This window comes from Crocodylus siamensis, chromosome 3, assembly GCF_052110815.1.
Source record: "Crocodylus siamensis isolate JL-2025a chromosome 3, ASM5211081v1, whole genome shotgun sequence".
Classification (NCBI taxonomy): Eukaryota; Metazoa; Chordata; order Crocodylia; family Crocodylidae; genus Crocodylus; species Crocodylus siamensis.
In genome coordinates, this window is record NC_143397.1 from 30,670,539 (window position 1) to 30,814,717 (window position 144,179).

At 43.1% G+C, this 144,179-nt stretch overlaps 1 protein-coding gene across 3 annotated transcripts; it reads right to left on the minus strand.

Moving 5' to 3' along the window:
- Nucleotides 1-57,239: 57,239 nt before the first annotated feature.
- On the minus strand, nt 57,240-99,596 carry EMB (embigin). Of its 3 annotated transcripts, none has more exons than XM_090038049.1 (11): nt 99,386-99,596; nt 95,350-95,436; nt 86,506-86,595; nt 84,804-84,866; nt 81,740-81,929; nt 79,026-79,114; nt 71,531-71,658; nt 68,718-69,000; nt 68,060-68,093; nt 64,612-64,687; nt 57,240-59,263 (listed from the first exon to the last, which is right to left on the minus strand). In XM_090038049.1, exons 1-10 carry the CDS (start codon nt 99,474-99,476, stop codon nt 64,630-64,632), a joined length of 1,113 nt encoding a protein of 370 aa, XP_089894175.1. In that variant the 5' UTR covers nt 99,477-99,596; the 3' UTR covers nt 57,240-59,263; nt 64,612-64,629. The 3 variants fall into 3 exon arrangements, with proteins under 3 accessions (XP_089894175.1, XP_089894174.1, XP_089894176.1); XM_090038048.1 differs by having other exon boundaries at nt 57,240-63,026; XM_090038050.1 differs by lacking the exon at nt 95,350-95,436 and having other exon boundaries at nt 57,240-63,026.
- Between the last annotated feature and the right edge of the window lie 44,583 nt (nt 99,597-144,179).

The following is a 144,179-nucleotide window of genomic DNA, read 5'->3' on the forward strand; positions in this document are numbered from 1 at the left end:
ATGTCATATCATACAAGTTCTCTAGTTACTATGGTGATTCTTCTTTCAGGGCACTCACTGTTTGGGAGTTCCAAGAGAGTGTGGATGTTCCACATGGCAAATTTCAGTACTTTATTTTGTTGGTTTTGGCTGCAGGTCCAGTGATCCCTTGGGATGAGGCAGTCCAGCCAGGAGGGTTTGAGACAGTCTATGTTTAGGGCACCTTTTCCAGCCCCTTCCCCATTCAGGGTGAGCAGAGGGAATGATAAAGAGGACTTCTGTTACTGCTGCAGCTGCTATATTGTTCTTCTGTCTCAGTAAATGCAAAATGACCACCATACGACCGCAGCCTATGTGCAGATTTGTGATGAGGGACTCCCAAATATCACTGTTTCTGTCCCCACCACCATGCCAAGACTTGGTTTGTAGGAGACTTTAACATCCATGGCAGAGGCCTGTGCATGACATCTTTTGACATGGGGAAGCTGGTGTCCAAGCAAAGGCCACATGAACTTTACAGGAAAGAGCCCTGAACCCAGTAGCAAGGATGTCCAAGACAACTGGAGACCTCCATCTAGCTGCAGCCCTCTTCCGCCTTGACAGCCGCAGAGAAACAGCTGGTCCTCAAGTATGCCTGTTCTGCCATTTGGGTCTTCACAAGTTTGGACCATGTTTACTTTTGAAGCTCACCTCAAACCTGTGTACCAGGGGAAACCCTACCAGGAGTATAAGACTCAAAATTACATAGCTCTGAGGGTCATTGGAACACACCAGCCTCTCCATCATGACAAGGTTATGGTCCAAGGAGAGATTTTTTTCCTTTTAAGCATGAAGTCAATGTGGTTGGATTTCTGGTCCGAGGAAATCAAACTTTACAGGAGAATGTTATGAAATGTAGTAGCAAGGAACTTTTAAAACTCTTTAAAGTTCCCATGGTATCCCCTGTGGTTCAGTGCTAGAATTCTTGTCTGCCATACAGGAGACCCTGGTTTATTTCCTGGATGCTTAGACAACTACAGCCACAAAGGCACCAAATGTTTGGGCTCAGTCTGGTCTTTGGATGCTGTCTCAGTGGCCTAAAGGGGGTATAGAAGGTCTGGGAAGCTTGCATTCCACCAAACTCCTGCCTAGGTATATACATAGTTTCATAGTTTCTAGGATCAGAAGGGACCTGAGCAGATCATCGAGTCCAACCCCCTACCATGGCAGGAAAGAGTAGTGGGGTCAAATGACCCCAGCAAGGTGTACACCTAGCCTCTTCTTAAAGACCCCCACAGTAGAAGCCAGCACCACTTCTCTTGGAAGTTGGTTCCAGATCCTAGCCGCCCTGACCATGAAGTAGTGCCTCCTGATATCTAGCCTAAATCTACTGTCTGCCAGCTTGTGACCGGTATTCCTGGTCACTCCTGGTAGTGCTCAGGAAAACAGGTACTCCCCCAATGCCTGCTGGTCCCCTCTGACTAGTTTGTAACTGGCCACTAGATCCCCCCTCAGCCTTCTCTTGTGGAGGCTGAACAGGTTCAGGTCCCGCAGCCTGTTCTCGTAGGGCCTGCCTTGCTGCCCCTGATCATGTGAGGGGCCCTCCTCTGGACCCTCTCCATGTTGTCCACATCCCTCTTGAAGTGCGGCACCCAGAACTGGATGCAGTACTCCAGCTGCGGCCTGACCAGTGCTGCATAGAGGGGGAGCATCACCTCCTTGGACCTACTTGAGATGCATCTGTGGATGCATGACAAGGTGCAGTTGGCCTTCCTGACTGCATCCTTACACTGCTGGCCCATGTTCATCTTGGCATCAATGATGACTCCAAGATCCTTTTCTGCCTCTGTACTGATGAGAAGGGAGTTTCCCAGCCTGTAAGTATGCTGCTGATTGTTCCTCCCCAAGTGCATCACCTTGCACTTGTCAGTTGAATCCCATGCTCTTCTCATCCGCCCACCCCTGTAACCTGTCTAGGTCTGATTGCAGCCTATTCCTTCCTTCTAGCATGCCCACATCCCCCCACATCTTAGTGTCATCAGCAAATTTGAACAGGGTGCTTTTTACCCCCTCGTCCAAGTCACTGATGAAGATGTTGAACAGTGCAGGGCTGAGGACCGAGGCCTGCTGAACCCCCCTGCCCACATCCCTCCAGGTTGAAAATGACCCATCCACCACCACTCTCGGGGTGGGGCCCTCCAGCCAGTTAGCGACCCATTTGACTGTGTGGGTGTCAACACCACAGTCCCCTAGTTTCTTAATGAGAATGGGGTGAGAGGCAGTGTCGAAGACCTTCCGAAAGTCCACGAAGACTACTACCCCTGCACTGCTACCCCTGCATCTAAGGATTTGGTGACCTGGTCATAGAAGGCCACTAGGTTGGTCTGACAGGACCTGCTGCTAATGAACCCATGTTGGTTGCCCCTAAGCATAATCTCCCCTGCTGCCCCCTCATGGACATGTGCCAGAATAATTCTCTCAAAAAGCTTGCCCAGGATTAAGGTAAGACTAACTGGCCTACAGTTTCCTGGGTCCTCCTTCCTCCCCTTTCTGAAGATGGGAACCACATTGGCCCTCTTCCAGTCCTCTGGCACCACACCAGAGCACCACAAGTGCTCGTAAAGCCATGCCGGAGTCCCACAATGAGCTCAGCCAATTCCCACAACTCAAGGGTGGAGATCGTCTGGACCAGCTGATTTGAATACATCCAGTCCCTCCAGAAGTTCCCTAACTACTTTCTCACTAACCCTTGGCCTAGGTGCGCTTCCCCTGGGGTCTAAGGGGAGCCCAGAGGGGGGTGGCTGTTCCGGTCCCTGCTCAGGAAAATGGAGACAAAGAAATCATTAAATATGTTAGCTTTGTCATCTGGTGTAACGACCATATTTCCTAGCTTGTCCTGCAGGGGCCCCACGTTACCCAGAACCTTCCTTTTGCCCCCTATGTATTTAAAAAAGGACTTCTTGTTGTCCTTCATCTGGGAAAATAGTCCCAGTTCCTTCTCTGCCTTGGCTTTCCTGACTGCCCCCCTGCAGCCCTGAGCAACTGCAGTATAATCCTCCCAGGTCAGACAGCAGAGTGACACTCTTCTCAGCAGATGTCCAGAAAGTTCAGGTCACTCATGATGACCACATCCTTTGACCTAACTACCTCTGTGAGCTGACTTAAGAATTCCTGGTCTGCTCTTCCCCTTGGTTGGGTGGTCTGTAGTAGACCCCCACGGTTAAGTCTCTTTCCCTTCAACTGCTTTGTATTCTAACCCAGAGCACTTTAGAGTGCCCCTCCTCTGATTCTTTCCTGATGAGGATGTGTATTCCTCTTTAATGCAGAGTGCCACTTCCCCACCTTTCCTCCCTGTCCTACCCGTCCTATCCATGGAAGATCTGGGTGACCTCGCATGCATACACCATGATCTGAAAGGATCAACAGTTGCCAAACCATCATGTCCAAATGGTCCCATTCTGTGTTGGTGCTGAATGTCATCGAAGGCAATTAGCACTGAGTGAGCCTTATGCTAATATCCATCTGGGAGAAAATGCAGTACATATAGAAGAAAAATTGCATTTTGATATATGACATGGAAAATACAGTAATAGGAAAAGGTAATTAAAGTTAAAATATGCCATATAGCATTTAAAGTTCTATGAGGCAATTTACAGTCTCAATACATTTAAACCTTGAAACAGCTCCAATACAAAGGCAAATATTTCAGCATAAATACAAAATGTTTACGTGAATATGGAATTATTACAAATAATTTGGTTACTATGCATGGCTTAGCAATGATATAAAGCCTGTAGTACTACATACCCTGTATGCAAAGTGACTACAAATATAGATATACCACTTCCTCTTGCAGCTCTTTTTGTAGTGCATCTGCTCTCAGGGATTCAGTAGAATGAATTAGAACTGTAGAGAGTGAACACTTACTGCCCTCAGGTGTCTATGTAAGGATGTATTTGCTTAGAAGGACCATTCATTTTTTCATTTGCCTGAGGTGATGATTCCTCCAAGAAAACATTTTGTCTTTCTTCTTTAGTCAAAGAAATCAGACTCTGCACTTTTATCTTGAGTGTCAAAAGCCCTTCACTTTGTTTTAGGATATACAGTGCATAAAAGATATCACAAAACAATTAAAAAACACATCCATCAAAGTCAGTAAAATTATTCTTTAAACACTAACCACTGACCAAAGAATAAATCAAATTGTAGTAAGATAGGGTTTGTTTCAGTTTTAGTTCGGGTTGGGCAAATTCATTTTCCCTAACATCTAATCCTCTTAAATTAAGTAAATTTAATTTAGACCCTAATGATGTTTGTTTTGATAAATACTTAAAAACAGAGACTGTGAAAAGAGCCACACAAGAGACAAAGGAAAAAATGATAAAATAGAATGATGAAAACCATAGTAGGGAAAGAATGTGGTTTAAAAATCCAAAATGGGGAGGCAGTTAAGAACTCTAATAAAAAGAAGACAAATTATAATGGCTGTAAAACACTCACTGGGCATGTCCAGACAAGCCCGCATATGCCTCTTGCAGTGTCTCAAACCCTTTGAGATGCTGCCAGAGGCACATGAGGGAACAAAAAAACATTCCCCCCACTACAAATTTGCAGTAGGGGAGCAAAATTAGCTCCCTGGATATCCAGGGGTCAAACAAAACCCCAGGGGAAAAGAGCGGGTCAGGGCATGGTCCCAGACTGTGCCCCGAGGCAACCAGAGGCTCAGTCTTCCACAGAGATGCTCTGGCAGGCTGCCAGAGCATCTCTGTGATTGGCCCTTTCCCCAGTCCTGAAGCATGCTGCCTGCCTGTGCCAGGCAGCAGCGGTGCAAGCCACATGGAGCTGGACCTGGCTTCTGCCAGGTAAGTAGGTGGTTGGGGGCTGGAAGAGACCTTCTCCAACTCCCCGTTCATTCCCCTCACCCCCATTCATTCTCCTCACCCCCCCCCCCAGTTTGTTCTCCCCACTCCCACTTCATTCCTCTAGCTCACAACTCACTCCTCCCTCTCCCCATTCATTCCCTCCACCCTCTGAGGCTGGAGATAACCAGGGGAAGGATCAGGGGGGCCGGACAAAGCAGGGGGATATCTCTGGGCCTGTCTCCAGCCTCCTGCTTCTTCCCATGCTGTATCCAGCCTCCCAAGGCTGGGACAAGCAAGGGAAGGAGAAGGGGGCTGGAGACAAGCAGGAGGCTGAAGACAAGCCCCTGGAGATAAGCTGGAGACTTCCCCTGCTTTCTCCAGCCTCCTGCTCATTCTCTACTACTAAGTGTGTGTGGGGGGAGCAGCTGGGAGAGCAAGTGGGGAGCTGGGAGAATGAACGGAGGGTGGGGGGGAATGAATGGAAGATGGGGGGAACGAATGGGGAGCAGGGGAACAAATGGGGCAGGGGAATGAACGGGGGATGGGGGAATGAATGGGGAGCAGGGGAACAAATGGGGCAGGGGAATGAACGGGGGATGGGGGAATGAATGGGGAGCAGGGGAACAAATGGGGCAGGGGAATGAACGGGGGATGGGGGAATGAATGGGGAGCAGGGGAACAAATGGGGAGCTGGCCACCCCTCCTCCCACTGCCAATAGCACCAGCGGTGTCTGCAGGGGCTCCCTGCTTACCACTGATGCCACACTCCCACTGCTGCCAGCACCACCATGCCCCACCAGCCACCAGAGGCACACAACATTCATGCAGGTGATCAACCCCTCCTAAGCAGCCCCCACACACACAGTCCCCCCACACCTACCCACGCAGTGACTCACATCCCCCCACATCTCATGTGCACTGAGGCAAAAAGCCTCAGCTCAAATTTGCACTGCTTCTATTTGAGCTGCTGCAAGCACACATGCTTGCATGTGTGGACATGCCTACTGGGTGCATCTACATGAGATGGTACTGCACAGTGATTATTGTGCATTTAGTTAGTACTTGTATAATCAAGTAATAAATAAATGTGCAGTAACCAGAGTTACTGCTCAGTAGCCCTGGCAAATGCTTTTTTAGTGACACTACTGCACAGTACCCTAATAATACTGCACAGTAGTGTATTAGCACTATGGGTGCTGTGATTCACTACTGCACAGTATCATTTGTGCTGCTGGCATCTCGTGTAGATGTGCCCACTGTTGATGTTCTAAAGCAAGGCTGTCCAACTTCTAAACACCCAGGGGCTACATGCCCTGCAAGCTACACCAGCAGGGGCTGCACTGGTGGGGCCATGACCCCCTTAGGTGGCACAGTATGCCCCCCCACTGCACTATGCACTGGCTCCTCTCCCCATATCCCCTCCCCTCCCACACTCAACTGAAAAAACCTCAAACGTATTTGTAGTAATATGCAACAAACAAAACTGAATAAGAATAACTCTAGCCCAATACCTGAAGACGTCCTCTGAATGGATCTTCTAAACTAAACATAATCAAGCCTGTTCAGTACTTGGATGACAGTTCCAAGAAGCTATAGTAGGGTAGGTGACTCTCTCTTTGAGGCAGTATTGAACTAATTAAATTCTTCAGCATGGTGTCAGAGAACACTGCAAAATTTACTGCTTTTGAGATTATATATAAATTTAAGGTGCTTAACAACTGTGATTATGGAAGACTCATATTTTTTAAGCCTAGAGGGGATACCTTTAGAGCATCTGGTCTGACTTCTAGGGCAATGGCACAGTTTTGTGACCACAGCCCTTTCTGCAAAATTATAACATTTACCTTAGTGAGCATTTTTGGGGTATGAAGGTATTAAGAGAAACATATTTTGGGTATTAAGCTTCTACCTATCAATACTTTTGTAATGTCTACCAGGTACTTCACTTCTTGGATTAAAATGTTATAGACCTTTAATATATTATTAAACAGCTGTTCCATTTGACCTCAAAGTGGTTCCACTTCAGTAGTAGCTGTAGTGAATACTGTATAGAGCTAATTTGTAAAAGAACTGTGTATTATTTCAGATGGAAGGAGCTGCATAAACTAAATGGATTGTTGGTTGTAGCTAGGTTGATGTAAGGACATAGGCAGACAAGGTTTTTGGGGTAGATGTGATATCATTTATTAGACCAGCTAAATAGTTAGGAAAATTGTTCTTTGCAAGCTTTCAGGCACAAACACCCTTCTTTAGACTCTCCCTATGCTTGCAAAGAAGAATTTGTCCAACTATTTAGTTGGTCTAATAACAGATATCTCATCTACCCAAAAAACCTTGTCTACCTGCATAAACTAAAGATTTTATTACTAAGTAGTGTTAAACCTAAAAAAGAAATAAGACATCTACATTTAATTCAAGATTAGTCTGTGCATAGAGGGTAGCTTTAAATTTTTTAAATGTGTGAAATAAATCAAAATCACTTTCTGATTAAAACACTTGGCTTTAGAACTGACTATATATAATTTTAGACCTCCAGGGCCTATATCTGCTGTACCTTATTATGTCTCTTACTACTGGGCATGTCTACATGTAACACTGGGGGCAGCAATAAACTGCGGAGTTTATTGCTCGGCAGTTTATTGCTCCTGGGTGTGCATCTTCATGTGTGCCTGGACTGTAGCACATTGAGCTGGTTCACAGCAGTGCTAGCTGACAGGGTTTGAGGGGGTCAGTCTGCCAGTGTGGGACTGCTCTGACCAGGATCAATGTGCTGTAGAGGGGCTGGCTGGGGAATGAGATTGCTTCAGCACCAGGCAAGCCTCAGGCAGCCCCGGCACTGAAGCACCCTTGTGCCCCAGCCAGCCAGTTAGCACCTATACATGAGATGTGCACATGAGTATTACATGCAAGAACATGACACCAAGACATTTAGGGCACCTACACACATGCCTGACACTTGCTCTGATGTATGCTAATTAACACAAGTTGGAGCAGACTTTATTAATTGAGTCTGCTGCAGTATGCTAATTAGCAAACTCCAGCAGCCTTGCAATCATATGTATTCAGCATGCCCATACTTTAAAATGGTGGTGAGGGTGCTTCAACTAAAGCCCATCAAACATGCTTTAATTAAAGAGCCCCCACTGCCATTTTGAAGTGTCAGATGCTGAATACATGATATGCTGTGGGTGCGCTATTTCTGCCTCTCCCCACCCTAGGGCACATGTAAAGATGCCCTTACTGCACAGTTAATTAATCAAATGCACATTAAATGTCTCATGTAGATGCACCCCTGAGGTTGCATCAAGAATTGATGCATTTTACCTTTTTTTGAAACTCATGTATTTTAGCATAGGTATGCCATAAACACACTTTTAAGCAGCACTTTCATACCTATTTATGAAAGTACAATCTTTGAATAATCTTAGTCCAAAGCCAAAAGGCTCATGATTTTCTCTTTGTTTCATTGGGGTGATCCCAGCAGAGCCAACAATGTTTCAAGCCATAGTGACCCTACAACTTAGCACTGTTCAGCATGCATGTGTGTTCCAGATACACCCCCACAAAGGACCTGTGTGCTAATTAGCCCCTGGATGTTATTGTCATGAGTCCTGTATATGCAGATGAGGTGCACAGCAACCTGGTTTGGCTCCATCTCATGGAGGATGGGGCCATACTAATCATATCCAAGAGGCTAATAAAGGGGGCAACAGAGAAATTCTGGGTGAACTATTTGGGACCCCATTTTTTGAAGTTTGCCAGACATTTAAGGCTAGTGAAGAAACAAGAAACATTGGAAATGGGAGAGAAAGTTTGAGGTCAGCTATGGGAGTAAAGAGGAAGTTGAAATGTATGCAGTGTAGTGTCTCATCATGACTTGAAAAAGAATTATCACTGAGAGGGACTGAGCACATTGGACACTAACATATACATTTTATTCATATAAGTTGCACTAACCTATATATGTATTAGGTTCCCATCAGCATGTTTGCTCAATATGGGCCATGTGTTTTATAGCCATGGTCATAGTGTTGGCTGCATTTAATCAACTTCATAGATAATTTCCATTACTGAGCACATTCTGCTTTAGGAAGCAGTTTAATGATAGACAAAGTATTAATGAGTTTTCCTTGTATAGAAAAGTAAGACAACGGACTTTTCCCTCCATGCTGATTGTGGGGGAGAAAATATCATCTTATACCCACCCTGTTATCATATTTACTTGACTATATCTTGTGAATCATATTTGCACACCTAACAGTATTAATATTGCATGGTACCCTGAGGTATCCTTGAAAAGATCTCAAGGCACCACAGGGTACCACAACATCCTGGTTGAGAATCGCTGATATGTAGGAATAAAGGGTGTTAACTCTTTGAGTCATAATCTCTCTAGAGGACATACAGATTGGCCTGCAAACCTTCTTTTCCCTGACTGATCCAGGGAGAGTAAGAGGTGGGCAATTTTTGGCAGGTGTCTACACGTGCAGTGACTTGGTACTGAAGTTAGTGCCTTGCCATGTACCCCTGTAGCCAGTGGGGGGAGGTTCAGCCTTTAGCCACATGGCTACCAGCATTTGGCAGCCATGTTGAAGCCAGAGCCAGCTGCCAGCACCTAGAAGCCATCTTGGAAACTCTGATCCCTAAGCAGCCCATTCCCTGCCTAGGTGCTGCATCCCAGTGAAGGGGCAGCATGCACCAGCTCCTTCCCTGCCCACCCTGCCTCCCCATACCAAGGCTACCACTGCCCCTGCTCCTCGTGTGTGCACCCCAGGGCACAAAATAGCTGCTGGCTTTTATAGTCCACATCTAATTGTTGCCAGAGAGGTGGTGGAGGAGAGGCGGCCAGCCAGGAGCCCTGGGGCTGGGCTCAGGCCAGCTCCCTAGTGGGTCGGCAGACCTGGCACTAAAGGTACTAACAGTTTGTGTATACACATGTGGTAATGCACTTTAACTAAATGTGGCTGAATTTGAAACCTGCATTTGCAGGTATCGACTTGAGGCATGATTAACCTAAATTCACCACTTTTAATGTGCATTAAGGGTGTGCATGTGTAGACATGTGCCCTTAATGCTTACTAAATTAGGCTAATGCACATTAACATGTCTCCTGTACATGCAACCAATCAGTGTACAGGGCACATAAGTGGCATTGTAATATGAAAGAAAATAGAACCAACCTAACTTTCAAATGCTCCCACACACAGACACACTCAGAGCTTGTTTTGCTCATGTACACAACCACACATTCAAATGCTGTCATCTTCATGAATAAGACAATTTACACCTTCCACATGCTGGGCCAGATTTTGAATTAGAGCAAATTGATTTAGTCCCTCCTTCAGCAGGGGGATGCCAGTTTCCATTTCCACTGGCCAAGGATCCTCCATAGTACGTATCTGAAAATTGCAATACCTGGGCATGCAAAGTTAAAATTTATAATTTGCATTTATGGCAATTTGGTTGACACTCCACTGAAAATCAAGCCCATAATCAAACAAACTTCTGATGTCTTATTTCAATGTGATTTAAAACAAAGGTCTGTAGTTAGCTGGATTTCTAAGTGTATATATAAATATTAATGCCGATTTGTAGACAGGACAGAATATATATATACACGTTTTTCAATTTCCAGCTTATTTATAAAATAAGCAGTGATTCACAAAATGAAGAGGCAATGAGTTGAGAACTGTCATGGAAAATAGTTAAATCAATGTGCAGAATTTATGCTTTCTATCTTCTGATTTAAATTGATCATTTTTCATCAGCTCTGCTATCTTCATAACAAATACTTCTCGTGTGGAGTTTACTAGTAGTGGTGCTTGCTTGAGTACACAGTGTATTTTACTAGCTTAATTTACAAAGATTTTCTCTTGTTTTCTATGTAAATATGGTGTACAATTCTTCAATCTTGCTAAACTTCTGTATGCTTATCTGCAAGAGAGAAAATAAGAATAAAAACCATATTATCTGGATATGTGCTTGGATGTAAATTGGAGCTACTCATGCATTTATAAATTCTGTCTTTGGGTTACTGGCCAAATCCTAAGAGGGGTTCAGTACTTGTTGATACGCTCACAATCCCCTCTGAAATCAGTAGAAATTGTGGATGCATAGCTGGGTGGCCTTAAAATAGCCACATTGTTTGTTTAACTCACTGGATAGAGATCTGCATTTTCATACTTGAAAATTATCCTACTCCATCTTAGCACTATGTGAAAAATTTTTTTTTTTTTCAGTTCACTGCCAGCTTTGAAGAAAACAAAAAGGGAAATATTTGGGGAGTTAACTGAAAATATTATTTTTCCAAAGCTTTTCACAAAATGAAAGGTAAACAAAAATCCTTTTGGGCTCAAACAAAGTCTTTCGGGTCGAATAAAACATTCTGTTTCATCTGAAATGAAATGGTTTGTTTCATTTTCAAATGACCCCACCCCCCAACCTCTGAGAAAGTAAAGTAAATTTTAAAATGAAACATGCAGGGTTTTACAAGTTCTTTTAAGAACTCCTAAAACATTTTGACTAAAAAAATTCTACCTCACTGTATTCTAGCACTACCCACAAGCAGTTTCTTGGCAGTGTACAATGAAAGATGCTTAAGTACCAAAACAGCTTCCCTTTTCCTTCTGTTTGGGGGTTCAAAATAGCAGCCTCTTAAAACTCTCCAAGACTTTATTCTGATCTACTAGCAAATGGGATGATGATGGAGAACAGAATGTATAACTCCTTCAGAGAGTGTTCCCAAGAGACAAATCTTCAATTGCTAAACTCAAAACATTCATAAACAAAGATAGTAAAGGGGAAGGGGAAAATGAAAACAGCTATCTAATCTGTGTTTCAACCAATCAAAAAATTCTTGAATGTGTAGCATTCTTCCAACAAAAGGAAGAAAGCAGGAACAAAAACACTTGAGAGAGCAAAAGAGCATATTTTAATTTTATGATAACAACAAATATTGAAGTATATTCTTCGCCTGGAACAGATTGACATGCTTGCTTGCTACCTTTGCTTGCTATCTTTCTTGCTATCACAAACTGCATTTCTTCAGAATTTATGTTTATTTACTTTGTACCTTTTGCTCATCCCTGTATATTCTTCCCTGTATGTTCTTCCTCTCTCAAGCTGTACCTGGCTATAACTGTCACAGGTACAAAACTTGGAAATACTCAGAAGTATTGCTTATAAACACGAGTGACTATATCCTCAAATAACTCACAATATAGCTATTCATCAAAGTGAAAATGCCAGTCTGAGACATCACAGGTCTGGAGGTACGAGTTACTGGCACTCACAGGAAGGCTCCTATTCAGCCTGTCAAGTCCTTTCATACAGCCTATTTTAGCTTCTTTCCATTCTTAAAATATCTGAAAAAGTACAAGTAAAGAAATATTAAAAGAAGTATAAATATTTCAATGGAAGTCTAATATGAACTAGATTTGAAGACTAAGACATCAGACCACATGTTTTAGTGTTCAGGCCCCTCAAGCTACTGCAGTGTTGAGGGATATACTCAGAAGTACAAGGAAGGAGCAGCCTTCTGTGATGTTACCATACTCAAGAATGCTAATTTGGCACCTTGTAATGTGGAAGATACTGACAACATGAAGTGAAAACTTGAGTACCTGTAGACCTGTGTGGAGGCTGCTCCAATGCACTGTAATTGTAACATGTTGGAACAGACTCAGCTAATCAAGTCTGCTGGAGTGTGCTAATTAGCCCACTCCAGCAGCCGCCACATCTCATGTACCCATGTCCACATCAAGCATGGCTGGTGAACTCAGACTGGTGGGGTGGGTGGAGCATCACATGGGAGTGGGGGGCCGGGGGTGTTGCAGCCAGCTGGGAGTGGGGTGGGGTTTGCAGCTGGCTGGAGCAAGCGGGGGGGAGGGCTGTGTTGCAGCTGGCCACTCCACTCACCCCACCAGTGTGAGTTCACCAGCCACGCCTGGTCCACATGCTTCAAAACAGCAGTGAGGGCACTTAACTAAAGCTCATTCAACAAGCTTTAGTTAATCATCCCCACCACCAACTTGAAGCACAGGGATGCTGATATAGGAGTCGCTGCAGGCTCTGTAATTAGAGAGGCTCTCAGACCCTCTAATTAAAATGCACTCTACTGCCCCACCCCCGGAATACATGTAAAATGCCCCAAGTAACCAGAAGTCATTCAGGAGTTTAAGTGGTGTTTAAGAAAAGATTGACAGAATAAATATGCGTTACTTAGCCTAGCAATAACTTGGGACATAGCAGCCTACAAATAACTGATGGGAACTGCCAACAAAGGAGGAGAAGAACATTTTCTGTTATTGACTTATGTTAAAGATATCCAAAGAAAGTGGTAGGAGTTCTGTAGCTTGACACATTTAAAACTAAATTGAACTAAGCACTGGGAACATAGGGCTGGAAAGGAACTCTTGGGTCATCAAGTCCAGTTTCTTGCTGTCACTGGCTTAATTTTAAAACTCCTTGGTTGTCCTGATGAATTCTCATGAATGGCTGTTCTGAAACCTCATTTTTTGGATAGTTAGAAATGTTCCTCCAATCTCCAGCCTAAATCTATTCATGGCCAATTTATACCCACTTGTTCTACCCACATAGTCCTTTAACTTTGCTAACTCTTCTCTCGCCTTGATGCTAGACCTCTAATGCACTTATAAACTCAGCAGTCATGACCCTCTCAGCCTTCTTTTTGCTTGGCTAAATAGGCCAAGGTCTCAAGCACCTTCCATGATAGGTTCACGAGTCACCTACTAATCCTAATAGCTCCTCTCTGCATCTGCTCTAGTTTGGATTCAGGCTGATACACAGTATTCCAGATGAGATCTTAACAACGTGTTGTAGGAAGGTATCAATATTCCCCTCTCTATAGTAGAAATGACTTACCTAATATATTAATAAGTTACATTTGCCTTTTTCACGGTCATGTCATATTGGTAGCTCACAGTTATCCATTAACTGGCAAATAGTACACCAAAGCCTATCTCCTCCTCAATTTTTCAACCAGACAGGCCCAAGACCATAATAGAATGCCTTGATATTAATCCAGAAGTATAAGAGCTTGCACCCTAGTACTATTAAATTTCATTCTTTACTGTTACTGTAGTCCTCACAGTCATACAACTCATTTTGCCGTTTTTTTCATGCAGAGCTCTCATTACAATTACTTTTTAATAAAAATTCTATTTCTTCACTATGTATTTCAGTATTGTAGTTTTCAGCTAAGCTTCATCCTGCTTACCTTGGAGCATTAACCTAACCTGGATAAATCATGTTCTGTTTATCTTTGGCTATTAATGTGATTCATTAATAAGTAATTGTACCATGTCTTTTTCTTGACAAGGCCTTGCTATACAAATTGTATTATGTGCTACGTTTTTCACTCTGAATAAATAGGTGTTTGGATTGTTCTGTGAATACTCAACTATCGCTTATATTGCAGAAGCTATGGGATGAAAAATTCTTTGCATGTTATAAAACAATACATTTTCTTGTGATTCACCAGTCTTCTTCTTTTCTTTCTGAAGCAGCCTCATCATTCCTCTTACTTACCAAACAGGTAATAATAATTCAAGTCTCTTTACAAGGACATTGAAATATCTGTATTCTCCATTCAAGTTTTCCTTTCCCTATCTTGCCACACTTCTTCACAAATTACTATGTAACAAAGAAGTCTTGCTAAAAATACTCCTTGCTGAGTTTAGCTACAATCAGCTGAAGAGTTTAGATTTGCAAGACCCCCAAACATGGTCCCAATATGGACTTTAACCCCCTTGTGGAACAGTCTGAAAAGCAGGAGCAAGTTTCTAGATAACAGAAGTTTTCAAGTATGTTCTTTGATCTGAAATAACTGTATCTGGTTTTGAAGTCAAACTTTGCAAGAGTTACAAAAGTGTGTGTGTGTGTGTGTGTGTGTGTGTGTATATATATACATGCCTATGTAGAGTCATAGAGAAATAAGGCTGGAAGGGACCTCCAAAGGTCATCTAATCCAACCCCCTGCCTGAGGCAGGATCATCCCTAACTGAACCTTCCCATACAAACCATAATCTAAACTCTACGTGAGACTGCCATCAAGTCTGACACAATACAGACCTAATACCCTAACCTACCACAGGTAAAGCAGGGGAACCACAGTGGCCAATGTCCTGCTTCTATAACATTTTAACAATATATGCTTAAGAGGTCCTGGATAGAGGGCCACACCTCCCACAACACAGGAAGGCAACCCCCCGCCCTCACCCCCCGGTCCATATCAATCTGACCATGGGATAAAATTTCTTCTTGATCCCAAATGTGGCAATCAGTCTGAACCTGAGCAGAATGGCAAAACCCACTAGCCAGGAAACCCTGTCTTTGGTCCCTGCAGGAGAATTGGCACACACCAGTCAAAGTCTCCAGCCTTGCCTGTAGCCAACACCCAATGCCTCTGAGGAGGCTTAAAAACATCCCGATTCATATAAAAGAAAAGGGTAGGGGGGAGCAACCAGCATATCCCAAAACCATGGGAAATACCCATGGTAGAACATAGGCATAGCTATGCCTAGATCATGCCCAACCTTTTCTTTAACAACTCCCATAATGGAGAGTCCATGACTTCCCTAAACAGTCTATTCCACTGTTCACTATTCAAGCAGTGATGAAGTATTTTTATTTCTAAAGTTACTCTGCTACAACTTCCAGCCATTGGTCCACATCCTCCTCTCTGCAGCAAGACAAAAAAGGAGCTTTGCCTCATAAATACTCTGTGAAGCAGAGCTGTATTGCTACCCAGCATATCCACAGGTTGCAGACAGTGGAATGACCTTCAGGGAAGGTTAGCTATGAAATAAACAGGGATAACTCTGACAAATAACCAGTCATGGACCAAGCAGCAGTAGCACTACCAGAATGTAGTGAGGACAGCAGATGGTTTCCCTCCTGAAATCCACATATATCCTTTGATAGTGCTGTGACATGGTGAGTACAGGTTGTGACTATAATAAGCCTTCCCAGCCATGGGTCTACAAGTCCTCAATGGCAGACCAGGCAGAAGAAGACATTAGAATTTCAGTGGCTGCAAAGATGGGTAAAGACTGCAATGGAATGAGATCCCCAGCTGTCTTGGTCTCCTTGACATTGGATCACGGTCCTGTTCCATCAAGAACTGTGTGGAAGCTGATGTACAGCAGCTTCTACATGATAAAAGAAGTCATACATAGGCATCTTCCATGAAAACATCTTTTGCAACTCATTCCTCAAGCCTTTGGTAACCAGATAATTGTGATGGGAACAGGATTGTGAGGTCTGGAAGCTCCTAGGCATGAACTGGCATGAAAGCTGCAGTAACAAGAAGGTCATCTAGCACTTGGATGAGACAGGAATGCAATTAGGCATCTGTACGTGTGACTAATCAGCCCTTTTCAGGATTTCCTCTGGTCACCCCACATGGGGAAGGGGCTAAAAAAGGTACCGTAAACATAGCCTGTCTAATACAGTATTCAGTATGTCTTCCTGACTGGATAACCACATTCATCGGGATCGCCTTTCCTGTGGTCAAAAATACCAGCGAAGACAAACCTGGAGCATCAGGAACTGGAGCATCAGGATGCTCATAGACAACCCTAATAGTGAATACCCTTCAGGAAGGAGAACACCAACTTCACAGAATTGGATTGCCATTAAGATTCATAGATGTTTGGGTTGGAAGGGACCTTAGCATATAATCAAGTCCAACCCCCTGGGCAGGAAAGAGTGCTGGGGTCAGACGACCCCATCCAGGTGCATGTCTATCCTCCTCTTAAAGACCCCCAAGGTAGGAGAGAGCACAACCTCCCTTGGAAACCCATTCCAGATTCTGGCAACCCTTACCATGAAGAAGTTTTTCCTGATATCTAACCTAAATCTGCTCTCCATCAGTTTGTGGCCATTGTTCCTAGTTACTCCAAGGGGTACCCTGGTAAACAGAGCATCTCCTATTCCTTGCTCCTCCCCCCGCCAATGAATTTATAGCTGACCACAAGATCACTTCTCAGCCTTCTCTTGTGGAGGCTGAAGATTTCATAGATTTCATAGACATTAGGGCTGGAAGGGACCTCGGAAGATCATAGAGTCCAGCCCCCCGCCCAAAGGGCAGGAAGTCAGCTGGGGTGATAGGATCCCAGCAAGATAAGCATCCAATTTGCTCTTGAAGGTGTTTAATGTAGGTCCTTGAACCACCTCCAATGGCAGGCTGTTCCAGACCTTGGGGACTCGGACATCAATCTCTCCTTGTAGAGCTTTCCCTGCAGGCCCCTAACCATATGAGTTGTCTTCCTCTGATCCCTCTCAAGGTTGTCCACATCCCTCTTGAAGTGTGGCACCCAAAAGTGGACACAGTACTCCAACTGTGGCCTGATAAATGCCGCATTGGGAGGTATAACCCCCCTGGACCTGTTTGTCATGCACCTGCTAATGCCTGATAAAGTGTGGTTAGCGTTACTTCATCACATTGATTGCTTCATCACATTGACAACTCATGTTCATCTTGGTGTCAACAAGGACTCTGAGATCCCTTTCCACTGCTGCTGAGAAGGTCCTCCTCCAGCCTGTAAGCATGCTGGTGATTCCTTCTCCCTAGGTGCAGCACCTTACATTTGTCCTTGTTGAACTGCATATTATTCTGATCTGCCCACTTTTCCAACCTGTCTAGATCTGCGTGGATTCATTCCCTACCCTCTAGTTCTAGTGTGTTAACTTTACTTCATAATTTGGTATCATCTGCAAATTTGGACAGAGTGCTTTCCACGCTCTCATCCAAATCACTGATCAAGACATTGAACAACACTGGTCCAAGGACAGAGCCTTGTGGGACTCTACTGCCCACATCTTTCCAGGTTGATACCAATCCATCTACCACCACTGTCTGGGTGCAACCCCTAAGCCAATTTTCCATCCACCTGACCATGTAATCATCTATGTTACAGCCACTTGGTTTATCTGTGAGAACAGAATGAGATATTGTATGGAAGACCTTCTTAAAATCCCAGTAGATGACATCATAAGAGTGAAGTCATAAACCATCTCAGTGAGTTCCCTATCAGAATGAATGAGCGCTTCATAACTCTCTATCTTAAACTGGCAGGGAGACAATATGCCACTGTCATTAGCACATAAGCTCTGACTCTTAATGCCACCGATGAAAGCAGGGAGGGATTCTATGCCAACCTTGACCAAGTCCTTTCTGACATTCCAGAGGGAGACAGACTAATTCTTCTTGGCCATTTCAATGCCAGAGTTATAAGGGACTCTAGCCTCTGGAACAGAACCATCAGCAAGGAAGGAGTAAGAAAAGGTAACTCCAATGGCACCTCTGGTGGGCCAGTAGGAGGTACTCCTGTACTGAGCCACCCACCTCACTGCACCTGACCACCTTCCAGGCTCCGAGTGCCTCCCTGGGGGCACATCATGTTCAGCTGACCCCCTTCCTGGAGCTCACCCACTAGCCTGGGGGTAACGATGCCCCCACCAAGGGTCTGGACTGATCATGGCCCTGTGCCCCCTGGGAAACACAAGCCTAGTAGTCCTTGAAGGTATTTGACCCACTGCAAGAACTTGGGGTGCTTCCCTCAGTCTGAAGCACGAATAGTTGTCTCCCTTAGTCAGCTGAACCAAGGGGACCCCAAGAGCTAATTTAGCCCTTCTCCCAATAAGTCTGCCACGCTAGGTACACAGGAAAATTTTATTGGTTACCATGAGTAAGTGTGGAATAGTGTACAGGGTACAGCAAAATCAGAGAAATCCCATAGAGCAAACTCCCATGGCTGGGTAGCCTTTGATCACGCATCTGAGTTACTGCAAGCTATATATCTAGTTAGATTTTTATATCTAGTTAGATCTCAGGTAGCTTACTTATGAGTATCATCTAGAGGCAGATGGAGATTCCCTCTGGAGGCAGGCAGTTCATTGATCATGAGTTTCAAGAGACAGAGCAAGTTTCAGATGATCCAGCTTCTCTCTGAGTTTCTCATTTTGGCTACTGCCCCTCCTCCTGGGCAGTCCTTAACTTATATAGCCCTTATGACCTCATTTACCTGGTCCAATGGAGGCCAGCAACTGTTGGATGACAGCCTTCCAATTTGAAATGCATCACTGGTTTCCGGATAGACTGGCAGGTTCACTAGTCCCCTCCCAGTCAGGTTGGCATTTCTTAGAACAATAGGGAGCTGAAGTCCCTCCACCCAAGTATGTGATGCCAGTCACATAGGCAGAGGTTCCCCCCTTCCCTCAGGAATGTATCCAGCCCAGGTTACAACTCAGGGTTACCTGGAGCCCATGGGATGTCTACCCTCTGCAGTGACCATAGTAACCAAATTGTCACAAAGCAGAGTTTGAGGAGAGACAGAGATGGTATTCTGCCACAGCATCCTCCTTTTGACCAAATGAATGGAACATGGAATCATCATCATCAACACCCTGTTTCATCAGAAAAACAGGCACAAGACATCATGGCAACACCCACAATGTAAGCATTGGCACCTGATTGACTATGTTATCATCCATGCCTGGGATCACAAAGATGTCCAAATCGCACGAGTTATGCTAGGAGCTGATGATTGCTGGACTGATCACCAACTCATCCGCTCAGTTATGTCAGTCAAATGGGCTCCCAAACAACAGCTGCAGCAGAAGCGATGCCAATGGAAGATCAACTTTGAAGGACTCAAGGACCCAAGCAACCAGTGCCCCAATGAAAACATGGGGAATTTCTAATCAACAACAATAGAATACCAGCAGTATGTGAGGTGCTCTCAAGGCCACCCTTATCAGCACCTGTGAAGAGACGCTTGAATTCTCTACCAGGAAATATCAAAATTGATTTGATGAGAATGACCAGGAGATCTAAGAGTTGATTGATTGCAAACAAAGACTTTTGTGCTTGGCAAAATGACACCAACTCTAAAATAAAAGAAATTGAATCTTTAACAAGCCAAGGCAGAGGTTCAAAGGAGGACCCATGACACGAAGAACAAATGGTGGGAAGACAAGGCTAAGGAGATTCAACATCTCATTGACATCCACAATATGAAAAGTTTCTTCACTGCCAGCAAAACCACCGATGGTCCAAGCGCTCAGGTACCAACCCCACTTGAGACCCAAGGATGAAGGAGACTTTATCAAGGAAAGGGGAGCCATCAATGCCCATTAGAAGGATCATTTTGAAGAGCTCCTCAATTGAGACTCTGTTGTTGCCAGGTGTTCTCAGCTCTATCCCACAACATGCATTCAGATATGATCTCTGAATCCCTCCAACACTTGATAAGGTGAGGAAAGCCATCAAGCAAATGAAGCATCTGGAGTGGGTGAAATCCCTATGGATATCTTCAAGTGGTGGGGGGTGAAGGGGAAGCTCATGTCACAGCTTTATGCCCTCATCTTAAGGATCTGGATGAGGAAATATCAGACAACCTCAGGGATACCACGACTCTGACAGTCTTCAAGAAGGGAGAGAAGTGCAACTGTGGAAACTATAGAGGGATTTCCCTTGCTGTCCACTACAGGAAAGATCATTGTGAGAACCCTCCTGAATTGTCTCTTTCCACTTACTGAGGAGCCCCGCCTGGAATCTCAGTGTGGGTTTAGGGCATCAAGTGGCACAACTCACATGATCTTTACAGCTTACCAGCTACAGGATAAATGCTAAGAACAATATAACCTCATGAAAGCTTTCATTTCTGTCAGCTGAGAAGTGTCATGGAGGATCCTTCTGAAGTACAGATACCAACCAGAATTTGTCACCATTTTCTGCCTGCTCAATGACAGTATACAAGTGGTGGTTTTCAGAAATGGAGCTATCACAGATCCCTTGAAGTTAAAATAGGAGTTAAGCAAGGCTGTGTCATTGCTCCAACACTCTTCTCAAAATTCCTTGCCATGATGCTACATATGACCTCCAACAGGCTCCCATCCAGATTGGAGCTAAACTACCAAATGGATGATATGTTGTATAACCTCAGTCAACTCTGAGCCAAAACCAAGACCACCATGATTTCAATCACTGAACTCTAGTACACTAATGTTGCTGTAGTGTGTGCTAACTCAGGAACAGACCTTCAGGTAATCATCAGTGTCTTTACCAAGGCATAGAAGAAAATGAGACTGACCCTTAACACTCAAAAGACTAAGGTCCTCCCCCAACAAGTTCCTAATGAATAGTTCTCAGCTCCAGTAATCCAGATCCACAGTGAGATTCTGGAGAATGCTGAGCATTTCCCATACCTCAGAAACCATCTGTCATAAAATAGATAACCATTGTCTATCAAAATCTAACATTGCTTCAAATGTATAAGTGCAGCCTTTGGAAGCCTGAAGAAATGGGTGTTCAAAGATTGTGACATCTGATCTGAAACCAAGCTCATGGGTTATCAAGCAGTTGTGATCCCCACCTTGCTGTACAGAGCTGAGGCATAGGCAATGTACAGGAGACACCTAAAGTTGTTGGAGAAGTGCCATCAACGTTGCATGTAGAAGATCCTCCAAATCCAGTGGGAAAACAGATGCACCAACCTGGCATACTCCTACAAGCAAAAACCAAGAGTATTGAGATGATGATCACCTGATATCAACTTGTTTTGGCCAGACATGCCATCTGGATGTCTAACTCCAGACTCCCAAAGCAAGTTTTATTCTCCCAGGTTAGATTAGGTATACATTCAAGAAGAGAGCAAAGAAAGTGGTTCAGGAACACCTTCAAGGCCAACTTGAAAAAATACAACATCAATGTCATCTCATGTGACACTCTTGCCCAGGATGGCCCCAAATGGATGAACAGTCTTCTACAGGGATCTCAGTATTTTGAAACTTGACAACAATAACAGAAGATGGAAAAGCAGGAGCAGCAGAAACAGCATTGTCACAGGGGAACTGTGGAGAAAAGACCCCGAGGGGCCAAGGGGGAACCCCGGGACCCCAAACACAATAAGGAAGGTGAGGGAAGGAAAAGAGCAATGGAGATTCCCTTACCTGTGGCTGATGACGTGGCGAGACCGGAAGAGGCGGCAGGACCCACATGGCTGATTAGCTGCATCTTTTTGAAACTGCGGCCAGCTGCGGGGAGTAAAGAGCAGAGCCGGCGTGGGAAAATAAAAGGCAGCCCAGGTGAAGGAGAAGAGGAGAGAGCTGAAGGAGGTGCTCTTGGAGCCCCAATCGGGGGCGAGGAGGATCCAGACGACCCTCCATGAGACAAGAGGCTGCACCCAAAGCTGTTGGAGGGAAGACACCAGCGGTGAGGCAGTGGATGCTCTTTTTCACGACTATGGAGCCAAGGGAGAAAATCCAAGGACTCCAGATAAAGAAGCCGACAGCAGAGATGGCCCTGAAGAGAGGGTGACGGGAATCAACCCAGCAGTCTGGGTGGGATCGGCTCGGGTTTGGGAAGGCTCCCGGAGTCTACCCCGACAGGGAACAGAAAGCCTAAGTGGCGGGAAGGGCTGCATGAAACAAGCTCCTACCCGTCTGAGCCACTCGGCGAGGGACAGAGTGGGGTTGAATCGGAGGGACCCGCAGTAGTCCAGTTCGGCACTAAAGAGGGATATCTGCCAGATAGAGTGGGGTTGAACTGGGGGGGACTCGCAGTGGTCCTGTCCTGCACCCAAGAGGGATATTAGCCAGACAGAGGAGTGGCTTGTACAGGGCTGATAGGGAGAGGAATTCTCCGGGCCAGGGAGACCATTTTTGTTTGAGGCCAGGGATTTTACTGGTAGTGCTTTTCCTAATTTCATTGTTCTGTTTCCTACTTTTGGAGGGGTAGAAAGGAAGGCTGTAGAGGGTCTCATACTTGGCTTGAGTCAGGGTCAGATTAGAGCTTTATATCTGCATCAGAGTGCCAATTACATCAAGAGGTGAGGGCTGGGTATCAGGGCGAGGTGTAGGGGTGGTTGAAGCCTCGCAGAAGACCATCGCCCCAGGATTCCCAACTCCGGATATGCCCTGGCAGTCGACACCCCACCACTGAAAGAACAAACAAAGTCATGGCAGGTGAGATTGGGGTGAAGACTACCCCGGGGCAGTACATCCAGGCGGTACAGCCTACAGGATGAGCGGCGAGCAATCTTACACACCCAAAGCCGGGCAGTACGGAACCGGATGTTTGAAGCCCGCCAGGTGCAAGCATGTAGCAGACCAAATCAAGAATCCAGTGCTGCCCATCGTACACAAAAACACAAGTTGGAGCTGCAGTAGAGCCTGTTCATCCTAGATCGCCCTCATCAGCTATCTTCAAACACACAGATATGGAAGATAGTCATCCTGGACTGCAAGGGATTGCTAAAGACTGCTATCTTAAGCACTTTTTCTGCCTACCTCTGGACCCTCTCTAACTTTTCAATGTCCTTTTGAAAATGTGAAGCCCAGAACTGTGCATGTGTTTCTGTGCAGAGTGGGTGGCACTGGATTCTACATGGCACCTTTCTATTTAGCACTCATTAGGCCACATCATCCCCCATCCCACCGTCTTGCACCTAATGTTTCTGTTGATACATCCCAAATCCACATTCACCTTTTGAGCGGCTGCATCACAGTGAAGACTCATATTGAGCCTGTAATCTCAAGTCCTTTTCCACAGTGCTGACATCCATCCAGGTGTCCCCAATTTTGTATGTACATTTTTTATTATTCCTCCCAAAGTGTAGCATTTCATTTGTCCTCATTGAACTTCAGGATTTTCCTCAATCCTGTTAATGTAGCCCAACTTTCCAAGCTGTAGAGATCCTTCTGAATTGTGCTCGCATCCTCCAATGTGTTCACACTCCTCAGTTTTGTGTCATTCTCAAACTTGCTTGAGAAGTTTTCTATGCCAGCATTCAAATCATTAATAAACATGTTGAACAGCACCAGGACAGACCCCTGTGGGACTCCACTCGAAACTACCTGTCATTCTGACATGGATCTGTATATAATTACCCTTTGCTTATGGCTATTGAGCCAGTTATTTGTCCACCTTGTAGTACTTTTACCCAGCCCACATTTCTCCAATTGGTTTATGAGAAGGTCATGTGGGACCTTGTCAAAAGCCTTGCTGAAGTCTAGACTTACTATATCTATAGCATTCCCTTCATCCAAGCAAGCAGTTACTTTGTCAAAAGAGATTGGCTTTGTTTGACGTGATTTGTTTTTCACAGATCCCTGCTGGCTGCTTGCAATCAGCTCTTCCTCTTCTAGATGCTTGAAAATCAGGCCTTAGGATGTGCTGCAGTACCTTCCCAGGTGATGAAGTGAGGGTAGCCAGTCTGTAGTTCCCCAGGTTCCCCTTCTTGCTTTATCTAAAGCAGGGCACTAACTTGACCCTTTTCCAGTCCTCTGGTAACTGGCCTGTCTCTGATGTCTTCACAAAGATTATTGCCAAAGGCTCTGAGAACTACTCTGCCAGTTCCTTCAGGACCCTGGGGTGAAGCTCATCCTTGATGACTTTAATTAATTCATGCAACAAAAGCTCTTTGACCATCTCTTTTATTATCTCCTCCTTCATCTTGCCCCCTTCCTTATCCAGATAATCCCCATTAGGCATTTGGCATCTTAATTTTTTGTCTGAAGACTGAGACAAAGTAGCTGTTGAATATTTTTCCTTCTTTGTATCTTCAGTTAGAAGCCCCCCCTAGCTTGTTAACAGAGGACCCTCAGATTCCTTGGTCCTTCTTTTCTGGCCAGCTTAGTTACAAAACCTCTTCTCATAGTCCTTAACCTCCTGTGCCAAGTGCAGCTTGTTCTTTATCTTTGCCTTCCTGACTTTGTCCCTACAGGTTCTTCCTATTTCCTGATACATTCCTGATGACCTGCTCATTCTTCCATTGCTTGTATGCTTTCCTTTTGCATTTGAGGCATTTTAGAAGCTCCTTGTGTGGCCACATTGGTCTCTTGCCATTTCTCTTGTGCTCCCATCATTTAGCGACAGTTTCTTGTTGGACTTCCAATACTGTGCTTCTTGGATGCTCAGTTTGCTTGACTTCATACTTTTCACTCAGGGTGTGAAATTCTATTGTGTTGTGATCGCTTCCTCCAAAGTTACCCATCACCTTCACATCATTCACTAGTTCTTCCCTATTGGTAAAGACAAAATTCAAATGCTTTCATCTGCCAAATTCCAGCAATGCAAGAAAAGACATACTGTGAAAACTAACCATTGCTTTTAATTTCTGCAAACTAGAATGACATATGGTATCATTAACCCTGATTCAGCTTTGAACAGCATAGAGTAAATCATTTTCTCATTCTGTGTTTTCATTGAAAACAATATCAAAGAAGTGACAGGCTAGGAGTTAGTTACCATTCTAGAATAATAAATATAATTTTAAAATTACAATTAAAATGAAAATATGAAAAATAAAGTTTGGTCCCTATTATTCCTTGCTACAAGCCTATTCTACTTCCAAGCAACACTAGAACTAGAAAAAGTATTAAAGAGACACTGGGTCCATAATGTTTCACCTTCCACTATTCCCTGGAAAGAACCTAAGAGATATTATGGGAGAGAGAGATTGCAGAATGGGACAAAAATATGACACAAGAAAAAGCACAAGTCTTTTCAGGCTTTTAATTGAATCCTATCACTTGCTCCCTAAAATGAAAACAAGAAGACTGTGGTTGATGGGCTCTTCTGTATAATAATTTATGAAAACTGCACGTTTTCTTGTTTATAGCATGAATATACTGGTTTAGTATTACAGGTGGCTGTTGAGAAAAACAAGCAGGAAGGGAAAGAATGGCTCAAGATAAGATGTCCTGTTAAGAAAAAATGCCAGGTCAAGAAAAAGACATTGCACATAGGGAATAAGAAGAATGTTGGCAGGTTTTAAAAGTGCTCACTTACTCCAAGGAAAGGCAGAGATTTTAGGGGGGAACAGGGCTGAAAGAAGGATCTGCTGGAAGATGAAACTCCTGCAAATACGTTGGACATTAGTAAAGATGACTTCTTGTTTTAAAATCCCTTTTTTTCTAACAGCTTTATTTTTTGATCTAAGAAGTCTGTCTGGTCACTATACTCTACCAGTCACAGATGTCTAAGGGCAGGACCGCAGGTATGTGCTGGGTTAGAGCATGTGATCAGCAAATAGCTAGTCTGTAGCCCAAGGTCTGATCTGACAGTGGAGGATCTACAAAATTCCACCCCAGGAGAGGTAAAAGTAAAGGGTGTGTGCTCAGAGCGACCAGGAAAGAGTTAGAGCTGCAGCTAGTTCTGAAAACTAGAGAAGGCCTTTACTGGAATAATCAGCAATATTATTCATATACTGAGCTCTAGGTTTAGCAACACAAGCTAGTTATCATAGAACAAGCTAGTGTACAAACTCAGAATTCATTGTTTACTTCACCTCTACTGCTCACGTGCACACTCTTACCTTTAGTAAATGTGAGAACTTATTCCATTCCCTCGAGGGAGAAATTACATCAGGTATCCATCAGAATAAGGGGATACTAATGGACAGTAACTGCAGAGACAGTGTACTGCAACCTCACACCACAGCTTATCTCCTGAAAACATATATGTGTAGTCAGTCTGTCCCTCTTTTTCTGCTACTTCAGACTTTTGTACAAGAACCCGCCTTACACTCTCCTGCCTGATTTTCTGCAGTTCACACAAAGAAATTATTTTGATATTGTATCTTTCTTTTCCTTTTTCCTGCATAAGCAATTTCTAAAAATAATTTAGAGGTTTAGATGAGTCATACCTACAACTATTGTCCCGATCTGGTCATCTTCTGACCTTGAAGAGCGATTTGTCCATTTGATTCACTTGGATTATTTAATCCCAAAGCCGCAAGCACACATCCAATAGATTTAGGATTCTTCTCAACAGGATTATCTCTCCTCACTGATGCTGTAGTGTGAGCACCATTGCTTATATAACCTACACCCACTCCCTCACTGTAATCCTCTGTCCACCTGGAGAGGTAGCTTTTCTCCATATAGATGGTGATGATCTTGCTAACAAGTCTTGAGTAACAGATCTTTAGCTGGGTAACAGAGGGCAATGCCAGTCAGGGGTCAATTCAGCTGAAGTTGCCCATTTCCTCTGTACAGAGTACCTTTTTCATTGTAACTATGTAGGTTCTCAGGGTTTAAATACATGCATGGACAATCCAATATTTTTGTCATTCTGGGGCTGAGTCTCAGGGCCTTAGCTTATTATGTAAGTTGGAGGCTATATTGGCAGCTAAAAGAAAGAGCCTGTGAACTCAGTCTTGGCATCTCTCAGCCTCTTAACCTTATCAGAGACATTGAAGTTGAATACTACAAGGTTTGCAGCAGTGTTCTGATCTATTGACCCATAAAAGAGGAAGCTGTGCTTATTTCATTGTTTGACATGAGCACGGCTATACAGCTCAGAGCAGCTAGGATGGGGTCTTTTGTTGCAGAACTCCCTTAGCAACATCTTCTCCCCTCTCTGCCAAGCCACTCTCTAGTGAATAGTGTGAGTTGACAGCGATATGTGTGCAATCATACTTCCTTTGGGCACTACTGCAAACTAATTTTTAAATAATAATACCAATTATAATAATCCCCAATTGTGAACATTTGCGACTGGCAAACTGCAACCTGTCAATGATTATTTTTTCCAGAATGTCAAAATAAGAGAAGCTGTTAGTTTTTTCTATAGGTTTCCCAAGAGTACAATTTTTACAAAAGAAAAAGAAAAGAAAGAATAATCATTTTCTATTGACTATATAGCTGTGTCGGTGTTTTTGACACAGGCTTAGTGCTAGTCTATCCTCAGGCCCATCAGATAATTGTGTGGGTAGGTGTCTGTTTTAGCTGGGACTAAGACAGCTTGAGACAACTTAGTTGATGAAAAGCAATCTGGTATTCACTAGCCATCTTATAACTGCTAATTTAAAGCAGATCCCTTCAGTATAGGCATTAGACATTGTGTTAAAAAGTTGATGATTTGAGGATAATATATAATATGCATATATATTTCCATTTAAGGCCTCATCTCACATCTAAGCACAAAATGTCATGAACAATATGGGGAAGACAAAAGAGATAGCAAAGAGATGATCAAATGGGGTACATATACCCTGTTTGATGGTTGAAGTGTTAAATCTGACACATATTTACACCTTTGCCTGCACCCAAGCTGTCACCAGTTTAATTAAGGGGATATTTTAAATTGATTTCATTAATACGGTGTAACAGAATATCATGAACAATGATAAAATGAAGAAACAGAGGGTGTGTGTAGATGAAACAGGGGCCCTAAATTGAAGCAGTGGGTTTTAAAAAACACTGCTTCAATTTAGGACTGATTAAACCTTCATGTTGTGCACACACCCTGCTGACTTACCTGCCTCTCCAGCGGGAAGTCGGGGGGAGGGCGAGCTGCCAGTGGGTGCAACACATAAGCATAACCAGGCAGTTCTGTGTCCTGGGAAACAGGTGGCCAGGCAAGCAGCTGCACCCAAGGTGTTGTGGCAGTGGTAGTCAGGCCAGGAGCATGGGCAGCTGCAATTTTTGGGTTCCTCTCCCACAAATCAGTGTCGAGGGCTGATGTATCACTCATCCCCCTGAAGTAAGGGGTGATAGCTCAGTCGTAAAACACTTCCCTGGAATGTGGGAAAGTTCAGTTTCTTCTTCAGCCTGAAGAGATTCAAAACTACAGCCAGGAGCATAATTACAGGTGAATGAGGGGGGCATGAGCTCCAGATGCTGATTAAGCTGGGAGGGGTGTGGGGGATGGTCACTGAATCCAAGGCCAGGAGCTGCTGAAATTGTATCATGGACAAGTAAGGCTGGAAAGACCCTCAGAAGTTCATCTAGTCCAGTGTTTCTCAATCCATGGGCTGCAACCAAAAGTGGGTCTCGATGATATTGAAAGGGTCACGAGCAAGACCCAGAAAAACACAGGAAAGCGCAGGTTTCCCTTTGAAGGCTTGCAGCATTCCAGCCTGCAAACAGCTGCTTGGGACAACTGGAGGCAACAGGCACACATGCGTGTGCATGTGCACACACATACAGCCAGCATGCAGCCAGTCAGGGTGATGGGAGCAGCCCCAGGAGCTGAATGGTAAGTTATGGGGGAGAAAGGAAGTCCAGGGCTTGGGCACTATCCAGGTGCATGTGTGTGTATGGAATAGGTGTGTGAGGGGAGCCAGGTGCCCGCCAGCACTGGGGGAAGGTGGCCAGGCACCAAGGCTGTGTCAGAGCATGGGGTAGAGGGGAGGTGCCTGCCTCTCCAACAGGGAAAGGGGAAGGAGACGGGGGTCCTTCACGGGCAGCGGGGAGCTGAGTGGCTGGGCTGATGGCACTGGGCTGGTGTCCATACTCTCAGGGGAGGGGTGGCCAGAAAATGCTGCTCAGGGGGTCGGAGGGGCTGTGAACAGGCTACCTGGCATGGTGCAGGAGTCTCAGCCCAAGGCAGGGGGGGCTGCCTGTACCAGAGCTGGACTTGCTTCGCTGCCTCCCACATGAGCTGGAGCTGCTACAGGCACTGCACTCCAGCCAGAGTGCGACAGGGCAACTGGGGAGGTCCTCTGACAGGTCTGTAGGGGACAGGGGGCTGCAGATTGGGAGTGAGGGCACTGGCAAGGCTGGGGGACTGGGGGTGAGGAGTGAGGGGCACTGGAAAGGTCAGGGGGCTGTGGGGTCACCAGTGAGGGGCACCAGTGGGACCAGGGGCTGTAGGCCGGGACTGGCCATTGATGTTTACAAAAGGGGCTGGGTACAAAAAACGTCGAAGACCACTGATCTAGTCTAACCAGGGAATCGAGTTTGCCACCTTGGTGTTAGCAGCATGCTAACCACCTGCACTGAAGAGCTGCTTATAGACCTAGTTACACAACTGTATGCTCTGGCTGTGTGGAGATGAGCCAGGAGCCCAGGGAGGCTCTCAGGATCTGACAACTAAGTGCTTGGGAGAAAGAAGGAGGGGGTAAAGAGACAGGGGTGTCCTCCCTGCCAAATTGGGATGTTTATTTCTTTGCTTAGCATGGGAAAGGTGAGAGGCTTAAGTCCTTAGCTGGAAGACACTTTCCCCTATAGCTGCTGGGGCCCTAAAGCTGTCCTGACTCCACCCCGGTCTCCTTCCCTTCTCTGTAGAGTTGGAGTCCATAGCTGCCAGGACACAAGGATCCTTGCCACCCCCTCCACTGCCCCCTCCCCCCAAGTCCTGGACACCACCCAGACCTACAGCTGTGTCTCTAGGTGCCCCTCTCCACTTTGCCTGGGGCTTGATATGCCTCTGCCCACAGATTTTGCCCAAAAAGGTCCTGTAACCCATGGGCTACAACCTATTAGGTTGCATGATTGGAAAGGCCACTCCCTTCCTTCTCAGTTGATATAATGCATAACACTTCAACAAAATAAATAAATAGTCATTGGGCTAGGCAAGAGATTGAGCATGACTCTCTAGTCCACTGATTAGGGCACTCACCTGGGAGACAGGAATCCTACATGCCACTCCATGCTCCAAAATACATAAATAGTGCTGGGTTTTGAACCCAGGTTTTCTTTGTGCTGGCATAATGCTCTAATCACTGAGTTACTGAGAAGAGGGTGAATGAAGGTAAGGAGGGGAGGGGGAGGGTTAGAAAGCATCTGAGCAACGGTATTAAGGAATGCAATTTTGGACTCTCTGGTCCTAGGCACCTACATTCTTCATTGGGCTGGGCCCAAGTCTGTGGTAGTTACTGTGGAGCATCTGTGGAATCAGGGTATATATTATTTCCTTATCTATTTAACATCTTCAGTCTACAGTGTAGTTTGGGGCTAAAGTATGTCACCTAGCTTCTCCTCAAGATGTGTCCTTGTCCAGTGAAAGGCATTTAGCCTCAGCTACTGACAGCTAGAGTCAGTGCTCTCCATTTCTAACTTCAGCATTTTGATTTCAACATTTAATAAGGTATGGAGATTAGGAACATTTCAAATGAATTAAGTATAGAAACTATGCCAGCTTTAAACACTCAGTGCAAACACATGGAAGTCTTTGTTTATACTTAAAAGTCTTATTTATATTGCTAATTTGGCTTAGGATGTGATTCTTATTATTATTATCTAAAACAATTATGCTGGTAAGTGTATACAATGTCATAAAAGTGATTTATATCATCATAGATTATTCTCCTTCTTGAATGCATTAAGTGCCTATGTAATGAAATAACTGTGCCCATGCTAAAGGGACTTGCCACTTCAGCTATACCAGTATAATTTAAGTATTAACATTTTCTACCATAGATAATGCCTTCGTTTTGAGGAGCTGAGAGAAATAATAGGGAAGGAAGCAGAGCCATTTTTAAAACCCTGAATGAAAACCTATCAACTAATTTCATGGTTAAACCACAAAGCACTTCCCTCTCTCCTCCTTAATGGTGGAAGCAAGAACACTTATGACCTGACTTTTGTACTTGGATTCTGCAATGAGTAAATTGCTTTCTTTTCCTGACATTTTCTCTACCAGTGTGTGTATGGGCATGGAAAGGAGAAGTTCCTGTCTTTTTTATAGAGGGAACCCAGCTTTGCTCATCCTCTCCTGAACTCATTTTTTTTTGGATGGGAAAAGCTATCAGTCATGCAGCTTAATCACTGTATGCTACTCTTAGCAGCTGTGCGTGCTATTTGAAGTGCATCTCATGCATATTAATGCTGCACTTTTATTAAAGCCTTTGAACAAGTAATATGATACCTGGCAGAGGCACAGAGAAATAAAACACGAGTCACCAGGATGAATTAGAATAAATGAGAGTGGTATATACTGTCATAGGGTGGTGGGAGTCCTTTAGTCATTGTCCAATTTCAGGTTCTTCATGAAGAAACAATGGCACAACATTAATAAAAAGGATTCATGTACATGAGTAACTCCAGCTTCCTTTCAATAAATTATGACCAGTTTGATATTTCCCCTTCTAATTGCTGATACAGTATGTAAAATATTAATCAGTTACTGCTCATGCTTATCAGGCTGGACAGCTGGGGAGCCCCTTGCAAAAATGATGCTGTAAGATTCAGGTCATTTTGTAAAAATATCCCTGGGGACTTGTATAAGTTGTTCAGAGCTGCAGGGCAAATGGGATAAGACAGTAGAAATCAGAGTGATTTCGTTGGCTAAGTCAGCTGAGAGAGGTGGTTTGCAGGATGCACGTTAATTCCTATGCTGCCTTCAGGTCTGTCAGTTAAAATTAATGACTCACTCCAAACTAGAAAGGACTGTTTTGCGTGTGGAGCTGTAGCATGAAATAGCTTTGCAAGGTCACTGTGTTTGAACACTATATACCTCATTAACCTCTGAGCAGGCTAAGCAGCAGTGAAAAGTAAATCCCAACTCAAAAGTGATGAAAATCTGATAGCACCCCTTTTTATTTCAGGGGCATAGTGAGGGGAAAGGGTTTAATCCAAAAACATACATATGTCATATAATCCCAATTCTGTCTTCAGCTGAATTTACCCAGCTTCTCTTTACAGTCAGAGGAAGTCAAATGTGTTTACCTGAGAATGGAAAATGAAAGTCTGATAATTACATCATAAAAAACTTTAAAACAAATTTCCTAATTAAATTACAATTTTACAATGGACCTCCCATATTTACTCAATTAGAAGATGCATATTTTTTCCTCCATTTAACATGGGGAAAGAAGCCTCTCACCTTATAATAGAGTAGGAGGTGACAGGGGGCAGACAGCTGCCCCCTGCCACCCTCAGTTTGTGGCCAGAGCTGGAGCTGGAGACACTGGCTGTCTATACATGTGCTCTGTGGTGGGGAGGGGGCATTTTAATTAGAGCAGTTCCCAGAAAGCCACTCTAATTAAAGTGTTGCAGCATCATGTGTATTAAACCCCCACACATTTAAAAATGGCTGTGGGATGCTTTAAATAAAGCTCATTTGACAAGCTTTAGTTAAAGCACCCCCATGGCCATTCTGAAATGCAGGGAGGGCTTAGTACATTTGATTCTGCAGTGATGTGAGAGCTTTCTAATTAGAATGTGGGGCAGACTAGAGTAATTAAGTCTGCTATGATGTGTTCTAATTAGAACAAGTTGGAGCATGTGTACAGGCAGTGACAACTGCCACCTTCGCCCACCCACTGCCTATGTATGCCCTGCCAGTCCTCCCCCACAACCCCCAGTTTCTCCTCATGCCACTTCTCCCCCTCTCTCCCCATCATTTCACTCTTCCTTGTATTCAGGGAAATGTGGTATTTGGTTTGCTTTCTTAATTTTCTAACCATTCTAAAATTATTAGTCTTTATAACATGTGAAATGTTAAGGCTCCCAAATTGCATACAGTTTGTGTTTTATTTGTTTTCATGGCAATAGATGCTATCAGTAGGTTGTTCAGTGTTATATATCTGCAGTGGCCTTTCATGAAATGTGCTATAAAGACTAGTATCAAAGTCTGAGACATTATTTGGTTGGGCTTCTAATTACAATCATCATGAAATAATCATAATTAAATATATGATTATTAATTATTTGGAAAGTCACATGAGAAAGGAACATCAAAACTAAGATCTCCAGTTGTTTCTAGCTCAGGGCTCCATGGAAAGCTGTGAGGAAGTGCTGGCTATGCTGCACACAACAGATACCTAATCTCAAGGCATTTATATTACAGTTTAAAAGAAAATTTGCCTCAGAGCTGAGATCACCTCTTACATAACCTGAAGTCCACATCAACAACACTGCCCATAGAGTTTGTTTCCATTTGCCTCCATATCTGACCTTTTATACTTCTTATCACACAAAGGGTGTGTCTACACAAGCATTTGATTTAAACCACTTGCAAGTAAACACTCCCAGGCAGGCATTTACACAAGCAGGGACATGGGAGCAGATTTGCTGCTTCTAGAAGCAAACTGCATCTGCTTTCTGGGGCCCTGCAATGAGCCCTTGCCACCACCAGGCAAAGCTGGAGGCTCTGGCTGCAGTTGCCAGAAGTTGGCAGCCATCTTTAAAAGCAAGCCCTGCTCCCTGTTCAGCTGTGTTTCTGGGCCACCTCTTCAGTGTGGACAAGGCAACCACCAGAGAGAGCATGCTGGAGATTTACAGCACCCTCCAGGATGCGCCAGAGCACATGGTGCTTTGCTGCACACCCCTCTGGAGGTGTTGGAGGGATTCCATGGCCCCTGCTCTAGCAATGCCTCTGCCCCTGCAGCTGCCTCCTCGCTCCCCCACTCACAGCCATCTGAGGCAGCCAGTGGGTCCAGGATCACTCACCTGTCCAGGTCCTACATGAAGAAGGCCCTGGTCTTCACTCCCAAGTCTGGGAATTAGTATGACAGGTCTGAAGCCCCCTTCTCCATGCCCTCCCTCAAGACACATGCTGAGAGCCCAAAGACACACTTCACAGGCACGTGGCATTTGTTCAGGCAGCTGTTGAAGCTCTCCTTTTGGCAGTCCAGCTGCTCCATCTAGGGATTCATAAGCCAGGGCAAGAAGGATCAGCTGGGTCCCCAGTGATGATGGGAGGAATGACAATGGTGTTGATGATGAAAATGGGGACTCCAGGTGCATAGTGGCTGCTCTCAATCATTCAGGGGAGAAGAGAATTGCATAAGGGTGCTGCATGTCCAGCTGGTGAAGATATGGGTGAGGCAGCCCTGGAGCTCAAAGACACCCTGCAAGGATGATGTAGAAATAACCCTTGCAATAGATGAACAACCAGGCACCTTGGGACAGGCAGAGGATGGAAGTGTGGGTGCCACTAGGGGTGCACCGATAGAGATATTTTGGGCCAATACTAATAGCCAATTTTTAAGGAGGCATATCGGCCAATACCAATCCAATTTCTGATACACAGCCTGGCAGCTTGAAAAGCAGTGTCTGACTGATAAGTCTGTTCTGGTGGAAGGGTAGGGGGAAGGGAAGGGGTGTGTGTGTTGGGGGGTCATACTGAGACCTCCAGCTGGGGTGAGGCAGGGCATGCGATGGACCTATGGCTCTCTGGGGGATGCAGGGAGCTCATGCCACTGTGCACACCCCTGGGTGCTTAAAGTCTTGCATTGTAACATCTCATCTGGCACTCAGAAGAATAGTTCTAAGTGGCTAGCAGCTAGTTCTCAAATAGATTCAAGCTTTTCTTGTTAGGAAGAATATTCCAGTTACTCTAGGGATGAAATGGTGAACATCTAAGTTAAGCTAGCAATTGTTGTGAGAGCAAGATTGTGTCTTGACTAGAAAAATCCTCAGATCAATTGTGCTTAATTATGGAGCAGGTGGCAATGATGCTTGAAGTCACATCTGTGAGCTGGATCTTTGTCCTTCCTGGTCTGTAAATGTCATTGGGGTATTGCTGAGCCCACCAATAGTATCATATTTTTCAAATGTACTTCACATGAGAAGAATCATACATTTTAGCTGTCAAGTTTACAAACCAATGTAGTATATTTATGCTTAATCCTGGAAGTTATTTACATAAAAACGATTAAAAAATCTAAAAGAACAGATTTTTTCAGATGGGATTCCTTCCTTTCACATAATGAATAACCATGATATTGGCTGGGAATCTCAAGGTTCATTTAGTCCAAACTCCTGCAGCAGCTTTGTTGTTCCTAAACCATCCCATCCAGCCTCTCCTTGAAAACCTCCAGTGAAGGCGATACTACAACTTGCTTACAAAGTCATTATTTTACTGTTCAGGTAATTTTTTTTTCCTGAGATTTGATCTAAACCTCTTTTTCTTTGGGACTCCAACCATTGCAGTGAAACCACAAAGGATTTTTAATCCATTACCTCAACCTCATAGACTAGTACATCAGTATGGTTGTGTCATTCATTTTAGGTCTTTGAGTGCTTGCATGGAGAAAACAAGCACTTAGGAACCATCTGTAGTGATTTCAGGAATTACTTGTGTTGTACAATGCGGACTGTTTTCTGAAAATTATACACTTCTTTTCATTTAAGCATAGAAACTATAGTGATGAGCTCTTCAGGAATGTGTACTTAAGATCTATAATTAAAGGATAATAATATGCTAATATACAGCTTTGAATAATCTTTATAACTATGAGCTGCTGAAGTTATGAAGACTCAGAGCTTTTTTTGCACTACACTGAAAAGTTACATCTAAATAGTTTATTGCTGAGCATGAAACAGGTCAGGGTAGGAACAGTTTTATTTTAACCCTTCAGATATCGACTAGGAGGTAGGTAATACATTCTATGAAGTATGTGTTGAGACTTTTACGTGCACCATACTGAAGAAAACGGTTGTTTATTACTTATTGGTAGGCAGACTATGTCATGCCTATCCCACTCTCACCTTCTGCTCTGTACTCCCTGGCTAGGGACAGACATTTAAAAAGCCTGAGACTGAATTGATTCAATCTTTACAGGTTAGTCTAACATGGCTAGGCTGAACTAGTTTGTAACTGGACAGACATTCTCTCTAGCCAGGAAGTTCAGGCACATGCCTGCAGTGGCTCAGGCTAGGAGCCAAGGGGTGATAGAGCAGCCCTCCCTTCCTTTACACACTGCTGAGCTTGGGGGTGGGGGGAGGGGGGCATGGCCAGGCCATGGCAGGATGCTTTGATTAGAAAGGTCTGCCTGTACCATCCCAGGCTTTTCCCCACTGGCTGCTCAAGGGGTGGGAGTGTTGCCAGCCTCCAGCCCCCTGCCTGAACTTTGAGGCAAGGTGGGGTGGGACACAGTGCATGCATCTGTTGATGATATGGAGCTTTTCAATCTCCTTCCCTGCGTCTTTATATTGTCTGCAACAAACTGACAGGCAAGCAAGCCAAAAGGGAGCTGATAACAATGTTTATCACCCCATCAGCAAAACACTAGCCTCTCTCCATTAGTTCAAACACCTCTTAAACAGCTTACCAGATGGCCTGTTGATTAGCTCCAAAAAGCCCTAAGCTATCACTGTTCTGTCTGCCTGTCCCAGTGAAAATGGAGACACACAGACACCTCTCAGCATTAGCTAGCATACCACATGCCTAGTGTCCATGGGGCTGGGGGCGGTGCTGTGGGAGATGGGAGGGAGGGATTTCTGCTTGAGTAGCAAGCAGTGAGAGAAGGCATGCAGACCCTGCTGTGCCTGCAGTCTCTGCAGAAGCTCCAGCCAGGGAATAGAGGGGAAGGGCCAGCTCTGATGTGAAGCAGAGAGTTCCGCCCAGCCCTGAGAGCATACCAGAATGGTGGGAGAGTCTGGTCTATCTTAAACTGGCAAGGGGTCTGGGACAGACATTGCATAAACCAGTTTGAGCCAAATCAGTTAAGTCTGTTACTACATTCAACCAGGTTTATCTCAAACTGGTTTCAGCCATTTTCAGACTGGTTTATGTGCACTGAACATCTGTGCTGTTACAGGTTTAAACCAGTTTCTGATCACTTAAACCAATTTATGTGTAATGCCTATTCCTAGCCTTAAACCAGTTTATGTGTAAAGTCCATCCCTAGCTCCTGTATTATCCCCTGGCTTCTAGTTCCTTACCACTCTTTGAATTATGCAAACCACCAATTTGGGGGTGACTAGGTAGATAAAGCTGGCATCAATCTCAGAGCCGGAAAGAAACATCAGCAGTCTAGGGGAACTAGACAGGCACTGCTACAAACCTAGGTAGCTAGCATAGGGGATAGTGATCAAGTAGCAAGAAGCAGCAGCAAGGGAAAGATGGAAGAGTCACATCTTGTTCAACAGAAAGAGTCTGGAGCTTCTAGCAGTAGAAGAAAGAAAAGAAAATCAAGGTTAACTAAAACAGAGAATAGCTTAAATTTAACTTCACCTTCAGTAGCTTAATACAAATCATTATTTCTATTAACAATGTACCTCACCCAAGCATCCAAATTTTTATGGGCCAGGTCAGGGTCCTGGCTAGGTCAGGTTCAGTGAAATTTTTGGTACGGATAAGTGACATGTCATAATGCAGCTGGGTTTAGGGAGGTGGGGCAAGACGAGGAGAGTTACTTCTATGGGGAAATACATTTTTAAAATATTTAATATTTTTTATCTTTTGAATTTCAGGGACGTGAATGTGTAGCACTTACTGAAGAATGCAATCTTTTTGTGTAGACTAACCCTAGAGCCAATTATTTTTTAATGATGATATGTTTTATTGGGCCAACTACTTAGCTGGAATAAAGTTAGACAAGCTTTTGAATGCAAGACATTCTTCCTCAGGTCTCTGATCAGAGGGAGCCAAGTACAGCAAAACTACTATGTGTCCTGCACTGGGCCTGTTTCTCGATGTCATGAGAGTCCTGAAGAAGAATGTATTGCATTCAAAAGCTTGTCTAATGTTTTCCAACTACATTGTTCGTCCAATAAAACATATGACCCAAAGAAATCTTTGCATATTCCATAATTTCTGGACCATCATGGCTGAATCACTCTTACACTCCTAAAATAATCCTAGAATTCATCTTTGTGTGTAAGAGTTACTATGATGAATAATCAGGCTTATAATTCTACTGGGGTTTTTTTTCAAAAAAGTTTCAGTTTGCCTTTAAGCAGGAGTGTTATAAATGATGGTGAGAAAGTGACATCTTCTGGTCAAAGGACAATTTGCACAGCACTCAGATATTTTCCTATGTAGCTTTGAAGGATTCAAGGTATAGGGAAAGAGTTTGCTGAACAACAGAGGGACTATACCATTGTTGTTATTGCTGTGGGGTTTTTTTCTTTTCTTTATTTTTTTCAACTTCTACTGGCACCATTATGATGACATAGCCTATTTACTTTGTATAATCAATTTTAGAATTAGATTGTATTAAATAAATACACATCTGAGAACTGAGACCATGCACTTTACAAATGTTCCATCATCCACAGAAACAACATAAAAATACACTGACGGGACGGATAAGAGGTGCCCACCAGCCTACCCTCATCTGTGCTTCATGGTTAAGGCACTCTCTTGGGAGGTGTGATTTGAAAACTATCAGACTGATGATGGCTTTTAACTCAGGTATCCCACCTCCTGGATAAGTGCTCTCATTACTAGGCTATTGTAGGAGAGATTAGTGTGTCCTCCAGTCATTTGTTTGGGCCTACCAAATGACTTGGGCACCACCGAGCCTGATTTCTGAATTAAGCAGGAGCATGGAGCCCAGTAGCTAAGAAGGGGACAGAAAGCATCCATTTACAGAATTCTCAAGTCAAAAAAGGGATCACCTAATGAATTTTAGCTGCTTCTAGGATTAGATTGCTGCTGACGGGGGATTTTTTGGTGTCCAAAGTCGTCTTAAATCCTGTTTTAGGTGTCTCTGTCATGTTTGAATCCACCCTATAGGTACTAACAGAACCTCGGATGAGAGCAAGGGGAATTCAATTACAAGGATTTTTGCAACTTAAGTCAAGTAACTTGTCAACTTTGTACTTTTGTAGGTCAATAAACACTTTATAAAGAGCTCTACTGGAAGAATGCCAGTATTCTTCAGGTGGTCTGATACACAATAACTGAGATATACTAGCAATTTAAATGGAGCACCTGGCCTCTAAAAGCAAAAGAGAGAAACAATAACTTGGAGACTGGTATATCTTCCATTCACTGATAGAAAAAATATGAGTGTTCGTGATGAAAAAATTACTTTTGGAAAAGAAAACTAACTAAATTTTAGGAGTTTAGTGATGATGATATGCTATGCTACAATCCTATTCCCACTTAAAACAATGGGAGTTTTGCCATTGGCCCAAGTGTCAGCAAATGACCTAGCTAAACACCTCTACTCAAGAGGGCTTTACATTACTCACCATTGTTTCTATTCATGCTTCTGCCTACATTTTTTAATGCTTACTTCTCCCAAAAAATCCTTTCTGTCCTGTTGTCTTCACTAATAATCTTTCCTTGTCCTGTTTTAAATGACCTATTGTACTTTGCCTTTTCTTTATTTATTTTGCTGTTAAAAAGACTTTCTATAACTCCTTCTGAATTATAATGATTACAAGTTTTAGACATTAACAATATGGTGCAATTAGGGTCCCATTAGCTAGCATGGATGACGAAACAATTTCTGGCCTGAACAAAAGAACTCACTTGATAGCCAGGGTTGAGCTTGATGGTGCAAATTTGGAAGCTCTGAGATCATCAAATGACCTGGTCTTGCTGTTTCCACTGCTAGACGTGTTTTCTTTCTTTTGTTAGGAACTAGTGAGAGACTGTAAACAAGTCCTTGGTGGATAAGGCATGGGGTACAGAGGAGGCAGCTCCTGGGGAGAAATGTTTTATTTTACTGGGGTTAGTCAGAGACAGTCTTTCTTCTTCAAAGCTTATCTAATCTTTAGGGGTAAAAGTTGTAAAGGTGAAAAGGAAGGGATGAATTCTGATTGGATTAAACAGGGATTACTCAAATGGCAGTGTGTTTTGTTTATTTTAAGGAAGCCTTGCAAATCATTTGCTCACCCACCTGTGGAGGGAGTTTATTCCACAGTTAGAGTGTCCAGACTGTGGAATAAACTCCCTCCAGAGGTGATGTAATCACCAACCATGAAAATTTTCAAGAGGAGACTGGACGGTCACCTCGCTGGGGTCACCTGACCCCATTATCTTTCCCGCCTAGTTCAAGGAGCTGGAACCGATGATCTTCCAAGGTCCCTTCCAGCCCCTTACAATCTATGGATCTATGAACCAGAACAATTTTTGCTTTGGACTGAATGAATAAAATCTCTTTAGTTTTTTCATCATCATTAAGGTAATAGGCAAATCAGTTTTATTTTGGCCTGAGCTACCAAATACTCACAATAATTTTGCAAATTCACTGAAGGTGTCCTTGTGGATATACTCATTTTGCTTAATTATCAAATACTTTATGGCTTCCTGAGAAATTCCTCATCAGACTTCAAATCAAAGCACCTAACTGACCTCACAGACAATTCACTCACCTCTAGCTGGCAAAACAAGTTGTCAGCTGGCTTCAATTTTTTTTTAAAAATGCTCTTTCCCCACGGGCCAATCCTGTAGATTTTGTTGTCCACGGTTTTGCTGTATTTGTGTTTCTTTTTGTGCGTTCCTACTGTGGACATACTGAAAATCACCAATTATTTGGTTGGCAGGGCCCAGATCTAAGAAGCAGAACATCTGGTTCTCATTAAAAATGACATTGTTCCCTGTTTTTTGCTTTCTGTAGAATTCTTTCCTCTGGACAAATTTAAGCCTGGGACAAATTGTTCATGTGAAGTGCTTGGTCTGACAAATGAAATCAATGTAGTGGTGCTAGCTTACATCAAAAGTAAATGTATCATCTTTTCTGAGGTCCAGGAAGCAGGTGGTTGGTAATTTTGCCCCATGTCACTGTCTTAGAGGCTAGGCCTTCGCTATTGTTACTATCACAGGGTACCCAAAAATATATTTGAAATACTTTGCTCTATGAGCAGTCTGCTCAGCTCTTGCCCACCACACCTTGGTGTCAGTTGTTATACAGAGTGCAGGAGGCTGCCCTGGTCTTATTATAATGATCACCCGAATTGTGATTCTGGCTTTATGGGCCAATTGCATGGCTCTGTACATTCCCTACACCATGCCTCATGCCTCGCAGATAGCCTCCTCATAGATGTTTTCCCTGTTCTTGATATAGCCCCTCACTGGGCCTTCCGACCTCTCAGCCTATCTCCGCCCCACCCCAGGTCCTCAGACTTCTTGGTCTCTTTGCAAAGCCTCTTCCTGGGCTGCCAGACCCCTCAGTCCCTCTTCCAGCCCCACTTGGGTTGTCAGACCCCTCAGTCTCTCCTCCAGCCTCTCTTTGGCCCTCAGACCCCTCAGTCTTGCATAACTACTCCCTAGGGTACCAGTCTCCTCGGTGTCCCTTCCAACCCCTCTCTGGGCTATCAACCCCTTTTGGTCCCTTGTCCTGGACCCTTTTAATTCTCCACTTTCCCATCCCCTCTCTAGGCCCTTGAACCTGTCTGGTCTTGCACTCCATTCCTGGCCCCTTGCTGGGCTATTGGATCCCTCTGGTCCCACTACAATTGCTAGGCCTCACTATAGCCCTCAGGCCCCTCAGTGTGCCTCACTATCCAGGCCCTTGGATCTGTCTGGTCCTGCAGTCTATTCCCTGACCCCTCAGGGGGCCACTGGACCCATGTGGTCCTGGTCTTCCACAGCCCCACACTTGGCCTTTGGACCCATGTGGTTCTGGGCTTCCCCAGACTTTACTGGGCCTCTGGACCCATGTGGTCTTCCTTGCCAAGTGCTTTTCTGTTGGAGTGTGCTCCCCTGAGCCTTCCCCCTCCATGGGGTAACCCTACAAGGCAGTGGAAACTGAGGCTTTCCAGCATCCCATCTTCACCTTTCCTGGAGTGGCCCATATGTGGTATTTCATGTAGGCTGCCCCACCACAGGCAGCTCCACCATACTAACCAGATCCAGTAGGGTGCAGTTTCAGTTCTTACCCAGAACCAGCTTCAGGCCTACCTGATCTTATATATCCCCTAGATGTCCTATACCCCTCCTGGGCTGCTAACCACCAGGCCCCTGGGCCCTGACTCCATCTCTACTCTGAGTCCTCCATCTCAGGCCCCCAGCTCACTCTCAGACCACCTTCCTTGATCCCTTCTCCTCAGATGGCCTAGCACCAGCCATTGTCATCCTGGGCTGCATGCCCCTTGATCCCTTCCTCTCAGCTGTGGCCACATGAGGGCCTTCAGCCTCTCCTAGGCCCTGGTCCCTCCTCAGGCCAGTAGACAACTCCAGGCCCTCCCAGCTCTGGCAGTCTCTGCCATGGTCTATTTCACCCTTCGGCCCCTCTAGGCCCTGGGCCCACACAGGTCAGCTGAGATTCCCAGCATCAATCCTCCAGCTGGCATTCCTCTTGTCTCTGTGGGTCAGCTCTCTTGGGCCCCTCCATAGATTACTCCCTCATTCTGGGCTTGCCTAGAGCCCTCCATAGGTCTTCTGTAACATCCCCTTCCTTCTTTGAGCTCATCCAGATACCTCAGTAGGCCCCCATACTCTGCCGCATTCACTGGGTTTACCCAGACCCTTCACTAAGTCTACCAAACACTCGGCCTCTCCCTCAGGGCTCACATGGCCTCTCACTAGGCCCCACCCACTCAGCCCATCCCTCTCCAGGCTCATCTAGCTTCTCAACAGGACCCAGTCGCTCAGCCCCCTTCTCCAGGGCTCTGGATCCCCACCCTGGGTCCTCAGGAACCTCTTCCCCTTAGATCCTGCCCAAACCTCCAGATGTTAACTTCCTTGCTGGCATTCATCTCCCAAGATGTTACTGCCAGTCCTACTCTCAGGGTCTGAGCTTATATCCTGTCTAAACCCAGCCCTTTTCCAATCAGGCGACTCCCTTGCTGATTTTGCAATTAGCCCTGACCCCCACCTTCCACTGGCTCGGGAGACTGCCAGACCTGTTAAAGTGGAAAGCACAAGTGCCCTGCCAGAACTGCTATTATTGGAGGATCCAGCTGCAACTGGATTATCTTCTAGTCCCAGTGGTTTAATATGCTTTTATGTATAAAACTGTATCATATACAAGCATCTTAAAGGGAACAAGAATCTTGAAAGGATTTTATATGGATTGCATAAAGGTAGAGGGAACTCCTTATTCAGGATCCCCTCAACAAAGGAATCACAAATTAACCCTTTCTGTGAAGATGGATTTACAGGGAAGACCATGAGTATTTTCATGTCATAGGAAACCAATGATATCTCTGTTCAAATAGTGAGTCCAGATATTTCAGAGAAAGTTGTATGTCGCAGGACACTAGGGTAACCTGCTTCTCTAAAAAGCTGAAACTGCTAGGGGAAGAGACCTAGCAGTGAGCTGGAAGCCCCAGCTGTTGGTTACCAGGGGAGCCAGAATGAGCTAGTGGCCCACACATCTCAGTGGTCAGCTGACCGGAAAAGGCAGGGTCTGGCTTGTATATAAACCCCAAGGCTGAGGCCAGGAAGGCAGTTCCCTGCCAGCAGCCAAGGGGGAAAGAGCTCTTCCAGAACAAGCAAAGGGGAGAGACCTGTCTGCTCGAGTCACTTCCAAGACTGTTAAGGGAAGGAGCATTCCCCAGTAGGGTTTGAATGATGTTATAGCCAGGCAGCTTGAATTTATGTTATAGCCCAGGGGCTTGTGTTTTGTTTGCTGTTTAAGACTGGTGGCTTGAGTGAGGCTGTTAGGGGATGGAGGAGGCCTCATAGGGGACCCACGGCAGCATTTGGGGGTGCACTGATGCCAGAGAGGGCGCAGCATTTGGGGGTGCACCGACCCCGGCACCAGAAAAGGCATGGAGTGAGACAGGGCCATGGAGGGCCCAGGGAAGACAAGGGAGCCCAGACTATTACAACAAATTACAACAAGGCCCAGACCAAACAACATTGGCACCATCTGCAAGGCTTGGGGCATGGTAAAGGGGTGGTTGGAGCCACACATACCCCATAAGGCTAGGGTGCCCTGAAACACCCATTGTGCCATCTATCTTAGAGCGGAACCCACCACGGTTCCAGGAGTCCATGGGGTCCGAGTGTACAACAAACTGTGTCCAAGAGGGTGTAAAGGCAGCCTCCCATATATATATTTTTTCCATCAAAGACACGGTGGGCGAGAATCGAGGGTGCCCATTGGGCCAACTTGGCACGGTAAGGGGGCCATCCTGTAGGACCCCATCCCGTGACAGTGTAAAATTCTCATAGGCGAGTTCCTTCCTCAGTTCTGGAAATTATTGAATGACTTATGCCCTAAAACATGATGCATGTTATATCACCTCATTAAAAGTAGTTATCCTGTATAGTAACTAGATGCTCTCATTACTCATTATTAGTGTTAGATATTCATCTCTAACTCAGTTTGAATACTGATAAACTCTTAGCCTCAATGCTATTATGAAGTCCACTGATTTATCATGGATTGTGTAAGAGAACTTCCCATTACTGATTCTAAATTGGTTGCTTTTAGCCTATGGCAGAATGCTGAAGTAATTTGCATTTTGGAAAACCAGCTCTTATCATCCTCTGCCATTGACTTCAGCAGTGGTGGAAGGTCATCATGAGACCACACCTTGTAAGATTAGGTCTTGTGTCTGCATGTTCACCTAAATATTTTTTATTATTTACATCATGTAATCTTTCTCCTTCCCATATGACAAGGAAAATGAAAAGAAGACTATCAGGAGCATTTGTCTTTGAACTATTTAAGTGCAGTACTTATTTTTATCTAAAAGAACATTACAGGAAACCATCACAGAGAAGTCAGGGGACAGGTTCCAAGTGAACAAATGTGATGAGTCATGCTTAACCGCAGTAAAAGTACAAGTTCTTTGATAAAGTATATAAATAATTGCTAGGCTGTATTCTTCACAAAGCTAAATTAAGCTATGTCTGAACTTTTAACTCCGTTTCTACTAACCTCGTTATGTATGTGACTTTCCGTAATGCTTTGTGTGATATTGTTGGCCCCCAGGGAAGCGTATTTCAGACTTGCATCACAACATCTGCAAACACCTTGCTATTGCAAAGTCTCTGTTGTAACTCAGGCCTTTTATATACTTCATCCAGCCCCAGGCAGCATGGCTTTAATTGAACTGAGTGAATAACTTATGGGTATATCCACTTAACAATATTGTTTGTACTTATGTGTGCTTTGCTTTAATTTCATCATTTCAGAAGTACCAACATCCTTCACGTGGAAGATTTCTCCCAGAGACTTTCCTCACTTAACTCTCATGCATCAGGCTTTAAACCAAACTCTAATTCTTGAAGACCAATGTGGAGTGGAGAGACCTACGGTTATAGACCTTCCTTATAGTAAGAGGATTCTGTCAGAGAAAGTGTACTGAAGCAGGACTGATTTCATTTAATTTTAATTTGCTCCAGTGCTCCACACTGAACCAATCTGGATGGGGAAGCTGTCTCAATATGCCACCAGTATTCATACTGCTGAAGGTTGTTATGTCTCATGAGATCTCTAGGGACTCATCCATCCACCTGCTCCTTTCTGCTGCTTGGCACACTCCCCCTACCCATACCCCTCCTCTAGTATCTTCTAGTTTCTCCCTCCTGCCCATCTCTTTCCACCCTACAGCATTCTCATCATGGCATCACACAACTTCTGATTCTCCTATTGCAGCATGGACCACAGCACATATGTCCCCTCTGGCCCTGGTCAGCAGGATTTTCTTTGACTTCGTATGGAATTTTTATTTTTTAGATGCAGATCTTGTTACTACTATCTATGCCTCTTTGTCACTGACTTTAGACATTTTTAATGCCATCTTTATGAAATTACCTTAAACTACTTTAAATTGATGTGAGAGTAAATCTGGTACATGATGCATCATTCCTTACAGTGAGCATCACAAGATTTCTTTGGGATTCACACCTAATAGTCTTATTCAAGTTCTGTCTTTCCTGTCCTCCTCCTTTTGCATCTGTTGAATAGGAGTCCAGGAGAGGGGCTCATATTTTAATAATAGTAACAGCTTCCAAGTTTCTTAATTTATCTTTACATAAAAGGTATTGCCGTCCTTAATGCTGGCTAGAAACACCTGTCAAACAAGGTTTCCCCATAAAATCTCTTTACAACTAACTGGAAAATGAAGATGGAATGTTGCCAGTACCAGAGACTAAATGAGGAGCTTGTTTCAGATCTCGTAGTAAATTTTACTATTTTCTGTTTCTTTAATAAAAGTAGAAATTATTTGAATGGTAATTATTACAATGTAAGCAAACCAGCAATAACTCAACAGAAATCCCAAGGCCATTCTTAACTCTTAAAAGTTGCAAGTGAACAAGGGTTTTATTACTTTTATGCCTTGAGTTTGAGACCCGTCCATCTTCAGCCTAACACTGGAGTAGCAGTCACTGTCATTCCTTCTCATTTAGAATTGATTTTAAGGCTCCTGGATTTATCCATCACTGAAATTATGTTCCTTTCTCAGGCACATATTCTCTACCTTTTTGTTATAACCTATTTTTGTCAGTAACTAACAACATGGCATAGGGCTGTTCAAATAATGCTGAAATTTAATGGAAGGAGGTTGCAGGAACCAGCTCAGAGTATTTAATTTACACATTTGAACTGTCATTATTTATTATAGGATAGATGTGAATATCACCTGGGCTCTTTTCAGCTATTTTTATTTGTGGTTTTGAGAATGCTGTAAAGACTTTGTAGTTTACTCTGTCTAGTCTGCTATACAAAATAGAGATCAAGAAGGTACTGTCCCAAAGCAAACTGATCTGAGAGAAATGTTTCTGTTTATCTCTCCTTAAGCACAGTGTCAGAGCACATCAGTTTTCTAGGTGTGTGTGTGTGTGTCTCATAGGATTCTTTTCTGCCAAAGTAGTCCTTTATTTCTCTTTTAACAGCTTCTTTCTACATGGGTGTATCATGTATATCAGTGGGGGCAATGACACTTGTGGGTGCTTGGGAGTACAGTAGAACCAATGCAGACCAATGATCAGAAAGCTGTACTAGTGAGCCCATCATGCAAAGAAGCAATTAATGACTGAGCTAGATGCCAAATTATGCTGACAGTTTGCCTTTGGAACCACAGAACTAAGAGACACATTCATGCTTCAAGAGGTACAATCCCTGAGCAGTGTTCAAAGATAATACGTGCAAAGTATCATCCCTTCAGATGACTCCAGTGGGAACAAAGCTTGCTCGGTACGTCTAAAAGGAGGTTATTTATTTAGGTGCTTCTGTATGTGTTTATCTTTAGACTCTCTAGTTTGAAAATGTTGGTCTTAATGGACTTTTTTTCTGCTTCACTTTCTTCATCCACAAATGTGGTGCCATCACAAAGATTAAAGTACATTATTTATAAAATGTAATACTTCCCTCACTTCTTCCATAGGTAGTATCCTCATATTTTATTAGCATGGTAGATAGGTTTTATTTCGAACTTTCCTTAATTTAAACTATCAGATCATTTCTTTTTATTTAACAGTCTTTCCTGTTCTTCCCAGCTCTGTGTGTAATCCAGTAACTCTGTCTTTATCCTTAACGAGCTTGTTACACCTTTGCTAATGAGTGCCCAGGGTGGAGCGGGCTGATGCAGGGGTATGCGGATGGGGTGTGGAGGGGATGGATGTGAGTGACAGGAAAGGAAGGCTGACCTTCCTGGCTGCTGCTGCTGTTGCTGAAGCAGCTGCAGCTCTGCTAAAGCAGCAGCAGACTTGTAGACAGGCTCCCCTGGGAGCTGACCCTGGTGCCCTGTTGACTCCCCTCTTCCATATTAGGCTCAGAGCTATGCCTGCTCTGGCAAAGGCTTCTGGAGAGGGAGAAGCACTATACTGCTCACTGCACTCACCTCGAGCCCCCAGGGACACAGATCAGTGTGGATATGCCCTGCTGGCTCCTATGGTGGGGCTTTTTTTTTTTTTTTTTTTTTTCCTGTTTTTTTGCACCGGTCCTGGAAGCACTGTAATACCAGGTCAATGCATGGAGTGGATGGAGCACGCTCCGGTTCCACCACCCAATACCAAAAAGAATCTGCTCAATATAGACCTCCTACGGAGGACATATCAGAGACAATTACCCTGGGGAGCTCGCCTACTTGGTCACGCTGCTTCCCCCTTCCGGATCACGGTATCTCCCCTGCCAGCAGGGCAGCATGGGGCATGCTCTCACAGCATGTCCAGAAGAACTGGAGGCTAGGTCCTCCAAGCAGATGCCCTGGACCTCAGGGTACTCGTGGCCCATGGCAAGCAGAGCCCCCTGCAACATGCTGGCCCAGCCTGCTGGCACACGCTGACTCCATGCAGCCACATAAAGCTCTTGGCACTGCAGGTGGGAGACATGCACCATCAGGCCAAGCCTAGCCAGCTGTGTTTCTTCATGTGGGGCTTTGGCATGCAACTCCCCGTGGCTCCCAGTCTGCGCGCCATCAGGTTGGGTGGGCTCTGTGCTGCCATGTGCAGCTCCCTGCTGCAGTGCTGGAGGCATGGAGCCACCCCGATCCAGCCTGGCGCAATGGTGCATGACTCCCACCTGCAGTGCCAGAAGCCCCATGTGGCAGCACGCAGCCAGCCTGGTTTGCTCCAAAGGTGCATGCCAGCAGGCCAGGCAGGCTTCATGCTGCCACATGCAGATCCCAGGACTCAGCTGAAGCTGCACACTTCCAGGGAGCTCTGCCTGCCACGGACCATGAGTGCCTTGAGGGCCCACCAACTGCTGCTGCTATTGATGCCACCAGCAGCAGGAGTTGTGCACTTTTGAGAGTGCATGTGGCAGCACCCCCCCCACCACCACCACCACAAACTCCACACTAACACACCCCCATCAACCCTACACCCACCCACACCCCCCACAAATGCCATACCCTGTGTGCCCAGCCACCAGATGGGATGGGACCTGATGGCAGGAGCTGCAGCCCCTCCTGCTGGTGGGAGCTGCGGCACTGTAGCCCTGCCTTGTGTCTGCATGGGGCTACGACACGCGACCCTGGCCTTGGGTGGCTTCTGGTCCTGGGAACCATTTGTGGGGTGTGATGGTCTGGGGCAGAAGTGGCAGTGGAGGGGTGATGGGTGGGGGGAGTTGAAGTGGCGGCAGGGTCTATGGGTGTATGTGATAAGCTGGGGGTGGCAGCAGAGGTATGTGTGTGAGAGGTGTTAGGGGATGGGGTACTCCAGGTAGAAGCAGCCATCAGAGCTGGGTTTGGAGCCCCCTCTTTCCCATAGAGCAGCCTGTGCAGGGGAAGGTCAGCCTGGAAGGAAAGGGGCTTGCCCAGCCAAGTCAAGGGCTTCTCAGAAGGGGCATGGAGATTGCTGGGAACAGGCACAGGGAGCAGAACAGCAAGGGCTGGCACTGCTCAAAGCCACAGAGCGGTGGATGGGACAGCTGCATCTGGACCCGTGTCCTGGTGTAAGGAGGGAACAGCTGCTGGGAAGGAGGGAGTGGGGGGCAAGCAGGGGCTGTAGGCCAGGAGTGAGGTGCATTGGCAGGGCTGTGGATTAGGAGTAAGGCGCAAGGGCAGGGCACAGGCATTTCAGTGCTGCTCAGTGCCACAAAGAAGCTATGGGGACAGCCACAGCTGGACCTACATCCCAGTGAGCAAAGTGGGCAGGGGGAGCTCTGATTTCCTATGATAAAGAAACCAAAAGCAAATGCCAAACTATAAGTATTTAAAATGTATTTTATTATAAAGATTGAGGCAGTGTTTGGCTTCCAAACTGTGTTAAAACTGCATTAAAACATTATGCTCAATTGATACCTATATATACAGTGGTGTTTTATTTTAATTGCAGAAAACCAAAGATTTTGAGGTTTTTAATCAAAGAATTCTAGACTTTTTTGAGAGAATTTGTGGTTTTTAAATAGAAAAAACTGGGATCCCTGCTGGTGAGGCAAGTGGGGGGACCCAGGCAGTGAAGCCTGCTTAGGGATGGCACCAGGGACCCAGCTGGAGGGCAGACAAGGTGGATGACCTCCTGGCCATTTGGGGCCAGGAGGACATGCTGCAACAGTTCAAAGCAGGCCACTGTAATGAGCATATATTTCAGGTGATAGCTGCCCAGATGGCAGAGCGAGGGCACCAGAAGACATGAGAGCAGTGCCACACAAAGGCCAACTGTTCAGCCATAGCCTCAATGGCAGCTGGCTCAGAGGTGCAGGAAGCTCTGCTGTAGTGCCCATAACACAGCCCCAGTGGCTATGCTGTCCCTGTCTGGGTTTGGCAGGCATGCAGCCATGGGGCCACAGGTCCAAGGGGGCAGATGCTTTTGCAGGTTGCAGCAGGGAGATTACATTCAGGCAGCAGTCCCTGCTGCCAGACTGCTGCATTGGTAGAGGTTTCAGGGGCCATGCTAGGTCAGGGATGCTTCAGCAGTCCAGATGGCACAAGGGGCTAGCATCCCCAGATACCAAGTAGCTGAGCCTCAGAAGCTCCTGAGAGTGCATAGCCCTGATCTGCTTACCAGGGCAGCTTTTTATACTGCTGAGGCAAGCACAGGTGCTGGCCCCAGCCTCCAGCTCCCCTGACTGAGGATCTAGGAGGGTCAGTTTGCCCCAAGTGGCACAATTTGCCCCACACCAAAGTGCACATTCAGGCACATGTACTGAGGCACAAAACTGGCACCAATTTGTGCTGGTGCTATTTCAGCTGCTGCAAATACACGTGCCTGCATGTGTGAGTGTGCCCCTGCACTGGTTTGTGGCACTGCAAACCTTTTTGGGGTCTTTGGGGCCTCCTGGGGCTGCATCAACAGCAATTCTGCAATGCAGAGCCTGGCCAGCAGCAACAGCATGCTTTTGAGTGCCACTCTGCTTTTGAGTACCACATGCTGCCTATGTGTATGCTGCTCTGCTCTTTTTTTCTGCAGGTTTTTTTGACCCTTGGATATCCAGGGGTCAAAAGAACCCACAGAGTCAAACCCCCCCCACCACAAAAAAGCTGAGACAGGTGTGTGTATGAAGTAAGGAAGCTGTTTCTTCACAGAAACAAAAAAGCTGAGCAGTGCACACATGGGCGCAGTGCAAAGAACATCTGAATGTGGCACCACAGACATGTTTGCAGTGCCACATCATACCACATGGCCACGCTCATCTGGATGCGGCCAGGTTGGGCAACACATCCTTTCTTGGTCCTGATACTTGATTGCTCCTGATGGTCAGCTGGTCTCTCCCTGTTCCTAGTACTCCTCATACTCAGTTGTATTCCTGGATCTTGCTTGTGGCCCAAACCTTCAGCCTGACAGTTAGTCCCAGCATCTATCTTTGCCTCCTACCCTAGGCCTCCAAATTGCCTAGGTACTAGTCTAATTGAGGTAGTCCTGACTTTGGCTCACTTCCTGGTCCCTCCTTCATCTTATTCATGTCCCAGACTGGAGCTGTAACCAGTGAGCTGGACTGACCTTTCCTTACACTGCTCCTAGTGCACTAGTCTTTTTCCTTCTGTCACAGTAAATCCTTTCAGATGTGTGCTAAGCATCTCTACGGCCCACTCCACGCCCCTTCCAAGTGTGCAATTCCTCCTGAAGGCAGTTAGCCTGGCTTGCAATATTCACATCAGCTGGATGTCCATGCAGAGAAGGACTAGAATAGGCAACAGAAAGTCACTGAATGAATCTGACAGAATGTAATGCTACACGTATTGGTAGGGAAGTTTGTTTTGTTTTTTGTTTCGATGGGTGTATTTTGGCTTGCATGGGCAGAATAACGACAAGCAGGTGTAGTGTTACAGGTCTATCTGAGAGGATTATTTCCAGTGTTATACTCATCCAAAAAATGCTAAGACCAGATGGCCAAACCTTACATAAATTAGTCCATCTCTCGCCTTGAATCTGAGCCTGTATTTACAACTGGTATTAATATGAGCTGACTTGTTTCAGCTTCCTACCGTCTGACAAGCTTTGTTTCTTCTGTTACCTGAGTACACATAAAACATTCTGCTAAGACTGAAATAAACAGTCTTTACTGCAAACTTGTGAGATTGTAAATGACACCCTTGTGAACCCACCTCCGAAAGTATAATTTTGTCTCACCAGCCTTGGTTAATCACAGCGTGAGAAGATTACTTGGCTGGGGCATACGTGGTGTCATGTGTTATCTGAGGGGAGAACAAAGGCCTTCGATGTTTAATGTAAGAGCTGTTTGAATAATTTGTAACAACTAATTACAGGAATGTTCTGTTTTTCTCTTTAATAGAATGTCTTCGGGCAGATCTCTATTCTCTAGAATGTATTCAGCATTCAAAATTATTCTGTGTGCTTGCTGCACATTTCAGACTATTGCTGCTATATCTGAAAGGTGATCCATGCTGCAGAACTTAGGGACCATAGTATTTCTATTCTGTGATCATGTGAGCAGAGCACAGGGAAAAGGCAAAAATAAAACATACTTGTTTATATTCTCCATCTTTTCTTCCTATTTCTAGCAAGTTGTTTCTGTACAGAGATGGGTTATTTAGTTGGTACAGCAGCTGGCAAACTTTAGGCTAAGTACATACAGTTAAAAAGTATGAGGCTGAAGCAACTTAATCTTCGCAGGTTAGTCTAAGATGAGTAGATTGAACTGATAAGGAAGTGAACAGACATTCACTTTTGATTCCAGAAATACAGCCACATGCTTGCAATAGTCCAGGCCAGAAGCCAGGGGAGGAGGGAAGGGGAGATGCTAGAGCCTCCCTGCTGGGCTGGAGCAGACAGCTTGGGCATAAGCCCATTGGCCCACCCTGTGCGGGGGAGTTTGTGGAGGAGGTGCAAAGCATCCTGTGAGTTAACTTGAATCTGGAGGGGATCTGGGACAGAAGTTCAATAAACTGATTTAACCTAAATCAGTGAAGTCTGATACTACATCCATCCAGGTTTACCTTAAACCAGTTTCAGCCATTTTGAAAGTGGTTTATGTGCACTGAACGTCTGTGGTGTTACAGATTTGAACCAGTTTCTGATCACTTATACTGACTTATATATAACTTCTGTCCCTAGCCTTAGAAGCTGCAGGTTGGAACAACCCAGCTCTGGACTGACATAGGCTGGGTGGCTTCAGTGACACATCAAGGCCAAAGGCCAAACACCTAGGAGCTGTACCTGCCACCTACCCCCACCCCTCCAATTCCCAAGCTGTAATTCAGGTGCAACTTCTATCTGGGGAGCTGAGACAGGGCCAGGCAGCTGGATGCTGTGTCCAAGCTGTTGATGCCTCTCCCCCCTCCTTTAGCCTCCCAGCTCCAGTGCAGGTGCAGCTCCCCACCAACTAAAATTGTGCTCACAGACAGGCAGAAATGACAGTGGTTTGGCACAACTCCCAGCTGCCAGGCCCAGCACAGCTACTTGCTGCCCAGCCCCACATGGGTGTGGGCACAGGCAGAGCCCTCTGGCTCTGCAGGCCAGATTTGGCCCACAGGCCATACATTGCCAACCCTTAAATCAGCTGAGTTATATCTTATCACATAAATCATGCACATTTCTCCCCATAAGCAGTCCCACAAAATTTAGGATGTGTGTATGATGTAGGGAAGCACTGGAAACACTGTGCATGCCATGCAGCAGCCAAAATAGCTGCTGCTTCCCTCACACACAAAGCTGAAAGTGCAAAGTCCTTCGTTACCCCTCACATTATTAGCTAATGTAGCTACTGGGTGAACCCTGCAGCTTGTGCCTAAAGCAACAAATGGAACTTCTGGAAGTCTCTTGATGAGGCTTGTGATGTGGAAACAATACATTCTTTACAGGAACTTATCTGGAGAATTACTTCCAGTAACGAACTAAGGCCATGTGGAGATGAAATGAGGGGCAAGTGTGCATGACATTTTAAAGCAGGTTAAATGCTTTTGCTCTGCTTTAATGGTGTTGGTGTTTGCATGCATCAGCAGTGTATTGTGAAGTAATCCCACCAGCTATAGCAAATTCGGCGGCATAATGTCCCTTAAATGACTTGGGGCACAGCAAACTAAAACTCCTCCAAGAAGTTTTAGTTTGCTGCCCTACAGCCACGCAGTGAAGCACCAGGCTCCACGCAGCTCAGAGGCTCTGTAGAAAACCCTGCAGGCAGCCTGGCAGCAGCCTGGGAAAGCACGTTCTGCCTAAGAAAGAGGGGAGCCTCATCTTTCCCCCTCCCCCCGCCACCAGAGTCTGCCTGCCTGCCTGAGCTGTGTGGGGGCCTGGTGCTTCCCTTCATGGCTGCAGTGCCCCCGGGTGCCTGCAGGCAGGGGCTGTCTGGGGGGGAGAGTGCTGCTGCCATGAAGGGAAGCACCAGCCTGCCCCCCAAGCCCAGAGACCTGTCCACCCACTGGCAGCTCGCCCTCCCGTCCCCACTGCCGGGGAGGCAGGTAAGTGCGCAGATGTGTGCACGACATGGGGGTTTACTTAGCCCTAAATTGACGAAGTGTTTTTAAAAACCCACCGCTTCAATTTAGGACCTCCGTTTTGTCTACACACACCCTAAGGAGTCTAGTTACAGCCCTTGCAAGGGTCTGGCCCTTAATCCTGTGACACAGAGTCTCCCTGGGAACAGAGAGATATGAAGTTTCTGGTGCTTGCTACCTCACGCAGACTGTATCCTGGGATGACACACTTCCTGGACGCTTCCTGTTTCCAGGGTAACATGCTCTATGCTACACAGTCAGCCGTGACTCCAGGAAAATCTTTTTTTCTGCCTTCTGCTTTCCAAAAACAAAATGCATATTTTATCTCAGGGCATACAGCAAGCAAGAAAATACAGTAGTTAGCTATTTTAATAGCCCTGTAGTCACCACCGTTTTCCCTCCTCTTGTATACATTTACAACTTAGCAAATCTCAAGAGAAAAACTAAGGGTGGGCAGGAGGTAGTTGAGCCTACTATCAGGACTTAAGAAATGGTCTTTAGTTAATGGAAGAAAGCACTTCTTCGTCCTCCTTCGACCTCCGCCTGGGGTCATTTGCTCAGCTTATGACCCCACTCCATTCATTCACTTTACACACTCTCCCTCCGAATCACTTCTATTCCTCAAATTCCCTCCTACCCGATCACCTCCAGTAAGTCCCTCCAATTAGCCCCTCATTCTTCTTCTTAGCTGCTTATCACATTATCACAGGGTGTATGTGTATAATACTAGGGATGTTCCCTTCAAACCTACACAATCTACAGAAAGGGGATTAGGAACTGGTAGCAAATGGGATCCTAGCTGGGTACAGGGTAGTTTAACTCATTTTTGCTTCCCTTTGCTCACCAAGGTTATTTTATTCTTCACTAGATTTAGGCAGGAAAGTGTTTTCCAACCTTAAAACACAATAAATTTTCCTGTTCTAATTTGTGATAAAAAAAAATAATTTTGCCAATTGTTGTTGTAGAAAAATCTGGAAAAAAATGATTTAGGTGAAACAAAATATTTTCTTAATACATTTAACACATTTTGTTTTGATTTAAATCTTTTTCATCATCTACATTATTTCACTGCATCTTACATTTCAGAACAAAATATTATTCAATATTTATTTTAGTTGAAAAACAAGTTTTCATTAGCAAATGTCAAAATAGCATGCTTCAAAACAGTATTCTATTGTTTGTATATAGAGGGTTTGTGAAATCAATCCTTTCCTGCGAACAATTTCAGGTTTGATGAAAACAGGTTGTCAAAAAATTCCTCACCATCTCTGTACTTTACCCTTTCCTTCCCAAGGAGGCTGATGAGGAAGAACTGATAATTCAGCTAGTGAGTGAGGTCTGTTGGGCTCATCATACTTTCAGTTGTCTGTGGACACGTCTACATGTACATTAATGCACCTTTTCTAATGTGCATTAAATTTAATACCTCCAATGTGAGGTCCTAAATTAATGTGCAATAGCACATTTGAATGCTGTTCTTGGTGATGCTTAGTGAGCAGTAAACTATTTTTCTCCACATTAGCATAATATCACATTTTTATGTAACATTTTAATGTAAAATAGTCAACTGCGCTTTAAAGTGTGTGTGTAGAGGTGCCTTGCGTGTCTTTGTGCTGTGGAAACAGGACACTTAAAGACAAGTGAAGGTATCCAACTGGAAGAGGGTTCAGGTTGTCTTTTCTGGTGTTTGGAAAATGTTGATGGCTTAAAATCATGGAACCAGTTGGGTAAATAAGACTTGGCTTTGAACATCTCCTGATTAAGTTCTGCGTTCTTTTCTGTATTGTCCTTTTATTTTGGGGAAGAAAAAGAACTGGTGGTTATTAAATAGATTGCACAACCCCCTGGCCCACCCCCTTATAAACCCATGAAAAATGAAAAAGTAATTTCACATTTATCTCAATGGAAATGGTATTATTTAAACCAACTTGAAGCTACCAATGCGTGGCTGAGATGCATTTCACTGTGCTTTAAAACCATTAATACTTTCTTAGACTTGTCTATACAGTACTAAAGTGCTCAAATCATTCACAGAAAAATTAAAGAGAAGAAAACAGTATTAATCTTGGATAGAAGCAATATAGAGTACAGGAAACCCTCACTATTTGTGGATTTGGCATTCAGAGTTTCAAATATTCAGAGTGTAGCGTGATGACACTTTGTTACAGCACCGGAGGCGTCTGTGGGAGTTCCCACTGCCACCAGTGCAGCCATGTACCCACAGCTGCTGGGGGCATAAATGCAGACGACATTCATGAATGCAGTACAGTATTCTTGGATTTCCCCATTTGCGGGGATCTTTAGAACATATCCCCCATGAATGGCAAGGGTCTCCTGTATAGGCAGCTCCCATTCACCTACAACATTTCATAACAAAATCTATATATTTATGCTTAATTTAGGGCTGAAACAACAGCTGTGTATGCTCTCCAGAAACACGTAAGTGTGCTGATGCTTGTGGGAATGATAAGGGAAAAGGGGAGAGATTATTGTAAAATGATTTTGCTTATGTAGATTAAAAAACAAAGGGGGAAAATAATGATTCAGTCTCTGTTTTTATTTCCCCAAAGAATAGTCAGGGCATCACTCTCCTTTATGCTAAAAAAGATTTGGGAGATGCAACCTTTAAAACGAAATTATGAAAATAATCCGTTGAAATGGGATTTATTTCCAGTGTTCCCAGGTGTCATTCACAATAGAATATGCCAGTCTATAAAGTAAAACCCTGAGCATATGCTGTTGTATTTCTGACTCTTACTTAAGTTACGATCGAAGAAACAGATAAATATTAGGCAGTCTTTTCCATTAAGTTTATTGCATTTAAATGTATATACCGTATTACCTGTTCCCACTATTTCCATTCTTTTTGTTATTGCATTTATAGTGAACATATAAGAAATAAATGTTCCACTGAGTACGCATATCTTACAGTTCAGGCAGGACAATATAACACAGATGAGTGAGTACAGATCTACATTCAAAATGTAAAATAAGGCAAGCAAGATAAGCAGCATTAGACTCAGCAACCATTGACTAGATTTTTAACATCAAGCTTCCTCTGAAAACACAAAAATAGTTCTTGCAAAACACAAATGAACTTAAAACACATTAAATTTGTTCCTTCCTTCAAGGCACTGTTGTATAATTTGTAATGTCAATTTAGAAAACAAAAAACCAGAAATAATTCAGTTGATTGTAAATCTCATCTGATTAATTTCTCTCTTTCTCTCTCATCCTATTGTTAAATAAACAAGAATCATATTCTTTGATCATTAGCAAAATACACTCCTGTGAGAAATCAATATCTTTTTAAAAGATGGAAACATGTAATTCCACAATAATATAAACAAATATTTAATTTTAACCAAAAAAAAAAATGAGCCAAACTTTTTTAACACTTAGCAATTATAAATTCAAAGGGTACATCCCAGAAAGATGTGCTTTTGTTACTTAGCATTGAAGAATTGAACCTCTTAGGTTATAACCAGTCTTTTACAGGGTCACGAAGAGACTAGCAATAATAAATTACAAACGGATGACCTGGTATGATAAAATAATAAATCTACAGTAAATCTGCTATAATAGTTCAAGCTGCTGGGGGAGAATGAAAAACTCCAAGAATTTAACATTCTGTGTCTCTCTTATAGATACAGAGCCATACAAAAATTTTATACTTTTGCTGATGCAAAGTAGCAGAGCTCTGCAAGCTGGTGTTCAGAAACTCGTACAAAAAGAAAACTAGGGATACTGACTTCAACAGGAAATCTCGTTCTACTGCCTTGCAGCATTTCGTCAGCATGGGATACTTCATGATCTTAGAGCTGAGACTGATTTTAGCTTTCAAATTTGAGAATTTCATTGCCTGCAGTCACCAATCTGAATCTGAGTCTGGTCCTAGAGCTGCCTGAAGCTCATTCTACCCAGGAAAACAAGAGCTTATTTTGCTCCTTCCAATAAGTTACCTATGGGTTTCAAGAGCCTGGAAGCCAGAAAGGTCTGTAAGAGTCGGCTTGTGGAATTTCCTGCAAATATCTTCTACTTGGGGGAGAAAGCTGAGCTGTAGATGGTAGGGTTGGGAAGAGAGAGGTGGGTGTGATAGGAGATATACTGCTAAGGCAAGCAAAGTTTGACCCTTGAACATATGTAAAATATCATGATATAGTCACAGTCAGCACATAGATTCAAGTCAACCAGTACAGTTAGCTCCAAGCATAAGGACCCAAGAAGTTAAAATGTGTATAGCCAAAATTACTTGTGCATTGTATTTCAAGAGTAATTGGTTTCAGGATGATTTTGGCTCTACTTTTGTATTTTTGTGGCTTCTGTTTCCTAGATTTTTTTAGTTTAATTAATTATTCCTTGCCAGAATTTCAGGACAGGCCTCTTAAATTGTCCTGATAGAACCTGCACATGCACTGTAAATGAGAGGTATTTAGCTGTTAGTCTGAAGTCAGACAGAAGGCATGGTGCCTTATAGACTAATTCTGAGATGAATACGCTTTTGTAAGCAGCAGCTTGCTTTGTAGGATCCTATAAAAGGACCATGCTATCAAAGTCCTTTCACAATATCTAAAAAAGTAATCTGTTGCTTAAAAAACCTGTGTAGCTCTGAATTAGTCTATAAGCTGCAACTCTGTCCTGTCCTATGCGTATTAAATCAATATGTAAGGTAGCTTACATACCTGTGTACAGTAATCATTTGAATATGCACAGACTGGGTAATTTTTCTTCAATAAGTATTTGTTCATCTCTAGCTTCATGTCTGAAATCATAGAATAAATATCCAGGAACTTTTGCTTGTAGCAACCATGTACATAAAATAGATTCTGTAAGAGGGGAAGATTTGGCAGTACAATATCAGTTTATAGTGCACAGAAGTATGATGGAGATGGAGTTAGAGACTCTGGAGATTCCATGGGATGGGAAGCAGAGTTGCTCTTTTTTTTTCTTGAGAGGGAATCCTAACTTGATTCATGCCAAGCATCTATGATGCAGTTCTCTGAAGCAGGCACTGCCAGTTTTCAATTAAATTAGCAGGATTGCAGTTCTCAGTCTCTCTCAGGATTTGGCCTAATAGTTTTATTATGAGGAGACAAGGGTATCCACAAAAAAATGTTGTGGATTCTTAATCACTTCATCATTACTACTTTAATATGCATAGGTATTTTTATATGGCAGGCAATTCTGAAATATATTAAATATATGCCAATAGGTACAAATGGCCTGTACTTTTTTCCCCTGATATTGTTTTTAACTGCTGTGCCAGGATGCACTTCATTTAAGGACACTTGCAGCTGTATAAAGCTAGCTCTTCATGTTTGGCTACTGTGAATGGCTTAGAGAACCAAGTCATTCTACAGAAATGTTTGCAAGATATTGTTTAAAAGAAGAAAATCTAAAAGTCTTCTTGGGTTATATTCTAGTGCAGCACGTAATTCCCAACATTTCTAGTTCAGGAATTAAATTTGTGTATCAAGTGAAGATTAACATGCATCACAAACCAAATAAACACTGAAGTTTAATAAATAATCTGAAGTTCTTAGCTATGAAGTTTTTTTTTTTTTACCAAAAAAGATTATAATCTTGGAATGTTATTAACATAATCAAGATGTACAACAAAATCAAGCAATTTATTTTTAATATAGTGCATATATCTTTACTTGCTCTAACAATAAATATTAATATGATAATGATACAAATTCATATAAAAGCTGTAACTGTTTTGGTTTATATGCAGTGCACTGGAAGATTGAGGCTGAGTGTAATAAAACACAGTATCTTGACCAGGGAAATCTTTATCAGTGATCACTATCCAGACATTTGAGACTCTCTGCTTTTTATTTAGGCTTTAAACCTTGTGCTAATTAGGGTACAACATTAAACTCATTCTTTAATTTAAAACAAGTTAAACTGGATATCTATTCCCAAAGCCAACATTACAGGCAGTAACTACTACTTCCAGATCCAGAAAGACTGTAAACAAGGTTTTATAAGCACCCCCTTCTCAGTCTTGTGTGTTAATCATATTTCCTTTTTGTTTGTCTGTTTTGTTTGCCAAACGGCAAAATAGCATTGATGTTGGAATCTGTACAACTTAAGAGCTGGCTTTTCTTTTCTCCTGAACAAGAAGCTGCATATATTTGCCTACATTAGTTTCTTAAAAGTACTTTCACAGGGACAGGGGAAATGTTCTTGAGTGTTTTCTCCTTTACTTAAAACATTTAAAACAAATGTTCCCTACTTCTTTTAAATAAAAGGATGTTTCATTTTCTTTTGTGGACTCAAGCAGGCATTTGTAATGGAAAAAGCAGTCAGTTACACAGTGGTCATGAACAGGTGTTACGTTTGTGCCAGGGCAGAAACCATTTTCTTGGCACAAAAAGAGAAAGTATACATTTGTTTAAGAGATTTCTTGTGAAAGAGAATTGAGTCTTTTTTTGCAAGGAAGTTAGATTTATATAGGGAACATCTCTCTCTCTCTCTCTCCTGATCTATTCTGAATGATTGTCCACTTCCTCAGGTGTGGAGGATACCCACAACCAGAGAACCATAGTCTGCTGTTCTCCCTTCTTCCCTCCCAAGGGGGAAGGAGAGCACTGGCTCTGTGATAGCTCATCCAGTGGCAGGCTGTCAGAAAGCCCTGTGAGGATCCTGCAGGGAATATCCCCTCCCTTCCCAGCAATCACCCAGTCAGCATGTGGGGGGCATTCTCCTGTGATAGCTACCCCTCTCCTACCAATCAACTGATCAGAGGGAGCATGGGGAAGAATTTGCAGAGAAATTCTTACTGCTAGAAATGAACCAGTGTATAGATTTCATTTGCTGAATATATATTGTAACTAATTGGCACCTTTAATTGCTCATATTAATTCTGTGGCTTGTGGCTTATTACAGGACTACCTGCAGCTGTATCATTTGGTACTGTGGTTCTAACTTGTCTCACAAGTTAACCAGCTCTTTACCTGAATGAGAATTTATGAAAGAATAATCAAGGATGTTATAGGAGATGGTAGTGATGATTCTGTAGGTAGCCTGCTTGGTTACTAGTACTACACCAAAATCCAAGAATGGGGGAACATGTCACTGTTCTTCTGGAAGTGTTGTCTTTTGCATAAGTTATACAAGCGAGGCCCTGCCCATTTGTGGTCATTGGCAATTTGCATAAGAATAGGGACATTAACCCAATTAAATTAAGTGTAGTGTTATCATTGTATTTTATTTAACATTGCTTATTAAAGCAATATTAGTTCTTTGTTATTCTTTGAGATAAAAGAAGTTATGTAAACATCCAGAATAGCAAAACCTTTCTAGTGTCCAATAGGACTAGCAGAAAAGGTCATCTGAAGTGACCATTAGTGTCTTCTAATTGACATACAGAAGACCTGAACTTATTACATTCAGGGACACTTTCAGGTAAGCTCTAAGAACAGGAGGATGCCAAATTAGGGCAGATATTTGTGTCCAGGTTCTATTCTACCTATTAGGCATCTAAGTGAACTTAGGCCCTAAGTTTAAATTTATTCCACCCTTGTCAGGTCATTGAAAATTTTATACTTTTATAACATGACATTATCTGACCCTTAAGACTAACAGAAAAGCATTGAGGAGGATGACTTGCTCATCTTTGGTATTAAGTTTTTCAGGGGTTCAAACAGGACCAAAGAGAAATGTACTTAAATACGTAAGCCTGTTTCCATGCCCAATATATGGAATATATCTGGCCATTGATGTTTGAGTCAGTGCTAGGGCCTTTCAGTACTGTACATGTATAGTCACTTATTTACTAATTTGAGTATACTGGCCACGATCCTATAGTACAAAATGTGGCCTTTTGTATTCAGTCAGGAAGTCAAAGCAATTGTAGCACCTTAAACTTCCTTAGCTCACTTCATATCTCTTCCTCATATATAAAATGATACTAAATTAAAAAAATTGAGGATTTTTGTATTTTCGTAGGAAATTGTAAAAAAAAATATATATATATATTGCATAAGAACTATGATAAAGATTCCCCTTGATCAGTCCTTTGGTGGGAAAAAGGCTTGTTTGTGTTGAATTTGTTCAATCTCCTAGTAAAAGGCATTTTTGTTTGGTGTAAGCACTTCAAGATTGAAAAGTACTTTCGTGAAGGTGAACTTACCTCCATAATATTCATTTTTAGATAATGGCCCTGATCCTGTATCACTTGGTTCCTCAGTGAAAGCAGGACTGGACCCAATGTAAAAAGCAAAGCCTAATAGGCTAAGACTAACATGGGTTAGTCTTAACTAATTAATTTTTGAATAGTAGAAAGATGTTTTGTTTTGTTTTTTTTACTAGAAGGAACATAAACACAACAGGGACATCTGACACAGCCCATATGTATGTGCAATATTAGGATACACTACTGTGTTTACAAAGTGATTATTTAGCAGAGAGGCAATTTCAAGTCTATATTTTAAAAACATTATAGGAGATAATGGCTTTGGTTACACATCTAGAAAGCTCTAATTAGAAGCATAATAGATATTTGAAATACATAATTGTAATATATCCTTCTGTAGTTTGCAATGGTCAAATTATGTCTGCTTTTTCTTGATTTGCAGGCTCCTGAATTAAAGAGAACATACATATTATTGCCAACTGACATAAATCCTGCTAACTGTTTTATACTCACTACTATATTTAACTTCTTTAGATTGTCAATGTAATTCTGATTCAGTCCCAGACTGGGAATGACATTTTCAATCTTCCAATACAATTTAACACCAGTGAGTACACATTTAAGTATCTTTGAGCATTTGGGTCTCAGTGACTTAGGAACATAGGGCTGGAGGCTGAATTCACCCTTCACATGCTTAAGTGGTATGTACATAGCCACATGCATCTGAGTTTTATGGAGCTTAAGCAGAGTTTGGGATTTTATTCCAACAGGTTTACTATGTGTGCATACTGGTCAGAAGTGAAATACATCAGGACCCCTCCTACTAGCCCAATAGCCTAGTGATTGAGGCATTTGTTCAAGGAACATGAGATGCAGGTTAGAGGACACTTCTCACCAGATTGAGTCTGAACCTGCCACTTTGGTGCAAAAAAGGAAACTTGGGTCAGTCTCCTAACTGATTTAGGCTCTTACGAGCCTAAGGTTCTTTGAAAGTCAGCGGGACTTTGGCTCCTATGTTTCTTAGGTACCTTTGTAAATTACACTTCAATCTCATTCTCATCTGGTCATTTGTTTCATATGGGCTTTACCTGACACTACTCCTTTCGGTTCATATGCACACAGGGACTATAAGGTTACCATAAGCCTTGTCTTATTGGGGCAGATCAGTGGAATGCTGGAACACTAGTTAAGAGGTATGGGGGATAGACACAACTTCTGGATTGCTCAGGGTTTTGTCCTCAGCTGGCAGACCTGGCCCAAATTAAAATTAGCCTGAGCTGGAACTGTGACCGGGGTAGAGAACCAGGAAGCTGTAACTGGCCTCCTCAGTGATAACCTTCCAGTCTTTCTACACACTTCTTGTTCTCCAGAAACACGACACCTGCTCTTCCCACCCCATTCTGTCACTCACTCCTCTCGCAACAGTTTCTCTCTTTGCTTTCTCTGTTCTTTGTGGGTCTTTGCTTCCCTCCCTCTATTTGCTGACTTCTACTGAAGCCATATTTTATAATATAAATTCTACCCTTCCTACTACCTATGGCTCCTTCACTCCCTGCTCTCGCTGTGGAGATTTTTTTTTTATTTGGCTCTAATCCCACAAAGTCTTTGCAATATGAGTAATCCTAATGCACATGAGCAATCACACGGATGGCAACAAGACTGTTTAAGGAGTAGTGTTTAAGGAACACTCACATGACTATCTATGGCTTTGCCTCTTCATCCCAATTTTTAATAAAAATTTCATCCCAATTTTAATTGCTGTGTAAATTTTCATTACTACATAAATACAAATAAATCCCAAACATGGTAAAAGCTAAAATTAAAACATAATATTGAGTTGGATTTCTGAATTAATTGTAAGGTTCTGTCAATGATGAATGAGTATTGTCTGTATTCACTCCAGCTTTCTGTCACATCCACATAATGCACACTGAAAATACATATGATAAGGGCAAAATAAATTTTTCCTTTTAAATCTTCTGATCACAGAATAGCCTAGTAAATTGCTAATATGCCTCCTCCTTTACTCACCTTGTATTGGGAGCTGATTTAAACTTTTCTATGCCTGGTACTGCTATTTTCAACACCATTGCTTTCTTCTGATTTACTATTAAAAGTAAGGGGGGAAAAAACAAAACATGTTCAACTTCAAACTCAAAACAAACTTTTAACATGCAAAGATTCTAAAACACAGAGCAGAAAATGAATGCATTGTATTTTTTTCCAATAAAATATGATAGTGAAATAATTTATTTGGTCTTTTTACCAACCAGCTAGTGACCATTCCAGTGCTTTCTGAAATCAATTCAGTCTTTTTTTTTTTTTTATTCTTAAAAATCTTTGGAATAGGTTGTTATACTTGCACGGTAATATTGGCACAATTAACAATGTTCTCCATTTCAGGATTGAAGAAAGGCTGTGCACTTATCCAGAATATCCACTTGTGCAAATTAATAAAAGCAGTGCTCACTAAGTACACTCTCTTAGCAGTCCTGAACTTGAGTAGGACCTATCATTTTCAAGGTTTCTAACAGCCATGAAACTAACTTTTAGAAACGGCGAAAATCACAAAGCGAATCAGTTTGTTGGTTGCCAATATCACTTCCCTGACAGCATTGTGTAGTTAATGAGCATTATTTACAGCAGTGTCAGTGCTGTGGTATTAGCAGCCCCAAGGCAGACCAGTCATTTTCATTTTCTAATAGTGGTTGTGAGGCTTACCAGCCCCCTTTGACATCTGCTTCCTTTTCAACATTTCCAGAAAGTTAACCAGAATGTGGTTACTTTACAAAGTAGATAAAGGGTTTGAAATGTGCTACGCACATAAGCATTTTATACATTTAACCTATTGGTTATCTACACATAGGTTATCTGCCACAGTGTGATCAAGAAGGGACCAGCTGGTACTGGCATTGTTTGATGTAGTTACAGTATGCACATAAGTTAATTATAATGTATTATAGCAATAGCAAAACTGAACTTGTTAGTTTCAACAGGATAAATTCATGCCCTGCTAAAAGAGAGATTGTTGGGAGTCTACCTAATAAAAACAACCCCATCTGCTGAATAGGTAGGAACAATACCTGTGATAACAGCACACAGTTTCCTATTTTAATTGCCAGGGTATTCCAGACAATTCTGGAGAGGTCGCTTATTAGGGACAGTTTGGGCTCCATAGTATAGTACTTCATCCTTAGCTTCTCTAGTGACACTACCAAAAGGGGTCATTCCACACAAGCATCAGTTGTGACTGTGTGTGTGTTGTGGACTCTTGATCACTGGGAAAAGGACTGAAACTATTATCTCATTTCACAGTCATTTCTAACAATACCTACAGGTATTAGAAAGTATTTCAGATGAGAAGAGTTATTGTTTATTTCAGCAGCCAAAATGATTTGTGGCAACAATCTGATTTTAAAAAGTTATAATCTAAAACAATGAACTGACTCCATAGGAAAAAAAATCCAGATCACCTGGTACATCAATTTGCATTTAAACACCTACTAATATAGATTTTTTTTTTTTACCATAAAACCATTGCAATGAGACAAAGCGTGAACACTTAAATAATATTTCCTAAATGTGCATTTATCCAATAGAAGAGAACTCCAATCTCCTAGGTAAAAATCAAACTGCTATAAAGGAACCATTTCAAGCTCCCATGAAAGTGCCATATTAAATGATATGAGTAAGAGCTTCTTTTTTTTTTTCTTTTTAAGACCAATAGACCTCAGTTTCAATAAGGCTGTTTGTGATAAAAATATGGTAATATGGAGCTAAGGGAACTACTCTGCTCTTGATATAAGACATCAACAATATCCCAAAATGCTTTAAAACATCATGAATCTAATGACGGAATTAAGTAAATAGCAGCAGAGCTAGACAGCATTTAGGATACAGGGGTTGTGGAAATAAATGGATGAGTGGATGAGGCAAAAGGAAACAGGGAGCATGGCTTCAGATAGTAGGAAATATAGAAAAATGGTGCCAATAAAATACAAAGGGATAAAGAAGAGATCAGGTACTTGACAAATGGAAAAAGTAAAGAGGGAAGTCCTTGAAATGGCTGAGAAGCAAATTGGGAGGCATGTTGGGGGAGTAGGGGGTAGAGCACAGGATTCTGCTTTTCAAAGGTAGAAATACAGACTGCTTGTAGAGGTAGAAAAAACCCATCTGGGTTGAACTAATGTATTTCCTCTTCTAATAAATCTCATATCCGGTGTCCACATGGAGTTGCATAAGAGGACACAAGGAATTCACCTAGAAAGTTACCTGCTTTCTCAGCACCAAAGTTGCTGTATTCCCAGTGTCTGATGCACTCTACCAAAAGGAAGGAAGTGGCGAGTGTGTCCATCTAGCCTTATGGATGCAGGTTCTCTCCATATCCTGAGCTAAAACCTGCCAGCATGGTGAGAACATGCCAGGCTTAGATCACGCTAATTCCTGACAAATGCTTCTTCCCCAAATCTTCTCTATCTTATCCCTGGTCACACAGCTTAATAAACCAGCTCCACTGTGGGCATGTCTACACAGGATGTTTACTGTGCAGCTGCCTAATTAGCTCCACTGTAAACATCTCAACTTCTAAACATGCAGTCCTGTTAGACCACAGTAAACTAATAAAGTCCACCACAGGTTAGTGCTTCTAAATACAAGTAGTATCCTGTGGTGGAGTTTTTTTAATGTGCAACAATACACATGTAGATGCTGACAGGGCTAGCTGGGGCACAAGGGTGCTTCAGTGCAGGGGCTGCCTGCTGGTTAACCTTGCTATGGAGCACCCGTGTGCCCCAGCTAACAACTCCACAGCATGTTGAGCCAGTCTGGAGCAGCCCCTGGGCCCCCTGCCAGCTGGGGCTGCTCCAACCCAGATCAACGTGCTGTGGTCTTGAGCGCACAGTCAAACACAGTGCCCAGAATCAATAAAATCTAGCATAATATGTGCCAGAGTTTATTGCTTCAAATTAATTGCATGTGCATATGCTCCCTGTATGTAGGGTTTTCCAGGGTACCTGGTATATGTAACACTAAACTAGAAACATTAAGCATATGGATAAAAGATGGAGATTGTTCTATCTGAAATGATCTCCCTCAGTGTCAGGAAGTTTGAGAGAAGTACATGGACATTGTACCAGGTTGGCAAGTAATAAAAAATGCATCAAAATAATGACTACTACCAAAATAAATAAATAAAAAGCCCAAAGCAAGATAAAGAAGAAGATGAAGATGAAGAACTGAACAAGATGGAGAAGTTGTATTCTGTACATGCTGGTACATGGCAAAATGGGAATTGGAAAGACTTCAAGGAAGGGAATTAGAACAATACATAGGAAAGTATACTGGTATTCTTTACATCAAGTTATGTTAAGACCTGAGAATCTTTTTTACTCCGAGTTATCTGGTGTTAACACTATTTGATATTTGTCTCTTACAGGTTAGCACAGTGCGAGCATATATCATCTAATAAGTTATTACTTACAGTTGCTCAATTTGTTCAAATTCTTTTTCACCTTCTGTGTGACAAAGAAAACCCTGTGGTTATAATAGCACTCAAGTTAATGAACATATCTATTATGATATTATTTTAATGGAAAATATTTCTCTTAATTTTTAATGATAAATGAATAAACTAAAAAATAAAAGGAAGCATACAACCAATTAAATCCTGTAATTATTCTCACACAGAATATCAGTATACAGATCAGATCCATTTTTGTTAATACTCATTTCACTATGCTCCTGATTTCCATATCCCATACCATATCATACTTATGTAACTCTAAAATATCTTTAAGAGTTTATAAATTGGACTTTGAGCTTTTTCTCTACACATCACATATCCCGTTAGTTGACCCAAACATATGGCAGTTTGATTCAAGTATTCATGCCTTTGACACATGCAACAAAATTCACACCTCTAGCCATGCTTAGGAAAATGTCAGAAAAACAATGCAATTTTAGCATTTTCCTCTAAAACCCATTGAGATCATTCTGTTGGTCTGTTTCAGTGTAAAAGCAGGGTCTGAACTCAGAGATCAGTCCAGTCATTATGTTTTATTATAAAATATTCTTACTTTCCTCTCTATCAAAGTAGTCTCAATATAAATTTTGTTATTGTTATAAAAAAGATATCCTACCTGCAAGCATTTCCTTCTTTTTAGAGTATATCTCATAAAGGAAAATAAGAGCTACTAATACAATAACTTCAGCAGCTATTGCAAAAAATGGTTTGAGTGGCACCATGTAGTTGAGAACTTTAAGATTCACTTCTCCATTGTTTTCTCCTAGTTTGAATACAGCTTGGCACACGTATAATCCACCATCTTGCCCTGTAAGCTTCATAATCTTGAGATGGGTTTTGTTGGCAGGTGTTTTATCAATTATGTACTTCTCTGGCATCAGGGAATCATTAATAGGAACCTAATATAAAGACATTTAAAAATCATTAATGCAAAATTTAAAATATTAATGTAACTGTGTATGTTTTGAAAACTGAAAAGTCTGTATGCATCAGGGTCAAATAAGATCAAGTGATGTTTTTGTAGCATATTTTATTTAAACGTATAAACTCCAAAATCTGTGACAATTCCTGAGAGGTGTTGAATACTTGCTAATTAGACTGGGCCTCATGAAGCACTTACTAGATTCAATTAAAGTTTTGCTATTGATTTCACCGCATGTGAGACCAAGAAGAAGTCAGTGTAGATGTGCACTTTAGGGTAAAAACAGATGTTGCAGTTCTGAACGGCCCAAGTCAAAACCTGGAAGCGGCGTAGTCTTTTACATGCACAGCTTCTCCTTGGACAAAAAAGGCAAGAAATCAGATAAACTGCAATAATCCCAGAAACAAAGTATTATCTTGGATAAAGTGTACTCAGTCTTAAAGTGGGAAAATGGGCTTTTACATCTGTAGGGGTGGAAACAGAGGCCATCTGACCTTATTTGTGCAATCATGAAATTTATGGTAGCACAAATAGTGCTATCCTTTGTCATACCACAGCAAAGGGAAAACTTTGGCCCAGCAAAAGGTAGTACTGTAATAGACTTTGCCGATTTATTGCAGCAGACATCTATTAGTTCTGTGGAACTGAGCTGCTCACACACTCCAACCACCCTGGGCAGGTGCCTCCCAAGCCCCCGACCACATGCCCAGCTTTCCCTGCTTACAAAGAAGTTCCAGGGATTCTTGGGGCACCTCTCCATAAGCAGGAAAACTGGGGTTCTGCATTGACCCAGTCATCCCCTATGATCCCAGGAACAATCTGGGGAATGCTTGCCTGCTCCTGGAATTGCCAGGAATGGGTCTGGGTGAGCAGGGAAAGTGGGGTTCTCCTTCTACAACTGATTAACTTTATTCAGTGACATCTGTTTCTAGCCTAGGTTTCCAGGATAAAAATCTCCATTCTGAGGGAAATCTGACATTTGTTTTTACCCCTATGGACCCAGGAGTGTCAAATTCATTCATTCATTCATTCTTAGTCAAGTGGCCAGCTCTCCAGGCTGGATTGGGCCCACAGACTGGCCACCCATGCCAGATCCAGCATGCATCCTGGACCAGCCACAGTGGGTGCTGCATGCAGTAAATCCTGGACTGGCTGAAACAGGCACTGCATGCAAGGCTGATTCACCATGTGCCACATGCAGTGTGTAGACCCACAGGCTATACCGGGGGCCAGATTATATGGTTCTGTGGCTGGATCCAACCTGCAGGCCATATCTTTGACACCCCTGTTCTAAGAGGCTAATTAAATCAGAAAAAATAGCATGAGCTTTCATAAGCAATGGGCTTACTTCAGATTCTGTAAAGGGACTGCAATAAGTAGAATTTCTAAATAGAAATATCTATGCTTGGCCACGCATTCAGCAGGTCACTGGGGAACAGGGTCAAAACAGAAAACTGGTGGCAGTCAGTCACACCAGTCTGACCAGTCTCATAGATTCAGCATCTCTAACATTTGCCATTGGAAAACAAATTTTGAACTGATATCCTAAACTAGGATCCCACATATGTGCAGAGACAGTTGGCAAATAAAGTATGCACCAGGACAAATGTGGAGACAGGGCAGCAGGGCTGTCCAGGGCTGCCTGCTCCCCCCTCTCAAGGCACACTGAGCACTAGCCGACTGCAGAGTGGCTGTGGCACAGTGTCTCAGCCTGGGGGCTCTGCAGCACGCAGAGACGGGGAAGCAGGCAGCCCTGGGTTGCTTGCTTCCCCATCTTCACATGCTCCAGTGGAGGTTCTGGCCTGCAGCTGACTGGGGCACAGCGTGCCTTGAGATGGGGAGCAGGCAGTCCACAGCTTCCTGCTCTCCCATCTCCACATGCCGCTTCCTAGATGGCTAGGGCAGAGGGCTGCCTTCCAGCTAGCCCTGCACTGTGACACCCTGTGCTCCAGGAAGCCCTCCCTACAGCACATGAAGCCTGGTCATAGCAGCTCTGGGTTGCCAGGCTGACTACATAGGTCGCCTGCCAGTCCAGACTGCCCCAGCTGGATGCACTCCATGTTGTGCACAGGACATTTATTTCTGCATGTTAATTGCACATGTGGACATGCCCCAGAATTTAGTTATTCGCTTTCTCAGTTGAGTGCTCTAACCAGGAGGATGCACAGGTGAAATCAGCCTTGAGCGATGTCTGCCTCTCCCCTGACCATTTGAATCAATTGCTGGGGATAACTGTGAAGTGTTGTGAAGTCTCAGTTAGAGGCACCTAAAAGTGCCTTTTGGAATCCCGGTCTTCATAAAGTTTTCTCTAACATCAGTAACCATAGATTCAGTAATTTTACCATGTGTATGTTTTTATATCAGCCATAACTAAAGACCAAGGTAGGACTTGTCAGAGTTGTAATAGATCCATGTACCATGAGTTAATTATACTTGGCAAGCAGGTTGCCATTTTGTAATCAGTTTTAATGCAATTGTTCTGCCTGTCCAACAAATGGAAATCTTACCTGGTGACTTCCATTAGTTGTATACCAGATCCAAGTGATAGGAATATAGTTGCCACTTTCACATACTATGACAACAGAATCTCCTTCATAACTGACTATGGGCTTTTCTTTTCCTTTAATTTTAGGCACTAAGAACAAATAGAGAAAAATTATCAAGTGAGCTCTAATGGACTTAGCTAAAACACAGAGAGCATCAAAGCATTTTAGTAACACATCCATTCACTTTTCTGTTCTTGTATTAAGTGGAAAACAATTAGATAGCAGATGGCTACTAATGCTTGATCTAATGAGTAGTTGTTTTTGGCTGATAGTCTATACACAGACTTTCCACTGAAGTTTATAGAAATCCCATTTGCAGAACGGTTGCAATACAGTAGTTACATAAAAGTAGCTTTTAAAGCAAAACCCAAATTCTTGTTATTTTTCCCCATATGCAGTTGAGAGTCATCCATACTTCAAATTGCTGTATTCTTTAAAATGCATAAACTTAATATAAAAATTCCTACAATCTCTAAAACGATAAGACTTTTCACTAAAGACCATAACAGTGTAATATTTGGTAAGCTATGTGTGCCTATAAAACTTTTTTTGCCAAATAATATACAATTTATCTTGATTTTAAAAAAATCAAGGACTGATGTCAAAGATTTGTAACTATACCATTTATATCATGAAACCTTTGTCAATCTATGTAAGCTCCAAGGTAAGTGTCTTGCTCTTTCTTGATTGGACAACCATAAATTTTGAATGTTTTCTGTTGCAAAGTTAAATAAATACATTTGTTCCCAAAAAGGACTCAGGAAAGTTTATAAGACAAAAAATTACAGAAATAGAAAAAACATTCAAGAAGAATCCCTGCCCCCCCCCAACCCCCCCCCAAATTCAAAAGCAACCCAGTCCTCTTCCACTTCCCTACCTCTGACTAAGGAGAGAGTTCTCCCCCACAACCCAACCTCATTTTCAACCCATGTTCAAAACCTCTGTAAAAGAGCACCCCCCCCCATATTTTCTCAGCACCCCTCTCTATCTACTCCCACTCCCCAGTTGTACATACTATATTCTGTGTATTCAAACTTTCAGTCTACAAATTCACCTTGCAGGAGCTTGCAAACTAGTAACATTTGACAACCTGGATGCTATATAAGTATAACAAATGGATATTAATATAACTTAACTGAATCAATATATGATAAAATACATCTCATAGACTTTTCCAGTACTTGCTCAATCTACTAGACCAGCCTTGCTTTATCTGTAAAATCTTAGTTTTTATTCATATATTAGCAATGTACATCAATCCAGCCTGGAGCCTCATTATTTGGTATATATTTATGGATTAATAAAAAACATGTTATATCTTTAAAAGAGCTTTTTTAATTCAGAGTGCCTTTATTACTCGCCCATTTCAGTAAAAAAGGACAGCATCAGTAACACTATTGCCAATCCTGTGTGTCACGGGGCAGGACGCAGGGGTGGCTGTGATGCCCCTTGTGCCCCTTACCATGTCACATGGGCGACCTAGCACCCTCTTGTCTCGGCCGCCATGTCTTTGCTGTTATGGTTCTGTAGTGGAGGCTGCCTACGATTCCCTTGTCCACGGTAATATGTTGGCACTACTCCCCGTCCCTTATAGGGTGACTCGGTGCACCCCAGCCTTAAGGGCTATGCGTGCCTCCAAACCTCCCCTTTAGCACCCCCCAAGCCTCGCAGCTGTTCCCGGATGTTATTAAGTCCTTGCCCTTCGTCGCCCCTCTCTGGCACCCCTGGGCTCACCACGCCTTGGTGCCCCTCTCTGGCACTCCCAGGTCTGTCACCCACCTGGCACCCCCTCTGTGGCACTCCTGGGTTTGTTGCGCACCTGGAGCCCCTTCACTGGTGCCCCTGGGCCGGTCGTGTAACCTGCGCCCCTCTACCAGCGCCTTTGGGCTTGTCCTGTAACCTGCGCCCCTTTACCGGCGCTCCTGGGCCTGTCACACAACCTGCGCCCCTCCTAACCCTCTGGGGTCCCCGCCTTCTCAGAGCCTATGTCGTGCCTCTCGTGCCGCTCGCGCTTCTCGCATCCGTTGCCCCTCTGGGGCCTCTGCCGCACCTCTCGCGCTCGTTGCCCCCCTGGGGCCTCTGCCACGCCTCTCGCGCTTGCGGCTCAGGTGGCCCGCAGCCATGCCTGGCCCCTTGACCCCTTTCCTGGGTCGTTTGCCCACACTGGACAAAATATCGCCCTCACGGGCCTATATCACGCCTCTCGCGCTCGTGCCGCGCCTTTCGCGCTTCCTTGCCCCTCTGGGCCTATATCGTGCCTCTCGCACTGCTTGCGCTTCCCACGCCTATACCGCGCTTCTCGCGCTGCTCGCGCCTGGGGCTCAGGTGGCTCGTAGCCGTGCCTGGCCCCCTGACCCTACCTCCGGGTCGTACACCCTACCAGGCAACCGCCCTCGCGGGCTGGGGTCCCAACCCCCACTCACCGGACGCCTCTCCGGCACTCTAAAACGCTGTGCCCACTGTGGCACTGCTCACTGTGTCCCTGCTGGGCACCGGGAACCCCCAAACTACTGGGGAGCCCCTGTGAGGCCTCCTCGCACCCCTACAGCCTCACCCGGTCCTCCGGTATTAAACAGTAACAAAACCACGAGCCAAGCAGCTGCAACACAAACCAGAAGCCTACCAGCTTATAACACAAAGCTTGCACTCACTAGGCTCTTCACCATGTTCCTCTTAGGGTTCTCCCTACCCCTGCATCATTGCAGCCGGTCTGCGTGGTCAGGCAGCAACCATCCACCCAGCCTGCTCAGCTCTCCCGCAAAGCTCCTGCTCCTGCGGCTGTCTGGAGGGAACTGCCTCCCAGGCGCTGGCCTGGGCTATTTATAAAGGTCTGGCCCTGCCCCCTTTTTGGCCATGTGACCTGCCTGGTTGCCCCAGCAACCGGCACCTGAGCTGCCCGGGTGATTGGCAGCTCCTTAATCCTATTCTAGGAACAGGGCACCTAAGTGTCCCTGTGACACTGTGCAATTTGGGGAAGAGGGCAAAAACAAAACAAAAAAGGCAATAAATTAGAGGAAGGTAAAGGAAGCAACACAAATTTAATTATTTTACCAAAAAGCCCCATAAAACTGCTGTATTCTGCACAGAGGATTGCTACTGAAGTGGAAAAAAGTTTGGTGTACAGCTCAGTAATAAGATATGGCCCTACATATGACAGTTACAACTGCCACTAGCAGCGTATGTAACTGCCGCATGGACCGTGGATAGTATGTACACAGTACTTGCTGGTTTACATGGTGTCTATCTCTAGTCTTTACACATCCCTACACGTAGGGAAGGAGGTAAGGTGCCTCCCCCCAAGCCATTGCGTGTTGGCCACTCAGAATAACAGATCAGTGGAATACAGGAGCTACTACCCATCTGGCTCAGCCTAGGAGCAAATAACTGAAAAAAGGGAAGAGGACATGATGAGTTACCCTTCCCCTATCTTTGCTTTTTTGAACTAGTTTACTGTACTGGATTAAAGTCCCAGATTGCCCGACATTTTATACATAGCCGCAAGGCATCTTTCATCTATTCAAGCTTATTATATGGATACCGGTTGCCAATATATATGCAGGGATACTCTGTACTAGATATTTCCTGAGCAACCTGTGAGCTTTTCTGTAAGACTCTCTATTCTTGTAGGCACCACGGGTGAGATCCTGGCTCCACTGAAGTCACTGTAAGTTTTGCTAGTGTGACTGTATTTCACCATATGGCTCTTTCACAAAATCCCAGCATTTGGGAACAAATAGATCCCTGACAGTAACTCATTTGTAATCACACCCTGAGTCAGAATCATACAGACTAGAAGGGACATGGCTGGTTATCTAGTCCAGCTTCTTGCACAGATGCAAGAGTGTCTATTCCAAACTACCGCAGATAACTATCTGGCTGCTTCTGGAAAAACTAATGAAGGAAATCCTACAATTTCCTTAGGCAGGGTGTTCCATTGTCCTATTGCCCTTAGGGCCTTGTTACATCTTACACTGTGAGCCATACAAGTGTTGAGCGCTAGCTCAAACTTGGAGCAAACACTTCAGGTCAGCATGGGCCTGAAAGATGGAAAGGTAAGAATTTCTCCTCCTCCCCTCTCACTCTGGGTTTCCCCTCTGCCCCCACTCCACCCCTCGCTGTACCTACTTGTAGTTGCTTGGCTGTCTGTCCCAGGGGATCAGTCAAGGAAGGGTTAACTTACCTGCCCAGCTGTCAGCAGCTGATCTTCATGGAGCTGAGCTTGCCAAGAGAGGAGTAACAGCAGCAGTCCCAGCTGGGCAGACAGGTTAATCCATTCCTGCCTGCTCCCCAGGGACAGACAGTGTAGGCAGCCACAAGTGGAGGGGTAGGCAGGGATCTGGGGTGCTGGAGAGGGCAGGTGCACCAGTGGGCCTTATCTGGGGTAGCAAGGGAGGGGGGCCAGGTAGGTTGTTTACACTAAGGTGTAGCCTAGACTGGTTACACCTTAGTGCAACACAGGCTGTATATACATGAGCAGCGAGACTTCTCTGATGTGCTGGAATTCCTGCATGTCAGAACAGACTTGATTAAGTCTGCCATCCATGCGCTTCAACATGGTGGCAGGGGTGCTTGAACTAAAGCTTGTTGAATGAGCGTTAGTTCAAGTGCCCCCACTGCCATTTTTAAGCGCGGGGATGCTGATATGCTAGACAGCAATGACACTTTAGAGCCACTCTAATTAACACATCCCCCCCGGGCACATGTAAAAATGCCCATAGATCAGCTATAATCCTGCCCTGGACTAGCATAACTTTGAGTTGCATAATGAATACTTAAAACCAATTTTAGGTGTTAATGTGCAGACAATCTGGATGTTAAGAACCCGAGGAGTTTTTCCTGAGATCTGATTTAAATCTGTTTTGCTGCATTTTAAGTCTATTTCTACATCTCCTGTCCTCTGGAAGAGAGAAAACAAGCAAGAGAGAGCAATATTACCTGATCTTCTTTATGGATGCCTTTCATACATTTGAAAACTGCTCTCAGGTCCCTTTCACCTCCTGTTTTACAAACTAAACATACCTAATTCCTTAAGTATTTCTTAATACAACTCACTTTCCTAACCTATTGGACCTGCATCCTTTTTAAAATGTAGTGCTCAAGACTGGACATAGTACTTCAGATCAGGCCAAACAGCATTGACTAGAGTGGCACTACCACTAGATGCAATTCTTTTGTTAATGCAACCCAAAATTGTGTTTATCTTTTTTGTGACAGCATCACATTACACTCACGTTACATTCTGATCCACCATGCTACAGATCCTTAGCAATGCTACTGCTAAGCCAGCATCTATATATGTGGCTTTTCTTCCCTATGCGTAGAACTTTGTTGAATTTCATATTGCTGTCTATAGCTCAATTCTTCATTTTACCAAGAACCCTTTTCATTTTTATCCAACTTCTGAAAATGTTTAAAATTCCTTCCAGTTTTGTCTTGTCTGCAAAATTGACCAGCGTACCCTTTATTTCTGTATCCAAGTCATGAACAAAAATGTTAAGCCTGAACAGCCCCCTCTCTAACTCCACTTGAGGCATCCTGCCAGTCTGATTTTAGTCCATGAATAGATCTCTTTACTTGTTACTCAACAAATTATATGACCTTATCTGTTTGTAAACAGCTATATTAACAGATTAGTAATTTCTTGTGCCTTAGAAAGTAGTCTCATCACATTACCACTGGAAGATACAGAGCTTGCTCTTTCCTCCTTTCCTGAATACTGGCATCAATCTGAGAGGATGTCAAGACAGCTTTTATGGCATCAAAAGTGGCAGCATTCAGCTATTTTAAAGCAATTCTCCCATCTCATAGTAATAAATCAACAGGTCCCTATTCATTGTGTTCTGACAGAGGTGACTTCTGTGTTGATTAAGTCTTCTTAGTGCTAAGACAGTAGCTATTTTATACTTTCAGAAGGATAAGACTTCCTCTGACCTATTTAAAACAGACTAGAGTACACATTCTGTTAAATCTTATCCAGGTGCTGGTAAGTAAAAGTAGATTGACATTTTTTGATGTGGAAAGACAGTCTAAGTAAAACAATATACTTCTTTCTTTTCCCTTTTTTTCCCATCAACACAGAAATAAGTGCAGTTAGCAGTCTTCTCTCTAGTGGCTGGAGGTTTGAAAGCAGATGTCAGTGCTGCTATTAAAGACTTTGTAGCAAGAGGGATAAAGTTCCAGCTTCTTTCTCAAAGTTATGTGACTAGATATCCTGCTGAGATAAATCAGCATTAGCTCCACTCACTACAATGGTACTGAGCTAGTATACTTCAGCTGCAAACTTAGCTTACTAACTGCAATTCCTATAAGGCTTATAGTATTTTTAGGGCATATAACCAGGTAGATATATTGTATTGTTCACTGACTCAATTGGTTTTTTTGACAGACCAATGAACACCAAACACTTTTCTGTATGTTTTGAGTTCTCTTTAACCATTGCTGTTCTTATATTTTTGTGTTTTGCTACCTTATTATTTTACGTGATGCCAAAAGTCAGGGACAGAATTTCCTTTGTTGGAAATTCTACAATATTTTACATTAGTTTCAATTGTTTTTAGGTCAGTTGAATTTTTCCTGCCAATATTTAGGGTACGCTCTAATTCCTAACATATCCAAACTGCATGTTTTTAACACACTCGTGTATTCTGTACAGATATATAAGACAATGTACATATTTATTCTGAATTAAATAACGCTTTTTCAATTGCCCATTTTCATCTGTATCTGAATTTGTTATCTAAAACCAGTTCAAGTATTTATGTCACTACTGATTCTCCTGTGAATGTCAATTAAGTCTTGTTGGTCTGAATCTGCAAATGTGACTTGAAATTTCACTGTTTCAGGTTTTGGCAGTAATGAGTCACTAATAACACTAAAAAGCCTGATTTCAGACAGGAATGAGTACCCAGTCACTAAAAAAACAAAATCAGACCACATGAAGAGAAGCACATAAAAACTGAGGCTTTTAAAATCATTAATCACGTTTTAAAAACCTTAAGTAACCTTTTACCATGAATGCTCAAGTTGTGTGTTCTAACTAACACATAAAAACCAAATAGGTCTTCTTTCTGCTCACTGCTTTTTGCTTTGTCTTTATGCTAAGATGACGATTCATTACAAAAATAGACAGGTTAATGTTTTTTCAAAGACTTATGCAAAGTGGTATAGGATCATGCTTTTCTAGTAGAAGAATTTGAGGGAAGAAACTCATATCATGTGATATTTTAATCTTTTCCCAAAACTTTTATTTGCATGCCTCACAAATGACAAATATAGATAACTGGTATTAATTCTCACTTACCTGCAGTGTTTTGGCTGGTACTTTTCAATCCAAATTCCAGAGTCAGAAACCTAGAAGTTATTCAACTGTTTTTTCTCAACCATTATAAAATATGATCACAGGACTTCAGTGTTTATACGTCCTTAAACTGAAACAACCAGAGTTAATACAACTTGCCTTTTAAATGAAAGACAGCTTGCACTTCGTGTTCACCTTTCATAACACACATGTAACTTCCCATGTCTTTTTTCTCTCGGATCTGCAATCTGAAAAATTGTGAAATATTTTTTTATTCTACTTTTAGATACCAGGTACTCATTCCTCATATTTTAGACACCAGATACTAAGATGAAAAATAATTACTGAACAAAATAAAATTTGCAGAAAGATGGGAGTTTGGGTTCTTAATACGGGCTAAAAGAAAAAGAATATACAAACCCTGTGAGAAAAAAATGTGAGTCTATGATAACATCTTTCTTTTCATCTTTCTGTAATTCACTAACAGAGACTCAAAATTGAGTATCTTCCCAAAGGATATGATGTAATTCATCCACAAATGGTTGGTTTAGGTGACCATGTACTTAATGAAATGGACAGAGCTAGATTTCTTTTAAGTAGACTTGAGCAACTAGATGCATTTCTATTCTGCCCTCAAGTCCTAAAAATCCATTAATGCATCTACTTTTGTAACACACTGGGCATATCTATATGTGAGGCTAAACAAGCAGTAGAATTAATTCTAATGCACATTACAGCAATAGCATAGCTTTTGCAGTGATTCACTAATATGCAGCAGAATTAGTCTACTGCACATTAGCATCACTTAAAAGGCATGCACTGGGACTACTGCAATGTAGTGCCGGTTACTGCACATTTAGTTAGTACCTGTTATTACAAGTACTAAACTTAATGTGCTGTACCTACAGCACATTAATGCACATGTAGACATGCCCACTGTCATCTTATCCTGAAGACTGAGTCAGAAAAAGCAGCAAGGTGGAGAACTCATCCACCTTTTATATTAACAGTTTTTCACATTAGAACAGAATTGCATTCAGGGGCTTACATCCACTTATGTGTCTAATGGGGGAATCTGTTCCATAGTCGTTACTAATGCAGGAAGTCAAAGCAGATGAACATAATGCTTCTAAACCATGTTCGGGAGCCCTGGAATGAAGCACAGCATGCCTATTTGTGTACATACTACATCCCAACATATATGTAAGGTAACCACCAGATGCATGCCAGTATGCTTGCTGTCTCTATCATACTGACCGGAAGGTGCCTAATGACATTCCGAAGTGGTGAAGTGTACCCCTTTTCGCATATAGCATGAGCTGCACTACAGTTCATAGTCTCTAACATGGCCTAGATGAAATCTAGATATGGCCAGTGAGTTTATGATATAATAAGAACTAGAAGCTAGACAAATTTAGACTGGGAAATCAAAAACAAACAACTAACTGTGAAGGAATCAACAAATCCTAATTAGTAGTCCTAGCAAATGCTTCAGAATTGTAGATTTTTAATACAGAAAATAATGTTTTTCTTTCTAAAATATATGTTCTATTTTTTCTCGTAAGAATGAACTCAGGAAAATTGTATGGCCTGTGTTATATAGGAGATCAGACTAAATTATGACAATGGTCTCTTCTGGCTCTATACATTTTGAATCTAGAAAATTAAAAATGGCAGTCCAGGGAGTTCATATCTAGAAACTTCTATATGCCTTTAAAACTTCCTATGAATAACAGAGTTTAAATGCATTTCATATGTTTTTTTTTTCCTTTTTCTATCTATTATGCATTATTCATCTGCCTTTTTACCCAAAAGGATTAGAACCATAGACATGTTGATCTGGAATCATTGGGCATTTATACACATATTTTTGTCTGGTCTGTCACACCAGAAATCCAGCGCATCAGAGCAGACTTGATCCGGAGCAGGGCACAGCCCATGGTGCCGGGGAAGCATGTAGTTTGGGATGCCCATGCAACACGGGAGCCTGTGGCTGGGGAGCTGAGTGTGAGGCCAGCATGCCTGCACTACACATGCTTGTGAGGGGGAGGGGTGGGAAAAGCACCAGTCCAGTTTGCAGAGCAGGGGACCTGTGGCCCATGCTGGTGTGATCTGTGCAGCATGTGGCTCCCTCAAAGGGCATGCAGCTCCCAGCCACTTAGAAGCTGGACAGCCCTGTTCTAACATATTCTTAGAAGACTTCCCATATAGGAGATTTCACAGCATCCCTAGTTTGCCTATTGGGTTCTTCCATCTTAATGATTTTGCTAATAGCCAAACTAAATCCTCTTTTCTGCAAATTAGGCTGGTTTGGTTCTGTGCTTCTGTCAGTGAGTATGTAGAATGAATGATCACTGTCTTCCTTCCAGTAAGTAAATAAAGTGGAGGAGGGCAAAAGGCTTTTTCATCTCTTATCCCCATGGTGGGAAGGAGAGTAGAGGGACAGAGTACACCAGTACAGTTTAAGAGGACTAATCAGTAGCTGGAGTAGCAACTGGCTGAGAGAACTAACTCAGTCACCTGTTCCCTTTTCAGTTTCCTTTGCTTAGACCTCAGTTTACCAGCCAGAAGGAAGAGGGGAATTTCATTTTCTAAAGCAAGAGGGGACAAAGAGAGGGCAGAGTTAATCTTAGCCCTTTACTTGATGCATGGCTTCCATATACCAGTTACAGGAATATATTAAACCTAACTGCACCTTATTCAGTGTGACCTTTTAAAAGTCTAAGCCTTTTATAACATAACATTTTTCTATTCGGTAAACTTTTGATCGGATATCCTGAAGTATGTGTGTCACAAAGCTGCCCATAGCTACCAAACAACAAATGCATTTAATTGTATTCCTTCAAACGTCAATCAAGAAGGCAGCTACTTACTTATACTGAGTACTCCAGACATTTTTGGTTTCATTACTAGTGACATTACTTTTGATTGTTTTAGTATCCTTCTTCCAAGCCTTTTCAATGGCTACCGCATGAGTAGATACACTGGCCACAGTACACGAGAGTTCAATGTTAGCTGGACTGTCTAATGTGATATTTTTTTCCATTAATGGAGAAGAAAATCCTATCAAAATGAATAAAACAGATTAGAAATGATCTGAAAGAAACAACATGCTTCTTTATTTTAGGAAGGGTTTTTTTTAAGCATATTTTACAATTACAGAGCCAATTTTTGTTTTCACTTGCATTAATGTAAAACCTGAGAACTGCAGTGAAAATACCTTCTTGCTTTTATACTAGTAAAAGGCTGAGTATTTGAACCATTGTTATTTATGCATATAATCTTTAATGTAGACAGAACTATAGTGTTAAGCAACCATTTGTTTAACCAGTCAATTATTTAGCATAAGTGAATCCAAAATCATTCTACAGATGGAAAAGCATAAAACCAGACAGCTAAAGTTTAAGAGACATGGGATAAGGCTTTTGAAAGTGCCTAAGTGACAGATATACACAAGCCACAGAGTCAGGCTGTATTTTGTTTTCTGTCCTCCTAGACATGTCTACACATGATATTAATGCACAGTAAAGTTACTATGCATTACAAAAAGAGCAAAAGAGCAGTAAATTGTCCCCAGGGAAAGGGTCTACATGTGCACTGGCTTAGGAGCAAATTTGCTCCGAAGCACAGCAGGTGAGGCCGGGGTGTTCCTGCCCCCCTGCCCCATTGCAGCAGCCAGGGAGAGCTCCAGGCTCACGGGATGCCAGCTAGGGGATGGCAAGGGGGAGGGGGTAGAGATCAGGCCACATGGGGGGATAGCCACATGACCAGGAGGGTCCTGATCCCCACATTACCAGGAGGCATCCCCGCGTAATCTACTGCATGGTAAAGCGTCTCATGCAGACACACCCAGTGACCCCACTCCTTCAACGCCAAGGTTAGAAGTTGCCCCTTTAATTTAGTCTTTAGCCTACTTGTTAGGATATTTTACTGGAAAAGGGGAAATGTGAGTTTGACCTTTCTTAACTTGAGGAGTCCCTAGAAACAGGGTGACATTTTGAAGAGCAGGATGCTGAATACATGAGACATTGCAGACACTTTAATTACAGCAGCTCCCAAGATCTCCTGTAATTAAAGCCTGTCCTCACCTCGGGGCATGTGTAAAGATGCCCTATGGAAGTAAACTGGATCTAGCCCTGTAAGTCTAACTGTCTTTGAATTCAGCAGGAGTTAGACACCTAAATTATTTTGTGGATCTGGCCCTTGGTATTTTTTATAAATCTATCCTGTGGTCCTTCTGAGCCTAGCTGAAAAAAATTGTTATTTGAAGCAACTGTATATTATATTATTTAAGCTATCTTCAGTTCCATCTGCTCTTGCTATTCTGTTCCCCTGAGCTATTCTTGATACTACAAACAACAATGAGAGAACATTTCTAGATGCATGTGTGTGGCTTTTGACCAGTTTCTTGGGTATACAAATGTGAATAGCCAAAAATAAGATTTTTATTGTAAATTGTCATCGCCTGAGAAAAAAATATGTGAATAATATGCCATTTAAGTCATATAAAATAAATCTCTGGCTTCACACCTCCATGCAAAATGCTGACATTTCATTTCAGCCTTGGCATTCCTACTTTGCCTAATAGATACATCTGCTGTTCGTTGCCTGCCTGAAAATCCTAAAGGTTTCTTTTCCACGGGAGCATATCATGCAGCATCCAGGATGGGTAAAAGGCATGGTGCACTGAGTGCACTGCGCATCCTTTACCCTTCCTGAGAAGAAAGATGTTTGAAAGTGAGCCATAGGGCCCATCTAACTAGCCCTCTGCCCAAGTAAAATATCGTAACAAGTAGGCTAAAGACTAAATTAAAGGGGCAACTTCTAACCTTGGCATTGAGAGAGTCCAGAGGAGAGCCACGCGCATAATCAGGGGTCAGGAAAACAGAACTTACGATGACAGGCTGAGAGCCATGGGACTCTTTAGCCTGGAAAAGCGCAGGCTCAGGGGTGATCTGATGGCCACCTATAAGTTTATCAGGGGTGAACACCAGGATCTGGGGGAACGTTTGTTCACCAGAGCACCCCAAGGGATGACGAGGTCAAACGGTCACAAACTCCTGCAAGACCGTTTCAGGCTGGACATAAGGAAGAATTTCTTTACTGTCCGAGCCCCCAAGGTCTGGAACAGTCTGCCAGCGGAGGTGGTTCAAGCACCTACATTGAACACCTTCAAGAGTAAATTGGATGCTTATCTTGCTGGGATCCTATGACCCCAGCTGACTTCCTGCCCTTTGGGCAGGGGGCTGGACTTGATGATCTCCCGAGGTCCCTTCCAGCCCTAATGTCTATGAAATCTATGAAAAGAATGAATTTCATCCAATAGAAACTGAGACTCTTCAGTGCCTTACAGACTGGATGTTGGTGACTGCTTCCTACTTTAACTCATGGTAAGCTATTTTATTTCAGGATTCAGCCTCTATTGGTCCTATACATTTGTTTCAGCTCCCAAACTTGTAACAGAATTTTTCCCTCACATGATCCACTTGTGGCTCTCCTTGACACCTCCCAAGGTAGCAGGTTGTGCAAGATGCTGAGTTGCTGAGTACCTTCTGCCCTAAATTCCTCTCAGCTTCTCTAAGTGAATTCACTACAACAGCATATTTTCCCCTCCTTAAATTGATTTATGGTTCTTACATTTTGTCATTCTGAGTTGATAAGACAAAGTGCTTATTGCACCTACTTGTATTTCTAATAAAATGTTTGGAGTCTCATTTTCCGCAGCATAACAGTTATTAGAACAGAATAACAATGAATAATGGGACAAGCTTGCTCATCTTTTCTCTTTTACAAGATCTGTGGTTTAGTATTTTTCTCCACTATAGTGCTATTGATAAAGCTGTAGATGAGAAGTGACTGCACTTTAGGCACATACATATAGCAATCTAAGGAAATAATTTGTAAACATACTAGAAGATGAAGAATGAATATATTTACCAGGTATGGATATGTTATACGCCATCCACGTGAGATTAGTCTGTTGTGTGGTGTAACGTGGACCTATTGGAAATAGAAAAGCTCGAGTGATATGTTCTTCTTTACAGATGCAATGCTGCTGCAGAGAGTTACTGCTGTAGTGTAATGGGTTCTTTTAATACACAAATACAAACACCAGGGCCTGTCTAATATTAACAAAACAACTGCCCTTATCTAACTCAGTAACAATCAGGAGTCTGACCACAAGAAGGTGTCTGTGACTGTCACAAAGCTGATAGAAACTGAGGGCAAGCGAAACTTTTCTAAATTATGACAATTTAGGAAAAAGGATATTTAGCTTAAGTCAATGAGGCGTACATTTTGACCATGAGGTTTAGTGCAAGTTCTTTTAGGAAAAGAAGGAAGATGAGGAAATGAAGGGTATGATAAATTATCTAATTGACAAAAGTTAACTGGAAACAGGGACTTACTACAGAGCATGTGACCCACAGTAAAGGTTCATATGCTTGCAGCAGCCCTGCTGTGACTACAAACCTTAGCCTGGTTCAGAAGTAAACTGTCTGATTTACCAAGGAGCAGGATTTACCATGGAGCAACTCATGTGCCTGAACTGTCTGTGTGCTTACAGTTACCACTACAGGCTGGGCACAGACTGGCTAAGTAGTAGCTCTGCAGAAAAGGCCCTGGGAGTTACAGCAAACAAGCTGAATACGAGTCAACAGTGTGCCCTTGCTGCAAAGAAGTCTAATAGCATACTGAGCTACATTAGTAGAAGCACTGCCAGCAGATTGAGGGAAGTGATTTTCCCCGCCTCTATTTAACACTGGTGATGCAACATCTGGAGTACTGTGCCCAGTTTTGGGCCCCCCACTACAGAAAGGATGTAGACAAATTGGAGTGAGTCCAGCAGAGGGCAATGAAAATGGTTTGGAGGCTGGGGAACATGACTTTTGAGACGAGACTGTGGGAACTGGGCTTATTTAGTTTGGAGATGAAAAGACTGAGAGGGGATTTAATAGCAGCCTTCAACTACCTGAAGGGTGGTTTCAAAGAGGATGGAGCTAGACTGTTCTCAGTGATGACAGATGACAGAAGAAGGAGGAAGGGTCTCAAGTTGCAGCAAGGGAAGTTTAAGTTAGATATTAGGAAAAAAACTTTTCACAATAAGGATAGTAAAACACTGGAACAGGTTACCTAGAGATATGGTAGAATCTCCATCCTTGGAGGTTTTTAAGACCTAGCTTAACAAAACCTTGGCTGAGATGATCTAGTTGAGGATGGTCCTGTTTTGAGCACAGGGTTGGACTAGATGACCTCCTGAGGTCCCTTGCAACCTTAATTTTCTGTGATTCAATGAAATGAAAGCTATCATGTTTAAATCTGATTTCAGGTCCAGTTCCTAAGACATTGAGAAGGTGAGCAACTTGCCTGTGAGGTATTCTTGTCTAACTGATAAAGCCTGGGCAAGCAGTTGCAGCTATAGGACTGACTTCAGCGCAGCCAAGATTTCATTCATGGGTTTTGATTCTGGTAATGACAATGAGTTGTGGTGTGACTTTGGAAAAGCCATCTGAATATTCAGAATAAGAGTCCTGAAAGGTATGTACTACATTATATAAAATTTAGCAGACAGAAGGCTATCATGGCCATTTACTAAAAAGGGGATAATGGGCAAACAGCTAAAAGTGGGGGTTTTTTTTACCATCTGTGGATCTGCCATGCCACCCTGATGTATTCTCAGAAAAACTCTCCCGAGTTTGCTGATGGACACCTTCAGTTGTTATAGTTGAACCTGGGGTAAAAAAAAAGGTTACAATTATACCTCCTTTCAGTTAAAAGGATTGGACAAATAAACATGAATTAGAAATTAGGTCTTTTATTAAATAGATGAAAATGTGCACTGTATTTTTTTAGACAGCTGTGTGAGTCAGTGCTCAGCTGCACTTACTATGCAGAAGGATTACTTTCAGTCAGTTTCCCTTAGCACATACATGTTCCAATTGTCAGGGCTTGTTAGTGGCGAAGCAGTGGTGTCAAATCTGCCTGGCCCAGAGTACTGCAATCAAACTTCCAGTTCTGGTACTCAGGAGAGGAAGAGGTTTCTCTGTCACTTCCTCTGGGTGCCCCAAAGTGTGAAGAAACCCAGGGACAAGGTGAGGCCCCAGCTTTGACTCTCCCTGTACATTAGGTGACAGAACTGGCCAGCTGTGCTTGTAGGTGCATTCTCCCTCCCCAGGGTTCCCTCTCTGATATCATGGTTCCACTAATTAACACAATGTTACCACTAATCAGTCACTAACCAAAAAATATGTTTGTGGTCAAAAGCAAAGACAGTACAAATTGTGTGAAAATCTTGAAGCACCTGTGATTTATAGCAGAAAGTAGGCTTTGCTAAACATCCAACACTATAGCAAAAAGAAGGAGGAAATATCCCTGCTCACTGACTCTGAGTGTCAGGTTAATGTCGGCATAGCAATGACATTGCCTTCCTGTGCCCGTGGCAGAAGGCAATATCAGAATACCCATCAATTCCAGAAAGCTCTTCCCAACAATGCCAGTTCTGTCTAAAAGAGACTGAGATTGGCCTCATGACATCTCATTAGCAGAACAGCTGGATCTTTGTGCCAGTCAACTGAATTTGGGCCCAACCTATACACTCTGTGCTGTCATATCTTACCTTCACACTTCAACCTGTTTAAGTCATCAGTGAATTAAAATGGAAGATGATGCTGACGGACAGAGAAGTTACAAGCCTAGTGGCTGTTGGCAGTAGGGAACAGTTGTTTCCCTGTAGTTAATGTCTACTGGTCAAACTGCCAAATAGTCTTCTACAGCAGAGCACTCCAGAATATTGGTAGACCTCAATTCACTTGGGACAGACCAGATAGCTGACTCCCTCTCCAAACAGGAAAGACTGCATGCCATCACCTATGCCCAGAGTTGAGGGTTCTGGAGCCAGGTGTACTGTACTCCTGGTACTAGTGCCAAGACTGAAGATAGGTCTGTGAATTGTCCAGCTGTGTCTTACATCTCCAGAGGGCATCCTGAGACTGACCAATGGTCGTTATGGATCAGTACATGCATCATCTGTATAGTAACTGAAATTCCCAAAATTATAAACTTAGAAGGCTCCAGTGCCAGGCTCTGATCTCTCTGAAAGGCAGTCAGGCAATTCCTGGGGTCGTATGCATTGTATCAATATTTTCATATTGGTTTTGTTCCATGATTCATATGCAGATGAAAGAATGTAAATGAGATTGCCTGCTAGCTGGTGCCACTTCTGTGCTTGAGCTCAGGTGTATGGAACTAGCTGCCAATGTCTCTTCTAATTTCATAGGCTATGCTGAACAGCTTGTGATGGTGTAATGAACTAACACCAAGCTGATGATGGCATGAAGCCAGACAGCAGTGTTGTACATAAAGTTGAATAATTTGTCAGAAATCATTAGCTGCTTAATGAAGGCCAGTGGGCATTAATGGCCAGATGGTTCAATCGATGACTGATTTCCACAGGTAGAAGGCATGGTAGATTTGTACATTACAGACTAAATAAGGTAGAGTTGTATGGCATAAACTTTCATGAGCAGTGGCTTAATTCATCAAATATTGTGAAGGGACTGCAGGAAGCAGAGCTTCCAAACAGAAAGCAGTGATAAGAGTACAAAGTGTAGGGAAGGGAGGAAAAAGAAGGAGGTATTATTGAAAATGGCAAGGTGGGTACAAGAGATGAAAACAAAACAGTTATAAAAGCTAATCCAGATAATAGGATAATAATTCACGCCTGTTTAGACTTTACCTAACACAATCTAGTCTGTGGGCAATTTCTTGGTCCCAAATTTTCTGTTCATTTTTAAGGTGTTGCTGTCTAAGAACAACTACTCTGAAGTCAACGATGCAATGTCCTGGGAGGTTAAAACGTGCCATGGCTTGTGTGTCTTTCTGGAATGGATGTCACCTTGGTGTGCATTCATTCTTATATGTAGGGATCACCCCATCTGTCCAATGTAGATAGCAGCAAGCACTGTAAGCAGGTGACGGTGAATGTGACACTAGTAGAAGTGCAGGTGAATGAACCTTGGGTGTTATAATACATGTTATTTGATCCAAAGATGATGTGGTGTCCACTGATGAAAGGGTACAGCCGGCATCAGGGTCTGGAGCAAGGTCTGGCCTTGGTGAGAACAGGAGTTAGGTAGTCTGCTGCTGGAGTTGCTGCTTGAGGTTGGCAGGCTAGCCAGAACAGGTTTGCCCTCCATGGCTACCTTAAGATGCTTGTCATTTTCCAGGAGGGGTTGGAAGTCATTGATATCTAAGGTGTTCAAGCTTGGGGATACAGGTAACAGCCAAAGGGACTAGAATCATAGAAATTTTGGGTTAGACGGGACCTCAGGAGATTTCATAGATTTCATAGACATTAGGGCTGGAAGGGACCTTGGGAGATCATCGAGTCCAGCCCCCTGCCCAAAGGGCAGGAAGTCAGCTGGGGTCATAGGATCCCAGCAAGATAAGCATCCAATTTACTCTTGAAGGTGTTCAATGTCGGTGCTTGAACCACCTCCGCTGGCAGACTGTTCCAGACCTTGGGGGCTCGGACAGTAAAGAAATTCTTCCTTATGTCCAGCCTGAAACGGTCTTGCAGGAGTTTGTGACCGTTTGACCTCGTCATCCCTTGGGGTGCTCTGGTGAACAGACGTTCCCCCAGATCCTGGTGGTCACCCCTGATAAACTTATAGGTGGCCATCAGATCACCCCTGAGCCTGCGCTTGACATGGCTCTCAGCCTGTCATCGTAAGATCTGTTTTCCTGACCTCTGATCATGCGCGTGGCTCTCCTCTGGACTCTCTCAAGCTTCTCCACATCCTTTTTGAATTGTGGCGCCCAAAACTGGACGCAGTACTCCAGCTGCGGCCTCACCAAGGCCGAGTACAAGGGGAGAATGACGTCCCGGGATTTGCTCGAGAAGCATCTATGGATGCACGCCAGCATTTTGGTCGCTTTACTAGCTGCAGCATCGCATTGCAGGCTCATGTTCATCTTGTGGTCAATGATGACCCCCAAGTCTTTTTCTTCTGTAGTGCTAACCAACGTAGCACTGCCGAGCCTATACGGGTGCTGCAGGTTTTTCCTCCCAAGGTGGAGAACCTTGCATTTTTCGGTGTTAAACACCATGAGGTTCTCGTCTGCCCATTTGCTGAGCTTGTCCAGGTCAGCCTGGATCACCCGCCTATCTTCTGGCGTGGATGCTTTGCCCCAAAGTTTGGTGTCATCTAGTCCAACCCTCTGCTCAAAGCAGGACCATCCCCAATTAGATCATCCCAGCCAAGGCTTTCTCTAGCCAGATCTTAAAAACCTCCAAGAATGTCCACAATCTCTTTGGGTAACCTATTCCAGTGTTTTACTACCTTCCTAGTGCCCAGAAGGGATTCTCTTGTTCTTGTCTCAGGGCTGGTATTGTAACTGGTTGGAGGAGGGCCTGAATCTGAGACTATTGATTTGAGTGGCTGCAGTTTTAGAATTGTATTACAATTATAGGAACCCCTACTCCAGATCCTTAAAGGTGTGCATCCTGGTCAGTGGGATCAAAGTAGATACAGTTGTAATGCAGAGCTCAGCTGCAGATGGTGAATCCAGTGGTATGCTTAGGATGAGAGCTGCTGGTATGGAGATAGCTGTAGAAGTCTGTTGGTTTCCAATGTAATGTGGTGGTAATGTGGCCACAGAAAACGTTCATGGTTATGTGCAAAAAATGAATTTGCTAGGAAAACTATTCCAGAGTCAGTTTGATGGTGGGTGGAACTGTCAAAGTCCTGGTCAGCACAGGAACTTAGTTGGTGCTATTTATCCTTCTAATCAACTGCAATTTTCTAGACAGTTTCATCCAGTATCCAAGCTGGGGTACTATACTGAATTTGTTATTTTGAGCACAGCTGGTATGCTCCATGTGGCACAAGCAGAAAATGGGCTGTTAATTCTGAACATGGCCATTTCTTTCATTTATAATGAGTGTTTCTTCTAGATATGTTTGGATACAGAGTTCCTATGCTAGCATTTGTTAACAGGGAAAAGTACAAGCTTTGTTTGAAAAGCATCCCCATCCTGCTTGCAATGTTAGGTTGCCTGCTTTTGAAATATACTTTAAAATATCTCTGGCTATGTGTAGCACTGGTTATGAGAGTAGCCATTTGCTGCTGTTTTGGTTACCAGCATGATTGTCATGATTTCACAGAAGTTTCATCAATACCTCTCACTTTTTCAATGGATACATCTTGATCTAATTCCCCCTGATTTCCATAAAAGTTTATTATGTTTCCACAGTGTTTTTGAGACAATTTTGATAATCTGGGCCATAATATAAGCTTTAATGGTTAAATGTGCATGGGAATATATGGAGTGGTAGGAAACTGCCTTTAGAAATTTCAATTTATGGTCCTTTGCAGGAATAAATATTGTAGGAAAGTGCATTTTATTCTTTCTGCAACTCTAGAAGAGTTCTTTCCTAATTATCAAGTGCAACCATAACAGTATACACAAAATACAGCTTTATATATATAAAAGCATCAGATTCCAAACTATTCACCCAGAGTGAGATTTTAGTTATGACTTCAGATTAGTACTTATAAAGGGGGCAAGTCTGGTGCCTAACCACTGGGAAGTAGCAGATATATTTTGCATTCATTATTTTAAGATCTTTAGTACTGTGCTGAATACATTACTTAAAATATAACCCTGGTTTGTACTGCCAATGATAGTACACTTCTCTCTTTCTTAGATCTACTTTATTTTGGGTGGAATAGTATAGTATATAATAGTGCACACATTTTTAAAACGACTTCTTAACAATTACATGAGAATACTTAGTCAGATAAAGGGCTTGATTTTCTTCCAGCAAGATATAAGCAACTCCTGGAAACAATGGGAGTCACTTGCATCATACTCCTTTAGGTTTCCATCTAAACTTAACCCTCCAGGGTCGAACAAAGAGTGGAACAATAACCCTCTTCCCCTTATTTTACACCAAGATCATTTCACAGGATGGAGGGAAGACTTATAGGTATTTTAAAAGTTTCCATGTAAATAGCAAAAAAATATACCAATGTTTAATGATAACTAAAAGAAATGGTGCTCAATTTTTCAGCCCTGCGGTCCAAATGAATGGCATAGGGCTGGTTAGGGGGCCCATACTGGATTGGGTCCTGCACGGTCTCCAGCTGGGCCCCACATGCCGTCAGCTGGCTCCTGCTCCCGGATTGGGGCCTGGTCCCTGCATGCCCCCACCTGGTCCCATGTACCTGGACTGAGCCCTGGGACCCTGTGCTGGCTCTGCATACTGGAATCGGGCCATGTACACAGAGATTGGGCCCTGGAGCTGTGCGCTGCCTCCTCCTAGCCCTGTGCAGTACTGCGGAGCTTCCCACGGGTCTGAAAATTTGGCAGCAGGGGAGCAGTGGCCAACTAAAACATCTTCTACACAGGAATTCAACTCAAACTCACAATAGATTTTAAAAATACCTTTTAGAAAAAGACCCTTCTGAAATTAACAAACAATGTGCTCTTCTGATTCTGCCTCTTCAAATATCTTCTTTAATTTTACCAACAGAAAAAATAAGCAGTGGTCATCCAAGCATGACCCACTGTAAACTAAATTATTTTCTTTTCAATTTCAATAGAATTGTTTCATCTCCATGTGGTGTCTGTAGTTTAGGAACAAAGCAAGGCTAGCAAGCAAAACAAATTGCAGCTTCTAACAACAAACTGATTTTGCACTGCTAAGAAGACATTGGGTTAAAAAGTACAAACTTTCCACTATAAACTAACCCAGACATCTCCTTGCTCAAGTCCCTAAAAAGGAGTGTGACCAGTAGAAGTGTCAGCAACTATTTCCGAGTCACTAAAAGCTGTAAAGTAGTGAGATGTTGTAGTGAGACCCTTCTAGAACTGCAAAAATTAAGGGTGAAGTTACACATTACACGTAGACTATACTAAATCTGTGGAATGTTAACTGGTGGTAAAGTTACAATGTGCTGCCAGCAGTTGCACAGTAAGGGCTTAACAGGTTAATACTGTTTCTTGCCTGCACAACTCCGACTTGCCACCAGAGGTCTGGTGAGCAGGGTTAAGAGCCAGGAAACCTGGGCCCTATCATTGCTTGGAGGTGGGAGAGAGGTGGCAGCTGGGAGTCGTGCATTCAATTTTTAACCAATTCTTCACCTCTGTTTTCTTGGGCAGGGACCGGGACTTCTCCACCGTGATTCAAGACGGACTCGAGGGGAACACCTCCAGACCTCAGGCTGGGGAGGACTGGGTTAGAGAGCTTCTGGAGGGGCTGGACATGTTCAAATCAGCAGGTCCAGATGCTCTCCACCCCAGGGTGTTGAGGGAGCTAGCAAGGGTTATTGCAGGGCCCTTGGCACGGCTTTACAAGCGCTCGTGGTGCTTGGCCCAGGTGCCAGATGATTATAAGGTAGCCAACATGGTCCCCATCTTTAAAAAAGGGGGGAGGGAGGACCCAGGCAACTAAAGGCCAATCAGTCTTACCTCAATCCTAGGGAAACTCTTTGAGAAGATCATCATGGAGCACATCTGCAATGGGCCGGCCTCAGGGATGAGGCTCAAGGGCAACCATCATGGTTTCATTAGGGGCAGGTCATGTCAGACCAACCTGATTGCCTTTTATGATCAGGTCACAAAAGCCTTGGATGCAGGTGTTGCTGTGGATGTAGTCTTTCTGGACTTCAGCAAGGCCTTTGACATCGTCTCCCACCCAATCCTCATTAAGAAATTAGGTGACTATGGCATTGATACCTACACAGTCAGATGGATTGCAGATTGGCTGAAGGGTCGCACTCAGTGGGGGGTGGTGGATGGGTCATATTCATCCTGGGGAGAAGTGGGCAGCGGAGTCCCCCAGGGCTTGGTCCTCGGGCCCGCACTGTTCAATCTCTTTATCAGTGATTTGGACGACAGGGTGAAAAGCACCCTGTTTAAATTTGCTGATGATACCAAAATTTGGGGTGAGATGAGCACACTAGTAGGGAGGGAAAGACTGCAGCAAGGCTTGGATAGGTTGCAGGGGTGGCCTAGCAGAAACAGGATGCGCTTCAACACTGACAAGTGCAGGGTGCTGCACTTGGGCAGTAGTAACCAGCAGCACACTTATAGAATGGGAAACTCCCTTCTTGAGAGCACGGAAGCAGAAAGGGATCTTGGAGTCATTACTGACTCCAAGATAAACATGGGCCGATAATGTGAGGTCACGGTCGGCAGGGCTAACCGGACCTTGTCGTGCATCCACAGGTGCATCTCTAGCAGGGCCAAGGAGGTGATCCTCCCCCTCTACGTGACACTGGTCAGGCCACAGCTGGAGTACTGTGTCCAGTTCTGTGTGCCCCACTTCAGGAGGGATGTGGACAACATTGAGAGGGTCCAGAGGAGGGTCACCCAAACGATCCGGGGACTACAGGGCAGACCCTACAATGAGGGACTGCAGGACCTGAACCTGTTCAGCCTTCACAAGAGAAGGCTGAGGGGGGACCTGGTGACTGTTTATAAACTCACTATGGGGGGTCAGAAGGGTTTGGGAGAGACCTTGTTTCCCCTAGCATCCCCAGCATAACAAGGAATAATGGCCACAAGTTGTTAGAGAGTAGGTTTAGATTAGACATCCATAAGAACTACTTCACAGTCACGGCGGCTAGGAGCTGGAACCAACTTCCAAGGGAAGTGGTGCTGGCTACTACCCTGGGGGTCTTCAAGAGGAGGCTTGATGCCTACCTAGCTGGGATCATTTGAGCCCAGTTTTTTTTCCTCCTGCCCTGGCAGGGGGTCGGACTTGAAGATCTGTAAGGTCCCTTCTGACCCGACTTCTATGATTCTATGACCCTGGTTCGCAGAATAACTACAAATTGCTCATTTTAACTCCATGGAACAAACTGAAGTTGCCCTGATGAAAGCTAGGTAGCATAGCCAGAGTTATGTCACTTCAGGCAAGGGTTAACCATAAGAAGCTCAAAGGGCACTTAGCATCAGTTAAAAAGATTCAACTTGCAGATGCTTGCATTTTAAGTGGCTTTAGTATGGTATAAGTAGAACATGCAACTTCACCCTTAAAAAGAAAGGTAGGACTTGAAGGAAGTTTGTGAAAAGTTAACCATTAGGATTACTGCCATTTTTTTAAAAGAAAAGTGTGAAGATGGGAATAATAAAGCACAGAGAAGTTGAGCACCTTGCTTAAGGGCCAGGCCAGACATGAAAGGGGGTGTAATTCTGGCTCCACTGAAACCAAAACAAAATACTGATGGAGTTTACATTGGGGAGCCAGTTTTGTACCTCAATTCTGAAAGCAACTTGCTGTGTGATTTTTAAACAATCCATTTAAATATTTGGTGTCTCAGTTTCCCTTTCTGAAGGAAGAGAGTCTTGAAAAGGAAATACTGTACTTCATAAGATGTAGTTTATATCAGACTGTTGCAGCTATCTGATGAACCAAATTATCTGAGGAAACAGGTTTCAGTTTTAAGCTAATGAAGTACAAGATATTTTTTATTACCAGGTGTAGATACATTATGCTCCGTTGATGTACTATATAAAATATTCTGAGTTTGCTGACTGGCGCTTTGTGTTGTCATAATTGGACCTAAAAAAAAAAAAAGAATTATAAGATATTTGATTTCCTTTCAGTTAAAATCATGGCATAGATAGAGATGAAATAAAAATTGGTTCTTCTTATAAATGAGATAAAAATGTGGGTTTACTTTTTATCAACCAGCTGTGTGACTCAGCACACGCAATTGCACTTACTTGCAGAATTACTTTCAGACGGTTTCTTTTCACATACCTATTACAATTGTCAAGGTGGGATGCAAGTGAGAGGTTTTCATGATAACTGTTATGGGACAGAGCTGTCTGCTCCTGTACTTCAAACAGTAAGCAGGGACACCACTCTTTTTCTCCCACCCACAATTCATTTCAAGTAAGAGGCAGGAAAATTTAAGTTTTTATGCTCAGTGGGGAAAGGGCTGTTCTTCTGGGAGTACAAAATTGATGTACCAAAGTGGTGAAGAAAGGTTGGCAGGTGGTGAGCTCGTAGCTTCAGCTCCCCCTATACAATGGTTACCAGAGATGGCCAGCAGTGTAGTAAGCATGCTAACTCTGAATATCTAAAGATGTTAGAAGGTGTCCCCATCTCCCAGACTCTCACTAAGGTGTTGTGGCTCTATGTCACCTCGCTCTTCAAATCAGTTAAAATGATTAGTATATGGCCACTGACTGAAAACATGTTTGTGATGAAAAGCAGAGAGTACAAAATATGAGAGACTTTGTGCTAGAAACCAGGCTTTACCAAATATCCAGGAATGTAGTAAGAGGAAGATATAAAATGAACCTGCCACAGAGTCAGTGAGCAGGGAGAGTCAAGGCACAGTGAGACTGTGAACTTTACTTGTATGCCTTCAGCTAAAAGCAATATTAGGTTCCCTGCCAGTTGCATGAAGCCCTGCTGCCTTCTCAACAACACTGCTTCTGTCTAGCATGGACTGAGACTGATCTCTTATCCCACGTACCTCCAGCACTGGTTAGCAGGAACGTTCTGTGCCACAGTCAGCTGGGTCCTTTCGTGGCTTGCACCATCTATACTGACACATGTCTGGCCTTCACACTACCAATTTAAGTGGTTAATGAGCTATTATGTTCTGAGAAATTATGTTCACAGATGTGGTGAACGGCTGTAGTGGTGGCTGACAATAGTTACTGTTTTTCACAGTTAATCAGCTACCAGCCAAAAAAGCCAATAGACTCATAGCCAAATAGTCTCCTTCAGCAACAGACTCTTAACAGTTGATAGACTCAAGCCACTCAGGGCAGACCAGTCAGCTGACTTGCTGTTGATATAGGGTGCACACCATGACTTATGCCCCGTGAAGGAAATTTTTAGACTGGGCAGAATGAGTATATTGTATTCCCAGTGGTAATGCTATGGCAGCTGAGATGTCCATGGACTGTTCTGTTGTGTTTGTGTGCCCAGAGAACAGGCTCAGAGGATGCTAAGGTTGTCACAGATCATCTAACACTGTGAGTCAGCACAATGCACGCTGATGATAAATTTAGAAGGCTCCAGTGCCAGGCTACAGAGCAGTTCTGCTATATCTCCACAAGTCAGCCAGATGAGCTACGAGGCCGTCTGCATAGTAATAGATTTCTCATATTGGCTTTGTTCCTTGATTCACATGCAGATGACAGAATACATATGAGATCATCTTCTAGCTGGTACTGCTTCTGCATCTCAGTTCAGGTGCATGGAGCTTCTTTTCTGTTATGCTGTACTGAATAACTCATAAAGGTAAAACTATACTATCAAGCTGACATTAGTACATCAAGCTTGATCGCTGTGATGGACATGAGGCTGGTGTAGATAAATGATGTACCTTAAGTTGTCAGATATCACTAGGTGAAGGTAGCTTAACTGATGATTGATTTCGATTAATCAGCAAGATCCCAATGGCCAGACAGAATTCTTGGCTTCTTGATCTTTATTGAAACACCAAAGCAACGTAGTGATAGATGGTAAATTTCCACTCCTGTCTGTAAGTTGGTTTTGGTTGTATATCACACACAGGATTTGGAAAACAAAGGCAGTGTGCTTTCCAACAGACCATGGGATTAGGTTTTTAGTTATTTGCTTGGACTCAGACAGGCATTTTAATCCCATGCACTTTAACACCAGAGCCATGGAAGCTTGGGATTCAGCTTGTTTTTAGTTTTTTTTCCTTTTAATTTTTAAAGAGAGAAGCTGAAGTGGGTCCACTCCACTAGCTTTCATCAAGCAAGGACAATGCTGGGAGTGTATAATGGAAGCTAGTTAGGATAGCCATGTGATGGTGTCACTACCCCTTGCAGGAAAAAGTAAAGGAAGCCTAGAAGGAAAACATCTTTTCTTGATAGTTTTGGATAAATATTGTGATAGAGCTTCCAGACCTAAAACTGCTGCAAACACCCACTTTGATCACTACAGGAACTGCCTGGAATTGTTTCTGGCTACACAAGGTACTAACCACACAGAGGGAGGTCATGTACACGTGGCTGCCCTGTTATCTTGTGACTGGCACCTAGACAGCTTTCTTATACACGTGGGTAAACTTAACGCTACAACAGATTTTAAACTTTTAAATAGATCTATTAGAAAAGGATTCCTAGTTGAAGGCAGAAGCTCGAGTGGTTTTAAGACTGTGAGAAGGACATTAAACTTGCGTGTTCACAAAAATCATAAAGCCATGCCATAAAATTTTACAAAAGAATCTGTGGAAGGAAGGACAGAAGCCCAAAGAAAGTACATGACAGTTGCACTGTACAGACTTATGTGAATAACCTTATAATAGTGAAGGTATTTGAGAAGACTTATATGCCCCTGCTCAGTTTTGGTCCAGGTTTTTCCTCACTTATTTCCTTATAATAATTAATATTTAAGCATGTTAATAAACCATACATAATAGAAATAATATATTTGTTTATTTAGGTCATGACTTTGTGTGTGTAGTACGAGGCACTCTGAAATAAAGAAGCCATGTGTTGCAGACTTAAGTAACATGAATTTTTTTTTCCATTCCTGATCTACACAGTCCAGCAATACTGAATTCAAAAGAAAGATCAGGCTGTTCACAGGTCTCTTAGAACATGTTGGCCTCCCCTGACATTGTTGAAAACCACGTGTTGCTGAAGGAAGGATGCCTTGGGCCCAGTGTCCTTGTAAGTTGTTTAAGCACTAAATTTAAAAGACAGTATTCCTATGTATCATAAGAAATATAACATCTATCCTCAGATCATACAGATAAGATGTACCCAGCTAGTCATATAAGCTTGATTAATTTATACAGTTTTTCCAATAACAACTTGCCAAGCCTGGCTTTTTAATAGAAGGACATAAATAATGTACCGTTTAAAAACAGTGCAGTGGTCAAATAACAACTCTTGGGGTTTTTCTGTTTGGCTGGGTTTTTTCGCATTACTTTTAATTTTCAAACCCACTAACTTATGAATCCTGGTGCACCTGCAAGGCAAGAAACTCAGTCTCACCAGTGGATTGTATCAGTAGGTGCAAAACCCCACACCTGCATCGAGTGCAGAACTGATGAAGAGCCGCAAGGCTGCCGAACTGGCAGGCAAAGGAGGCCTGCTCTGTGGGGGCAGCCCAGCGACAACTTTGAGACTTTACAAGTGTCAGTGTTGCCTAGCAGAGAGTTTATCAAGAGGCTGCAAGGAGGAGGGGTGCAAGAAGGGACAGAGCCAAGACAGGGAGTGCGGTGCCAGCCCGGCAAGGGATGCACTAGGAAGGACCCAAACAAACCCTTCTTTAAGAAAAAGAAAAAACAAAAAAACACCCAAGAAAACCGCTTCACCTTGGGCAGGGAGGGAAAAGTCATACCCCGGAGCCACGGCAGCCTTCAGGGCAGGTCTGAGCAGGCGTCTCCCCTCACCCACTGATCCCCAAAGGCGACGGGACCTGTCGGATACTGCAGCATCCAAGGGGCGGAAGACATCGCTCCCGGGCCCCGGGCTGGAGACAGCAGCAGCTGTTGGGCAGGATGTTTTACCTGAGACCTCGACCTCCGACAGGCACAGCGCAGCCAGCGAGAGCAGCAGCGGCAGCCGCAGGGCGCGCGTCCCGGGGCCGCAGGCGCGCATGGTGCCGGCCGGGAGCCGCAGCAACACTGCGGCAAGCCCGCGCCGCGCCGCGCCCCCTCCCCCTCCCCTCCGCCGGCTCCTGCGCAGCGCAGATGCGTCCGGAGCAGCTCGCAGGGGGCAGGGGAAGCCGCCGCCTCGGGACGCGGGGCAGGAGGAGGGGGGCCGGGGGCGGGCCCGGGTGAGCCTGGCTGTGCTGCTCTGTGCCCCCTCCGCTGCTTTTCATCTGCCTTCAGCCACCTTGGTAGCTGGGTAGAGACGAGCCGCCCCGGGGTGCGAGCGCAGGGCAGGGGGCATGTGCTCAGGGCCCTGCTCCGCTGCTAGGCCTCAGGCTGGGCGGTTTGGTTTGGGCAGCCTCAGGCTCTTGACTAGATACGGTTTGGGTATTTAAGCACCTGGTCACCCGAACAGCTGAAGACAGTTGTCAACCTGTGTCTTTTCCTTACAATGTCAGCAAGGATGAATACACCTTTTTTGCATTCATATTATTTTCACATAGGCAGACTAGAATCTGGCCCACTGTCCAGGCCAAAATCTCCTCTGACCAAGCCTGGCTGCTCTGTGAGTAAAGCTCTTAAGGAAGCCCGTTAGCACAGACTTGATTTAGTGACTGGCTTTATGAAGCATAGCCTCTCTCTCCTCGCATCTTTCAGCACTACACCTGGTTTTGGCATTTCCTGCCTGGTGCGGGGGGCTGGACCCGATGATCTTCCGAGGCCCGTTTTAGCCTTAACAATCTCTGAATCTCTGAATTTGTAAGAACTGGCGGTCAGTTTCAAGGAATTCCAAAAAAGGAAACAGACTGAAGTACCCAGATGCAAGCAGAATGAGGATGTGAAACTGAGAAAGTGGCCTCCACGACCAACATCCCTTCACACCATGTGGGTGTGTGAGCATGGCTGTGTGCGTGTGCCCCACCACTAAATACAACTGGGACTGTAAGTAAAACTGGTCAGGAACCTCAAGTTAAAAGGTTCTTCAGTGGGAAATGTCAATTCATTGAGACAAAACCCTGGATGAAACTCATGCGTTTCATCTAAGAACCACAGGCAGGTTTCTGAGAAAACCCTGTCTAGGCAGCCTATTTTTTTCCCTGTTACGTCATTAGGAAAGTCTGAGTTTTAGTATCTGTGGCTGTGTGGCAGATCTGTAGCGCTTACTGCCAATAAGTTGGCTTTCCAGGCTAACTCGCACGTAGCTAGCAGGGTGAAAGCTTAGAGCGCCGTTCCTAGCAGAAGCTCCGAAGATGTAGAGCAGGGAGCCTGGATGACCGGAAAGCCACAGTCTGGGTTTTATAGCACACTTGCAGCCTGAGCTCTCAGAGCTTCTAGGCCCTGCAGGCTTTCCTGCTGTCTGAGGACTGGAGTTGTTAATTCTGAGAGAGCCAAGACACTCTCCAAGGCCAGAGCGGTACCTTGGCACTGGGGCAGCATGCAAAGTTTATGGGAGTCAGGGCAGCAACGTTTCAGCTTTTTTGGAGCAATATGTATTATAAGGATTTTCTTTCTGGGAAAGTTTGGAAATTATGAGTTGGGGGGGTTTGTTGTTATTTTTATTTTAGCCCTAAATGTCTTAGCTGCTCTTAGCAAAATGACTGTTTTATTGAGGCACAAAGCCAACTGAAACTCAGAATTTTGATTTGCTGAATAGGAATTCTGGCATTTCAAAAAGCGTTTTTCATCTTAACCAGAGCGAAGACTGGTTAAGAAAGATGGAGATTAAGACAAAAATGCCAATGAGGCATGGGCTTCTTAATGCCAAAGTCACTTTGGGAATCAGGACCAGGCTCCTAATACTTGGAGGTGGTTTTGAAAATGTTACCCATTTTTTTTATGATCTAAACTGCCTTTTGATGGCCCAAGTCATCCATAAATGTGGAATCCCTAAAACGCAGGATTATTTTTAAAAATCTGTATCAAAGATGCTCTTTCATTTAGAAAAGATGGAGTTTAACAGTTCTATAATTCTAATCTGATAAACGCCTACGTCCGTCTGTCCATCTGTAACACTTCATTGACGCTCTGATTGGCTGATGGAAACAGCTAATCAGAGTGCAAAGAAGCGTTCTGACAGAAGGCAGCCCGCCCCTGTGATGGTGAGGACATAGTGGACAGAGTGGGGATGGGGGGCGAGGCCAGTGTGCTGGTAGCGCGAGGGTGAGGGCGGGGGTGGGCCTGAGGGCGGGGGTGGGCCTGAGCTGGGGAAAAGCCAGCCTGCTGGCGGAAACAGCCAATCGGAGTGCACCAAGCATGGGGGAGCACCCTCATTATTCTGGAGCCGTGGCGAGGGCCAGACAGTGGGTGGGGGAGCTGAGGCCAGCCCACCCCACTCCTGGCAAGAGGCGGAACAGTGGCAGCAGGGGCGTTGGTGGCGGCACTCCATCTCAGCCCTCTTCCCTCCCTGCCCCCCATCATTCTTGATGGGCAATTGGGTAGTTTCATAATAGCCGTCTAGAAAATTGTATTTTACTTGTAAAAAAGGAGCAATTAATTTAAGCCCTGAATCAATATTTGTTACCCTCAGTGATTCATTATGTAACAACTATTGATACCGTGGAGGTACACGGACCTTGACAAGAATTTTGAGTTTTGAAATTAAACATTTTTTTCTTATTATGAGCTTTAAACTAAACACTTTCAGAGATGAATATTTTAAGTCAAGGTCACTGGAATGGTATCTGGGTTTTTTAATACAAGAAGCAATTGTAATAGTCTTTTTTTGCAAAAAACCCAATAATTTTGTGTTTCCAAAATAACGCAGAAGAGAAAGATACCTAAAATATATGTGATTTTCAGTTATGTTTAGGGATGCATCTTTTGAATGACTGATTTTACTTATTTTTATTAGAGAAATATTCAAGTCTATATTGGATCTCTGTATAAAACAGGAGAAGGAATAATTTTACCTCTGGCCTTAGGACCAATAGAATTTCATACAGGCTTCCTCAGGAATGATTTAACCTCTCTCATCATCAGGATTTGAGATTTTTCTCACCTCTTTTGGATCCTTTCAGCCAGATATCAGGGCCCTAATGACTCCATCTCCTGTTGGAGGAAGGACAATATTCCAAGAACCTTTTCCAAGCCCTGGTTGATTTACTTAATTTTTCAGCCCCAGGGCTAGATTTTATAAATTGTTGGAGTTTAGCAATCTTCCTTATCTTTTGCAAGAATGAGCCAAATTGCACGGTAATGGAGCTGCACTCATTATGTCAGCAAAACATTTTGGCATTATTTTTTATTTCAACTAAATCCAGATTTTTAACTGGGACAGTAAAAGAAACCTCAAAAGTCTAAGTAATATATTGATTTTTGCTTGATTAACCTTCCTAAACAGAATATTGATAAATAACATTTAAAATGTGTTTTTAATTCATATGCAGAATAAAACTGGACTCAAGAAGCTGTTCTAAATAAAATTCAGTACCTATTTAAAGATAAGGAAATTCTTAAAACTGTTAACAGACACATGGCAGATTCAAAATTTCCTCTTCATTCTTCAGGGAACATCAGTTCTTGATTAATGAAAAATATTGATCATATATTGCTCCCCAGCAGGCAAATCAAAAGGGCAGGTTGACAAAATTATTTCTGTGGTACTTCTCTTTGAACTGGTACTTCTCTTTGATCAGTTCTGATGACAGGTGCAAGCTCTGACACAAGTGTCTGCTAAGCATCAGAAATTGCATCCCCTGGACCAAACTGAAGATCACAAAAGAGTATGCAATTGCTGACATTTTTCCTCTGATCTGTCAGAAACTGCATCCTCTGGACTGTGGGAATGAGAAATGGTGATGAATTATTTTGATAAGGCTTCTTTTCATCCATCAGAATTTGCCCTCCCCTTGATCCAGGAGCAGGGAGATGATTTTTCTATATGGAAGCCAAAAGCTGCTAGGTAACTGCTATGAGACATTGCAGCAATGTGTAAATCTAACAGGGAGACATTTTCTGAAGGAAAGATTCTGAAAAAGGGCCACATTTGCTTCCTTTCTTCTTCCTCTAGATACAGTTACCTCAGCTGATGCAAGAGTTGAATTGTTCATTAGGTTTGCATCAATAATGCAATAAGGTCAATACAGCAAGGTCCTTGCATCATCTCAGGTCTCCAGCAGTGTTGGCATTGCAGTGTCATCATACTTCATCTCACTGTTTCCCTGGATGGCACACTGAACCTAGAACCAACAGATTATGGTGCTCAGGAGGAAAAGTCAACATGTTTGAATGGCCTATGTATTGGTTTTTACCAGCATTACATGTATCTAGCTTAGCTCTGTGTTTATCATTCCATCCATGACCAACGGGGCCAGATTTTCTGGAAGATTTCCAAACTGCAGGGTTGTGTCCCTCAGTGTCCTTGAGGCCTCCCTGAAATAGAACTTTTGTCCCAGTTTTGGAAAATTGCTCCTAGATCAGTGTCAGACAGCTTCCTGCTGCGTCTGCTGACAGAGCACAGTATGATGCTGGGAACACCACAGGCTACCTCCTGAACTGAAAGTAGCATAGTTATATTTGTGTATTCCTGTGCCTGGCTAAATTAGCTCTGTTTCAGCAGGGCTAAATAGCTCAAATACAGAGCCACACCCTAGTGACTACACCAGCTGGAACTGGAAGTGGAGTAGACTACTTCTGATTCTCAATGTGTTTAGAGCTTCCAGGACTATATCTAGAATTTTGCCTCTTGAAGGTTGTCTTTCCTATATTCCCGGTCTCTGGAGAGCATAATCTTAACTTCCTCATGACCAAAATGTTCCATGCAAATCCCCATACCCCTGAGAAATATTCTTATTAAAAAATAATGTCATGGAAATTATGGGGTGGATGAAGCCCTGTAATCCTTACTGCAAAGGAAATTTTATGTTCTTCTGAGGCTGTGGGGAATTCATCTTAGATCAGGGACCTTACTGAAACACCCCTAAAGTTCACACTTTACATCCTCCTTCTGGGCCTTTTGATAGTACTAGCCTAACCATTGTCCCTGTAGTTCTGATAGTACTAACCTAACCATTATCCTGGATTCAGCCCACCAAGCAATTCCATCCAGCCCATGGGGCCCCTCCATAAGCCCTCTGCAAGCTAATACATCCCTACAGGAGGTGCAGCTCTTAGTGCTAAACAACTCCCCTCCCCCCATACCTGACCTAGCCCCAGCCCCAAGCCAGGAGATGCTGGAGACAAGGAGTCTCTGCTTGGCAGAACTTTTGCCTGGCCACCCCAAGGCTGTTTACAGCCTCCCTGCCTGCAAGCCTGAAAATGCAGGTATGGGCCACACCAGGGCCAGGGACTTCTGCAAGGGGAAAGGGACGGAGCACAAGGAGCCGTGCATTATGAGGCCATTCCGGGCTGGCCCCGCATGCTGCCACTACATGTGGCTGGGAGTGTGGGAGCTGTGGCTATGGGGCGGAGCGGAGCTGGCCTTTCACCCTGCCACTACATGTGGCCGGGGACTTTGGTGGGAGCGCTATGGGGCTGGGCAGCTCTCGCCCTGCATGCTGTCACCTCTTGCAGCCAGGGACTCAAGCAGTTAAAAACCTTAACTCAGGTGGCATGACAGTGAAGTATTGGAGATACCATCAAGATACTCTAGCAGTCTCAATTTTATTTTGTAAATCCGAATAAGACACATACATTTAACTGTAAAGACTACAGGACTAATACAGGGCCCAATATCTTTTGATTATCTTGACTATCTTTTGCCTAGTTTGTTGCATTTTTTAAAACTTTATATATGATCTAGCAAAGTAGTGCCCAGTCCAAAAGTTATATTGGGTTTTGCTTTGATCTCAAACTGAATAGTATAGCTTTAGGACCCAGCAGATTAGTCAAGCTTCTAGTTTTTCTTTAACTGGAAAAATGTGTGTGGCTTTATATGTGATGATGCCCCATACCACCTTCACACTCCATTTCAAAATCCTAGCTCTGCCCATGGTGGGAAGAATAGGGCCACCAGATGTATAATGTGGTACGAGGTGCTGAGACTCAGTTATAGGCTTTGTGTCCTGGACACATTGCAAAATGAGTTTTTCAGGCACCATGCATAAACCCATGCTTTTTATAGACATTTAAAAATGGCCACGTTGGTGTACCCAGGAGAACTTTTACAGTCTTTTCTCCTAAGTCTGAAGCCCAAAAGCTTGCAATTTAAGATTTTTTTTCAAAAGTCTAGATGGTCTAATAAAATATATCACCTCTACCATGAGTCCTGATTGCTTTTAAAAATGGCTGTTATTCATTGTTGCCATATTTTGGTGTGGAGTCCAAACTTCTGGCCTGTTGACACAGGGTCTATGAAGTAATATTGCAGATGGGACCAGTAATATGATCAGGTATCATAGCATCAGACCCTGTTTAAAGCAGTTTTCCTGACCCCTGAACACCAAGAAGGAAACCAAGGCCAGGCATAAATAGGCACTGCGGAGCTGCCTATCACAAGGCATATCTTGCAACGCTGGCATCACATTGCCCTTTACCATGTGCTATATTGATACAGGATCAGGCCATATCAACTCTAAACGTAGAAAAATACATCAGCTTTTCTGTTGCTTTCTGGTTTCTGAACCTTTAAATTACACTAGAATCACATTTACAGGCTTTCCTTGGAAAGAATTTAATGCTCTTAATTGAAAGCTGAGATTCTCTTCTTAGTTGCCCCTAGAAACTGGGCTTTCAACAAATAGCATATGACATAGAACTGAAGGTCCAAATGGGACCTTAAGGTTGTCATGCTCGACCTCCTGTGCTAAAGCACAATCAAATACACTTTAATCATTCTTAACAGCTGTTCATAGATTTCACAGATCTCTAGGGTCAGAAGGGACCTGGTAGATTTGGTCCAATCCCCTGCTCCAGGCAGGAAAGAGCGCTGGAGTTAAGTAACCCCATCCGATGCCTGTCTAATCTCTTCCTGAACACCCCCCCAAGGGAGAGGAAAGCACCACCTCTCTTGGAAGGACACTCCATATTTTGGCAAACCTCACCGTAAAGAATTTCTTCCTTACGTTCAATCTAAATCTCTTCTCCTTCAGTTTGTGACCATTATTTTTGGTAACCCTGAGGGGTGCCCTGGTAAACAGAGTGTCCCCTATTCCTTGCTGACCCCCACTGATGAGTCTGTAGATGGCCACAGATCTCCTCTCAGCCTTCTCTTGTGGAGGCTGAAGAGATTCAGGTCTCTCAGTCTGTCTTTATAGGATCTTACCTGCAGGCCCTCAACCATACAGCTCTCCTCTGAACCCTTTCCAGGTTATCCACATCCCTCTTGAAGTGCAGTGCCCAAAACTGGACACAGTACTCCAGCTGCGGCCTCACCAATGCCACATAGAGGGGAATTATCACTTCCCTAGACCTGCTTGTGATGCACCTGCTGATGCAAGAAAGAGTGTGGTTAGCCTTGCTTATTACCTTGTCACACTGGTGACTCGTGTTCATTTTTGCATCAACCAGGACTCCAGGATCTCTTCCCACTGTTGTGGTACTCAGAATGGTATCCCCCAGGGGCAGCACCTTGTATTTATCCTTGTTAAATTGTATCCTATTCTGGATTCAGTTAACCTGTTCATTAAAAAAAACCCTCCATTGGAAGAGATTCTACAGTATCCCTAGGTAGCTATTGCAGTATGTCGACCTTCTACTTAATATTAAGAAATCTTTTCCTAATATTGAACCAAAACCTTTACTGAAGACTAAGTTGATTTCTTTTTGTTTTTTCCCCTGGTAGGCTTGGAAAAGAATTGATCTCTGTTCTTTTATTGTACAAGTTAAGATACAAACGTGAGAGTGGTAACAATGCCTAAGTGGGTTTAAATGGCTAAATGTAACTGATAACTCAAACAACTCTTGTCCTTCCCCCAAGAAAACTTTACCCTGAAGCTCTGGAGTAATTTAAAACAATTAAGCTTCAGCTAGACCAATGTTTCCCAAACAGTTGATACCTGGGGCAAACTTTTTTCGGGATTAAAATTGGCAGTACGCTTCACTCTTATGCCTGAAAGATGTGTGCATGTCCGTGTGTGTGTGTGTGTGTGTGTGTGTACATACATAAGATTTATGTAGTAGTGCCCAAATTTTTGTCCCTACACGCTAGACAAGCAGTGCTGGGTTGTTCCACTGGGTGGATCTGGTCTATGGGCCTGATCCCAGCACATGGGGCTTGGAAATTTGATGGCAGTGTTAATTGCCACTTCTTCCCTACTGCCAAATGTCCAGACCAAGGGGGAGCCCCACAGGCCCGATGATGTGGCTACACAGGCCAGATCTAATACTGATAAAGTGTCATTTTTCATGACACACTTCTGCCACTCATGGCACACTAGCATGCCACAGCACATCCTTTCATAATCACCAGGGATCCTACCTTTCTGTGGGGAAAAAGTGGAAAATCTCCAGTTAAAAACAAAAATCCGTGTTTTTCTGTTACCTACCAAACATGAGGTGGCACCATTTCTTCTTTCTCTTATTTTTACTGTAGTTTTTACCTTTTAGCCAACCAGCAATCAGTAGCACCCCCACCCCCTCGCTGATTAGTCAAAAGCCAAAAACCTTGGCAAAAATAAAAGAACAGAAATGGCTCTGCTTGCTGCAGGAAGCCACCATGCTTTCAGTAGGTCATGGAAAAACACCGGTTCTATCATTTTCTGTGGGAAACAGAAAATTGGGACCCCTGTTAATGACTCACTGGAGAGAGGACAAATAGATCCTTGACAATCTAATTAATTGTATTTGTTTGGTTTGCCTGTGTGTGTTTGAGGGCGTGAGGGGTGCAAGTTTATTATTAAAAAATCCCACATGTCCTGATCAATGAATACAATGCGTTCAATTCACAGAAATTGTTAGAAAAAAGACATCTTGCTTGGTAACACCTTGTTGAGTAGGGATTTGATGATTATATTGTTATATTACTGTGTAGTTTTTCTGGACATGTTTTTGGTGTTTTCAAATAATTGTTCTGCAGACCTTGAAAACTCAATAACTTATAAAATACAACGCTGGTAAGATTGACTTTTTCCCTGAATGTGACATTTAGAGTACACTGAAATATATCTAAAAAAGGATGGATTTGTTTTCACAGATTACTAAACATTTGCATAACTAATATTTGGAGATGGAATGAAGCTCCAACATGTGTACGTAAATATAAGTATGTTTCTAATTCAGAGATGTTTTGGTTCTAGGCCTCTGGCTCAGGCCCACCCATATTTAAAATCAATACATTGGAAGTTTGCTTAAAAATAACTAATACAATGCAAGTTTGATATGTCCTTTTTCATAGCTGCCAAATTTCATGGACTCACCATCTGACTAACAGTTTCTGTACATCCTCATGACTACATGGTGCCATGCAGACAGAAGAGAAGATCCACTAAACTATTCCATTATGAGCTATTGAGTTCTGCCACTGGTGACAAACCAGCTGGAAAGCAGTTAGTGAGGTTGGGAGAAAAACTTAAAGGAATAATCATGGAACAGAAGTGTAACTTGGATATTCCAATTATTATGAAGTTCAGCATTTGCTGTAGTCAATCCTGGATTACTTGCAAAAAATCTATGATTGTCCAAAAGCTCAGTGACAGTTCTGAGGCAAAGAGATTACATACAACTTTACACCAAAAACAGATTTGAGAGGAAATAGTTTTAATTGATTAGTGTCACTTTTGCTTTTAGTTCAGAAACTGTTGGAGTAGATGGGGATGGAGGGAAGACAGTTCAATGTTTAAATAGAATATGCCAATCTATGGTATATTGCTATTCCATTTAGGAACATCCAGAATACTTTTTTCTGATTTCCCACATCCTTAACCTAGAAAAATATACTTGTACTTTTTCTCACATGGTAATTACTAGGCAACTGCAATGCAGCAGGTGACCTAACATTTGGCTGTGGATTTTTTTTTTATTAAGTAGAGCCTCTTGAAAGTAAAATGGCTTAATCTGTGGATTTATTCATCAAGGAGGTCTGTGTTATGAGTTGTCATGTCAGGTGTGTGAAATTAACTCAAACTAAGCTCTGAAAATAGTTTTCCATATTGGTTATTGGCTGATAATAAACATAACAGTAATAATTGTCTGCACATCTGCAGCACCTTTTATAAAAGCTTTTGAAAAGCTTTGATTGCATCCATTTTTGTTTCATCACTGTATTGTGGAGCTATGTGTGTATTGGCGATGGAATCAGTGAAATCAACCCAGGAACCTTTCTTGGTCTGAAAGGAATACTAGTGTACACTTACGAAAGCTATTAATGGGCAAAAATACAACTCTGAGGGGCTTGGGGGGTAGAGGCAGAGAAAAGAGAAACTGTCAAAAGTGACAGGAAACCCCATAGGTGGAGAGAGAAAAATTATTTGGGGGGGCCTGAGTAAGTGCATGCACACCCTTTCCTCCCCAGCAAGTAAGTCTATGGGGGAAGGGCTGTGGTGGGGGGTGGGGCAGGTCAAGGCCCCCGCAGTGAGGGAGGCAGTGGGGCAGAAGCAGGGGCTGGAGGGAATGAGGTCACGGCCGGGATGGGTGGTGGGACAGTCAGTGGTGGGACGGCTCATCCAGGGGCGCAGTGGGGTTCCCACCACTGTGCGCACCCTGGCAGAGGCCTGGGGGGCACGTGCCCCTTGATCTGTGCGTGGGGTGGAGGCAGGCTGCAGCTGTGTGCTGGGCTTTGCACACTTCTGCTGGTGCAGCTGCCTCGAGAGTCGCACAACGCCATGTGTGTCCTGCCACGGGGTGGGCAGGGGACGCAGCACAGCCCAGCAGTGGCAGGATGCACATGGAATCATGCTGCTCCCGGGGCAGCGGAAGTGGCACTCTACCCATTGCCCCATGTTTGGGGAGGCTAAACCCCGCTAGCCCTGGCCTTATGCCATGTATGGGAAACCCACTGACCTCACAACTCTTAAATATGTATTAGGGACAGTACCTAATTAGGTCACTTTCTGAAGCTGACTCATCAAGTCCTGCTTCTGAGAATTCAGTGGGATTTTCTGTATTACTCAAATAGTTCAAAGTAAAGGAGACAGCATTTGATTAAACCAAAGAGTTGAAGGATGTATAGTGGAAGGAAAGAGAATGATTCGTAGTGGAAGGAATGAGAGAATGAATGGGGAGGAGGGAAGAGAGACACCAAAGACTACAAAGGTAAGGAGAAGAATATGTTCATTAGGGCTGTGTGAAATTTCACTGGGTGTTTCATTTTGATGCTGTTTCGACTCATTTTGGGCTCAAAACAGCTAAATCAAAATGAAATGAAAGGCTTTGAAACATCCTTGAAACAGAATGCGGGAACTTGAAACGTTTCGAAGCTGGGCTGGCTTGCAGGAGAACAGGAAGTAAGGAGAGGGAGGGGGAAGCGAGGGAAGAACTGCTCTGATATTGACTGTGTACCTGGGCAGGGACTGTGATCCTTCCCTCAGGCCCCTTACAAGCCCAGTGCTCTGGCGGAGGGATGGAAAAACAGTTGCGCCTTAACACCCAGACACAATCACACGTCACGAGTTTTGCTTGTCAGCAGCCTGAGGTGCAATTTCCCAGAAACCCCTGCACCTGTCTCCTTGAAACTTCACAGGCTTTGTGGCCTCATCAGGAGTTACCTTCCCTGCTGTTTTCATTTAAATCAGGCAAGAAATGACTAAGTTATAGGCAGTTTCATGATTCCCCATTATAGCCTATGGGAAAAATGGTGTTGAAACAGAGAAACAGTTTCAACGAAATGAAATGGAACAGTGCTTTCAAAATGAAATGAAACTCGAAATGAAACACTGTCCCATCAAAATGGTGAAATGGAAGTCGAAATGAAGTAGTGCTGTTTCGCACAGCCCTAACGGTCATGAAGAACTGAGGGAGTGAACCATTGGCTAGGAATATATTTAGCGCAGGGCCAAGAGTTGAGGTTTGCTGCTTTGTGGACCAATACCAAAAATGGATGGACCATCCTATGAATGGTATGTGAATATGTAACATTTTATATTATTAAAATAAATCTTGTAAGATAGACAGTAAGCTGAATTCAGAAAACATATCATACCATGCTTGAGCAGTGACTACTTCAAGGCTCCAAAACAGTGAATATAAACCTATCCCACAAAAGCATCTCTAGGCATTCATTCTTTGGGCTAAAATTTTCCATAGTTAACTACCGAAAGGTACACTTGAAGCAAGTTTGTAATTTGAAATCTGAGCATTACTTTGTGAATTCCCACACACTTCTGGAGGGTTGTAAGTCATCTGATTTACCACTTCCCAGGAGGCCCATAGAAACTTGAAAGACCTAATAGCCATTTTCAGTGAGAACTCTTTCCTTAACTCAGTTGTGAGGAGTGTAATGTTTATACATTAAGAGCATCTTTCACAGATGTGCACTTTTTTATTTTTGCTGGGGCGGAGGGGGGTAGTGGTAAGATGATGGATATGTGACAAGTTACACGTTTCAGGTACCAGCCCTCTTTCTGAGGGGGCCAGGTCCCTACCTACTCAGTACCTCTGGCAACTTTACATGTCCTCTGGGGTGGGGGGTGCACTTTAATTAGAGTGGCTCCTGGGAGCTGCTTTAATTAAAGCACCTGTAGGGTCTTATGTATTCAGCGTCTTGCACTTCAAAATCAAGCCTGCTCCAAGAGGTGCTCATTAGCAAGCACTGGAGCAGATGTTGGGGCATGTGTAGACATACTAGGCCTGTGCGAATAGGGAAGTATTTGTTTCAGGTTTGGCCGATTTGGAGGACAGTGATTTGCTTTGGAGATTCAGATCACTGTCCTGAATTGATTTGGCCAAATTGGCTTTGGACGATTCGGAGAGATTTGGTGATTTGGATCAAGAGAGGCAGGCGCAGGCAGGTGGCTGCAGGTTCTCCCATGGCTGTTCTGGCTGTGCCTACCTCTCCCTGGGGGGAGCCATGGGAGACGCCTGCATGACTGCCCTGCCTGGCCCCATCCCCCACCTGGCACCAGCTTAGTCCCAGCACTTCAGAAACAAACAACGCCCCCCCACGTGCACACAGTCACCAGCTGCAGCAGCAGCAATTGGTGCTTCTGGGCACTCATAGAAGAGCCCCACCCCCGCAGCCAGGAGGCTGGGCCGGGCGTGCGATGGGGCTGGGCAACGCAGCCAAGAGGGCCTTTCCTGCAGCTCCTTCAGCTGTCTCTGCCTCTGCCCCTGTCTCTGCCTCTGCCCAGCCAGCGTGGAGGGAGGGGGGGCATGATGTAGGCACAGCTCAGTCTGGGTGGCAGCAGGTTATAGCCCCCTCTCCCAGCACTGCCATGCCCGCATCAGCGCTGGGAGCAAGGGCTCTGCCTTGTTGCCACTTGCCAGCTGGCGTGAAAGCATACAGGATGCAGGCACGGCAGCACAGGGAGTGGGGGCTCTGCCCTACTGCCACTTGCTCCCTTCAGCCTGGAGCGAGCTGCACCCACATCCCGCCCCACCTGCCCTGGCTGGGCAAGTGGCAGCAGGGCAGAGCCCCTGCTCCCAGCACTTCCATGCCTGAATCCCATGCTCCCTCCCACCCCCCCTCCCTGAGTAACACCCCCCACCCCGTCCCAGCTGGGCAGCTTGTTTCAGCCCCAATCCCTCCTCCCCCCAAATCCAACAGATTTACCAGCTGGAGGCAGCTGTGTTACTTGCCTGTTTAGTCTCTGTCCGAATCTCCAAATCAGCCAAAGCTTTTCCCAATTGATTCGGACCCTTCAAATTGATTTGGAGCTTTTAATTGGTCTCCTGATTCAATTTGGATTTGGAAATTCAGTCTCCAAGTTGGGCTGAATCTCCTCCAAATTGAATCAGCTACTGAAGCTTTGCACAGCCCTAATAGGTACCCTAAAGAACTGAAAGGGAAAGGCATCACTTTCACGTGTGCCATTTTGTCACTGGTTAATTTTATCAGGCCTTATACATAAACACAAGACTAACTCAAACTGCACCTTTACATGGCATTTAGATAGCTATGTAACTACAGTTTCTGGCATATATGCATAGTTTATATACTGTGTAGCTATACTCACCCTTCTGCTTCCCTACTGAACAGGCTTGGTAGGCTGTACTCTGGCTGCATAGATGCCCATGTGGAATAGAATCACCCAGGCATGAGCATAACACCAGTTAGTCTCAAAGCATTAGAGAAAAAATACAACTAATGAGGGCTTCACAGAGGAGAAGTGCCCTCCCACCATTTAACCTAATCACCTAATGCAATGTTGCCCAGTCTTCTGGCCCCATGGGCAATACCCCCTTGGACTTGGTCCATGGACCTGATCATGCTTGTCAGCCCAACCCAACCATGCACTGACCAGATCCTACACACTTGGATCTGGCCACTCGCTGGCATAATCTGGCAGTCAGGGGCACGTCTTCTGGCCCACAAGGGTCTGGAAAATTAGCAGTGTGGGAGCACAATTAATGTGGCTACTGCTCCCCCACCATCAAATTTCCCAACCCTTGGGGAGCCCTGCATGCCAGATGAAATAGCTCTGCAGGCCAGATTTGGCTCACAGGCCAAGGGCCTAGTAGTTAGGACACTTATCCAGGGAGCCTATGATGAGTTCTAGGCCCCTCTCCCAGAATGGGTCTGAACCAGAATCTTCTACTTTCTAGCAAACAGCCCCAGGCCACAAGCTGGCGTTTGAAGCTGGTCCACTGCACATCAAGGAAGGAAAGATAAATGGGTGAAGGAAGAGGCAAACAAGGGAATTGGTGCAGGGAGGTAGATACTCCCTTGAAGGGGAGGGCTTCTAAATGTTCACCGTAACGGGGCTGAAACTATCTCTGTACTGTTTATTCAATGAATAGTAAATTCTAAATGCAGTGGACCAGTTGTTACCAGATTTGCCTGCTACTTTGGGGTGTGCTCATTTATTAGGGCTAGGGTCTTGGTAATTCTATCAATGTGCTGCTTGTGTTACTTGTGTTTCTATACGGAGCTGTATCTCTCCCTTCTGCAAGCCCTCACCCCCAATGGAGCTATCTTGCAGGACTTGGTTCAGTGGGGCTGGGTTCCTCCAGTCCCCAAATCAGTCATACATACAAACACATACAGATTAACGTGACATGCTTGACCTGGCCGGGCTGATCAGCATGGACAGGCTGACACCCTCATACACCAAGAATCAGTTCATCAGAGCAACAATAAACTACAGTCAGACACAAACACACAGTTAAGCAGAATACCTCTGAATCTGGCTGGGTGTCCAGATGACACCCTCATGGGCCAGCATTCAGTTCATTAGGGCACGTCTGAGCCAAACTGGGTCAATCAGCCTGTACAAGCTGATCCCCTCATGTGTTTCAAAGTTGGCATGTCCCAATCTTTTAGGCTCTTGATGAGCAGACCCCACAGTATTTCTGGGCTTCACAGGGATCTTTAGCTTAGGTAAAAGGGGCGTTGCTGCAGAGCAAGCGGGGAAAGAGAAGTAAAGGAGGCAAAATATACCCAATTACCACTGGTTTGACTATAAAAGTTATTTATTGCTAAGTAGATGAAATATATATTGACACTAGTAGTAATAGACATGCAAAGGAAAAACAAACACAAACAGTCACGGTATACCCTGGTTTCACTAAGTATTTGGGGAAACTTAGCTCAAGCTTAACTAATACAGTTCAAGTTCAGAAATCTATGCTTAGAGAGAGAGAAGAGAAAAGAGAGAGAGAGCTGGGATCTCACCAGTCCAAGGCACTTGGGTTGCAGAGCTGACAGGTCAAAGTTCTTAGCGCAATCCTTGAAGGGAGATGATCTTCCAGAAGAAAGTGAGTGGTGTCAGCACACACTGCTGCTTCTTTTACAGATTTTTATCCCCCCAGTTCAGCTTCTTTCAAGCATTTTCAATAGTGTAAATCAAATTGTCTTTTCTATTGACAAGGGGTTATCTGACTGGAACATCTCAGGAACTTGATTGATACTCAGGAAACACCTACTTGGGAGCCAGCTTGACATTCCTATGGATAGCAGATACACTTGATGGGATATCTCTTGGTGTCTTCAGAAACAATAGATTCCAGCATCAGGGTTTTGGATTTTTACTTGCTGTGAACAAGCCTCAGCTTAGCATGACTTTTCCAGATCTTACTATAGTCTTTTAACAGACTTAAGGCAGTTATTGGAGTGTTCATAACCTGTTGTGGAGAGGACTTCCACCAGTCGTCTCAGGAAAAGTATGACAACACTTGTGGTCAGGGCTCCAACGGGCTGGACACTGTGATGAACCCTGTACCATTGTTCAAATGTTGCCCATACCCCCTCTGACTCGGTCTATTGCCTCAGCATTCCCTAACCCGGCAACCGAGTTTTAGCCAATTAAGTTTACAGAGGCCTCCCATAGTGGGACCAGGGAACATATGGCCCAAGATGCCTAGTAAACTTACCTTTGCTTAGAGGTGTTGGGGGGAGGGGGGGAGGAAAAGTCCTTTGTAAAGCCAGATTAGAACTGGTCTGATAAGTGCTGAGCTGGGTGTGAGGGTTGATTAGCATTTGGAGCACAGCTTCCCCATCATGCAGTGCTCCCCTGCTTCACTGATCCCAGAATTCACTGCAGTCTCTGCTTCAGGCTTTCTGTTCTCCATCTCTCATGTAAATGAATGGTCATCTGTTCCCATCTCAGATGCAAATGAGACCTAGGGCAGTTGTTTCACTTTTGTCACCCTTATCTGGAGGGTTTTAGGTGCGTCTCTCACTGCATCTTAATCAGCTTCTGTTTGGAGGGGGGCGTGATTCTTTGTGAGTCAGACAGTCTGTGTCCTGTGTCAAGGTTCCCCAAGAACATGGAGCTGACAGGTAACACAGTGTCAAGAAAACTCCTGGAGTGTGTTCTGGGCATTGCCTCACCCAGTGTTTGGTAGTTAAAAAAACCACTTTCCTGGGAAGTGGAAAACACAGGTTCAAATATCTTAAAGAGGGGGAAGGGTTACTGGGGGGTGTGGTGGGATAGTGTTGTGGAACCAGGGTCTCCTGCTCCAGGGGCAAGTGCCTTAACTTCGCCTGTTGGACTGAAAAGTGGGGAGGGCTACCTGCTTTCTCTGCATGACTGTTATGGATAAGGTGATTTTCTTCCAACACAGGTAGAAATAGAATTCAAACTGTATGTAAATACTGGAAGTTACAATTATGTGGCAATGTAAATGCAACTTAGGAGCACAAAGGTGAAATAGGATTTAATCCAAAGAGTCCTTAGGGGTATGACCTGTGGTGTTTCTAGAGCAACAATTCTCAACTGTGGTGCTGTGGCACCTGGGGTGCTTTGAGATCCCTTAATGGGTGCTGCTGCATCCAGACCATGAGTGAGGAGTAAAGCACTCTTCTCTTTGTCTGGCTCTCCACATCCATTGTGGTGTTGGTGTCCCTGGTTGCTACGCTGAGGACTGTTGTCACTGCTATCTTCCCTTGCCCTCTGGCATGCCCCCACACATTGAGCAGTGTGCTCTGCTGTGGGTTGGTGAATGCATGGATGGAGCCATGATTTTCAGCCCAGCTCTTCCCTGTGACTTCTCCCATATTCCCCAAACCAGTAGGAGAAGTTACAGGGTCAAATGGCTCTGGTTACCAGCCTCATGACCCTAGAGATGCAGCCTCTATCACAGGGTCCTCAGGTATGGGTTAGGGGTGGGGTGGAGGAGTTGGCAGTGGAGAAAGGGGAATCCAACTGGGAGAGTCCTACACCAAGCACCCTCCCCTGGAACCAGCTAGAGCAGAGTTTCTCAACCTTTTAGCCTTATGGCATGCCTGCATAACTTTTCTGAATTTAGATTCTCACTCAGTAAAACTCAGCTGATACCCTGGGGTACTGCTATGTTAAGAAAAGTTATGGAGGGATGCCTGAAGGATAAACAGGTTGAGAAATACTGCTCTAGAGGAAATAAGATATCCACTTAAAACTGTTATATCCAGGTGGTACAACAGGGTATGAATAGGTTGAGAAAATAGCTGGTGAGTCAGAAGTCCTTATACTCCTCCAGTGTCTCTGTTTTTGAATGTTTTTACACAAATACATATAAATGACTGAAAAAGGTATTGTTTACATGCAGAAATGTAACTTTGTTTCAAAACATGAAAAATAAAGTTTGAACCCCCAAAACACGTTGTTTTTGACTTGGAACTTTTCTGTTTTAAACAAAAATTGAATTTTTCCATAGATGTTTCCTGCAAAAATGTATGCTTAATTAAAAAACCTCAATGTTCTATTGAAAAAAAATGTTTTAATAGAAGCATTTTGTACCACAGTGTACCAATTTTTGAAGGTTCAATATGGTCTATTAGTTATAGCTAAAAATAAAACGTTGACATCAATGCATGTTTTTTTCCATCACAGGGGTAGGTACTCTTACACTGTTGCTGGATCAGTTTGCATAAAAAGCAATAAATGTCTTCTTGAAACACACATATCCCAGACTTACAAACATCTGCTTTGGTGTCAAGATGAGAAACAAATTTGATAACAATCTCGTATCTTTCATTTCTGTGACACTTGCAATTTTTTTTATCTTCCAGGAGACACCTGGCAACTTGTGTTTCCCCTTCTTTCTCTCTCCAAGTGTCTACACTTCAAAACAAACCAACCAACCAACCAAACAAAACCCTTCTTCTTCTTTTGTTGCAAAGATAAAATCAAAGGCCTTGTTTAAAGTACACCCTATTCCAAAGTCTTCCATCACCATAGTTTGCTACGCATTCATATCAAAACTGTCAGTAGGAGTAGTACAGTAAGATAGTAGTGAAACTACTGGTTTTCCAGTTAACACATAAGCTGGTTTAAGATAAACACAAACAAACAAAACAAAAAACAAACAAAACACCATTTTTCTTTTACAGGCGAAATGAGGTCAGTGCCTGGAATTTACGTTTAAGTTAATCTAAACTTTTTTGTGTTGCATGTTTGTTTTAGTTGGTTTTGTGTGTATCTGTAGTTTTTCCCCATGCTAGAATGTTAACAGTGAACAGAATCACTTTTTTAAGGTATTCTTTAACAAATTTTGATACAAAAACTCTGTTAGAAAACTGAATTTCAAAAATATCAGCCTCAGAAAAGTCCCTAAACATGGATTTAGCATTTAGTCTTTCACTTGATTTCTTGACTTATTACAAGTTCCAATCCTAACATTGTGTTTACATAACTCATTGCAATTTATTTTTTCCCTAAAATGTCACAGTAAATCAGTTTGCTATTTGTAGAATGTGGATTTTAGTTTTCTTCAGAAGAGTTACCTCTGTAACATATTAACAGCAACAATCACTCAAAGAGGGAATAGTATTAAAGAGGAATTGTTCAAAATGCTAGAATTGGTACCCCTAAACCCTGACACTTTAAAATAAAAGTATTTTTAATTAGCAGCTTTTTAATTCTTGTTTTTTACACCTTTAGAGTAAACTATGGTCACACTCAAACTTTTATCAACCTCTTGGTCATAGAGAAAAAAAAGACTTCCTTCTTGTTGCAGGGCTCCAGGAGTCCAAGTATCATCAGACTCCTGATAAAATCTTGAATTGATAAAAATGATAGAAATTAGTCTCATCCAGAATTGATGCACTTCACACAGAACCTTGCTAGCCTACAAAATCCTATTATTATCCATACCATACCCAGTCTTTTGATAGAGAGAGATCTTCAATTTTTCAGGTTACCATTCTAGTATTTTCTAAAAGTCCTGCATTTGCCAAAGGCAATATTTTTATAAAATAGATGCTCTTAAGACTACTTTTGGAATGATTCATATATTTGTCATAAGAAGAGTTAGGGTATGAGCAAAATTCATATGAAAAGAACATGGAGTTGAATGGTAGGGTTTTAACTCAATATGTGTCTGAGCTAGCCACGCATATTCCTTTTCCTTTGTTAGGGGAAAAAAAAACATTTAAAACACAATTTTTATAATAATAAACATGCTTTTCAGAGAAAAGCTTCTCTCTGAAAGTCTGAGTGTATTTTGGTCTGCAAGAGTTTTGCTTGTCGTTGAGGCATAGCAAATGCAGGGTTTTGAAAGAAGGAAGGAAATCCACAACGGTTTTGCTTGTCTGCAATAAGAAAAAGAAAGTTGTCTGTTCACAGAGTTGTTGCAAAAGAGATAGTTGATCTTAAATAATTATTCCATGACTTGAGCCAATGTTTCTTTATAACTTGACTCATAACAAATTTACCTGGGGCCTAGACACAACAGTGGCAGATATCCTAACTAAAGCTTTCTCTACATGAGCAACCCTTTCAACATAACAACGTGCATTAATTTAACTTTAATAGGGGATTAAACTAGCATCACTTTCTATGTAGGCATTCTTATTTTGGCTTAAGATTGCATTTTCCAGTTTAGCTTGTCATATGGTATGTACTTTAAAATTGAAGCTTAACTAAAAAAGTTTCTCCTATACCAGTGTAAGAGCTTCTGGGTGCTGAGGAATAACAGTATAATGATACTTTTGAAGTTACGTGAGTAAAGCAGGTGAAAAAGTTTCTGTAGATGAAGCCTAAAAAGAACAAGCTGTTAAATTTCAAAAAACATCAAGATGAACAGCAACATGAAGATATTGCTTATACTGTATTCACCATTTGGCAGGTTATTCTGCAATTAGCTTATCTCATATATTTTCCAAATATGCTTCTACTTTGTAGAAAGGAGGGGCTGAAGGGGAAAAGAGAACTCTTTTCCCCTTCCCTTTTTGTTTGTTAGTACAATGTCTCCTAATGAACCTCCTAAAAGAAATGTGTAGATACAGAAAAGCTAGACATTTGCTTTTTCGCATTGGTGTTTACCACAGAAGGCACTGGGGAAATTCCCAGGGCAGATCAGGCCTTTCTAGAAGATGGGTGTGGAAAGTTGGACTGCATTGATATGACAACAGAGGATGTTTTAGAACAAATTGATAAACTAAATTCTAGTAAATCACCTGGACTAGATGGCATTCACTTGAGACTTCTGAAAGAACTCAAAAGTAAAATTGCAGAACTGCTCGCAATAGTATGTAACCTATCATTACAGTTGACCCTACTGCATCCTAGAAGACCACGTCACTGATGCACTCTGCCAGGAGACTGCTGGAGCTTAGTCCTGAAGTTGTCCTTTCTTGTCCTTAGTTGCACTAACTTACAGTCTCCTGAGGTAAAAAGAACCCCTCCTTCCCTTTCATTGTTATACATTTGTCAGTCTTGTGAAGACGGGTTTGCCAGGGGAAGCCTTATTAAATGGCCGGAGGTTTGTTAGGCCTCTCTATGGCCTATCAGGTGTCTGTGATTTGAGGCACCCAAATGGTTAATTTTCCCTGAACATTGGCCTGCAGTCTGGCCCCATTCAGAGGTGCGCAACACCAATAACACTTCACACCAAAGTTAAAGTTACCAAGGATATATTATAAAGGTCAGTATCAAAATACAACAATAATAAATCCACAGTAACAACAGCAAAAGAGTCAATAAAGAGTCAATGAAGCACTATATATACAATATATACAAAGGTTGATAGGCAGGAAGGCTTGCTGCAGAGCCACTAACACCTGGAAGATTTCTAGCCTTTTCTTCACCTATAGTGAGTGCTCAGCAACTCAAAAAGGGCGGGTGATACATTACCCTCCTGTCGGGATGAGGCAGGTGAGTTCAGGTAAGTCTCCGAGTATAGGTACACAGGTGGAGCTGATCCCCACACACACAATGCTCGAACAACTCCCGCTCTCCTCAGTCTCTCACACAGGTATATGTGACTCTCAACATGCTCTATCTAGCATATTCCACAATACACATTCATTAGTCAAACACAAACTCAGACTCCCAGCCACAATGCACACTGACACATCCACACAACCAGTCCCGCAAAATTCAGACTCCCAGTCACAACACACACCTTGCACAGGCACGCATGCACACACATGCCAAGATAGTGCCTCTCACTGGCTTTATAGTGGTCACATCACACCACCTGCCAATCATTCCATGGCCCAGTCACTGTTTGTACATCTCAATCAATCAATGCCACTCAAAAGTATCACTTTCATGGACCCCTCACATTCATCATCACCTCATAACTTATTAACATGAAGTTCCCACTCTGCAATTATATAACTTGGTCCAAACTACGCATGCTCAGTCCTTCTAAGTAGGTCATAGCATCATCAAAGTCAGAAGTTTAAATGTTCGAGAGACTTCCTACGCATGTGTGACCATGTCAAGACCAGGCCAGGACTCATACTGCCTACACTTGTATGTACCTTTGTATTATAGTGTAAATAATAAGAATTAGAACTGTTTTAGCATAGTAAGTTGTTTGTATAGTGGAATAGATTTCCTAGATTTTTCCAGTTGTTGTTGTGCCTAATAAACCACCATTATTCGTTCCAGTTTTAATTTGTGTATGAGGAATTGGTTAGCTAATTACATTTGGTTTCCTTGCAGAGTGGTCCAAGCATCACATTGATAGATGCTGGAGCTTGGACCGTGCTCATTATGCCTAGCTCACCAAATTACTAATTGGCTGATGACTTTATTTACCTAAATTCTAATTCCAGCCAAGAGATTTGGGGTCCTTGGGTGGGTGAGACTAGGTGTCAATGATCTGTAATTAGATTAAACAATTCAGGATAAGGCCAGTCAGTCTAGTAGAAGCAGGTTCTTGTTCCTGACAATAGTGATGCATAAAGCGGTTCGTTTCTCTGGAGGCCACCAAAATCACAGACACACACTCATTAGATGGCACAAAAGGTGTATTTGCAAATAGGGTCAGAGCTGAGTCAAAAACTCAGATTACTCTAAACCCACCAAGGAATTTTGCAGGCTGTATTTATCTTTTTCCTCCTGGGCACGTGTGCAGAAACAGGAACTCTTACAGCTCACTTCCGTTTCATACAAGCATACATGTGGTTATATCACTACATACATCGCATGTATAGTATAATTAACTACTTAAGTATGCAGGGCGGAGAGGTAAATATGCATCAGCTAATTAAGCATGCTCAGAGACTACTATAGGTCACCAAAAGTTCAACGCCCCCCCCCCTTCAAGGACACAGTCAGTTGAATTCCAGCTTCTGTAATCTGTATGAGAAAGGCTAGGGAGAAGCTGGGGGAGAGTCTGCGATTTAGCATAAGAAAAAGCTGTGGCAAGGCTGGGAAAGGAAAAAAGTCCTTGGCAGTGTTTCTTTCTTATTGGGTGCAAGATGCAAGCTGTGCATTTCTAACAATACTCTATTTCTAACAATATTCCATTTCTAACAGTAGTAAGCTAGCTTAGTTACACTGGAAGCCTATTGCTTAGCTTACTGTTTTGTTTGGTGAATGCCTATTGTTTGCTAGGTGGCACTGTAGTGTGTACTACTGTTTTCTATTATTCACTACTGTTCCTTGTGACTTACTATTGTTTCTAGGGGTTACTTAGGGTACAGCTTACAGTAGTTTTACCTACCGCTGCTTATTGTTTTGTTGAAGTTAAGGGTGATTGACCACTACTCAGCTACATTAGGGTCAATTGAAGGCATGCAAAGCAAGTGGTTGAGTTCACTGAGAAGAGAAAGCGCTCTAGTCAAACAGGAGTTACCTCCACAGATTATGTTGAGATGTTTGCAGAGTGGGTTTCTAAAGAGATTATTGTAAGAAATGTTTGGACGAGTCTGCTGGAGTACTGAGTGTGGCACAAGGGAGAACTAGGATTAACTACTGGAGTGTATAAAGCATGTTGTGAAAAATGGGGTGAGTGGATGCAGGGTCACAAGCACAGCCGCAAGGCTGCAAAGAAAATGGCAGTGATGGGTTTGCTAAAGGTGGCAAGGAAACCGACGGAGACATGTCAGAGGTTATATCAGAAGTTATGTGCGAGCAAGCAGCTACTCATGGATAGTAATGAGGAAAGTGAACAGCATATTCACAACCTGGAGAACCAAATTTGTCAACTGAATAAGCACTCCAGGTGTGATGCTAACAAAATCTGTAAATTAAAAAGTCATGTGAAAGAAGTAGAAAGTGATATTGATAGTCTCATTGCAGACTGTGATAGTTGGTGAGGTAAAGTAGAGGACATTAGAGCGGCTTAACTGCATTCTTAAAGAGGAAGCAGAAAAGCATACCACAGATCACACTAGGTGTGAAAAGAAAATTAGGTCATTAGAATACCAGGTAAAGGTTCTCAGGGGAAGTAAGTTGTTGACGAATATACGTGTCATGCCAGACAATCGTGATCTTGGAAAGGAATATAGTGATTCAGATTCTGTGTCCAGCCAGCATAGTGGTGATGGTGACTTGGCTAGCAATAAGACCCAGAGGCATAGGAAGGCTGACTCTCCGAAGCAGGAGAGGGCAGCACCTATGGCACCCATCCGTGGCAAGGAGACACTGTTGGACAATGGCAGATCATGGACAAGAGAGGATGCTGCTTTCGTTTAGCCCAGATGACTTATGTGCTTTAGGAAAGTGCATTGGGCCACCGACCTGTAAGACCTGTGTAGATTGGACTGTGGAAATTGGGCTGAGTGGAGACAGTGAACACTATTCACAAAGAGATGTCATAGATCTGGCTCAAGAGTGCATGATGACATAAGATTTTGCTGCATTGCCAGTAAGGATAAAATCCCCAGGCATCCAAAATGGTGATGAATTCACTGATGTAGTGTTTAACTTATTCTTTCATGGGAAACCTGTAGAGATCCTTTATTTTGAGTGCTATCAGGTGGGCAGTGAATGTCCGGGGTCCTATATTTAGTGAAAGTGGATGCTTTATGCTGTAGTCAATAGGGGTAGACATTTAATCGATTTTGACTCCCCAGACTTTATTAAGGATTTGGTTAAGGGATTCTCGAGGGGTATTTGGATGTACCTGGGTACATAATGGAAAGGTTTTACATGTGATGAGGTATAAGGTAGCCACTGAAGCTCTCCAAGGTTAAGAGGCTAAGCCTGTTGCTCATAAGGAAGAGCCAAAGAAACTGAGAGTCTTGGAGGTTACAGAGAGAAGCTTTGATCAGACTTAGTTGCAGTGGGAACCTTCTAAGGTTCAGAGGTTCTAGCAAGAAGTGGTTCGGCAAAAAGTTCCTAGCAGAGAAAAGCCTGCAAATAGCAAAAGTGTCTTGTAAGGACAGTGTGGAATTTGATACCTCAGACCATGTGAGACCTGAGGGTCAGTTCAGAAACAGTCATTAGGGCAGAGGTTTTTGGTTGTAGCCATGTTGGTCTAAGGACATAGGCAGGCAAGGTTCTTTTAGTAGATGTGATATAAACAGCAACTGTGCACCAGAATGAACAAACATCAAAAATCTATCAAAGACAAGAATACCGATTTACCTGTGGGAGCACACTTCTCGCAGGACAATCACTCCCTCTCCAATCTCCCAGTTCTAATACTCAAGGGGAATTTACAAAGCACCCTTTGTAGACGAGTCTAGAACTTCATAAATCTACTGGATACAAAAAATCATGGACTCGATATATAAAAATTAGATTTATGACACGTTACAACCTTCCTGAAAGCTGATTCACCAGGTACCTGCCAGATCTAACCTTTTACATTTTTCTTTCCCCCTACCTTTTCTCCCCTTCCCTCCCCTACTTTTCTGACCTTTGTCTTCCTAATTTCCAGCTATTTCCTTTTTCACAGACAGCCTGTATTCAACCTTGAATTACTACCACTGTAGTGTCTCCCTTACTCACCCTCGGCCTTATTTTCCCCTGCTCCCCCTCCACCCTTGTCCCCCCGCTTCCCTGCTTTGTCTTTTGTGTTTTTAATTTCTACAAATTTACAGTGTCACTGATATCCTGCCACACTTTTAACTTTTGATCAGTGACAGTATACTTTTAAAAGGCTGTCACAGGGATTCCGTAACACACCTGTATATTGTCATAGATTTGTCACAGATATGTGGAAAGGTCTGAGCGAGGAGGATGTGAAGTATGTGATGTCATATGTTGATGATATTTTAATTACTGCTACCTCAAGAGAGGAATGCTTGTGTCATACCGAAAGGGTGCTAAACATCATTTACATCACCAGATATAAATAAACCCTGAAAAAGCACAGTTAGTTCAGCCTACAGTAAAGTATTTGGAATTACAACTTAATCAAAGTGGTAGAAGTCTGTGGCAGTGGCCTGGTCGTGTCTCTTAGTAGCAAAGAATGGTGTCTGCTTGAAAGAAATGCTTGCTGAGGCATCCTGTGATGGTGAAACCAGCTTTCTAAGAGTTAAACCAAGCTTTCTGCTTCTTACAGCTGAAAAGCAAAGTGTAAAAGGAAACTTTGTAGCTTAGTGCTTGCTAGGGTTCTGTGATGTTTAGACTGGATATGTCATGTAATTTGTTAATACATATAAGCCATAGCTTAAAGTTTAATTAAAGTTTAAAACCTAGTTAAGGCCAGCTTTGTTAGCAATGGGGCAGCTAAAATTAATCATATCAGGAAAATGAAAAGGCTTGTACTGCTATTAGTTAATCATATAAGAAAAGTTTGCAGCATAAAACTCGTAATTAGCTGTGAGCTGACAGCATAGCTCAAAAGTTATGAATTTCCTAACACATCCAGAAATCGATAGAAGGAAACACAGCAGCATGGTAAAGAAAGCTGACTCTGTAAGAAAAAGCTGTTGACCTGGATTCTGTAAGCCAGTAGATTTTAAAGAGCCAAAAAACTGAATACCAGGGTCCTTCCCAGTACCCCTTTGGATGGCACAGATTGGGGACACCTGACTTCGCTAGATCTTAAAAGGTTATCTATTCCAGGCATCAAAGGGGACTGCTAATAAGTTGCCGACTTGGAATTTTACTGTCTGTCCTCGTTGTATTGTTAAGCTTTGTGTAGTTGCGTGTTTCTTAAATCAATAAACCTATTTTACCTTTTTACCCCCTGACCACTCTCTCAATCCCAAACCCTCCCTCCGCTGGCAGCTGAAACAGAAGTCCAGTCAGTGTTCAAGTTAAGTTAATTCAAAAGCTACCGATGCCTCAAGACACCAGTACTCTCAGATCATTTTTGGGTTTGGTGGACTTTCTTAGAGGTTTTGTGGAGGATTTTGTGCTTAAAACAACCCCTCTTCATCATTTTCTGTGAAAAAGAGTTGAGTGGAGCTGGGGCAAGCAAGAGTGTGTTGCTATAAACCAATGAAAAAGAGTGTGGTAACTGCACCGGTACTGCTGTATCAAGACATTAATAAACCATTTGTTTTAGAGCTAGCCACTTCCAACAAGAACCTAGGTGCAGTCCTTTCTTGAGACTTTGAATCAGGAAGATGATTGGTGGCATATGCATCATGAGCTCTCTCAGACATGGACCAGCAATATAGCCTGTGAGAGGGAAATTTTAGCATTAGTGTGAGCCCTCCAGCAGCGGGAGTATCCAACAGGGATGGTGCCCATCATTCTTAAAACAACACATACATTAAATATGTCCTGAATGGAAAAAATAATGACTCTGGGGTGTCCAGAGGATTGCTCAATGGACACTAGCTCTGTTAAACTGAAATGTAAGCCTGGAATTGGTGCAAAAGTTTCCAGCATTACTGTATGGTTTGGTAATAGAGGATCAAGACAAGGACAATTATCATGAGTGTCTTTTAATTATCAATGTTCTCAGATTATTGGTATTCCAAATGTGTAGAGGTTTTACAGAAGAAACTGTTGCCAATTATGATCTAGTATGGTTTACCAATAGTAGTACATTTTACATTGATGCATGCAATATACCAGGTTCATAGCTGTATAAGTTGGTAATGTGGGAATTGTACAAGTTGTGAATGGGTGCTGTGATTTCCCATTGGACCAAGCTGTGGAAGTTGTGGGCATTATAGCTGGTCTAGAAAATACACCTAAAAATCGCACCATTGCACTGTTCTCTGACTGAATGTGTACATAGAGCGTTGTGTGACTGGTTGCCAGTATGGCAGTCCTGAGAGTTTTATATTCAGACGGGAAACCAGTCAAGTATAGGACACTGCTACTGTATGTTTATGTCGCAGGAGGCACCCTGGTGCCCTGCTCCTATGAAGAGATACAGGTGCTGGTTGGTGGGGCAACCGCAGTTGGTCAGCTGACCAGGAGGGAGCAGGGCCTGGACTATATAAACAGCCCAGGCTGAAGCCTAGCAGGCAGTTTCCCTCTGGCAGCCTGAGCAGTGGGAGCTCTGCTGCAGAGCAGAGCAGCCTGAGCATCTGCATGATGGTACGGGGTGGAGAGAACCCTGACAGGGAGGTATGAAGGAGAGCCAGGGTGGTGCAGAATTTATGTTATAGCCAGGAGGCTTATTTTGTGTTACAGCCAGTTGGCTTATGGCTTTGTCTTTTTGGTTTGGTTGTTTGTGTAACACCGGAGGACCGGGTGAGGCTGTAGGGGTTGGAGGAGGCCTCATGGGGGCTACCCAGTAGAGTGGGGGTTCCTGGCACCAGGGAGGGTGCCGTGTTTGGGGGTTTGTACAGACCCCGGCTCCAGTGGGGCAGAGTCGTGCAGTGCGAGACAGGCCCTAGTGTGGGCGTGAGCATGAGTACAGCCCTAGGGAGGGGCTTGCAAGCAAGAAGCCCAGTGAGGGCACAACATTCAGGGGGCACTGACCCCAGTCCCACGAAAGGGGTCTTGAGGGCCAGGTAAGGTGGAGGCCGCCTGAGCCCAATTGTGAAGTGCCCAAGTCGGGCGTAAGACCCCTGAAGTGGGTCAGGGGCCAGGCATGGCTACGGCCACCTGAGCCCCGACCGAGGGAAGCGTGGGAGACGAAGCCCAGTGCAGGCGACGTGAGCACAGGGAATATGAAACAGGCCCCTGTGGGGGTGAGTGCGTGGGGAGCGTGGGACAGCCCCAATAGGGGTGAGTGCTCTGAGGTGAGCACATTAAGACGCCCGGTGAGGGCAAGTATAGAGATAAGGAGCCCGGTGAGGGCAGGCGTTTGAATAGATGCCTGGTGAGGGCAAGCACAAGATCAGAGAGCCCGGTGAGGGCGAGTGTATGACTAGAACCCGGTGAGGGCAAGTACAAGATTAGAGAGCAAGGGCATTGACGAGATAATGTCCGGAACAACTGAGAGTCTTGGGGCATGGTATTAGGGCGGAAGGAGCCACGCAACGCCCATAGGGTTGGGGCACCAGAATCCATTTTTGTATAGAGCAGGGACTGGAAGGGTAAGAGCACCGGGTCCAAGGGGTCAAGTAAAGGCAGCCTCCCATTAATATTATAGAACCATCAAAGTCTTGGTGGGTGAAAACGAGGGTGCTAAATGGGCAACTTGGCATGGTAGGGGCACCAGGAGAGATCACGGCCGCTCCTGGGTCCCCGTCCCGTGACAGTTTACAATCTGGCAAGTGATTGTGACACCCCGGTGACCTTGGGAAAGGTCAAGACACAGTTCTAGAGGTACAGCAGCCTTGGTACATAATAGCCAAGCTGACAAGTCTGCAAAGGAAGGAGCTCTTATGAGCACTGGGTGGAAGCTGCTCAGCAGTAGAAGTTGCTCCTGTGCTGAAAGTCATGCCTTCTACAGTCCCTGATTCAGTCAATTTAATTGGTCTCCAGAATTAAATCAAGACTTAACATGGCAAAAGTTGATGCAAACTGGCAAATTTAGAGACTGGGTGTCTGGCAGAGTCCTCAGGTGTCATACTGTCTCAGAAAGAAAACCACTTATCGTCAGTGTGGATTGCCTTGGAAGTGGTTCATGCAGACTTCTTACAAATTGCACACATCCGTGGAGATTTTGGTGGCCTGCAATGGAAAATGATGTTAAACATATTGTTGAAAACTGCTTCTCCTGTGCTGCGAATAATTCAAATGGCTGAGTAAAAAGGAACCATTGAAATACCAGTGAATTGTAGGTCCCTGGCCCAGAATACAAATAGACTTTATTGACCACTGCCTCATACCCAGCATAGCAACCAGTATTGTCTGGTAATAATTGATAGTTTCTCCAAGTGGGTGGAGGTGTTTCCTACCAAAAATTGCATGGCACTGACCACTGCTTGTGTTTTGATCAACCAGGTGTTTACATGTTGGGCATGCCCCAATTTATCAACTCACACCGTGGTCCATGTTTTATCTGGGAAGTTATGAAAAAGACCTGTGAAGCATTTAACATCCCACAATGCCTTCACATTGTGCATCATCCCCAGGCCTCAGGATTATTTGAGAGAACAATCCACACTTTACAAGGTTCTAAATATGGTTCAGGAAAATAGTACAAGGACTGGAACCTTATTCTAAATAAGGCAATGGGCAGTGATACTAATTTGGGTATCCACTGAAGTTAGACACTTTTGACCTGCTCCGTCATATACCCAACCATACTTACAATGGCTTGTTAGTCATAATGTTATTTAAACAAACAATGTGTCATTTATGCTTAATCCCAGTCTAGTGGAGCTCTAAATTCATCTGAGAGAGCTATCATTGATCCTCTTAACACGTGTCATTACCCTGAATCCACTATAAGAAACAAGGATACTCCATTTGCCAATTAGGAAAATCTTCAGTTATGGGTTAATTTAATCTCTGATGAGAAATGTAACCTAGTGATGTTTGTTCAAATTACCTAAGTGGAATATTTCAGTTAATATTTCATACAGTGGTGGGTGGTAGGTACTATGGCTTAAGCACTTAGCAGAGTTCTTTTGGATCACCATGAACCCTGTACCAGTTTTGACTAAAGCCAAATTATTGTATGTGCAAACCAACAGACCTCATGATTTGATCTCTAGACCTATATATGTGGAGAGGCATATTAGATTTAAGCTTGGTCATGCAAATGGTAGTTCCTTAAGGGAAGATTGTGCTCCACTCTTGCAAACACTTAGTTCTGGGTGGCACAATTGGTCCCTCAGCATTGGGAAAGCCTTGCAAGTCAGGAGGCGCAGAGGAAGGATGCAGGTACTGCTTTAGGTAGCATTGGCACTGGTCTAGGAATCTTGAATACTTGAAAATCCCAAAGTAATTGCCAATAAATTGTCTTCACCTGCCTGTCAGCTTCAAAAGGTAGAAAGACCCACCACCATGTCTATATCAGAAATTGGACATCAGGCTATTAAATCTCACAGTATATTACCAGTGTGACAGCAAATTTCTCAATTAGAACACTTATTAATGCTACGGGCATTAGAAAAGACCCAAAATGATACCAGGCTAGCTTTGCCATGTTCCCAAACCCAATCTTGACTGCATGCTATCGTTAGTGGTATTCTAAGACAAGGATATTCAGGTCATATACCTCTGGAATTTAGACAGTTGGTAAAGGAAGTAGCAACCAAACAAGAATTATAGCTAACTGGTGAAAATTAGCCTACTTTGTTTATGATTTCAAACAGGATACAATTATTGCCACCATTTGTAATATTATTCAAGATGAAATTGAAGTTGTGTATCCTGTAATAATACTTGAAAAACAAGTACATGGTGCGAGACATATAAAATAGAGATGGCTAAGAATGTTTCTATTCACCATGAAATTAAACCGATTCACATTGGCATGTATTTGTCAATCATCAGACAAATGATTCTTCACGATGGTATGCAGAAGATGTTAACTGCCAACCTGAAGAGCATGGAAAAACTCTATGTAAAGGTATCCTTTAATGATAAGGAGATAATTAAAGTGTCTGCAAACTTGTCAACAGCCATCTCACATCAATGGTGGGAGACCTTTTTAGGGTGGTTGCCCAGAGCTTCAGGAGTATGGAATCTGGTATTGCACCCGACTGTAGTGGTGTTAACCGGCCAAGTGTGTCTGATACTGAGTACGTTAGGGTTGTCTGTGTATATGTGGCATATGAAGCAAAAGTTACAGTGCACGGTAAATTCTAGCAGAGTGCATATGCATCCAAGAGAAAGAGAAAAGTCTGTGTATGTGAGTATGCATAGACTGAATGAAGAATGTAGGCCGGTGAAAGAAGAATCTGATTACAATAAAGTTTAAGTTTGAGCGATACCACAGTTCTGTTTATACTGCAGTTATGTTGAACAGTTTTGTTACTGTGCTTACAGTTGCCTTATTATAGTTACTGTTTCATTCCCCGGTACTATTATGTCTCCTGAGTTATCATAATGCTTGGGTGCCAGGATGGCCTCATCTAGCATAGGAAAAGAAAGGGAGACGACAGGCTTGGGACACCAACCCTCAGGTAAACAGAAATGATACAAAGTCTCTAAAATCGACTTGGTATCAAGGAGGAGAATGCAGACTTAGGACTGTATTGACCTTTTGGTAACCCTGTGGCCTACAGATAGTGAAAAATAGTGGGCTGTGTGATGTAAATAGCAAGTTGTGTGAAAAAACAGAGTGCCATGTTCAGTCAAGATATAAAAGGATCCTTCAGCTCAGTTTGGGGGGTGTGTGTGGATGCTTGTGTTGGAGAGTGTGCCTGGAAGACAGACAGCTTGTGTGTGTGCCTGAGAGGCAGAGTATGATGTGTGTGTCTAGGTGTGTTAGTGTATGCCTGTGAGGAAGTAAAAGGGAGTGTGCCTGAAGGGTAGTTTATTGTGAGCCTGAAGTTACCTGATGCTGTTAGGAGCTTAGTTGACCCTAGTGCATCCTAAAAAAACCACATCATTGACGCACTTTGCCAGGAGACTGCTGGAGCTTAGTCCTGAAGTTGTCCTTTCTTGTCCTCAGTTGCACTAACTCACAGTCTCCTGGTAGGAGGTAAAAAGAACCCCTCCTTCCCTTTCATTGTTATACGTTTGTCAGTCTTGTAAGTACCTTTGTATTTTAGTGTAAATAATAGGAATTAGGGAACTGTTTTATCAGAGTAAATTGTTTGTATAGTGTAATAGATTTAATAGATTTTTCCAGTTGTTGTTGTTGTGCCTAATAAACTGCCATTGTTTGTTCCAGTTTTAATTTGTGTTTGTGAAATGTTTTATCTATTACATCTGGTTTGTTATCTAATCACCTCTGGACCATTTACACAGTGGTCCAAGCATCTAGCTGATGGATGTTGGAGCTTGGACTGTGCTCACTGAATTACTAATTGAATAGTGACCTTATTTGCCTAAATTCTAATTCCAGCCAACACTACCATAACACCCATCTCTTTAAAAATGGCTCCAAAGGTGACCCTGGGAACTACAGACCAGTGATTCTCATGTCCATCCCTGGCAAGTCAGTAGAATCTATAATAAAGAATAATATCAGCAGTCACATGGACAAATATGATCTGTTGGGGAAGAGCCTGCATGGCTTTTGTAAAGGGAAATCCTGCCTTCCTAACTGCTGGAGTTCTTTGAGGATGCTAATAAGCACATGGAAAAGGGGGATCCAGCTGACACAATAGATATGGACTTTCAAAAAGCATTTCAGGAGGTAGGGAAGGAGGTCAAAAGTGGGATCCTGCAGGGATCTGTACTCGGCCCTATTTTGTTCAACATTTTCATTAATGACCTGGAAATGGGGGTGCACATTTTAATCTCCAGGTTTTGCAGATGATATTCACCTGTTTCAGGTAGTCAGGTACTGTTTCAGGTAGTCAAGTCCCAAGTTAATGGAGAAGAGTTGCAAAAAGATCTTTCCAAGCTAAGTCAGTAAGCAAAAAAACCAAAAACCCCACAGTAAAAAAGGCAGATGAACTTCAGTGTCAATAAATGCAGGGTAATGCGCCTGGGGAAAAATAACCTCAACTATATATAGATACACAATGTTGGGTTCTGAATGAGCTGTTATGACTCAGGAAAGAGATCTCATATTCACTGTAGATAGTTCTCTAAAAACAGTAACTAATTGTGCAGCACAGACCAAAAAAGCCAATACAATCATTAAGAAAGGAACTGAAAACAAAACAGGGAACATCAACATGCCATTACACAAATCCATGATGTGCTCACATCTTGAAAACTGTGTTTTGGCCCCTATACCTCAGAAAGGATGCAGTAGAATTAGAAAAGGTAGAGAAAGGGAGCCAGAATGATCAGAGACATGAAACAGTTGCCATACTAGGAAAGACTAAAAAAGGCTAGGACTCTTTAGTTTGGGAAGAAGATGGCAGAGAGAGAATATGATAGTGATCTATAAAATCATGCAACCTTGTTTGCCAAGTCCCAGAATACTAAAACTAGGAGATTTCCACTGAAATTAGTAGGTGATAGGTTCAAAACTAAGAAGAGAACATACTCTTTAATGCAGTGTGTAGTTAACCTATGGAATTAAGTGCTACAGGAAGTGGTAGAGGCAGATAGCATAGCCAGATTCAATAAGGGTCTGGATCAATTTTTGGATGATAGTTCTATTAAAGACTATTGAACAAAATGGTTAGAGAAGTTTAGGGATACCAGAGGAAACCAATAATGGTGGATGCCTGGAAGGTTATTGAACAGGGGAATCACTCTAATGATACCTGGTTCAGTGGTCTCCCTCTATAGCATCCACTTCTGCCACTGCCGGAGATAGACTACTGGGCTAAATGGACCATTGGTCTGATCCAGTATGGCTCTTACATTTTCATATGTAGTCTGGCCTTCAGCTCCATGCAATTCAATGAACAGTCAACACGCACTGGCTCAGGATCTGGCTAATAGCCTTAGATTTTTTTTTTTTTTTTATCCCTCAAGTTACAGGAAGAGGCTAAAGGGCGCCTTTTGGTTCCTCCTGATTGATGTTGCCAAAGGAAATTGTAACAGCAGATGAAGACACTGATAAGTTATGTGTTTGTATATGTTAGCTAAGATAGCTTTGATACTTTTTGTTTGCTGTTCAGCTATTACAAGTGCACTTTGATCAATTGGTTGTTAGTTTTGGAAGCTACCAACTCTCTTGAAGACAATGTTTAAAAGAAATAAGCAAGGAAAAATTAATTCCAAATCATATCAGTTTGCAGGAAGAGTTTAGGAAGTGTTGATTTAAGGATTGTGAGATTCTTGGAAAGCAGGAGGTCTGTGGGAGTAACATAAAACTTTGATGGTAGGATGTCCGGTTTGTCCAATTATTTAGATGACTCAGTTCACAATGAAGGACTTCCTGTTTGAAACATTTTTGTAGGAAGAAAATGTGAGCTGAGGTATCCACATCATCCTCTGTTTTCATAGTAACTGAGAACTATATCCAAACTGTTTGCATCTATTCTGCTTCTTAGGTCTTGCATTACCTAAAAATTGCCTGACTTGTCACAGGAAAGTGATGGAGGTCAATGGGATTAGACTGGGGAGGGCAAAATGGTAGATCTGGCAGGCTGCTGGACTCCATTTCCCAGGAGCCCCTGACCACATTGCTGTGGCTGGTTTCCTCGGAGCTCCCAGCAATGGTGGAACCATGACAGCATGGGAGACCGACCCCAGCAGCACTGGCAGGGCGTGTGGCTAGGCAGGTTGCTGCTCTAGGGCCAGAGCTGGGATCTTGGGCCCAATCCAGCCTCTGGGCTGGACTTCACCCATCCCTGAATTAGCCATATACGCTGCTTGCATAGTCAATCAATATGTGTAACTGAATCACCAAAGGGGATTCAGATCACCTAAGCACTGAGTACAGAGGTGATTAAAGCTACCCAACAGGCCTAGGGGTATGTCTGAACTCCTGCTCCTCCTTAGAGCTTAGGTATCCAACTGTACATTTGGTGCCTCTGCCACCATGAGATCTAGAGTTGCCAGAATTATTTCTGTTCTGTTTTTCAATTTATTTATTAATTTTTTTGACCTATGACCATCTATTATAAAATGCATATAATTCATGGCAGCTGAGGAGATCCACATCTACTCTCATGAGGGTGACCTAACCACCTGGCTTTAGTCAAGGCAGGATCCTTTACTTTTCCTGTTGAAGCCAGGCCACCAGGAATTCAAAATAATGCAAGACTCATGGGGCCAGGAGAGAAGCAAGCAAGAGGGAACTTCATTTTCTACCCAGTAATTAGTGGGAGTCCTGGTTACACTCCCTGCTCTCAACACGATTTATGCATTTTATCCAACGATTCTTTAATATGAAATATATAAGTAGGCTGGGAGCAGGGATCATAGGCTAGTTCTTCTCCTCCCAAGACATGGCCTCATCCCTATAGTTATGCTTTCTTTTACTTGTTCTTTCTCAGGCCATAGGAATTTTGAATTCTTTTTTGCATAGTAACAGAACTTCAATAGGAGCTTAGTGCTTAGGGTACTCTGGGATAGGGAAAGTATGAGTTTGAACCCACACTGAGGAGAGGAGGGCATACAAGCAGGTCCTTCACTTCCTAACAGAGATGTTTGATGACTAGCCTGATGACAGGGAAGCAAGCACCTCTTCCTATTTCTCCAGCTGCACAGTGTATGGACTTCAGTGCTGTCAAAGTATTAGGCATGCTTAGAGCACACTTACTGGCATAAGCCATTTAGGAGACTTTCAGCTGGTGAATCCTCCAGAGCCTTAGGCTATATTTTTCAAGATGTTTGCTCTGTATGTGCCTGCATGTGATCTTGCATGTGTCTGCATGTGTTCACTCTGTATATGTCTGCATGCGATAGAACCTGCATGTGATCATGTAGGCATACATAATAGCTGACTTTGAAGTGCTAAAGCAGGGGTGGGAAAAATGCGGTCCGCGGGCCAGATGCTGTCTGCCAGGCTATTCTATCCAGCCTGCGGTGGCCCTAAAATTTTTAGAAAATTAATATTTATCTGACCCTGGCTGCCTGTCATTCAGCCCTTGATCATTGCCAAAACTCAGTAAGCGGACCTCTGCCCAAAATAATTGCCCACCCCTGTGCTAAAGTAACACCGGTAAAAACTTAGGCACCTAGTGGTTTAGAAGCATTTACGTTGATGGGTGTGGGTACCTGAAATCTACTAGTGGCTTTTTAGAGCTAGCCTTAAGTGACTTGCCTTAGGTCACAGAAGAAGAAGGAAACATTTTCTTTCTCTTGTTCCTTATATGTGTCAAACTGCTGCTTCAGTGCAATAAAGATAAGCATATATCTGTCACATAACCTAGTGAAGTACACTGAAAAAACTTTTGCTACTCACTGGTTTTGTCACTACTCTTCCTTGACACAAGAGAGAGAGTCATGAGTTTTGCATAGGCAATATGTTTTGAGTTGGATAGGACAAAGCTAGAGACATTTACCTTTAGGTGAAAGATTAGGATTGAAGATGGTATGAAACCTGATAGTTTTCATACAAGTGAGGTATTCAGGTGCTGTTGGCTTTTGTGTTATCTCTGAAGCTTTATTTTCTTGGGTTTGCTGTGTATGTAATTACAAATAGGCAAAAAGTTTGTTGCTTTTCTTGAGGACATCTGTAGGATATTTTTAATCATTTGTAGACCGCTAGGAACTCTGTCACGTCTCCCCTAGGTTTGCAGGCGATTCAGAATGGTCTGCTAAAGAACAGGGCAGTGTGTATCTTCCCTGTGTACCCTGCAGGGGCTTTGTGCCAGCGTGTGGCTGTCTATTCAGAATTCTGCAGATAGGCACACTCTTGTCCTTACTGTGCACGTTACACTAATTTATCAATGGCACCCACTTTATGACTGACTTCTGAAGTGTGACTTAAATTACCACTATAATTACTGCTGAGTTTGGCCTGTACCATCATCTCCTGATTTAGAAACTAAGTTTCAGTTACAGTCTCTCATTAATATGCATTTAATCTAAATACAGATCTAAATGTCTCATAAAATATCTAAAACCTTTCCAAGTTGCCAAGGTAATTGAGAATTAATAGTCTTTGTTTAAGGTTTTTTTCCCCTTCCCTAGGTAATACACCCTTGAGGGTGATAGCATATAGCTATTACAACACAAAATACCTGTGGAGATACAAGTATTAATTATATTTTTAATAAGTAATTGTGAAATGGGGTTTGTAGTTAGCATAGAGACCTTGAGCTTCATTCTGTAAGTTAATTGAATAAAGCAGAAAAATAGAGGAATATATTGCTAAATAAGTTAGTGCCTAGATTTCCATGAACAGAAGGGCTGGAAAATATGACCCTCGTCTCATCTGATTCCCTCAGTCATTGTTTTACTTAATCTTGATAAGGAAAATAATTGACTCATATACTCAATAGAAAGGGAACTCCTGGGTCCTCTAGTGCACCCAATTCATCCACTGCTAGATAGTTTATCATTATTCCTGCAGCTTCCCTGAAGGCTGCATCCTTCAAATGAGAGGGGGAGAGAATTTTTTTTTAATACAACTTCTATATTTTTCTAACTGTTGTGTCTAGTAGAAGTCAATTTAACCCCTATAAACCCATGAGTTGTTTCTTCTCCTGATAGCACAAAAATTGTTGAAAACTGATCAAGCTGCACAGTACAATGCACAACACTTACCAGTAAACATCCATCCCTGGTTTTAAAAATTAGTGTCCCATATCCATGGAAAGGAAGTAGAGCCCTAAAGATAGAACAGCTTCCTTTCAGAGTCATGGGCTAACATGTAATGCAGACGGACTGGATATCTTTGCAGATACACCAAGACTCACAGAAGCTCTTCATGGAGGGCCTACATGCTGTTAAGGGGCTTTTGAGAACTCAGCTGAAAATGCTTCATGAGTACTTCCCCTCCTGTAGGAAAGGGTTCAACATTCATAAATTGCATGCTAATTTCTGTCTTGTTCTTTGTAAATAAATATGGTCTGTGGTAAAGTTTGTGCCACAGCTCACTTATTCATGTAATTTCTGTTTTAGAGTTTCTCTCTCCCTTTCTCTTCATTTCAACAAATGTGTTGAAAATAGAGATATTTATTTCTTCATTTAGAGGGGGGTTTTTCATTCTGTATCTCTAACTTCCTGCATAGTCCTAGAGGAAATATTCTATGTATATAATGCTGTCAGATCTGGAACACTGAAGTACTACAGACTGGCTAGCACAGAGGAGATACAACTTTCATGAACTGCTCTCTAGTTTGCAAGGTGAATAGCTTATCTGTGGCACTGAGGCATAGGGCAACTCGTTAAAATAAGCAAATGATTTTGAGTTTGGGGCAAAACAGTTTTCTGAAGGATTTGAAAAAGCCTAATTGCTTTTGTGTGTGCATCTCTGAGAACTGTACTGCTGAACCCTGGAAATAAGTCTTTAATGTTATCTACAGAAAGCACCAGCTTCCACAAAAGTGCTTCTCCAATGTGCCTCTACTCTACCAGGAATTGCCACAACCTGTAGTGGAAAAGCACAGTCTTATTATCATAGTTACTGGGCCATTGGTGTCATTGTAAGATCTACCAATAGGTGGTCTCAGCTGCTTTTGTTGCATCTTAGAAAATAAATACTTCCCTATTTCTCAAAAAACTGAGAACTTATAATGCAGGGAAACTAGAGAGGAAGAACACCTATCTGGTTATCTAATTAATCCCTTGGACATGGGTGGGTTTGTTGTCCCTCCCACCCTGCCCCATCTCTCCACCCCTTGTTTTGAATGCATTCTAGCATTCTAGTTTAAATGTCCATTCCAATTCAGTGAAGTCATACATAGGCATGGCAATCTATACATGTGTTGCTAGCATGTATGTAAAAATTACTGTTACATGTCTCACATCAGGAGACTTCCGCTGCTTTCCTTAGGAGAATATACCAGATCGGACAGAAAGCCTTTCCTAGTATTTAACATTCATTTTTTACAACTTATTTTAAAAAAAAATTGTACAGAACTTTTTATTATTTACATCATGTAACACTTTTAATATTATTTTTAAATGAAAGATTCAGAAAGAATTCTAAAGGCTTCGCTCTATTGGCTTCTTTATTTTTTGTGTTATAGTTTGTTCCCTCTTGCTTTCTGAATCTATCACAGAAAAAGATGACTGTAAGCTTACAGAATTTAGTATGGAGGCTTGAAGGTAGCTCCAATACCTCACACTATTTTAAATACACAAAAATTCAAGTTGACAGTGCACTTTTTATTTATTTCTATTCCTATTAATATTAGCATTTTATGACAAACCCTTTAGATGTTTGTAGAGGATTAACATGGTCCACTCTGTCATTAGATAGGTATTTGTCACCTGTTCTATTATTTCTCTCTAAATCTATTGACCCTGACCTTTTTTCAAGGAGGCTGTTCATCTTCCTAGTCTTCTCTCTGTACTGCTTCTAATTTAAGTCTTTTTTTCCCTGCTTCAGGAGCATCTAAAAGTGAATATTTCAGTTTAATTGAACAAGGGGAGAAATGTCAGCCTATTAAGATCAAAGGACAGTAGGGACCTCACAAAGTCATCTAGTCCAGCCCCCTGCTTAGGGCAGGATCATCCCTGACTCAACCATCCCAGCCAAGTGTCTGTCTAATCTGCATTTGAAAGTTTCCAAGTATGGAGATTCCACAACTTCTCTAGGTAGCCTGTTCCAGTGCCTGACAGATACCATAGCCAGAAAGATCCTCCTCCTCTCCAGCCTACCATTCCCTTATGGCATCTTGAAGCCGTTACTTCTAGTCCTGTCACTTACAGCCACAGGAAGAAAACCAAACACATTTCCATCTATAATCACTTTACAGGTATTTGAAGACTGATATCAAATCCCCCCCTCAGACTTCTCTTCTGCAGGCTAAATCACACTAGTTCTTTCAGCATTTCCTCATAAGCCTTGTCTTCCACATCCCTGATAATTTTCAGTGCCCTGCTGTGGACTGTTTCCAAACTGTTCACATCCGTCTTGAAGTGTGGGGCCCAAAACTGGACACAGTAGTCCAAGTGAGACCTCACTAGTATTGAATAGAGTGGATGAATCCCTTCCCTTGATTTGCTACTGACATTCCTGCTAATACAAACCAGGGTGCTGTTGAGGGGTAATTTTTTATAAGGGGCCACCTTGACTTGCCTTCTCCTTAAAGGTCTGAGTGAAACACCCTGCCTTTATGTAGGGGAGAGAGAGAGAGAGTCCATGTAAATTACACTCATTTATGGAATAGATGGCTCCAAAAAAAATAAGTCATGTCCAAAATGCATGCTGCATGCAAGGATGCAGTAGGAATGAGGATATGTGAGGGTTTGTCCTGGTAACTGAATATAAATATGGGAGTGAGGTCTTGGTTAATCAAGAGTGTGTGTGTGGGGGGGGGAGAATGACGGGGAGGGAAGGAAGCGAGTGCAGAAAGAACATCAAGGAAACACCAGCAACAGCCAGAGGAGGAAGCACACACAGGGTGCGTCTTGATGAGTGTGCACCTGGGTGTGAGGCACCGCAAACCGCACATAGTGCGCATGCACCCATTTGTTATGATGCTAATTAACAACGTGGCAGGGTTTTTTTGACACTGGGAGGTCCTTCAGTATTGAACATGTATGGTTCAAAGTGAGGTTAGGGAGTGAAATCTGCTGTTGAGAGAATGGACCTCTGAACAATTTGCAATTATTATTTTCAAATGGGTTATATATTTAGCACCAATTTTATTCATATCTGTTATAAAATATTAAAGATATTGTCTAGAAACCTTTTGGAGTAGAGTCCATTATCCAGATGCCTGAAGATACAGATAGCCACTAGTAGGATTTTCCATTATGCCTAGCTGCTTCACTTCCATTGATTAATTGACTATCTATCTGCATATTTAAATACCTAACTACTGGTGCCTTTTAAAAATCTGGTTGCTACATGGCAATAGTTTCTTTCCCCCTCCTCCCAACCTACGTGTGTGCATATGTGTGTGTGTATGTGTACATGAACAACTATCAATGCTTTTTCTCCCACTGGTGGGGAGAGGTATTTTCTTTGTATAATTTTTTCTAGTAAAGACTTTTGTTCATCTTTTCACCATCTATATGTATTTTTTAATGTTTTCAAGCTTTGTCTCATATCATTTAAATGCAGTTCTAGATTTTCTCTAAATTGTTTAGTTTGTTTGCCTTGGAGCAAGAAATTTACCTTCTGTACATGAAAATCTGCTCACCCACCATTTTAATATGCATTTAAAACTGCCTATGCAGTAGTTCAGTCAGCAATTTGCCTATATCTTTATGCATGTAGCCTGTTATCAGTTTGTGTCTCCTACAGGCATTGCAATTTGTTGAGGAGAAATAAAATATTTTTCCCCTCCATGCTTGTCTTAGAGCTCTGAAGAGCCTTTTGTCTTTTTTTCCTCTAAAACCCCTCTCTCTCATCTAAGTCATGACAACAACAATTCTTCAGGTTAGTGAAGTTAAGGCACCAGTTTCTACGGTGATGATGTGGCTACCATCTCACCTGGCGACCTTTGATTTCCCAGCCCAAATGATCAGGTACATATTTACAGGTGTGTTGACTGAAGGTAGCCATCAGCACAACTCTGGGATGAAGCTTGCACTCAATCCTCTAGCACTGTAGCAATATACCTTGACTAGCAAACAACGTCAACAAGCTTGGTTCTCTTTTTTTTGACCTTCTTGTAACTAGAACGCTCTGAAGACTCTATTCCATTAGTACCTGGGCCCATTAGAGATATTGAGATACGTGTCAGCACCATGAAGAAAAAGGAACAAAATCTGCTTTCCTGCTCTTTATTGAATACTAAATAAGGATTTAAAATAGGGAACCTGAGATCTCAAGTTTGTGTAGAGTGGAACCTGGAACCAGTGACTGTCAATGACCTACACTGTGAATTAAGAACAAATACTAGTCTTTTTACTTGCATGAATATCCTGAGTTGAAGTTATCCCCTCCCACTGTTATTGGGCAGATCAGTCTACAATTCCTTACTGTAGACAGAGTTTAAATAGATTTTCTTTTTGCTATCTTTTTCTCATGAGTTATTCCGGTGCTGCTATATTTTGAGTTGTATTACAGGAAATTGTGTTAAATCTAAATATGAGGTTTAATGAGAACATACCAAAAGAAATTAGGCGGACCACATGCCAAGTTGTCAAGGAAACTATCCGAATGCAAACCTATGGTTTTTGTTTTTCTGATGAGAAAAGAATAAATCACTGAAGATGATCTGCATGAAGCACTGCTTGGAATGGAATCAAAATTACAAGCTCATTTGGAAATTGGACTGAAGAACTAAGGCCCACGTTCACAAAGAGATGTAGGCACTGTGACACAGAACATTGGAATACGCCCCCAGGCTGGAATTCCCACTCTAACATCAGCTCTTTCTTCCCTGTACAATGTGTGGACCCTCTGACAGTAGGTAGCTTTTTCTTAAAAATAGATCGGGGATCATCTGTTGCTTTTGAAAGATAGGCTGGAAGACAAGTACCTCTTTATGATGTAGCCTTGTGGTTAGAACACAAACCTAAGATGTCAGCGGTTCTGTTCTCGCTCCTATCTGAGATGGCTCCAACCTGTATCTGCCACCCCCTTAAAAAATAACATAAGTACCTTGTGACAAACCCACTTCACAGAGTACAAGTTTAGATTCATTGTGTCAGAGAGGAAGCATTCTCTCTGAGGAATCGAGATTAGGGAGCTCACGTGATATGGGGGAAAACCTGGGTTACTCTCCTTATTCCAAGATAGCTTTCATTTTTATTTGGTAATATAAACAGACCCTGGAGTAGGGAACTGGTAACTAAATCTATTCCTTTCAGGTGAGTGTCTAAGACACAAAACTTCTGATGCATGTTCTATCTTCCGTCTCTGGGCCAAAGATTTTCTAATTATGCCATGCAAAATGGAACAGCTTCAGCTGTTTACCCATGTCAGCCTCCTGGTTTGGGTACTTCCTAGCACCTTTGGAGAAATACTTTTCAACCAAATGAACATAGGTCTCCTACTTCTTGAGTGGTCTTGGTAGTATATAAAAGAGGGAACAGCAGTGACACCATCACTGGAGTGTTGACTGCAAGTGACAGTGGTTGCTGTTTTGTGTGAAGACATATGTTGTAGGAGTGGATATGAGGTATGCTCAGAGCATGATAATTAAACCGAGTCCTTAAGGAACTTGAAAGGGGGAACATCTAGTTTGTGGATCCTACATTGATTAGACCTGAGAGAGTTTTTTGTCAATGCCAAGCATCTCAGTACCTGAGCAACATGCAAAGCTTCAGGTTTGATGGTTGTAGCTGTGTTGGTCTAAGGACATAGACAGAGAAGGTTCTTTGGGTAAATCTGATATCTTTTATTAGAACAACTAGATAATTGGAAAAACTGTTCTTCACAAGCTTTCGGGCACAAACACCCTTATTCAGGCATAGGGAAAGTCTGCTGGTATGATGTGTTCTCTATGGCAGAATAGAAGCCAATATGCAACATACACGTCTGTGAAAATACTAATGCATGGCAGTGAGAATCAGAGGTATTGGGAGACAAAAAATGTGGAAGAGGTAGGGGAGGAGGGGAAAGCGGGGAATGTTGAACTGGTGAGAGAATGTAGCCGGTAAAATGCAGATAGGTTACCTGGGGTTATCAGATGTCAGGCAGGTTATTTTGCGCCATAAATCCAATGACTATATTTAGTCTGTGATTTTTTTGTATCCAGTAAATTTATGAAGTGAAGTTTGTAGGCTTGTCTCCAAAAGGTGCTTTGAGATTAGACCTGAGAGACTGGAAAGGAAGTGGTTGTCTTACGAGAAATCCCTGGGTAATTGGATATTTTTGTCTTTAATGGATTTTCAGTGTGCATTGATTCTGGTATGCAGTTGTTATTTGGTTTGTCCTACATATGGTTTCCACTTAATTGTAATTCTACCATGAACCCATTCAAAGCATGCCATCAATCTAATATGTCGAATGATCTATGGATTCATATAAGTCAATATCATCAATACCTTTTTTATTGGATCTGTAAAGGAAATGAACATTTGTTCTGGAAAACTAGACCCACGATCCTTGAACCCATGGAAGGGCTGTTCAAATGTGGGTTTCAACCAAATTTTCCTGCATTGACTTTGCACCCTCAGAATCAGTTGCACCAACATAAGTACTGCATTATATAACGGTGTTACAGCAAATAAGGAATGACTGAGCCATGGGCAAGCCGTGTTGCCAAATCTTGTGATTCTACCATGAA

Coding starts and splice junctions, on each gene's coding strand:
- EMB (XM_090038049.1), bottom strand. CDS start 99,476: ATGCGCGCCTGCGGCCCCGGGACGCGCGCCCTGCGGCTGCCGCTGCTG. Junction 69,001..71,530: donor CAACTAATGGAAGTCACCAG/GTAAGATTTCCA, acceptor TCTTTATATTAG/GTTCCTATTAATGATTCCCT. Junction 68,094..68,717: donor AAAGAAGGAAATGCTTGCAG/GTAGGATATCTT, acceptor TTTGTCACACAG/AAGGTGAAAAAGAATTTGAA.